This window comes from Hemicordylus capensis, chromosome 6 (genome assembly GCF_027244095.1).
Source record: "Hemicordylus capensis ecotype Gifberg chromosome 6, rHemCap1.1.pri, whole genome shotgun sequence".
Classification (NCBI taxonomy): Eukaryota; Metazoa; Chordata; class Lepidosauria; order Squamata; family Cordylidae; genus Hemicordylus; species Hemicordylus capensis.
In genome coordinates, this window is record NC_069662.1 from 7,437,233 (window position 1) to 7,555,000 (window position 117,768).

The window sequence follows — 117,768 nt, forward strand, 5'->3', positions numbered from 1 at the left end:
ACTATATGCTGCTAACATGATGTTTTCAGTAGAAATGTCCTGTATGCTGGCCAAAAGCATCACAGTGATTGTAACGTTCATGGCCACCAAACCAGGGTCCAGCGTGAAGAAATGTGCAAGTAAAAAACTAAGGCAACTCTATAGTCCTGTTCTGCTTCCGTATTCAAGCAACTGTTGGTGCTGTGTGGCTAGGAACATCTCCCCCCTTCCCAGAATTTGACATGCAATCAATGACTGGAGAGATTGTTGCAAAATGCAACAAAGGGTCTGTTATGGAGATTTACTATGCTGTGAGCTACAGCGGACATATGTCCATCATCAGCTTCACTGTGGCTTTCCTGGCCAGGAAAATGCCAGATGCTTTTAATGAATCCAAGTTCATCACTGTCGGCATCTTGACATTTTGCACTATTGTCTTGTGTGGTGTTCCAAACCTCTTGACTGCTGAGGGGAAATCTATGGTGGCAGTGGAGATGTACTCCATCTTAGTCTCCTGTGGTGGGTTACTGGGATGCATCTTTTCCCCAAAATGCTACATTATTGTGCTTAAGCCGAAATTGAATAATAAGAGATCTGCTAATAAGAAGAAAGAAATAATAGGTCTGTTTAGAAAAATGTCAAAATCAGGGTGGGAGGAATTTTATCTTTGCTTACATGATTGTCTGAACTCATGAAAATCACATAAAGTTGCTCAAAGCAAGGCAGCCCAGCATTCGTGCTCTGTTATAAAATGGGAGCTCTCTTTTATCGGGCTTTTCTGGTCATGTGGATCCACTTACCTTTTCTACATAGCTATTGGGAACCAGTAGGCCTAGAAATAATAAAGAGCTGTGGCTACAGGGGCTACTAACCATGAATGTGGCACTCTGCAAAGCACACTTTATGATGCTGTAGATGGAGCTGCTTCAGCAGGACTGGTTCCACCTCCTGCTTTTTCATGGCTAATCAAGGGGCAGCTTCATTAGCCAATATTCTGATTCCTGATATTCTGAGGCTTTCCAGTCTAGTGGCAGAGCAAAGCATGATGAGAAGACTAATTTGGTCTCTGAGGACTTTCTGTATTGTCATCTCCCAATTTCAACCATGCCTAGCTTAGGTGAGCTGACCCAAACAGAAGTTCTGCTGATTTACTCATACTGGGATCCGAGTTCTCTAACCATCCAACCAACTCTGAAATGGTCATATGAACAACCTAATGAGTCCTATAACTTGTAATGGAGACAGTGGGCTTAATCTTAGATATTGGGCTACACCTCATGCCAATTCAATCCCTTTTGCATAAGCCTCAAGTACACACAATCAATATATGTGACATTCATATGAATGAAGACAAGGTAAGAAATCCTGTGATTTTTTGATGGCTATTCTTCAGTCAAGTCCTCAATCAAAGTGATACATATGTCACAAGCAGGCGATAATCTTTCATCTTTCATCAAAGAGCCCCTGGTGGCGCAGTGGTAAAACTGCTGCCCTGTAACCAGAAGGTTACAAGTTCGATCCTGACCAGGGGGCTCAAGGTGGACTCAGCCTTCCATCCTTCCGAGGTCGGTAAAATGAGTACCCAGAATGTTGGGGGCAATATGCTAAAATCATTGTAAACCGCTTAGAGAGCTCTGGCTATAGAGCGGTATATAAATGTAAGTGCTATTGCTATCTTCTTCTTCTTCTTCTTCTTCTTCTTCTGCTTATTATTATTATTATTATTATTATTATTATTATTATCCCTTGTTTCATATGAAATATTGAGGCTGTTCACACGAGCAGACAATCCCAAGCATGAGAAGCCCAACCTGGGCTAAGCTGCTCATTTGAAACACCAGGATGGAGCCCAGTCTCGGTCCTGCTTTGGCACCAAGCCAGGGAATTAACAACAGTATTTAACCTTAACCTTCAAGTTAATGAGGCGGCCAACCTGTATCATGCTCTTAACCCTAAATTTGGGGTTGTGTTTGTGCCCTACAGCACCTGGCTCAGCGGGGGGTGGGGGGGTGATTCCCCAATGTAGGGCACACATTCCATGGTGCATTGAGGGATACTTGGAGGCTAGGACTTATTTTCCCAACCTCCAGTGATCTTTGATGCTCAGACCACTGTGGATGATGTGGGCACTCCATCCACACTGCTCTGAGCAGCAGGAGGATCATCTGAGGTGAAGGCAGTTTCAAGCCTTCCTTCCCCTTTTCTGCCCTCCCCGCCTAACCAACAGTCATGTGTACAACTTCATTGATTTCTATGGAAGCTGCCTTTCTGTTGTGTGGTGACATTTACTGGAGTTCTTCTGAGAGGAGGGGAAGTGGCAAAAATGGACACCCCACCAATGTGGGCTTTTACACCACTATAGCTGGGCCAACTAGTTGTGTAACTACCTTTTCCAGTCCACATGCACACGTTTAAGCGGACATTGGCCAGTGTTTTTGTGATGAGTCCACAGTTGTGTGGAATAGGGATGTGCAAAACGTTTCGGGTACAAAACAATTCGTACCTCAAACAGGCCATTTTGGTTGATTTGTCAACAAAACAAATCACCCCTTTGCACCTTCCAAAAGTTCCATTGACAAAACAGATCACCCCTGTTTCGGCTCCGAAAGGTTTGTTGTTTCGGACCTCCAGTTTGTGGTGATCTCTGAGTCAGACTCTATTTTGTGTTTGACGTCTATTTGAATTTCCCGACCTTCAGAGCAGTGAATGAAAGGATGGTCTGATCTCCTGACAATTCTCTCCTTGTTTCCGATTGGCGCCTTTGGATCTTGCCACTCTTGACTAACCCCATATTGGCCAGGGGAAGGGTCGAAGAAGGGGCAAGAGATGGGATTGGGGAGTTCAAGGAGGGATCGATTCATTCATCAGATTTAAAGAGGCAGCCGCATTCTGCCTTGTTCTGCTTCATAGGGGAAGAGAGAGGGGGGGGGGGCTTTGCTTTGCTTGCCACCATGTCACTGCCCCTATGCCTACTGCCTTCTGCCTTGCCAACCTGAGCCCAGCCTGCCCACCCAGCCTGCCTGCTTGCCCCTTCTGGCTAGTGGCTAGTGTGGCTACCAGCCTGGGAATGGATTAAAATTTATCTCTGCTGCATTGCTTTTATATTTTTTATTGAATTCTGAGAATTCTTTTTTACCCCCTTGAGACTAAAAATCCCTGCCTCTCTGTGCCAACAGCCACCGGCCCTAGCCCCTGTGGCCACTGGCCACCTGGCCAACCATCCCCTTTTCTCCCAGATTTTCCAGGCGTATGCCCCAGCCCCCACAAATCAAAGACTGAAGAAGGAGAAGAAGACTGAAGAAGAAAGAGCAGATACAGAGACCAGACCACAGAAGTGGACAACTGGTTAAAGCCCTAGACTGAGTGAGTGCACCCCATTCTCTCTCTCTCTCTCTCTCTCTCTCTCTCTCTCTCTCTAACACACACATACACACAACCCTCTCTGGAATTCTGTATTCTTGGGGTTTTTTCCCCCCTGTTTGGAGGGAGGTTTTGGGTTGCAGTTGAATTTAAAAAGTTGTGTTTTGTTTTGTTTAGAAGAAGTTTAGACAGGGATTCTGTGTAGGAGGAATCCCCATTAGCTAGAACTACTGGTGGTTAGAAGGGTAGCGTAGCCTCGTGGTTTAAAAAAAACCCCAATTCTGTCTTTTTACCATTCCAAAGATTGGGGGGTTGTTTTTTTTAAAAAAGAAGCCTGTCCTCCTCCAGCCCTTTGCCCCATAATATATCAGTATTAATATTCTCTGCCCAGCAGCCTATTGTATCTATTCTGTTCCCAGTCCCTAGTTATATTATATCTGTTATTGCATCCATTCCCTTATTGCTCCCGATCTATTCCCTATTGTATCTGTTTCCTGGTTACAATGTGTAGATAGATAGACAGATAGACAGATAGCAAGCAATTCAAATGCCTTGGATGGTTTGTTGTTGTGCCTGTATTTTGAGGACCTCATGGATGGACAAAGTACTGAAGCTATCTCTCTGACAATTGCCCTGCTCCTGTTGCAGGCAGGCTGCAGTGCCCCTCCCTGCAAGGGAGAGAGGGAGCACACAGCCCCTCCAAACTTAGCCAACAGAGGATAACTCCCAGTTCAGTTCTGAGGTCATGTAGAGGGAGGAGAAGAAGAGGTGCGCGCACACAAAACTGTACTTATAAACTTTATTCAAAGGCTAATGTTTGCTTGTGAGCAAGGCATGCAAGCATATTGAATCAAATGTTTCATTATAGTGTGGTGCAATTTTTCAGAGTACAGAGTGGTTTGTAATTAATTCTTTAGCAATTGAAATTCATTTTCGCTTCACTAAGAAGCAAGCAGTTCTAAAGCCAAGTTCATTATTTTACTTAGGGCTGCTAGCAGAACCCTGTCTCCTAGCAAGAATCTGTCTTATCTTTCCATTCCCAGCACAAAATGAACACATTTTATAGCTGGCTTCTAGTTAAGGGTCAGCTTCAAGCGTGAGATGAAGGGGAATCAAATGCCCAGTCTGTCTTTTAGTGAATGAGCCAAAAGGCTGAGAGGGGAGGGAGAGACTGAATGCTCATCCTGACATATTAATAGATGAGCCAAAAGCATAGGGAGAGGAAGGCGGAGGGATGAAGGGAGGAGGAAGGGGGCGGCAAGGAGAGCAAGCCGAGACAAGTATGCTGCTAGGCCAACTAAAATGGTCAGAGAGAGACATTTCTGGGAAGCAGGGAAGGAAGATTTTCCATAGTTGGAAAAGAGGGAAGACAAGGTGAAAGGGGTAAGTTAGTTCTGGAGGGCTGATCTGAAGGCATTTCTTGTAAGTAAAATAATTACTGGTCACATTGGTTGTAGTCCTCAGGAGACCTTGAGGATGCGCAAAGAGGCTGTGGGCTGCCCATGCAGCGTAGGTGAGATACTGTGGTGGGCACCCTGGGATTGGGACCAGCAGCTCTGTGGTTCCAAAAAGCAAAACCCAGGCCTGTGTCTAAAATGGCTGGTTTGCAAGAAATTGAAGTGTGAACTTTGGTTGTGTTGAGCCGAAGTAACTGAATGGAATTCTTTATGCTGTAGTCAAGCCCTGATGAGTAGGGAAATTTACCCTGTTCTGCCTTGGAGTTGTTTTTCATTTTGCTATGCTGATGTCAATCATGAAAACTAGCTTGAAACTTGCTATGTTATTCATATTTAGAAGGTCTTAGAAAACCAAATTTTAGATTTCAGTACATGTATGCATTTGGAGTACATACTTTCACACAGTAACTGCTGAATTGCTTTGACATGTTGACTCCTGATAACAGTTCTTATATGCTGATTCCTAATAACAATTATTTGCATGCCATTTCTAAATAACATTTCTTGGAATTGAAGGCACCAACCAAGCTTGGAGAAGTGACCAGAGACTGGTCCAGCTGGGCATAAACAGGCCTGTTTATACCTGGTTAAGTAAACAATTGGCCCAGACCCCTACCACCGGCTCCAGACCAGATATGGTACATGAAAACCAAGAGGGAGACCAGGCGAATGTTTACATTAAGGATGGAGCCAGAGAAAGGATTTGACGTGGCTGTCTTTGATTTAAAATATGACAAACAGTTTGAGGGGAGGTTATGTAAGGGGGAATACATACCCCTTCCCCCCCAAAAAAGAGTTGGGAGTGAAAGAGAGAGGCAAGCACACTAGGAAAAGAGCCTTACTAATATCCCAGGAAGTTGGATATCTGCCTTATTGGGGGGTGGGGGGGAACCCCCGCTCCTGCTTGTGGATTACTATGTGGATCTTAGGCTGTTGAAGCAACCTGTGCCTCACAGTCATTCTTGAACACTATACCATAGCTGCCGCCTGGTGTTCCCCCCCTTCCACAGCCTGCTGAAGATACAGATAGCTTGGACAGGTAAATATTATATCTAGAGATTGCTTTCAGCCTAGATTTTTCCAGTACTAATGTACCTTTTTGATCCTGGCTCTTCTCCTTTCAATCTCTGTCTTCTCTGCTTCCCAGGAGAGCTGCTCACAGCCCATTAGCTGATCGAACAGTATTCTGCCCTGGCCTGTGCTCCATGCCACCATCTTTTTGTTCCCCTCAATCCTTCTGCCTCTCATTCCCTTTGCCTTGGCTCATATTTCTCTATGTCAGCACTAAACTCCCTTCTCCACCCAAGTCTTGGACTCTCAGTTCAGAGACTATGCGTCGCTTTCTGCTTTTGGTTTGAACAACCTTGGTTTATTTGGGAACAAAACTGGAGATAACTGGCATACCTGGATTCTACAGAGTGGTATTTACCATCTTATTTGAGGATATCCACGTCTGTGGATTGGACATTTTGAGATAGTATATTGTTTGTTCCTTTATGACCCATTGAACATTTATTAAGATTGTAAAAATCGACAATGGTGGTTATTATTTACATAGCTATTTCACTTGCTATCTCCTGATGTATGCACACGTGTGAACATACAGTTGATTTATATCTTTCAAGCTATGTATATATATATTTATGTTTGTATATTTAGCATTTTGGGATTTTGTATATTCTATTGTTTGTTTTTACTGTTTATAGTGTTGTGATTATTTACTGTTTATAGTGTTGTGATTAATTCACTAGGTTGTTTTTTAATTTATGTATTATGATTTTTTCAGATCATCATCATCATCATCATCATCATGTTTATTTATGGTCATAGACCAAAATTTACATACATAATAATACACGTAATATAGTAATAATATATACATAATATAATCAGGAACATGGACTCATCCTAATCAGCAATTTCCCGTTAGCATAATCTGATTTACCATCTGTTGTCTAGCCTTATTAGCTGCCTCACAAAACTTAGCAACTTTAAATGTTACTTCCTCCTTCTGATCTGAGAGCAGTTAGTTGACGTAAAATGCATCTGTATGCCCTGGGAAATCAGTCAGTAAGGAGGAAATATAACAAGTTCGTAAGTCCCTATAAAAAAGACAGTGGAGTAAGATATGAAAGATAGACTCCTGTTCTCCAGAGCCACAAGGACATAGTCTCTGTTCTTTTGGGATCCCTCTAAATTTACCTTCTAATTCAGCTGAAGGTAGCACATTAAATCTGGCCAATGTAAACATCCTGCGATATTTAGTGATAGTAATCTTACCCAGGTAATTCGCAGGTTTAGTATTATACATTTGTAAACCTAGGAAAACTTCTTTAGAGATTAAAGATCGATCAGTCTGCATTTCCATATCATAGATCCGCTGCTTTAATATCAGTCTCGCGTGACAAAAACCCATTTCTAATAGACCATCCAGGCTAAAGCCATATAAACTTTTTCAGATACGTAAGCAATTTTCTTTATGATGGTTTATCTAGGCATTCTCTCCAGAGAGTCCTATAAAGAGGTTTAATAAGATATATATAGTCCATTGTATTCTTCAGACTTTTATGCATAGGTCTGACACAGGGGATTTCTTCGTTTTTGGATTCGGATGGGTCAGATTCGGACCCAAAAATGAAAGGGGGTGTTTTGATTTGGATCCAAATTGAAACACTGAAAATCCGAATTGCACACCCCTATCCCAGATTTTGGCATGCATTCCATGACTGGAGAGATTGTGGAAAAATGTAACAGAGGATCTATCATGGTCCTTTACTTTTGTGTTAACTAGGGGGGATTTCTGTCCATCTTCACCTTCACTGTGGCCTTCCTGGCCAGGAAGTTGCCAGATGCTTTTAATGAATCCAAGTTCATCACCTTCAGTATGTTGATGCTTTGCAGTGTTTGGTTGTGGTTCATTCCAGCCTATATGGGCTCCCAGGGGAAACCCAGAGTAGCAGTGGATATCCTCTTCATCTTAGCCTCCAGTGGTGGGTTACTGGGCTCCATCTTTTAACCCAAATGCTCCATTATTGGGGTCCGGCCAAAACTGAATTGCAGAGACCAGCTAATAATTAAAAATAAAAGAAGTGTAGAATGGTCATAATCAGGGTAGAAGGGATGCTATCCTGGCTTGCATGGTTATGTGAACTCACAAAAATTCCTCCAACCCTGGTTGCTCCAAGAAGAGTAGCCAAGTTTTTGCATCCTGCTCTTAAACAAAGGAGGAGGAGAGGGGAGCTTTCCTACCTTGCTTTTCTAATTACACGGATTTTGTTTAAGCACAGAGATACCCCCAAAGTCAGAGCCAACGACCTAGATAGCCATAGGATAGGAATGCCAGTGGCGGCCACTGTTCAGCTCTTATCTTCTGTTCTGACATCTCTCCGAAATATTGAACTACTTCAAATTTTGACAAAATTGTTTATAAGGAGCAGGGAAGGTCTGCCATGAAGAGTTGGCAAATCTGGGCACTTGCTCTGGTCCAAGACAGTGTTCCCTGTAAGAGGGATTCCCAGCTGTTATTGACTACAACTCCTACCATCCTCAGCAGCAATGGCTTTTGGCTGCCCATTAAGGAACTTATAGTCAACAGCATCTGGGAATCCCTCTTACAGAGAACACCACTTCTAGTGAACTCAGAAGATGCTCCTCCCGCAATCCAGCTGACTACAGAGTGGAGGGTCCAAATGCGGATGGGAGAGTAGGGGAGGGATCTGCGGAACCATGCAGTTCTGCTTTACATCTGAAGATGTCCTAGATCTAGCTTCCAGTGCTGCATATAGAAATAGTTGTGTGCTTCCTTCTACTCTGTTGCTGTGAGTAAATGCAAAACCCTGCACAAAATGTTCTACAAATATCAGTGGCTGCAGAGTTCTGTGAGTGCTGACAGCTGGCATATTGTTTCAGTCACATAATAGTTAATTGCCTTCCCTATATCTGCATAGCGTGAACAAAAAGAGAAATTTGCAGGACAGCTTGCTGATTCATGAAGTGTAGTGTGAGATTATGACATGTTGAGGCCACATAACATTACAAAACCTTTTGGAATTCTTGCCTAAAGGAATCACTCAGTCCTGCTCTCTGCACTGCTCATGGTTACAGCAGCATTGCTCTGATGGGTTGAACACTGAAGCTGTGAGGACAGGCTTTGATCCAAACCATATTTGGTTGAGTAGTATGGATACATAGGGAAACCTCAAAGATGAAGTTTGTGATGATGTCCACCATCCCAATATAAAATAAGAGATGAGTGAACATTTGAGGTACAAGTGTTTCTCCCTTGTTTTTCAATCATGTTTTGTAAAACATGAATTTTAGCAACATTTTGGTATGCAGAGGCTCCTCATAATATGAGGCCCTAAGTTTCAGTTTACTGAATTTGTGCCTAAATCTGGCACTAAAGAAATGTATTTTCATAGAACAAACCTTTCACTGGGTACCAGCAAGAAGAGGTCAGCATGAGCATTTACTCTCGCAGTGAAGATAGTCATGAGAATGAAGTTCTAGCTGCATATGACATGGCACTGTAATGACTGCGATTTCATATTGCAGATGCAGATGATTGTTTCCAATGTCCAGAAGATCAGTATCCAAGCAAGAAGAAAGATCAATGCATCCCCAAAGTTATAGCCTTTCTCTCTTATCAAGAACCTCTGGGGACCAGTTTAGCTGCCACTGCTGTTTGTTTTTCCCTGATCACCATCTTAGTGCTAGGAATTTTTATTAAGCACAACGATACCCCCATCATCAAAGCCAACAACTGGGATCTCTCCTACATTCTTCTTATCTCCCTCCTGCTTTGCTTTCTTTTGTCTTTTCTCTATCTTGGACAGCCTACAAGGGTGACCTGCTTTGTCCAACATGATAGTCTCGGCATGATCTTTACTGTAGCGCTTTCCTGTGTGTTGGCCAAATCCCTGACCGTGGTTGTAGTTTTCATGGCCACCAAGCCAGGATCCAGCATGAAGAAATGGCTGGGGAAAGGACTGACCTGCTCTGTAGTCCTTTCCAGCTGCCTTATTCGAGCAGTCAAGAGTGCTGTGTGGCAAGGAACATATCCCCCCTTTCCAGATGTTGACATGCAGCCAATGGCTGGAGAGAAATTTGCAAAATGTAACAAAGGGTCTTTCATGGTGCTTTATTTTTGTTTGAGTCACATGGGATTTCTCTTTATCATCACCTGGACTGTGGCCTTCCTGGCCAGGAAGTTGCCAGATGCTTTTAAGGAAACGAAGTTCATCACTTTCAGTATGTTGATGCTTTTCAGTGTTTGGTTGTGGTTTGTTAAAGCCTATATGGGCGCCCAGGGGAAATCCACAGTAGCGGTGGATATCCTCTTCACCTTAGCCTCCACTGGTGGGTTATTGGGCTGCATCTTTCCCCCTAAATGCTACATTATTGTGCTCAGGCCCAAATTGAATAGCAGAGATCAGCTAAGAAGAAGAAGACAGCAAGAATAGAAGTGTCAAAATCAGGCAAGAAGGGACTTTATCCAGTCCTGCTTGATTATTTGAACTCACAGAAATCCCTCCAACCGTGGTTGCTCCAAGCAGAGTAGCCCAGCTTTTGTACCCTGCTCTCAAACAAGGTAGGAGGAGAGGAGAGCTCTCTTACCTGGCTTTTCTGGTCATGTGGATCCACTTACCTTTTCTCCACAGCCATTGGGAACTAGCAGACCTAGAAACAATAAAGAGCTATCGCTACAGAGGCAACCAACCATGGATGAGCCACTTTGCAAACAACTAGAGACCTGCTCTAGTTTCAATGCTACTTACAGCTCACAGCTCAAATGCAAATTTCTACTGTCTAGCACAAAAATAAGGGTCACTTTTCTTTCTTGGTCTGATCATTGACTGTTCTAGGGCGCTAAAATTGAGAAAGGTTGAAACTCGTAGTTTGGATAGTGATCCATTGGGGCAGTGGTCTTCTTTTCAGCATGTAGTACTTCATCACGATCTGAATCAAGTTCATGGCTTCATTCTTGGATTTGACTTTCCAGCTGATGGCTCCCCAACGACATCCAGAAGCAGTCTATTTGTGTGTGTGGTGGTGTGGTTAGAGTGTTGGACTAGGACCGGGGAGTCCTGAGTTCAAATCCACATTCAGCCATGAAACTCACTGAATGCCTTTGGGCCAGTCAGATGTCTCTAAGCCTAACCTACTCAAAAGGGTTGTTGCAAGGATAAACATAGCCATACATATACATATACATATACATATACATATACATATACATGTAAAATTAAATTGAATTAAAGAAAGAAAGTAAAATATAGAAGCTGTCTTGAAAAAGGAGCTGAGCAGGCCTGGCATGAAGAGTCGGTGGATTTGGGCTTTTGTCCCTTACAAGGACCACAACCAGGCCCTGGGACCCTTCTGGATCGCTGATCTTTATGTGGTAGCAAAAATCTTGCAGCACTCTCAGAACCTTGTGCCATCTCTGACTTCTCCTTAAGCAGCCTGTTCAAGTATGAGGAGGGCAGGAGGAGATGAAGCCAGAACAACCCACTCAGCGGCAACATGTGTTGCTCTGTCATTGTGGTTCTTCTGGCAGTGCCTGAACTGCACATGTATCATGCCAGTCACGTCTGGTGGCACAGAAGAGAAATTCTATTCCACCGCTGCAACTGCCCACCACTGCTCAATAGGCCCAGATATTGGCTTATGGCCAACTTTCCTGGAAGCAGTGGACAAAAAGACCAGGGGACACTTCTCCTAGCATTTAGAGCCACCTTCAATGGCTAGAGTGGTAGTGCTGTTTGAGATTCCCCAGACACCCTACCCCAGCGGAGGACTTTGCACCAGCGACCCCATACTAAAACTTCAGCCCTGAAGCAGAGGAGGCTTGTGTTCAGCTCTGAAGAAACATGTTTACCCTCAGTGGTGGTGTCATTTTGAGCTTAGCAGAGCTCATCATCTTCCTTGTAATTATCTAAATCACAGTGATTACTTTGCCTGTAACTTCTGTGAGTTTGGCAAGGCAGAAGAAAAAGCAAGAAGCACCCTTGAACGTGATTATAAAAGGATTCTGAACTGCTTCAAGGTGGGGTTCAGGGTAAGAGGAGGCAAAGTTGTCCCTTTCATTCGGCATCTGAGACCCAGTTTCCATCTCATGTTATGGGCCAGACTTTAAATCAGTGTCTTCACCCTCTCTCCTGGTCTTCTGCAGTATGTACCTTGCACCCTGCAGATGTTAAAGAGGAGGTTGATGAGTTTCCCTATACTGATATTGGAAGATTCAGTGGCCATCCATAGTAAATGCTTAGGCTGGCCTGATATTGAAGATGGCAATCTTCAATATCTTCTGATGGCAATCTTCAAAATCATCTGGGGCAAGAGAGACCTGTCAGTGCCAGGATGGTGAGGCTAGTGGCATTGCTCCTGCTGTTGCCTCACATGGTGTGTGAAATAGATGCCATGGAGTGCCCAATGAATTATTCCCTCCATATTCTACAGGAGGCATATCAGCCAGGGGATCTCCTCATTGGTGGGCTTGTTTCTCAGTTCACTGAATCTTCCCTTGAACTTTCTTTCAAGGACCATCCTTGGTTGGAATTCTTGAATGTCAAATCGTAAGCAATTAATTGTTTACCCTCACTTCATGGCCCTGACAAGACCATGAATCCTAAATATCAGAAATCTAAGACAGCTTAATGACCATCACCAGCAGATGTAGATACTGTCCTTTCCTGCACATCTCTTTTTTTTATGTTTTCTCTCTTACTTATAATTTTCTTTCTTGCTTCACCTCCTTTAATATATCTCATACTTTTTTTGGAAGGGATTTATGTGTCTTAACCTTGCAGCAGCATCACCTTTGCACCAACACAGATAGGTACAGTTTTCCTAAAACATATGTGAAATATGATCTCTATGAGGAGCCAAACATGTGGAGATGGAGGACATGCAGAGAGAGAAACGATTGGAGAAGCAGCCAAGGCTGACAGTGATCTCTGTGTTGTCTGATTAATAGGAAGAACTATGGAATTTGGTTATAGAGGCCAGGTTTGGAGGGGGTTATTCTAAAAAGATGATTGTATTAACTTTGTAATCAAGATGCATATCCATTTAGATGAGGACCCAGATGTGCAAGCATGTGTGTAAATTTTTTAAAGCGGTTTTAACACAGAACTAATTTTTGCATGTCAGTTTTCAGGAATAAGAGCAGAACACCCAATCTAGGATGCATTATTCATTATACAGAGTGTGAGCTATATGTACATCTATCTAAAAAGAACTAGTTTTAAAACACAGATCTAAGAATGCACGTTTGCAGGAAATTTTTACTGATTGACTGATCCTGCTTTTTGTTCAAGATTTTTGTCATGTTTGTCATTTGAGTTTTTCTCTCATCTTCTGCCTCCCTTCTCTATTTCAGTACTCCTCTGTGCCTCTTTGCTTTCTCCCTCTCTTTCTATAGATTGCCACCACTGTCACTTCTTTCCCTCCTACTGCCTAACAAGGAAAAAAGCTCAAGTTTCCATGGAGTGGCTTTCCAATTAGAAGGTTTCCATCCCTTGGCAATTGCATTGCTTCCCCATCTATATCCTCATTATCTGTCTTCTTACTGAAAACTATATTTTCCACTTCTTGTGTCTTTAATAATAGGTGTCAGCAATGATACCTCACAATTACTTCAATCTTACATTCCAATGAAGGGAAATTGCAAGCAATTGCACAAAACATTTCTTCACAGACCCTATTGGTAGACATATGGTGTATGAAGCAGAGGCACGTGCAGCAGCAGAAAGGGGTACATATTTATCAGACTGTAACATCAGGTTGAGGCACTAAAAAGGTTGCTGACCAAGTGTGTGCAGATATAAGGTTCTAGCAAGCATCTAGATCCTGCCCATTTCAAATTCTGCTCAAAATCCACCAGATTCCAAACTGCAGGTCTGGAGAAAAATAACTGAAGATCATTAAATAAAATCATATTGCCCTGTTTCTATAGTACCTTCCCAATAGTGGTGTCCTGATGCATCTGCATTTGAGTCAGACATTTAAAAGAGAGTACAACAAACAATTACTCTGATCCAAGGGTTGTTCACTATAGAGTTCTCTAGTGAAAGAGCATTTAACTCTCTCTGCAGTATGGTGACAAAGTTCTACCAACATGTTCTGGCCTTGGCATTTGCCATTAAGGAGATCAATGAGAACCCCAAGATCTTGCCCAATCTCACTCTGGGGTTCCGCATCTATGATAGCTACAATGATGCATCAATGACCTATCATACCACTCTGGACCTGCTCTTCAAATCCCAAAGATTCCCCCCCAACTATAAATGTGATGCCCAGGACAAGCTCATAGCCATCATTGGGGGTCTTTCCTCTGATGTCTCCTTTCGCATGGCAGAAATCTTACATCTCTATAAGATGCCACAGGTACGAGATATGCATGAGCATGTTGGCATTTTGATTGATCTCACATGTAACACACTCTTCGCTTCCTCATCTGGCCCTGATTTTATTATGGTTCGTAGAAAGGAACAAATGAAAAACAGGTATTGTCCACTGTTCAATGAGCCAAGTGAAATGGGTAGTTGCTACACAGGGATTACAAAGCACAGAGTGAAGTGATGCACCAGGATTTGTGCAGGATTTCTGCGTCTCTCCACCTTGTGCATAAGTCCTGTCTTTCCTAGGATTTGCATAACATTCCTAGATTTACACCAGATGAACCTGGCATTTTTTAATTGAAACAGTCAAAACAGGATTTTACTATTTTTTTTAAGAATAACATTTCTTTTAAAATCATATAAAGTTATTCATAATTATTTACTATTAGTTATTATTAGTTACTATTTATTATACATTTTGTTCCCTCAAGACATACCTCCTAACTGGTTCTCTGTACATTTTATACTATAATTTCTTGTTTACTCAGTCAGACAGGTATTATTGACTGGTTTGTTTTATCAAGACATCGAGTCCTTCCAAAGGACCTGGGATGGCTGAATTTTATTATCAATATTGTTGTTATTGTTATAGATATGGTTGCAAAATATAGGCTGTTCCCAGTAAAGTTTCTTTTTATAATTGGCTGGTGGTGATTTCTGTGGCCCCTATGGTGTTGAGGTGCTCTTCAAGGTGTTTTGGTATTGCACCTAGGGCACCAGTTACTACCGGGATTATTTTGGTCTTCTTCTGCCACAGCCTTCAATTTCAATTTGTAGACCTTTGTATTTTGCAATTTTTTCTCTTTCTGTTTCTTCTATTCTGCTATTCCCTAGTATTTCTATGTTGATTATTTTGACTTGTTTTTCTTTCTTCTCAACTACGGTTAAATCTGATGTATTGTGTGGCAGATGTTTGTCTGTCTGTAGTCGAAAGTCCCATAATATTTTTGCATCTTTGTTTTCTACAACTTTTTCAGTTTTACAGTCCCACCAATTTTTGGCTACAAGTAGTTGTATTTTTTGCAGATGTTCCAGTGTATCATCCCTGCTACCTTGTCATGCTTTTGTTTGTAGTCAGTCTGTGCAATCTTTTTACGACAGCTGATTAGGTGGTCCACTGTTCCATCTGCTTCTTTACAAAGGCGGCACTTGCTGTTTGTTGTAGATTTTTCTACTTTTGCTCTTATTGGATTTGTTCTTGGTGCCTGTTCTTGTGCAGCCAGTATTAAGCTCTATGTTTATTTCTTCAAGTTGCCCTGCTTAAGCCACTGCCAGGTCTTGGTGATATTTGATTTTCCACTTATATTGTGCAAATATTAACCATGCAGTGGCTTATTTTTCCATTTTTTTGCTCGGTTCTTTACTTGATCATTCTTGTAGGCCTACTTTGCTTCAGTGGTGTTCAATCATTTCTCGTTATTGACCATTTGAAGTGGATCTTCTTCACTGTCCTTGACATATTCTTCAAGGCCTCTTTTCTCCTCCTCTACTCTTTGATGGACTTGCAGCATTCCTCTTCCACCAGAGCTGCGAGGGAGGTATAGCCTATCTACATCACTGCGGGGGTGCAGAGCATGATTGAATTGTTATTGTTATTGTTATTATAGCTGACTTATGGCTCTTTTGCCCCTGAAGATGATACATTACAGCATCCTTCCTTTTATCGTATGGCCCCAAATGATGCCCACCAATTTATGGGGATTATCCCATTACTTCGACATTTTGGATGGTCCTGGGTTGGGCTCTTTGCTGAGGATGATGACAGTGGGGAACATTTCTTGCAGACCCTGGAGCCATTGCTTTCCCAGAATGCAATCTGTTCAGCCTTCACCGAAAGAATCCCCAAACAAGTCAACTGGCTAACCATGAATGGAATGAACAGTGATGTGTTGCTACGTTTTACAGACAGAAAAGCTAATACATTTATAACCTATGCAGAAACACTGAATTTTATGTGGCTATGGTACTTAATGAAGCTCAGAGTTCCTGGCTATGAAGGAAATAATTTCCTTGGAAAGGTGTGGATTCTAACAGCCCACATTGATTTTGTATTCACCAAGTTCCAAAGTGACTTGGATTTCCAACCATTCCAAGGTGCTTTTTCCTTCCGGATCCGCTCAAATGATGTTTTAGGTTTCCAGGCTTATCTTCAGAATGTAAATCCTAATCAGTCCCAAGGAGATGGTTTCCTTGAGCCCTTCTGGGAACAAGCCTTCAAATGCTCATTGCCAGACCCCAGGATTCTGATGATGGTTGATGGAGCATGTACGGGGAATGAGAGGCTAGAGAACCTTCGTGGACCTGTTTTTGAAATGAGCATGACTGGTCACAGCTACTGTATCTATAATGCTGCCTACGCTGTGGCACATGCTTTGCATGCCATGGACTCCTCTAGAGCCAAATCCAGAGCAATGGTGGGGGGTAGAAGGCGTGACATTCAAGATCTCCACCCCTGGCAGGTAATGTCTCCAGAGTGAAGTGGTATGTTTTCTCTGTGATAGGTATTTGGCGGGAAACTGGGGGCATTGATAGACCTGCCCATCGTTTTAAAGCCATACAATCTGGTCCCATGTAAGGGAGTGTGGCGTGAAAAGCTACTTCCTTTAAAAATACGCTTCCTTGGGTTTTCACGCCAGGTCTTCGGTGGATGCAACTACCTCTTTAAATATGCAAGGGACAGCAGTTTAATGCAATCTCAGCATCTCCTAGAAACATTTAATCCTCTCACTTAAAAAAAAAAGAATACTCTTAAAAGAATATTCACTCCCCACTCTGGCCTGTCACTGCCTAATATTCTTTTGGCAGTGAGCTTTTGTTACTGGTGCCCCAGCCCTGGAATGCCCTCCTCATAATGTCCATCAGGCTGAGGGAGATGAAGATGTGGGAGTGGGGGGCTGTAAAAATCAGGATACTTCAAAACCTCTCTTATCCTCCCCCTCCCCCAAATTTCCACGAATTATTTTAGAAAAAGTCAGAATTTTGGAGGAAAAAATGGGGGAAACCAAATTCTCCTGAATTTTCCTGTTCTTATTTTCTTATTTTTACAAGACTTTCTCACCACTAATCAGACGCCCTCTGGCATGCTTTAAAAATCTGTAAAGAGTCATTTAATCAGTTGTTCTCATAATGCTGCTTAATCAGCCATCTTCTTCTTCTATCAACCATGTTTGGTGAGAATAGCAATGGGAAAGCAATGTCCTGAAATGTAGGGTAGAAAAACTTTAAATACATCATAATTTCAGATCTGATGACTTTGGGTTTTCTTTCCCTCTCTTTAAACATGTTATTTTTCTATCAGCTCCACCCATTTCTTCAAGGTGTTTCATTTAACAACTCTGCTGGAGAAAGAGTGTCTTTTAATGAAAAGTGGGAACATGGAACTGGATTCGATATCATGAACCTCCACATGCTCCCAAACTATTCCTTCTATAGTGTGAAAGTTGGGAAGCTAGATCCCAGTGAAGGAAAAACCTTGTTCATGGATGAGGAGCGGATTGTGTGGCACAGGAGTTTTAACCAGGTGTGGACATGGGGCATTTCTGGGATCGTGGACCTGGGAGATGCAAGTTTCTTTTGTTAGGTAAAATGGCAGTGACTGACATCCAAACTAACCCTCTACTAGTGCAAACCTGATACTTTAGTGCAAGGATGCTGTGCAGACTAGTTCTGCTAAAACAGGAATTTGTGCGCCCAATTAGTGTTGCAATGGTGCTCAACGCCACTCCAGTCTGTGTTTAGTATACATAGAAACAGATCTGTCCACAGAAAGTCATATGTTATGTTGTGGACAATCACAGGAGTGCACTTCCCCAAACTTGAGGTTCATTTACTCTTGGAAGGAAATCAAGGGCATGATTGCCGCCAGGTCAAAAGGCTCCCCCCTGGCCAGCCGCCATTTCCGGCAGCAAGCCAGTGGGGAGGAACCGATGCGCTGTGTGTGGCAGCTGTTCTAATGCAAGCAGCTGCTGTGCTTGTGGCAAAGAGATGCGGGAGGGATGCAGGGTGGCGAGGTCATCCTGTTCCCAGCTCTTGCTTTCACCACACCTCAGTTCAAGTTGGTGCATGGTGCGGGAAAATCAAGAATGGCTGATGCTCATCTGTTGGGAAGGCAGGTGACCTCCTGCCTTCCCCACCACCTTCAAGAGTGATTGTCAGGAGGCTGTGTGCACAACTTCACCGACTGATAGTGCTAAGTTGTGCTGTGTTCATATGATCTGCGACATTCTTCCCAGGCTTGGTCTGGCCCACAGGGCAACAGAGCATATTCCCAGTGCACCCCACCTGCGGTGCCCCCCTGTGCTCTGGCTCCCACCCTTAATTACCCATTCTTTTCAAAACCCAGCACCCTCCTCACATACATTCCACTGTCCTCTCAGTGTCCCCAGTCCGGCCCTGATTCTTCCTGCTCTGAAACGTCTCCCTCAGCTCTTACTTGTTGCAGGGAATTATACAAAGGGATCCACTATTCTTTCTGCACAAGTACAACACTTGGGCATGTGTCCCCTACTGACCTTGCAAAGGGGCACCTATTTAAAGTGGTGATTCTCTTGATTTAGAAGGGGGAAAGCAACTGACCCTATCCACCCCCAGCACTGCATCCCTCACTCCAGTGACTGTTTATAGTGTTTGTTTGTTTGTTTGTTTGTTTATTATTAAAACCTTTATACTGCCCTTCCATAAGGCTCAGGGCAGTTTACATTAAGACACCAGTAAAGTCAGTTAATAATGAAAACAAAAATTATAAAAGCATTAAACAATGATTAACAATTAAAAACATTGTAAAACAATAATTACATAATCAGAACAATTTAAAAACAAGTTTTTAAAAGCTGAGAAAGCCTGGTTGAAGAGATGTGTTTTCAGAAGGTTTTTAAAAATTGCCAGAGATGGGGAGGATCATATCTCAGCTGGGAGCGCATTCCACAATCTCAGGGCTGCAGCCGAGAAGGCCCGACTCTGTGTAGCCACTAAACGGGTTGGCGGCAACTGGAGATGGACCTCCTCATGTGACCTCATAGGTGGTAGGGCTCACGCTCTCTTAAATACCTAGGGCCTAAGCCATTTAGGGCTTTGTAACTTATAATATAAGTAGGGGACGCAATATCTAATCTTACGTTTATTTTTCAATTGTGAGCCCTTTGGGGACAGAGAGCCATCTTGCTGGTTTATATATTTATTTCTCTTTGTAAACTTCTTTTCTAGTAGTGGTAGTAGTAGTAGTAGTAGCAGAAGTAGAAGTTGGGCAAGCCAACTGAGAGCGCAACAAGGGATTGCAGGATTTAGAGCATCCACTCAGCTGTGTGACCTTCTTGCATCTTTGTTGCACTGAAACTGCCTTAGTCTGGTTGTCATCCCATGTTATCCCCCCCACTTTGTAACTAGGTTTCCCCGATACATCCGTTATATACATCCTATAAATGTCTACGGAGTTCCTATTTCAGCTGCCTTTTCTAAAACTAAAGTGCCCCAAATGCTTAAGCCTTTCCATGTTGGAAAAGTTCCGACGGTTCTGATGTCTCCCATTCTCAACTTTCTTTCATCCGACAGATGTGGCCCCTTTCTGTCTGTAGTGACTCCTGCCAGGCTGGATATCAGAAGATCAAGAGGGATGGGGAGAAATTTTGCTGCTACGATTGTGTTCCATGCCCTGAAGGGATGGTTTCAGACCAGAAGGGTAAGTAATATCGGACACCAAATATTGCAGGACGTTTTTCACATGGGGCTTTTAGCTAACATCTCCTCCAGAATGGCCAGAGTTACCCTGAAGTCCCTGTGAGCTACCAGGGAGCATTTCACACACGATTTCAGTTTTTCATTGTTCATTAGCGTGCAGGCCAAGTGTAAAATATCCTGTTGTGTGAAAAATGCCCAGGATAGAGAACAACATAGATCACAATGAATGTAATGGCAAGTTACTGCAATTTATCTGTACCTGCTAAGTTAAGGATGGCACTTTCACAGCTACGTATAACTGATTTGTGTAAAAACCTGCATGCTATTTTCAGAAATATTGTCATTTCCTGTAGAAATGATGAAGAGGGATCAGTTCACACATACAGTATGTTTGCAAGTATTCAAGGGTTGAGAACTCAAGTGTTCTCTATGCAAAAATGAGTCATCATTGAGCTGATGACAGAATTATTCTATCTAGACTTCTAAATGGTGCTGCCATTCCTTGGGTCTTCAGGAGATACCAAGGAGTCACTGCTGAAAGTGACTTGGTTTTCCTCTTGAGAGACCCTCAATCAGTTGTCTGATACTGCTGCTATAGAAAGGGGCAGATTATGCTTTTTCCCCACCAATAGGAAACCAAAGATTTCCCGCTTCTCACAGCAAGAAACAATTTCTCAATGCAGTAGATGTTTCCCATCCCATGTCACTCCTCCTTCCCTTCCTCCCCCACCACTGGTGGTGGCAGTACCAAGAGCTGGGCAGCAGGCGGGAGGGGGCCTGGCCATGGCTCTAGCTGACTGCATTCCTCTTCTTGAGTCTTGCAGCCAGACTGTGTAGGCTGCATAATGAAATGCAAGAATGGTGCTCCAAAGACACCAAGCAGGACCTGAGATTGCGCACAGCTCCTGCAGTGGTGGGGAAATAGGAAGCAGCCTCTACACTTGCCCTGACTTAACTAGCTAATGCACTCCCAAAACTTGCCTAGCCTAGCCCCGTCTCCTCCACGTTTCCTCTGCCCTCCATTGTAAACTGGTGCACCCTCCATCCCATCGTCCCCGAAAACGTGTTTGCACTCCCTTCCTAGAGTTTTGTATAGTCTCTGGCTCCTCGCAGACTGGAGACAGGTTCAGCCCCAGCTGTCGCTTAACCCAAACATTTACCATGTGTTTACTATAGAGGAGAGACCCAAAAGATTTGGGCCAAACATGTGAACATAGGAAGCTTCTATATACTGAGTCCGACCATCGGTCTCTCTAGCTCAGTAATTGTCTGCATAGACTGGCAATGGCTTCTCCAAGGTTGCAGACAGGAATCTTTCTCAGGCCCATCTTGCAGATGACATGGAGGAAACCTGGAACCTTCTACTCTTCCCAGAGCAGCTCCATCCCCTGAGGGGAATAGCTTACAGTGCTCACACATCACATCTCCCATTCAAATGCAACCACGGCGGACCCTGCATAGCTAAGGGGACAAGTCATGCTTGCTACCACAGGACCAGCTCTCCTCCTGCGCTGGTGTGTGTGTCTGTGTGTATTTATATGCAGCTGCTTCTTTCCTCCCAGCTGCCTTGCTAAATATCCGGGCACACAGCCACTCTCAGGTCTTTCACACACACCCCTTACTCACATGTGCTGGGGGCGGGGTGAGCTTGTAATGCAGACCAAAACAATGCTCTCAAGCCCTTGCTAGTAGCTCCATGGAAGACTCTTACCTGTTCAGGAATGTCATCAAAACCACAAGGATTCTGCGCAGCCTGAGAATGCAGGCGGGCAGGTGGGTCGGCTCTACTACCTGTTCGCAAAGCGAACATTGGGGGAAAGGTGTGCCTCCAGAGATGTGTGTGTGGGCCGCGCCCAGCACAGATTGCAGAATCCCAGAAGCCTGCAACTATTCCTTTCCATTGGAAGCCTGGACCAAGCAGCATGAACTACCACTTCAGCTCTGCTCCCCAGATACCCTGCCTTGTGCTGCTACTTAGTACACATGGGGAACTACAGCTCCTGTAGTCCTTAATCCAGGGAAGGCAAAAATCTTTCAGTGAGCAGCTATGGTCCAGCACAATAGAGCTGGAGATCCCCATGTAGCACACCCCTCATCTTCCTTGCTGAAAAGTCCTCTCCTGGCACCTCGGCCAGTATCCCTCCCCTCCCCGCCTTCCATGATGGCTGGAAGTGGAGAAAGTGGACGACTGAGATGGAGAAAGTGGCCACAAACATTAGCATGAGGTTTTGCAAAGAAATGGGGAGTGAGGGAGGTCTGTTTCTCTTGTCCCTGGGGACAGGCTTGAAAATGCAGGCTGTCTTGTCTCAGCTCTGGAGCTGGGTTTATTTGCCACCCCTCAAAATGCGCCTCTGTAAGCAAGTGCCTAGTTTGCCTATAGGGATTAACCTTCCCCTGGCTATAGACCTCCTTTGGAGGCAAGGCTCAAAAATCTGGGGCTTTTTAGTTTAGAAAAAAGATCACTGAGGTGACATGAGAGAGACCTATAAAATCATGCAGGTTGTGGAGAGTGGAGAGAAATAAATGTTTCTCCTTTTTGCATCACACTAGAACCAGGGCTCATCCCATTATGCTGACTTTCAATAAATTTTATTTAATTATTGATTTCATGTTCATTTTCTATACTGCCTTTCATAATGCATCTCAAGGCGGATTGCAAATGTTAAAATACAAAAGGTAGAATACAATAAAATTCTGCAGAACATTTTAAACATTTAAATCATTTAAATATTAAAAATTGAGAATTCGGTATCAACCAAATAAAATACTTTCCCACACAATGCATAATCAGCCTATGGAATTCTCTGCCACAAAATGTGCTGACAGCCACCAGCCTGGATGGCTTTAAGAAGGGCTTAGATTAATTCATGGAGGAGAAGTCTATCAACGGCTACTAGTCAGAGATCTATAGGCCACCTCCAGCCTCAGAGGCAAGACGCCTCTAAAAAGCAGTTGCAGCTCTTGCTTGCTTGGCTTCCCAGAGGCATCTGGTGGGCCACTGTGTGGAACCAGAAGCTGGGTTAGATGGGCCTTGGGCCTTATCCAGCAGGCCTGTTCTTATGTTCTGAGGTGGTATGATCTAGCTGCCAGAGCAGTGTGTAGAGAGAGTTGTATGCATACTTCTGATCTTGTGCTCTACTGTGTAGTTACAAGGAAATGCTAAAGCCTGCTCAGAATGCTGTACAAATACCAATGCTTGCAGAGTTCTGTGAGTTCTTCAAGCAGGCACTAATATTCAGTCATGTACTAAGATATTTGGTTAATCGCCTTATCTCTATCTGCTACATTTGAACAATAAGAGTAAGTTAGCTAGCTTATTAGCTAGCTAATAAGATTTTTATTTTTTTAATGAACAAACTCTATGCCTGGAATCAGTATGTGGAGGTCAGGAATTCTCACAGAAAAGACAGTCATGAGAACCAACTCCTAGCTGTGTATGACCCCTCACAGTAATAGCCCCTCTTTCTTGTTTCAGACACAGATGATTGTTTCCAATGTCCAGAAGATCAGTATCCAAGCAGGAACCAAGATCAGTGCCTCCCCAAAGTTATAACTTTTCTCTCTTACAAAGAACCTCTAGGGATCACTTTAGCTTCCACTGCTGCTTCTTTTTCCCTGGTCACAGTTTTGGTGCTAGGAATTTTTATTAAGCACAAAGAAACCCCTGTTGTCAAAGCTAACCACCTCCATCTCACCTTCATTATCCTTGTCTCGCTCCTGTTTTGCTTTATCTTGTCTTTGCTTTATCTTGGACAACCTACAAAATTGACCTGCTATCTCCAACAGTTTGCTTTTGGCATACTCTTTACTGTAGTGTTGTCTTGTATCTTGGCAAAAAATATCACTGTGGTGGTAGCTTTCATGGCAACCACGCCAGGGTCCAGCATGACAAAGTGGATGGGTAAGAGACTGATCACCTCCATTGTCCTTTCTTGCTGCATTATTCGAGCAGCCATTAATGTTGTGTTTCTAGGAGTATTTCCCCCCTTCGTAGAATTTGACATGCAGTCAGTGCCTGGAGAGATTGTGGCAACATGTAACAAAGGTTCTGTCATGATATTTTACCTTGGCCTGGTCTTCCATGTACTTATGTCCATCATTAGCTACACTGTGGCTTTCCTGGCCAGGAAGTTGCCGAATCTTTTTAATGAAGCCAAGTTCATCAGCTTGAGTATGTTGATGTTTTCTATTGTTCGGCTCTGTTATTTCCCAACCTACCTGAGCAGCAAGGGGAAATACAAGGTGGCTGCGAACATCTTCTCCATCATAACCTGCAGTGCTGTGTTACTGGGCTGCATCTTTGTACCCAAATGCTACATAGTTGTGCTGAGGCCTGAACTGAACAACAAGGAGAAACTTAAAAGGAGAAAAAGACTCAAATAATGTGCTACTGTATGCATCTCATAAGTGCAGTGGGCTTATGTTAGGAGTCCGCTGCTATCCTAGGAGAGAATCTGTAACATGGTGCTCATGTGGGCCACCAAATCCTTTACACTCTGTGTGACTTGTAACCAAACACATCATTTGTGATTGTATGTTTTAGGGTGTGGAGGCCCTGGACTTCAGCCCTGAAGTCCAGGGGCAAGATTGGCTCTGGTTATAGCATTCAAATATTTGTCCCCTTTCCATTTAAGATGAGAATTAGGGTGTTAGGGATTTCTACTCCATCTTTCATACCTGGTAAGGAGTGACGACTTTGCACACTCTCGTATATTTGGCTGGCTTTCAGGATCACCTTCTATTCTCCCACACTTTGACTTCGTCTTAGGTCTCATCCACATTGGGCTGGGTGGCGGGAGAAATTTATTTTCAGCTTCCCTGTTTTTTTTCCTAACTTTCTTCCTGATGCATCACTTAGGCACTGAATAGGCTCTTCAATTGGGCATTCTAACTATCCTTCCTGATGCTTCTCAAATGTACAGTGCTTCTCCCAAATGACATGTACTCTAGTAAATGTTGGGACAGAAATTCAACATTTGCAGCAGCTTCACCTGACATTTCTTGGACAGGATTGCTCTCTCAGAGTGATCCTAACTCATGACTAGAGACATGATTGAGGTCTGTAAGATCATGCATGGTATTGAGAAAATTGAGAGTTTGAAATTTTTATCCCTCTCATATAAGACTAGAACAGGGGATTATCCCATCAAATTGGTTTACAATAAATTTAGGAGCAAGCAAGGGAAGTACTTTTTCACACAATATATAATTAACTTGTGGAATTCTCTGCCTCAGAAGCTATTATGTTGTTCATGATAATCAAAAACCTTTGTATTTATGGGTTGGTGCAAGGGGATGGGGAATTTGGATGGTCTGTGTGTGTGTGTACTTCCTCTGCTTGGCTTCCCCTCCTCCCCTTTCTTTTGAAAAGTGGGACCCAAGCTCCCCCCGCCCGTCCCTCTGGTGTTTGGTGGTCGAGTTTTGCAAACACTCGGGGGTATGGGGAGGCGCATTCCCTGAGCCTCTGAGTCTGAAGGATCCTCTCCATTTGTGATGGGCGGGGCGGGGTGGGTGCTTTCCACCAATACGCTCAGTAGCCATAGCTCCTCTGAGTCTGAGGGCTCCTCTCTGTGTGTGATGGGTGGGGCGGGGCGGGTGCATTCCACCAATACACTCAGGAGCCATAACTCCTCCTGCTGCTGGCTTCCTCCCACTTCTTGCCCACCACACTTCACATGCTGTTGGCAAACTCCAAACTGTGTTGCATATAGCATGCCCACCCCTTTGGAAATACTGGAAAGGAGCAAGTGGGGGGTAGGAAGCTCTCTCACTGTGTGTGAACTTCCTCTGTGGGTGCCTGAACTTCCTCTGCTGTTTGCCTTCCCCTCCTCCACTTTCTTTTGAACCAAGGGTGTTCCTCCAAAGAGTGCTGACTCTTGCCAGCACGAGGAGCATGGAGTTGCTTTGTGTGAGAGCTAGAACAGAGTAGGGTAACAGCCAGTCGCAAGCCAGCATGGTCTTGCCTCCCTGGAGGTGGGGCGTGGCAGCTCAGGTTGGTCAGTCAATGCGAGTCTCCTTCTCTCTCCTACTGAGATGTCTTTCCTGCTTGTCTGTTGAATATCACAGCAGTGGTTTTCAATGCGGCTCTGGAGAGGAGAGGAACAAGGTTGGATTGGTGCAATTGCTGAAGGGCGTCTGTTCCCCCACGCCCCTTTCTTTTTCTTTTTCTTTTTGAAAGTGAATTCTACATTCTCATTGAACCAAGAACCACTCCCAGGGTCTCATGTTTTCACAGCCTACTGCCCTGCAAACAGAGCGGGCACAGGGAGGAAATATACTATGGAGGAGGTTTGTGTAGAGTTTTAACTCCAAACGAATCTGCATTAGAACTGAAGGCTTGCTTTAGAAAGTGACTTTTGTCTGTTATTTGACATGCTTGAATCTGATCTTACGATTTGCATTCATTTACTCAGAAGACACTGACTCAGCCGCACAGTTTACTTTTAATTCCTACCAGGAAATATCAGTCATCATAACACTAGGGGCTACTGAGAGGAAATTGCCTCATTCAATGTGCTACATTTGTGCATGTACCACCCGCCACACACATACACACTCCAGTCTTTTGAATGCACATTGCTCCCCACCAGCAGTATGTCTATCTGAATTGTCCACTTTTCATTTGATTCCAGTACACTCTTAAAAGTAAGATGTCCCTGTAAAGCAGCTGCAGGGCAATTTTCCTTGACCTGTGACTTTTCAGCAGGTTGTCAAAAAGAAACTGTTTCAATGGGCACTTGGCAGCATTCCCTGTAATGGGAATAGTTAGCAGAGACATCAGGCCAGGAGAAGGAGAGGAAAGCGGGGGGAAGCCATTTTAAAATCTTGTCTCTGGGCCCACTCCAACCTTGCTACACCCCTGCCATTGTGACATCCCTTGAAAAACTTGAGACACTCCAAATTTTGACAATTTTTTTTAATTTATTCAATTTTTATACTGCCCTTCCGAAATGGCTCAGGGCAGTTACTATCTGTAAGATAGTTTTGCGTCAGCACTATGTTCAATACTAATTACAGCCCACACCGAATCTTAATCTTGGTTTTAAATGAAACTGAGGGTGACCTCTCACACTGTCAGACCCACCACTAACTGTTCTCAGGAATCATCATAGAAAGAGATGTTGACACTCCTCTCTTTGGAAATGGTGAATTTGAGCAGAGCAGGCCTGACATGAAGAGCTGGTGAAGAGCACTTGCTCTGAGTCCTAAACACTGTTCCTGTAAGAGGGATTCACAGATCTTATAGACTACAACTTCCACTACTCTGTCATGGCTCAGACCTCTGAGTCAGAAGAGTCAGAGGAGGAATGGAAGGACTCGGTTGGGAGTGCAGGCTCAGAGGCACAGCAGCAGGATATGGCTAGGAGAACAGACTCTGTTCCTGGGCTGGAACGGCAGCATACAGAGGAATCTCGACAGCTGGCAGACATGAGTGCTGAAGAGGCTGATCAAGAGGAAGCTGGAATTTCACCTGTGTTAAGAAGGCATCTCAAGAGAAAGGCTCAGTGGGAGCCATGCAGGTGCAAGATATCACAGGAGAGGAAATAGAAGTGCTGAGTCAGGAAAGCCTGATTGGCTGCCGGTTATCTTGAGCCCTATATTAAGCAGACTGTTATTAACACAGATTCCTGTTAGCAACTTCTGCTTATCACAGACCATGTTCATACTTAGCATTCTTCAACCTTTCATGTTCCAGCCTGCCCTTCTTCTGTTCATTCCTTGCTCTGTTGTCCCTTGTTCTGTTCATTCCTTGCTCTGTTGTTTTTTTTAGTTATTACTCAGATATCCTAGAGGGTGGGTACCTAGTTTAGTTCAAGGGTCTTTATTTTGTTTACTACTATTTTTGATGGTGAGTCTTTTTTTGCTTTCATTCGTGCAGCTTCGCTGCTACTCTTATTTCCACACTTTCTGTTTAACTCACATAAGTAGAGCTGAAGGTGCTGTAAATCCTGTCGGGTTTATCTCCTGCCAACAGATTTATGACACACACTCAGCTGCAATTCCTTTTGGCTGGTTATTATGGGAGTTGAAGCGAACAACATCTGTGAATCCCTCTTCCAGGGAACACAGATCCTAGACTTCTCAGAATGCCCACAATCGACACAAGATCAGAACTAGCTGTAGAAATAGCTCTCTGCAGCCTCCTTATCTTGAGTTCAACTCTGCTGCTGTAATCCAGTGTGAAACACTGCTCAGAATTCTCTACAAATATCAATGCTTGCAGAGTTCTGTGAGTGCTGTCAGCTGTCAAATGGATTCACTCATGAACTGAAACATTTGGTTATTCAGCTTCCCCATCAGGAGTGTAGCTGGGGGAGAGAGGGCCCATGTTCACCCCTCTCTGTGGTGGCCCCCGGGAGTGAGGGAGATAATGAAGAATATAGGGAGGGATGGAGCTGGGGGCCCTCAGGAGCTGGGGGGGGGGCTTGGCAGAGGTGCACCTAAGTAATTTTGGAGCCTGGACATAAAGCCCTTCATGTCTTTCACCCCCAGCTGCAAGTTAAGCATCCTCCCACCCCACCCCACACACTGTGAGATATGCAGAATTTTTAAAACATGTGTTCTTGAGGGCACAAACAGCAAGTGAACTCACAAGAATTTAAGAATATCAAACGTGTATTTATGGAAATATACATCTGCAGAAATATTTCAACAGGCCTCTTAACATATCCCCACAAATTTCATATCCCCACAAATATCAGAAATATTTCAATAGGCCTCTTAACATATCCCCACAAATTTCTTCCCCTCCCCCACTCTGTCTCTAAAGCAGAGGTCATGCCCGGCCACCTGGCACAGGTCACAGTCATACTTGGCCGCCTGGCACAACACGGACCAGTGGTGCAATGACCACACCAGCCGGGAGAGACTAAAGAGGGGCAAGGAGTGTGGAGTCACTGGACTTGTGCCCAGAAGTCCAGGGATAAGAGCACCTTTGGGCCCAGGTTCTTTGAACCCATCCACTCAATTACAGCTACACCCCGGTTCCCCATATCTTCTTAGTGTGAACAAACCTCTTCTTGCATATGACTTGGCACTTTCATGGGCCCCTGTCTTGTTTCAGATGCAGACGATTGTTTCCAATGTCCAGAAGATCAGTATCTAAGCAAGAACAAAGATAAATGCATCCCCAAAGTTATAACTTTTCTCTCTTCTCAAGAATCCTGGGGTCACTTTAGCTGCTTTTTCCTTGCTCACAGTTTTAGAGCTAGGAATTTTTATTAAGCACAAAGATACCCCTATTGTCAAAGCCAACAACCAGGATCTCACCTACATTCTCCTTGTCTCCCTCTTGCTTTGCTTCCTCTTATCTTTGCTCTATCTTGGACAGCCTACAAGGATGACATTTAATCTCAAACTATATGCTGGTAACATGATGTTTTTAGTAGAAATGTCCTGTATGCTGGCCAAAAGCATCACAGTGATTGTAGCTTTCCTGGCCATCAGTCCAGGGTCCAGCATGAAGAAATGGGTGGGGAAAAGACTGGCCAACTCCATAGTCCTTTCCTGCTTCCTTATTCAAGCAGTCATTGGTGCAGTGTGGCTAGGAACAATGCTAGGGATAATTAGAAAGGGGATAGAAAATAAAATGGCTAATATTATAATGCCCTTATACAAAACTATGGTGCAACCACACTTGGAGTACTGCGTACAATTCTGGTCACCACATCTTAAAAAGGACATTGTAGAACTGGAAAAGGTGCAGAAGAGGGCAACCAAGATGATCAGGGGCCTAGAGCACCTTTCTTATGAGGCAAACTACAACACCTGGGGCTTTTTAGCTTAGGAAAAAATGACTGCGGGGAGACCTGATAGAGGTCTATAAAATCATGCATGGTTTGGAGAATTTGGAGAGAGATAAATTCTTTTCCCTCTCACACAACACTAGAACCAGGGGTCACTCCATGAAATTGATTGCCAGGAGGTCTGGGACCAACAAACAGAAGTACTTTTTCATACAACATAGGAACATAGGAAACTGCCATATACTGAGTCAGGCCATTGGTCTATCTAGCTTCAGTATTGTCTTCACAGACCGGCAGTGGCTTCTCCAAAGTTGCAGGCAGGAATCTCTCTCAGCCTGGGAGAAGCCAGGGAGGGAACTTGGAACCTTCTGCTCTTCCCAGAGCGGCTTCATCCCCTGAGGGGAATATCTTATAGTGCTCACACATCAAGTCTCCCATTCATATGCAACCAGGGCAGACCCTGCTTAGCTAAGGGGACAAGTCATGCTTGCTACCACAAGACCAGCTCTCCTCTCCTATGTGGATCCACTTGTGGAACTCTCTGCCACAGGACATGGTGACAGCCAGCAACCTGGATGGCTTAGGGTTTGGAAAACTTCATGGAGGAGAGGTCCATCAATGGCTACTAGTCGGAGGGCTGTGGGCCACCTCCAGTCTCAAAGGCAGGATGGCTCTGAGAACCAGTTGCATATGAGTAATGACAGGAGAGAGGGCACGCCCTCAACTCCTGCCTGTGGCTTCCAGCAGCATCTGGTGGGCCACTGTGAGAAACAGGATGCTGGACTAGATGGGCCTTGGGCCTGATCCTGCAGGCCTGTTCTTATGTTCTTATGCTCTTATGAACAACTCCCTGCTTCCCAAAAAATTTTAATGGAGTCAATAACTGGAGAGATTGTGGCAAAATGGTTCTATTATGGTGACTTAGTACGCTGTGAGCTACAGTGGACTTATGTCCATCATCAGCATCGCTGTGGCTTTCCTGGCCAGGAAAATGCCAGAGAATTTTAATGAATCCATGTTCATCACCTTTGGCATCTTGACATTTTGCACTATTGTGTTGTGAGGTGTTCCAAAGCTCTTGACTGCTGAGGGGAAATCTATGGTAGCAGTGGAGATGTACTCCATCTTAGCCTCCTGTGGTGGGTTACTGGGATGCATCTTTTCCCCAAAATGTTAAATTATTGTGCTTAGGCCTTAACTGAATAAGAGAGATCTGCTAATAAGAAGGAAGAAATAATAGGTCTGTCCAGAAAATTGTCAAAATGAGGATAGGGGGGATTTTATCTTGACTTACTTGATCGTGTGAACTCTTGAAAATCACATGAGGTTGCACAAAGCAAGGTAGCCCAGCTTTCATACTCTGCTATAAAATGGGAGCTCTCTTTTATCGGGTTTTTCTGGTCATGTGGATCCACTTACCTTTTCTACATAGCCATTGGGAAGCAGTAGTTCTAGAAATAATAAAGAGCTGTGGCTACAGGGGCTACTAACCATGAATGTGGCACTCTGCAAAGCACACTCTATGATGCTGTAGATGGAACTACTTCAGCAGGACTGGTTCCACCTCCTGCTTTTTCATGGCTAATCAAGGGGCAGCTGATGATGTTTTGAGGCTTTCCTGGCTACTGGCAGTGTAAAGCATGATGGGAAGACCAGTTAGGTCTCAGGACTTTCTATGCTGTCATCACCCATTTTCAACCATGCCTAGCTTAGGTTAGCTGACCTAAACAGAAGTTCTGTTGATTTAATGGTACTGGGACCCGAGTTCTCTAACCCTCCAACCAACTCCGAAATGGTCATATGAACAGCCTAATGAGTGATATAACTTGTAATGGAGACAGTGGGCTTAATCTTAGATATTTGGTTACAACTCATGCCAGTTCAATCCCTTTTGCATAAGCCTCAAGTATACACAATCAATATACGTAACATTCATATGAATGAAGAAAAGGTAAGAAATCGTGTTATTTTTTTGATGGCTTTTCTTCAGTCAATTCCTCAGTCAAAGTGATACACTTGTCATAAGTAGGCAACAATCTTTCATCACCATCATTTTATCCCTTGTTTCATATGAAATATTGAGGCTGTTCACACAAGTTCATGAGGAGGCCAACCTGAATCATGCTCTTAACCCTAGATTTGGGGCCATGCGTGTTCCTTACAGCGCCTGGCTTGGGGGGATGGGATTCCCCAATGTACGGCACACATTGCATGGTGCATTGAGGGATACGTGTGGCTAGGACTAATTTACATGACCTCCAGTGATCTTTGATGCTCAGACCAGTGTGGATGATGTGGGCATTCCATCCACACTGCTCTGAGCAGCAGGAGGATCATCTGGGGTAGACGCCATTTCAACCCTGACTTCCCCATTCCCGCCCTCCCTGCCTTTTCAACGGTCATGTGCACAACCTCATTGCTTTCTATGGAAGCTACCTTTGTGTTGTGTGGTGATGTTTACTGGAGTTCTTCTGAGAGGAGGGGGAGTGGTGAAAATAGACCCCCTCCAATGTGGGCTTCTACACTGCCATAGCTGAGCCCACTAGTTGTGTAACTACCTTTTTCAGTCTGCATGCACACTGTTAAGCGGACGTTGGCCAGTGTTTTTGTGATGAGTCTGCAGTTGTGTGGATTAGGGATGTCCAAAACGTTTCACGTACAAAATGATTTGTACCCCAAACAGGCTGTTTTGGGTGATTTGTCAACAAAACAAATCACCCATTTGTACCTTCCAAAAGTTCTGTTGACAAAACAGATCACCCCTGTTTCAGCTCTGAAAAGTTTGTTGTTTCGGACATCCATTTTGTGGCTATCTCTGAATCAGTCTCTATTTTGTGTTTGACATCTGTTTTAATTTCCTGCCTTCAGTATCTGACACCGTAAAAAATTAGCATTAATGTATAAAAATGTTTCAAACAAATGTTGGAAATGGGGACAATGTGGAGGAACTCTGCCATATGTGGTGGTCATGCGGGTAGGCAAAGGCTTTTTGGGATATGAAATACAATGAGTTGAAGAAAATATTTAAAGTGAAATTTCTTAAGAGGCCAGAATCCTTCCTGCTGGGAATAACTGAAAGAGAGTTCTCTAGAAGAAATTTAACATTTTTTATGTATGCAACCACGGTGGCCAGGACAGTATATGCACAGAAATGGAAATACACTAAAATGCCCTCAAAAGAAGACTGGTTAATAAACATTTTGGAATATGCTGAGATGGCAAAGCTTACAGCATTTATAAGAGATGGAAACTTGGAATGTTTTAAAGAAGATTGGGAAGTATTTTTCTTTCCTTAAAGAATTATTTTTCTAATATGGACCCTTCAGTAGGGTTTGAAATATAGTAATAACAGCAGGTTGGGTTGAGGGTTGATTAAAATCGAGTAGTATAGTGGAGCATGTATGATCTGGATTATAGCAATGGATCATATGTATAGTTATTGTGAACCGCGCAGATAGGCAAGTGGGAAGTCAATATTTACTTATGTGTAGAATTAGATAAATGAATGTAATTTGAATGTAAAAGCTATTGTAAAATCCAATAAAAAATTTAAATGCAAAAAAGAAAGAAAGAAAGAAAGAAAGAAAAAAGAATTTCCCTCCTTCAGAGGAGTGAACGAAAGCATGGTCTGATCTCCTGACAATTCTCTTCTTGTCCCTGATTGGCTCCTTTGGCTCTTGCCACTCTTGACTGACCCCACACTGGCCAGGGGAAGGGTTGAAGAAGGGGCAAAGGTGGGAGAGGGGGAGTTCAAGGAGGGATTGATTCATTCTTCATATTTAAAGAGGCAGCAGTATTCTGCAGTGTTCTGCCTCATAGGGGAAGAGAGAGAGAAAGCTTTGCTTTGCTTTGCTTGCCACCATGTCATTGCCCCTATGCCTATTGCCTTCTGCCTTGCCAGCCTGAGCCCAGCTTGCCCACCCAGCATGCCTGCCTGCCCCTGCTGGTTAGTGGCTAGTATGGTACCAGCCTGGGAATGGATTAAAATTTATCTCTGCTGCATTGCTTTTTTATTTTTTTCTTGAATTCTGAGAAGAATTCTTTTTTCACCCCCTTGAGAATGAGAATTACTGCCTGTGCCAGCAGTCACCTGGCCACCCACCCACTTTCCTCCCAGATTTTCCAGGCTTTTGCCCCAGCCCCCACAAATCAAAGACTGAAGAAGGAGAAGGAGAAGTCAAAACAAAGACTGAAGAAGAAATGTACACTCAGAGACCAGACCACACAAGTGGACAACTGGGTGAAGCCCTAGACTGAGTGTGTGTACCCCCTTTTCACACACACACACACACACACACACACACACACACCCCTCTCTGGAATTCTGTATTCTGGGTTTTTTTTTCCTGTTTGGAGGGAGGTTTGGGGTTGCAATTGAATTTTAAAAACTGTGTGTTGATTAGTTTAGAAGAAATTTAGACAGGGGTTCTGTGTAGGAGGGATCCCAATTAGCTAGTGCAACTGGTAGTTAGAAGGGTAGCGTAGCCTCATGGTTGTTGTTTTTTTTAAAAAAATCTGTCTTTTATACCATTCCAAAGATTGGGGGGGGGGACATAAAAAAAAACACCAAAATCCAGTAGCCTGCCCAGTAGCCTATTGTATCTTCCCTAGTTATATTGTATCTGTTATTGCATCTGTTCCCTTATTGCTCCGTATCTGTTCCCTATTGTATCTGTTTCCTGGTTACAATGTCTGTCTATCTATCTATCTATCTATCTATCTATCTATCTATCTATCTATCTATCTATCTATCTATCATGCAATTCAAATGCCTTGGATGGTTTATTGTTGTGCCTGTATTTTGGGGACCTCATGGATGGGCACAGGACAGGTTCTCTCCTTCTGTATGTGTGGTCTTCTTTGCAATGAAGATTGGCTCTTATTGTGACTTCTAGCATCATCATCATTTTTATTCAAACTAGATTGCTTGCATGCCACAGGCTCCGATCTGTTGCAGAAATGTCAAAATTGTGCCAAAAATTGTGTACCATTGTTGTCACCATCATTCTTCTACTCGTTTAGGTGGGGCATGGGGGGGGGGACCTCACTGTTCCACTGGCAGAATGTTGCTTTTTGTACCCTCCCTTACTTATTCTCTGTTAGCATATGAGATTTTCAATGAAAAACAATAAATATACTCTCATTTGCTACCAGAGAATCTACACTCAGAACACCTCAGAAACAACAAAACCCTGTGGTTGGTACCCTATGCACACTACACCACCACTCACTCTGGGCCACCCCAGTACCCCTCAAGTGGAGTTATGCAGCTGCTGAAACCTCCATTATTCTCAAAGGGGAAAAATCTTAAAGACATGTAAAATTCAAAAATTCATTAAAAACCAGCCCTTTGCCCAATTTTTATGAAATTTGGGTGGTAGTTTCCACTCCCCTCCACTCTTTTTGTCCTGGAACCTTTTTAAAATCTGAATTGATTTATATTCAGATTCATTAAAATTTGGGTACCAATCGAATCAGGGGTGACTCGGTGTGTGTGTGTGTGTGTTCAGATTTGGACCCCAAAAATTTGGGGGTATTTTGATTTGGGTACAAATTGAAACAGAAAAATCAATTCGTACACACCCCTGGTGTGGATTTTCCCCAGTTTCCACCTGCAGTGTCCCATCAGTTTAGTTCTTGGAAAACAGAGATGAAGCTATCTCTCTGCCAATTGCCATGCTCCTGTTGTGAGCAGGCTGCAGTACAGAGAGGGAGCACAGAGCCACTCCCAACTTAGCCAACAGAGGATAACTCCCGGTTCAGTTCTGAGTCATGTATCAATTGGGAGGGAAGAGAAGAGACACGTGCACACAAAACTGTAGTTATAAACTTTATTCAAAGGCTAATGATTGCTTGTGAGCAATGCATTCAAGAAAATTCAATCAAAAGTTGCATTATAGTGTAGTGCAATTTTTCAGAGTACGGAGCGGTTTGTAATTAATTCTTTAGCAACTGAAATTCATTTTTGCTTCACTAAGATGCAAACAGTTCTAAAGCCAAGTTCATTATCTTACTTAGTGCTGCTAGCAGAATCCTGTCTCCTAGCAATAGTTTGTCTTATCTCCCTGTTTCTGGCACAAAGTGAACACATTTCATAGCTGGCTTCTAGTTAATGGTCAGCTTCAAGCGTGAGTGGAGAAAGGAGGAGAAGCAATTGCACAGTCTGTCTTTTAGTGAAGGAGCCGAAAGGCTGAAAGGGGAGGGACAGACTGACAGCTAACTAAAAGGGGCAGAGAGAGACCTTTCTGGGAAGCAGGGAAGGAAGTGATTCCACAGTTGGAAAAGAGTGAAGACAAGGTGTAAGTTAGTTCTGGAGGGCTGATCTGAAGGCATTTCTTGTAAGTAAAATAATTACTGGTCACATTGGTTGTAGTCCTCAGGAGACCTTGAGGATGCGCAAAGAGGCTGTGGGCTGTCCAGGCAGCGTAGGTGAGATATTGTGGTGGGCACCCTGGGATTGGGACCAGCAGCTCTGTGGTTCCAAAAAGCAAAACCCAGGCCTGTGTCTAAAATGGCTGGTTTGCAAGAAATTGAAGTGTGAACTTCGGTTGTACTGAGCCAAAGTAACTGAATGGGGTTGTTTATGCTGTAGTCAAGGCCTGATTAGAAGGGGAATTTACCCTGTTCTGCCTTGGAGTTGTTTTGCATTTTGCTATGCTGATGTCAATCATGAAAATTAGCTTGAAACTTGCTATGTTATTGAAGGTGCCAACAAAGCTTGGAGAAGTGACCAGAGACTGGTCCAGCTGGGCATAAACAGGCCTGTTTATACCTGGTTAAGTAAACAATTGGCCCAGATCCCTACCACAGGCTCCAGACCAGATATGTTACATGAGAACCAAGAGGGAGACCGGGCGATTGTTTGCACATGTGAAAGCCCTCCCTGGTGATGCTGTGGAAGATGGCACCTGCACAAGAAAGTAAAGCTGAGCATGCACACTTCCGCATGACAGCTATAATCATTTGCGGTAGAAACAATGAAGTGGTATCAGGTCACACATTTTTTTGCAAGTAATCAAGTGATGAGAACTTGTGTTCTGCATACAAAATGTGAGTCAACATTTATTTATTTATTTATTTATTTATTTAGTTTGTTTGTTTGTTTGTTTGTTTATCAATCAATCATATTTTTATACTGCCTGATATACATATCTCTACGGGGTGAACAAAATGTAAAACATTTAAAAGTCACAACTTAAAATACATGACAATAAAAACAAATATAATGAAATTATTAAAACATGTTTTAAAAATCATTAAAATTAATACTAATTAAAACATTAACGCATATTTTGTTTAACTGCCCTTTTTATGATATCACCCATTCTATTCAGATTGTTCTCTATCAAAAGAAACATTTGGATTGGTCTGAGGAACATTTTATTGTTTATTTTTAATAAGATAAGCATGAAGCAGTTACTCATAGGATTGATTGTTTTTGTTTGGAGGCATGTAAAATAATGAGTCTGCAAACTGGCTTTTAAATTTTTACTTATGTATTGTATTGTTCCTTGCTGTAGTGTTTATTTGGTCATTGACCATGAATAAAATAAATTCTAATTAAAAGCCTGAGAGAACAGGAGTGTCTTGAGTTTCTTCCTGAAAACTGGTTCTATTTTATCATTAACTGACCAGAGATGACAGTTTGGGGCAGTTTACAAATTAATTAAAACTATTATTATTGTTGTTATTATTATTATTATTAATTCAATTTTTATACCGCCCTTCCAAAAATGGCTCAGGGTGGTTTACACAGAGAAATAACAAACAAATAAGATGGCTCCCTGTCCCAAAAGGGCTCACAATCGAAAAAGAAACAAAAGATAGACACCAGCAACAGTCACTGGAGGTATTGTGCTGGGGTGGATAGGGCCAGTTACTCTCCCCCTTCCAACCCCCCATTGGCCAAGGGGAGGTGGAGGAGGGGGCAAGTGTGTGTGTGTGTGTATTTTTGGAGGTGTTTGCAGGGGGGTATTTAAAGGGCCAGCATAGCCATTTTCTTCCATTCTGCTGCCTCCTGTGGGAGAAGAGAGAGCTCCATTGCCTGCCTGCTTAGCCTGCTGACTAGCCTTACTTGACCTCGTCCACCAGCCTGAGCCTCCATTTTGCTCAGCAAACACGCATTGGCCATTTGCCTTTTTAATTGAGAAAGAGAGAATTGGTAGAAAAGATTTTTTTCCCCCTGCTTATTTTGTTAGCTTTTTCTGCTTTTTAAAAACTTCTTCCTGCTGCTGAGAGATTAGAGAATCTAAGTGCCAGTGTGTGTAGCAGCCAGCCAGCCAGCCAGCCACACCAGCCCAAGGCCCCAGCACAGTCAGTGGCTGTGGCCCAGCCAGCCCAGCAGCCGGCCACTCCCCCCCACCCCAGATTTTCCAGAGAGGCTTTGCCTGCCTTTTGCTCCAGAAGAGAAAGGAAGACTGAAGAAAGACTGACCACCAGACCCTCAGAAGTGGGACTACAGAGACCCAGCGTTTTGGAGAAGCCTTCGGACTGTGAGACTCAGGGTGCCTAGCTACCCATTTATTTTCACACACACACACACCCCACCATTACAATACACGCACACGCTGTAGTTTCTTGAATGGTGTATTTGGGTGTGTTTTTTCCCTGTTTGGAGGGAGGTTTGGGGTTTAAACTGAATTCAAAAAGTTGTGTAATATTTAGAATAAATTTTAAATAGGGGTTCAGTTGTTTAGCTCCAGAGTTTAAAACCCCCATTAGCTACTAGCTAGTAGTAGGTGGTTTAGAGGGTAGCATAGCCTAGTGGTTTCTAAAAAATAATTCTTCCCCCGCCCCCAAATAATTTTTTTTGCACCTGCATATTTTTTTAAAGTGGAAGAAACCTTTCTTCCACCACTGCTACTAGAAATTAATTCAGCAAACGAGGTTCTGCACTTTGTGTTGTTGTTTTTTAAGAAGAAGCTGCTCTCCTCACCCTCAGTTTTCTCTCTGCCCATAATTTCTGAATTAAAACCTACCTTGCTTGTGTGTATTGTACTGTAGGCCCACACCAAATCTTCTGGGGCTGCTTGCCTTGCTATTGATATTGACACATAACTGTTGGATATCCATCTGTCCTCTCTACTAAACTTGTAACTTCTAAGTTCTAGAATCTACTTTCTCTGACTGTTGTTCTACTGGCTGAGTGCCAGGCTTAAGCATTATTTCTCTACGTAAACTGCCCTAAGAAATTTTTGGAAGGGCGGTATAGAAATTGAATGAAGTCCTCAATAGTAGCCCAGCCCCTGTTCATGGCCCTTTGAGTCTCCCCTGCCCCCTGAGAGAACCCCAACCACTCCGCCCCTTGCCCTCCATTCCATCCTTTCTAAATAAGTTTTTTTAAGTCAGGGTTTTAAAAAGAAGCCCTCAAAGTCAGGGTTTTAAAAAGAAACCCCGAAACAAACAGGTGGCTGGGAGGGCCGGAAGAGCAGCAGTAGACAGAGAGAGGGTGAAAGGAAAGGGGAGGCTTTCTTTCCCTGCTGGTCATGGATGGGGGGCAGCCATGGATGGGGGCAGCCAGAGGGGCTTGCTCCCCAAGTCACCCCTGGCTCTGTTTGTCACGCAGGCTGGACTTCTCGAGTCTAGCTAGCCCTATGCTAGGGCCTGTGGCCAGGCAGAATTTAGGGGGGAGGGCATCCCTGCTTGCCAGGAAAGAAGATCTTCCTGTGGCTGCAGAGGAGATGGTGCAGGTGGAGGCTGCTGGCAGTCCAGCCACATCCACCTTGCCACTGTCCCCACCAGTCCCTGTGGGGACTGGGGGCCCCAGGGTTGAATCTGAGGAGGAGGCACGAGAGAGCCCCTCCTGCCCCTGGCCCTTCCCAGGCCAGCTCGGAGGGCAGTGGTGGTGGCGTGCACCAGAAGGAACCAGCAAAAGTGTCACCACCCAAGGGGCCCCGTGTCTCAGGAGAGTCCAGCAGTGTGGTCTGGGATCACTTTGAGCTTTGCCCTGGTGATCCCAGCCATGCTGCATGCAGCCACTGCAAGGTGCTTGTCAGTAGAAGCAAGGATCCTAAGCACTTCACTACCTCAGGTCTGTTGGTGCACTTGCGCCAGCGGCACCCGGCGGTAATGGAGACCTCCTCTGCTGGAAGTGGCTCTAGGCCAAGTGCCTCCACTAGCAGTAGTGGCAGCAAGCAGACAGTGGCTCCTGCTCCTGGGCAGGAAAAGCTGACTGAACAGTGGGTGCAGCCTCTGAGAAAGCGGTCTGATTGCCCAAAACCGTATCTCATAACTCGGGCCATTGGTGAGATGATCAGTTTCGATAACCAGCCTTTTTGCATCGTGGAGAATGTTGGCTTCTGCCTTCTACTTCAGCTACTTGCCCCAGAAGACAAGATCCCCTCACGCAGTATCTTCAGTAAGAGGGTTGTGTACAGCCCGTGCAGGGAGGCTGTGTTGGCCAGGTTGTGTGCAGCCGGGCTCAGCACCAGTGTGCATTTCACTGCGGATCTCTGGACGAGCCGCAGTGGGCTGCACACTGCCTTCATGTCCCTGACAGCCCACTGGTGGGGGCATGGGGGTCAAGGGACATCCAGCTCTGCTGCCGCTGTATCCAGCTTCTCACATGCATGCACACCTCTTGGGCAGTGTTGCATGTGAAGGCGATGGACACAGACCACAGGTCGGATTAGTTGTAGGCTTGTGCATTTTGATTCAGGTACAAAACGTTTTGTGCCCGAAAATGGCAATTTTGGAGGTCTTGTAACCGAAACAAAATCAAGAATTAAAAAACAGAGATTTTTGTTTACAAATCGAAATGACTGTGTTTCGGACAGAAGCATTGCAATTCAAATTGACTTCTCTGACTCTCTCCACTCCAGCTGAGGCACTGAGTGATTAGCAGAACATAAGATATGCAAAAAGCTGTTGAGCATGTGTTAAGTATGTGTTGTATTCAGTGTGATTGAAATGCAAACTGACTTGCAAAGGGATTTGGAAGGCAGCATTTTGAGACAGAAAGACCCAAATATCTTTGGGAGCTCAATGCAATTCCAAAGCTCTTGCTAAAAGCCATGGTATAAATTGTATGGAGAAGCTTTTCGAGAAGCTGGTTAGGGAAGTTCTGAAATTACAAAGTTTTTTCTTTCCAAAGGTTTAGAAATAATCTCTTGACTTGTTCAGGGGTCTTTTGAAGAGCTATTTTGTTTTTCTTCTGATTTTTATGAGTTATAGTGGTGTCTAAGTTTTGTTGCCCAAGTTGAGCAGTCTAATGTAATTTAGGCGGGACATGATGTCTAAGCCAGTGGTTCACAACTTTTGCCATTGCAGGGACAGGTCATCCACATGGGACTACAGGAGACAAAAGGAAGGGGGTGGGGAATACCTCTGTCAATCTACTGACATCCCCAGGGAATCTTAGTTGCTTCTCTCTTTCTTGTAGCCATGATCCATGGTTTTGCACTTTCTTAAATGCAGTGATGGTAAATCTCAACAATTCTGAACAGTAGGCTGATTTGTTTGGGCTACGGCTCACTCCACTTCAGTTAAATGAACATTTGAAGCTGTTCCATAGTACCAAGGCAGTTTTATTTTTTTTTTATTTATTTTTTTACATTTTATATCCCGCTCTTCCTCCAAGGAGCCCAGAGCAGTGTACTACATACTTAGGTTTCTGCTCACAACAACCCTGTGAAGTAAGTTAGGCTGAGAGAAGTGAATGGCCCAGAGTCACCCAGCTAGTATCATGGCTGAATGGGGATTTGAACTCGGGTCTCCCCGGCCCTAGTCCAGCACTCTAACCACTATACCACACTGGCTCATTGGTCTATCTTGCTATCTCAAATGACCTGTCATCACTGTTCCATGGGGAGGGAGTGTTTTTATTGAAAGATTGCTTGAATCCACAAATGGGTTGTGCTGCTGTGCTAGTGCCACAGGGACAGGCTCCCGCCCGCTGCAAAATTATCAAATAACTGTGCCAAAAGATAAAGTGTCATTGTTGTTCATCATTCTCTTCACTCTTTCAACTTGTTTTTGTGGGGCTTTCCGGGCAGAACAGTGGGTTGGGTGGCAGTGCCCCAAGGGTGGTGCATGCAGATTCCAAATAGGGCAAAGTGCTGATTTCTTAGGAATTTTTGAGATTTATGCATCTTTAAGATATTTCCCCATAAGGAATAATGGAGGTTTCAGCAGCCCCATAACTCCACCTGGGGGGGGGCACTGGGATGGCCTGTAGCAAGTAGTGGTGTAGTGCACAGAGGGTGCCAACCAACCACCCCCCTTGGATTGCTAACCCATTGGGGTAGTGGGCTTTGTTGTTTCTGTGGTGTTGAATTTAGATTCTCTAGTAGCAAATGACATTTTTAATGAAAAACCATGAATCCACTCTCATATGCTACTAGAGAATCTACTCTCAGAACACCTCTAGAACAACAAAACCCTGTACTTCATGGGTTGGCAACACATGTGGGTGGTTGGCACCCTATGTGCACTACACTGCCACTTGCTCTGGGCCACCCCAGTGCCCCTCAAGTGGAGTTATGGGACTGCAGAAACCTCCATTATACCTTACAAGGAAAATCTGAAAGATGCGTAACTTCATTAATTCTATAAAAATCAGCCTTTTGCCAAATTCCTCTGAAAAAATTGTGGTAGCTTCCTTGCACCAACTGGGCACTACCACCAACCACACTCCACTCTGGGCCACCCCTCCCCCCCAGCATGAAGCTATACTTTTCCTGAAACCTCCATCATACCCTATGGGGAAAATCTGAAAGTCACACAAACTTCAAAAATTCACCAAAAATCAGCAGTTTGCCCAATTCCTTTGAAATTTTTGTGGTAGCTTCCACTCATTGGGCACTATAACCCCCACCACTCTTTTGACCATGTTACCCATTTTTAAAATCTGAATTAATTCAGATTCAGATTCGGATTAATTCGGATACAAAACAAAACTGGAGTGATTTGGAAGGCTTAATTTTGGACAAAATACAAAATGGGGTTGATTCAGATTTTGTAGAAATCGAAACAGAAAAAATACAAAACGCACAACCCTAATTAGTTGTCGGTGGTCATGGACCAGCAGGTAGAGAACTGGCTGGCCGGGGAGCCAAGCCTCTGCTGAAGCTTCATGATGACTGTGCACATCGCTTGCATTGCGCACACCTGGAACGTGGTGTTGCAGGATGCACTTGGGCTCAAGGAGGCATTGAAGTCCAAGGCACATGCACAGGGTAGGGCAGGTGGTTTAGGTCAGGCCCCAAATCCTGCTGCTTCAGTGGCTGCTCTTGTGGAGCAGTGCTGCAAGATTGCTGGCCACTTCTACCAGAGTGAAAAGGCAAGGCTACTGCTCAAGGTCAGGCAGACTGAGCAGGGCCTGCCTTAACACCTGATACCCCAAGATGTTCCTACCCAGTGGAACTCCACTTTTCTCTTGCTCCAGCACATGCACGAGCAAGAGGGAGCCCTCCACAGCCTGGCAAGGTGTGGGAGCTTGGATGTGTGCACAATGGTCCATGCAGACTGGCGGCTCATTTCTGAGCTGGTCTCACTACTCGAGTCATTCTATTCCGCCACGAACAGCTTGTGTATTGAGGCAGCCATTCTGAGCCAGGCTTTGCTCGTGGCTCTTCTCCTTGAGAAGTCCATGGGTGATCTCCAGACCACTTTGACCACTGGGGACGCAATTGCCCTGGCAGGTCAGTTGAGGACTGGGGTAGTGGAGCATATCAAGACACCTCCTGGCATGCATCTGTGACCCAAGGATGAAGGGCAGCTCTGTGCCTCCTGGTCAGCTGTCCAAGTGGAGGGACCTCCTGGTCAAACACACCAGGTGTGAAGAGAACAGGAGGCTAAGTGTAAGTGATGCAGCAGACGACCAGGAGGGGGGGATGGGTCGCAGCCTAGTGGTGCGCATTCTACCCCCAGCAGTACTGCCACCACCACTTCTTCTTCCCAGTCCAGCAGTGTCGTTTCTCTGGCAGTGGCACCAGCGGAGCAGCCAGTGTGACCTTTGCGTTCCGCCACTGCACGGTTCACAAAGGGCTTCACTGGTATCTTGCCAGGAAGACAGGTGGAGCCTACCCCTCGCTGAAGCAGTGCTGAGCAGATTGTTCTGCAGTACCTGCAGGAGTGGGCGGAGGACGAGGAGATGGAGCCATTCCACTTTTTGGGCAATGCATCACCAAGTCTGGCCGGACTTGGCAACCGTTGCTGTCTGGTTTCTCTCATGCCTGCCAACCAGTGTTTCGGGCAAGAAGTTGTTCTCTATGGCCGTGGATGTGGTGACTCCTCTGCGCTCAGGTCTGGATGCTGAGTTGGTCTGAATATGACTGATTATAATGTGGAAGTTGTAAGACAGCTACAGGATACTGACAGTTATAAACCACGTATGTGTGAGCCAACTTTGAAGATTTATGATGTGATCAAACTGGTTTTGAATGAGGCAAGTGTGATAGGTTATATTTCAGATTCCACTATGGAATTTGTGTTGAATAAAACATTGAGGGTCCCAATTTTTTATGTGTTACCAAAGATACACAAGGCACAAAGAACACCAGTGGCTAGACCAATTATAAGCACATGTAATTCCTTATTGGAACCTCTGTCGATCTATGTACATTATTATATCAAGCCATTTGTGGTGCAATTGCCCTCGTATTTAAGAGATACACAAGATCTTATTGCCCAAATGGAAGGGATGAGTGTAAAAGAAGATGTTATTATAGCCACGCTAGATGTAAAATCTCTGTATACAAACATCCCACTACAGGAATTAAGGCAGGTTATAGAGGAACATCTAGAACAAAGGAAAAGTAGAGAGCCACCTACTTCTTTATTATGGAATTAGGAGATGTTGTCTTGGAAAACAATTTTTTTAGGTATAAAGAACCATTTTTTCTTAAGATATGTGGGGTATCGATGGGATCTGCCTTTGCCTCTAGTGGAGCCAATTTGTTCATGGGATATTTAGAAAGGATATTCATTTTGAACCCAGTGGTAAACCCATTCTTTACTAATATTGTTTAGAACATAAGAAAAGCCCTGCTGGATCAGGCCCAAGGCCCATCTAGTCCAGCATCCTCTTTCGCACAGTGGCCCACCATATGCTGCTGGATGCCACAGGCAGGAGTTGAGGGCATTCCCTCTCTCCTGCTGTTACTCCCCCGCAACTGGTACCCAGAGGTACCCCGCCCCCAAGGCTGGAGGTGGCCTACAGCCCTCCAACTAGTAGCCATCAATAGACCTCTCCTCCATGAAGTTATCCAAACCCCTATTAAAGCCATCCAGTGGCTGTCACCACATCTCGTGGCAGAGAATTCCACAAGTTGATTATGCATTGTGTGAAAAAGTACTTCCGTTTGCTGGTCCTAGATATCCTGGCAATCAATTTCATGGGATGACCCCTGGTTCTAGTGTTATAGTCTGTTATATAGAGAGAAATTCTTCTCCCTATCCACTTTCTCCATACCATGCATGATTTTATAGACCTCTATCATGTCTTCACGCAGTCATCTTTTTTCTAAATTAAATAGCCCCAGGTGTTGTAGTCTAGCCTCATAAGAAAGGTGCTCTAGGCCCTTGATCATCTTGGTTGCCCTCTTCTGCACCTTTTCCAGTTCTACAATGTCCTTGTTTAGATGTGGTGACCAGAATTGTACGCAGTAGTCCAGGTGTGGCCGCACCATAGTTTTTTATAAGGGCATTATAATATTAGCAGTTTTATCTTCAATCCCCTTCCTAATGATCCCTAGCAGGGAATTGGCCTTTCTTTTTAACAGCTGCTGCGCATTGAGTCGACACTTTCAACGAGCTGTCAACCACGACCCCAAGATCCCTCTCCTGGTCAGTCACCGACAGCTCAGATCCCATCAGCATATACTTGAAGTTGGGGTTCTTTGTCCCAATGTGCATCACTTTACACTTGCCAACATTGAACCGCATTTGCCACTTTGTCGCCCACTCACCCAGTTTGGAGAGATCCTTTTGCAGCTCTTCACAATCAGTTATGGATTTCACTACACGAAAGAGTTTGGTATCATCTGCAAATTTGGCCACTTCCCTGCTTATCCCTGCTTCTAGATCATTTATGAATAAATTAAAAAGCACCGGTCCCAGTACATATCCCTGGGGGACCCCACTTCTTACACCTCTCCATTGCAAAAACTCTCCATGTATACCTACCTCTGTTTCCTGTCTTTCAACCAGTTAGCAATCCAGACATGTACTTGTCCCCTTATCCCGTGACCGCTATGTTTCCTCAGGAGTTGTTGATGAGGAACTTTGTCAAAAGCTTTTTGGAAGTCCAGGTATACCATGTCAACTGGACCACCTTGATCCACACACTCGTTGACACTCTCAAAGAAGTCCAAAAGGTTGGTGAGGCAAGATTTACCTTTGCGGAAGCCATGCTGGCTCACCCCCAGCAGGGCCTGTTCTTCTAGGTGCTTTACAATTTTACCCTTGAGAATGCTTTCCATCAATTTGCATGGAACTGATGCTAAGCTAACCGGCCTGTAATTTCCCGGATCGCCCCTGGATCCCTTTTTGAAAATCGGTGTTACATTTGCTACTCTCCAGTCCTCTGGTACAGAACCTGATCGCAGGGATAAGTTATATATTTTAGCAAGGAGGTAAGCAATTTCACATTTGAGTTCTTTGAGGACTCTTGGATGGATGCCATCCGGCCCTGGTGATTTGTTAGTTTTCAGTTTTTCCAGACAGTTTAGAACATCATCTCTCGTCACTTCTATCTGGCTCAGTTCTTTAGCCACCATCCCCAAAAAGCCTGTTTCAGGAACAGGTATATGCTCAGTATCCTCTGCCGTGAAGATGGACGCAAAGAACTCATTTAGCTTCTCTGCAACCTCCATATCCTCCTTAATAATCCCTCATTGTCTAATGATCCAACTGCCTCCCTGGCAGGTTTCCTGCTTCTGATGTATTTAAATAAGTTTTTGTTATTCCCCTTGATGCTTTTAGCTAAATGTTCCTCAAACTCTCTTTTCGCCTCCCTTATTGTTGCCTTGCATTTCTTTTGCCAGAGTTTGTGTTCCTTTCTGTTCTCTTCATTTGGACAGGCCTTCCAATTTCGGAAGGAAGTCTTCTTCCCTTTTATGGCTTCCTTGACAGTACCTGTTGGCCATGCTGGCATCTTCCTGGACTTAGTGGTACCTTTCCTCTTTTTGGGTATACAATCTAACTGGCCTTCTAGTACTGTGGTTTTGAGTAAACTCCATGCACTCTGGAGCGAAGTGACTCTCCTGATTTTCCTTTTCAGCTTCCTTTTCACCATAGTCCTCATTTTAGAGAAGATTCCTCTTCTGGAATTCAAAATGTCTGTGTTAGACTTCCTTGGTGATTCTCTCCCCACATGTATTCTGAATTTGATGGCACTATGGTCACTGTTCCCTAAAGGGTCGATGACACTGACATCCTGCACCAGATCCTGGGTGCAACTCAGAATTAAGTCCAAGGTTGCCTTCTCTCTGGTCAGTTCCAAGACCAACTGTTCTAGGGCACAGTCATTTAGCGTATCTAGAAATTTGACCTCTTTGTCATGAACTGACTGTGAATTTACCCAGTCTATGTGTGGGTAATTGAAGTCACCCATGATTACAGACCTGCCTCTACTTGACGCCTCCCTGATTTCCTGCTGCAACTCTCAGTCACTGTGAGCATTTTGATCAGGAGGGCAATAGCACGTCCCCAGTAGCACTTTCCCTTTCAGGCTTTGTATTGTCACCCACAGGGTTTCTGTGGAGGACTCCAGTCCACCCAGTTTTTCTAGCTTGTTAGATTCTATGCCTTCTTTAACACACAGTGGTACTCCACCTCCAAGGTGCCCCTCCCTGTCCTTTCTATAGAGTTCATATCCAGGGATAACAGTGTCACACTGGTTCTCACTATTCCACCATGTTTCTGTTATGCCCACTATATCTATTTCTGCGTTAGCCACCAAGCACTCCAGCTCACCCATTTTGGCTCAGAGGCTTCTGGCATTGGCATATAGGCACCTATACACTGAATCTCTCACCTGATGTACACTATCTTTCTTTTGACTCTTTGACCAGCTGGCACAGTCTCCCGTCTGCTCCCGTCTAATAAGATAGCTTATTAGAAGGATAGGTCTCAGCTGTAATGGTCAGGTATTTACTGTCCAAGCAGCCTTTCCCAAGAATATGAGGAAGGGTTTTGTACTTACGTTCTCTTCTCCACCAGTCTCCTTGTGATCACCAGGGCTTGTTCCAGGCTTCCCCTCACACTTCCCGCTAAACTCCTGCAAAACTCCTATGTCCTGTTTGCTATCCCTGTTCGCTATGCTCTCGGCCCTAAACCTCTTATGTAGAAAGTAGTCTTCCAACTGACACAGGATGTGAGTCAAAGGAATGTAGGGCCTCCCCAGCCCTAGCTGACTGCACCCCCTCCAGGAAGGGACAATCAACAAACACCAGAGTTAGCTAACCCTTGCAAATTCTAACCCTTGCAGGGACAAACACCGGAGTTACTTAACTATAAAGCAATTTCCTTTCTGTTCAACTGGAAGCTGCTTATTAGTTAATATATGTTGCATTATGTCATATGTTATTATTTCAGTTAATAATTTGAACATGGTTGAGAGGCAGGTTATTGGTCTATAATTGCTTGGAACTACACTTTTTGCTGGGTCTTTCATTATGAGATGAGTTTTCCCAGTTGTTAACCATTGTTCGATATCACCTCCTTGCAAAATGTGATTGAACTGTTTTGATAGTTGTTTATGAAGGCTTGTTAGGTGTTTAAGCCAAAAGCCATGCAGTTCATCGTTGCCTGGTGCAGTCCAAATTTTAATTTTCTTTGCTCTTTCACTTATTAATTCTGGTGTTATTATTAGATCTTGCATTTGTTGGTTACATTTTTCGACCTCTTTTACCCAGTGTGTTTTTTTTTATTATAATCTATTGGATTGTCCCATAATTTCCCCCAGAATTGCACTGTTTCTTCTTTGTTTGGTGTTTCTATGTTTCTTGCAATTAATCCTATGCTTTGGTAGAAAAGTTTCTGATTCAACTAGAATTGGATATTCTGCCTGTGTTTTGTAATTTTGGCTTTGTATCTGCTAATCTTCTTTGACACTGCTGTTATTTGCTGCTTTATTATTTCCAGGACTTCTCTAATTTTCCTTGAATCGAGGTGGTATTTTTGGATCAGATACTGTTTGGTGTTTTCATTCTTCAGCTTCTTGTCTTTTGTATCTTTCAGTTTACTAGCATCTGATCTAAGCCAGGCGATTTTATTTTCTAATCTAATTTTACATTTAGGTGATGTACTACTTTCTTTTTTAACAGGTCCACTGGTCTTATATCTGAGCTCTTGTGTTGTTATTGTTGCTGCACTGTACATTAGTTGGTTTGTTTCATGCAAATTATTGGTTGTTATTTCTGCAAGTGCAGCATTTAGATCTGGTAAAACTGCCGCCCTGTAACCAGAAGGTTACAAGTTCAATCCTGTCCAGGGGCTCAAGGTTGACTCAGCCTTCCATCCTTCTGAGGTCGGTAAAATGAGTACCCAGAACGTTGGGGGGCAATATGCTAAATCATTGTAAACCACTTAGAGAGCTTCCAGCTATAGAGCGGTATATAAATGTAAGTGCTATTGCTATTGCTATTGCTAGTCTGTCCTCTACTGTCTGAGACAAGAGACAGCGCAAAGTCCTTTAACTTCCAACACTTTCAGCTCCATGGAAGGCATGGATTTCTTGCCTTCCCTCCCATCCCAGTCCTCTGCCAGCTTTTTCCTAGGGTTTGTCTTCTCAGGGCTTAGGTGATTCTGGGGCACCACATTGGCCACACAGGCTGTGGTTTGCCAAAAAACCCATCATTTTGCCATCCAAGGTCCCTGGTTCCTTCCAGTGACCCTGGACCTTCTTTGGCAGTACCTTGTGCTCCAGCATGACCCTGCATGGTTCAAGCTTGCTGCCTGGTGACTGAACAGAACTTCTTCTATGGATGAACAAATGAAGTGCTCGACAGTATTCTTGCATTCAGGAGAGGTTCTAAAAACTTAATATCCCAATCTACCTGGTGCGCTTTTATGTGCTAGTGCCAACACCACAAAATCTCAGCAGCAATCTGTGGCTTCCCTGAGCTCCTCAGTTTTTTTTTTACAGGATAGCCTCAATAAAAGTCGTTAAGCTAATATGCTCGAACGTCATTCAGCTTGCCTGGCAAATCTTCTCTTTGTGAGAAGATATGATGAGATCTCCCTGAAACATTTGAGTAATTTCAAATTCTGACACAGCTGTTTGTAATATAAGTTTGGATCTGCTCTAGGTTCAACAGCACCTACAGCTCACGCCAAATCATAAACTTGGTTTAGCATTCAGTTAAGGGTGCCCTCTCACCAACTGTTCTAATGCATGTCAATGAGAGATGTTGATTTCCAGCTTTTTGAGAGTGGTGAATCTGGGTAGGGGTCTTCATATCAGCATTTGGAAATGTAGCACATTCCCAGTCAAGTTCATGGCTTCATTCTAGGACCTGACCTTTCAGCTGATGTTTGTTACCCATGGCAGAGAATGAATAGCATGAAGAGCTGTTGAATTTGGGCACTTGTTCTGAGGCTTAGTGCCACAACCATCCTGAGATTAGATCTAGCTGCCAGTGCTGTATGTAGAAATAGTTGTGTGAAGACTTCTTATCTTGAGTTCTTCTCAACTGCTCCAAGTAAATGTAAAGGCTCTGTGTGTGTGTGTGTGTGTGCGCACACACACACACGCTCATGCATGTGCCTAACAGCTTTCCCAAACTGGAATGATTTTTATAAAATTTGGTAGAGTTGTAGGGACAAATAGGGACATTTCAAGAGTGTAGTTTGTGATTATGTCATTCAGCCTGATTCAAAATGGTGTTCATATGCATGCATCTTTGAGGTGCAAATGGGACAACTTGTGAACCATCTGATTGATTTGAACCATATTTGGTGCAATTGTAGGGACACATAGGGTGACCTCAAAGATGTAGTTTGTGATGATGTCATCCATCCCAATTTAAGATGACAGATGCGTGAACCATTCAGGTGCAAATGTTTCTCCTTTGCTTTTCAATCAGTTGTGCAAAATTTTAACTTTAGTGATGTTTTGGTATTCAGTGGCCCCTCGTAATATAAGGCCCTAAGCTATAGTTTACTTAGTTTGCACCTCAATCTGGCACTAATGAAAAGTCTTTTCATAGAACAAACTTTTCAGGAACCAGAGCATTAAGTCTTACTGAAGGTAGTCATACAAATGAATTTCTAGCTGCATATATCTTCAGACTGTAAGAGGTCATCACCTCTTTCTTGTTTCAGAAACAGATGATTGTTTGTTTCAAATGTCCAGAAGGTCAGAATACAAGCAAGTACAAAGATTAGTGCATCCCTAAAGTTATAACTTCTATCTCTTATGAAGGTCCTCTGGGGATCAGTTTAGCTTCCACTTTTTCTTTCTTTCTAAAAATGCTTTTATTGATATAGTAGATAAAAACAGAAAAGGTTACATGTCTGAGATCAACATATCCATACTTGACTACAAACAAGCTCTTATCTGTCAGCAGAGAGATACAGAGATGGTAATTAAGTATATGTAAATGGGTAAATATAATTAGCAAGGAAGAACAGATCTAAAATCTAAGTCAAGTATTCGGTAATAGATTTTGAGCCTCACATAGAAGACTCCCATGAACTAATTAATCGTATAACAATTAAGTAATTAGGCACTCAAATGATTTAATACAAAATGTTTAGCCAACAGAGAAAAAAGAACTGATACTGCTATAACAAAAGTATTGTAAATGTTATAAACACAGGGCTATGTATCCACCAGTGTTCTGCAATCAAGACTCCCTTCCCACATACACATGTACAAAGTGCTTTGGTAAAGTAATGATGACTAACTTCTAAGTTCTTTGGGGGAAATGAAGAAAGGAAAGGAAAAGAGAGAAGAAAGAAAAAAAAGGGATTAAGGATAAATACACAAAATGCATTTATTTCTGTGGGGACAGAACTAGAGTTATCTTCTCGATTTCCAAAAATATTGGAAAAATTCCAATAAAGATTCCATGAGAAACCTGTATCAAACAAAGATTACAATGCAGATTTTTTTTTATTTTTTAAAAAAGACAGTTTGCAGCCGGTAAATCTGTAACTGATAAATGAAACAGAGTGGTAATAGGCATACCAGGTGCAGTAAAATCTAATAAATAAAAATTAATTAAACCTTTAACAGTCTCCTCTCTCATATAGCAAAAGATTGACATAAAGTATTAAAAGTATTCTTTCATAAAGTGTTACATGACTAAACACTGCCGGAAGTAATTTTTATGACCTACGCCTGGGATAATAGGTGATCAGATTTCATTACATTAAGTCTATGCAAAATTGGCTTGCTCAAAACCATCAATAATCAGTTCACCACTTCACTCCAGTTAATCCTCCTCAGTTTCTTTCTACTAAATTATAATGCCTGCAGTAAAATTGTTAATTAAAAGGAACAGATGTACAGAGCCATTTATCCACAGCATTCTGCAGTTAAGGTTCTCCTCCAACAGTCACACACACTGAGAATAATAATAAAATATTAGTGACAGACACAAGGATTCTTTAGGAGAAGAAAAGGAAAGAAAAACTTCTTCCTTCTTTCTAAGGAACAAAGGGGGAGATTACTTAAAAATTAATACATAGAATACATATATTTCTGTGGTAATGGGAAAAGGCTAGCTTCTCAACTTCCAAAAATGTCCACATGGAAACCTGTATCAAACAAAGATTATAATTCTGAGCTTTCCAGATAAAATAGCTCAATGAAAAAATTGAAAATCTGTAGCTGGATCATTATTAATCAACTCATGTCTTGTTAAGTCTATAATGGGGGGGCAGGAAAGAAGAAGGGGGGAGCATTTCAGTCTTACTCTATGAATTTAAAAATATTGTTAAAATTTACAGCCCATAATTTCAAAAGGTTAAGGTTCTTAATGTGTTCTCATTTCTTCCCTAAAGAAAGAAACAAAAAAAAACCTTACTCATTTATATGTGAAGATTTTTTCCAGTCATTTAAATTATCGGGCATATCAAGAGCCTAAATTCCCGATTGGGTTATTATCAATGCTAAACCTTAAATAGAATTCCCTAAATAATATTGATCAAAAAATCAGCCATAAACACAGGGTATGCATTGAAAAGGCAAAGTATTAGGTGCACTAATTAAATATGCCCCAAAATAAAAACCATAGATGAAACCCTAAATTATCATATATCAATAAAGAAGAAAGAGAAAGAAATGTCAGGAAAAAGAGAAGAAGAAAAAATTGACATTAGGTCATAAACTCGGGGGGGGGGGATAACTCAATGGTATTAAAGATATCTCAGCCCAAAAAAGCAAAGCACTAAAGACTGAAAAACATAAGAACAGCCCTGCTGGATCAGGCCCAATGCCCATCTAGTCCAGCATCCTGTTTCACACAGTGGCCCACCAGATGCCACTGGATGCCACAGACAGGAGTTGAGGGTGTGCCCTCTCTCCTGCCATTACACCCCTGCAATTGGTACTCAGAGGCATCCTGCCTTTGGGGCTGGAGGTGGCCCACAGCCCTCCGACTAGTAGCCATTGATAGACATCTAAAACAGATAAGCACAAAAAAAGAATAATAATAGCTATCCCAGCTACAGCAAAATCAAATCCGTAGATGTTAATTAAACCTTTAAAAGTCTCACCCCTCACATAAAAAAGGGTTAACACAAAAACTTAGAGACAATGAGGTGGTTCCCACAATCAGTGGGAACCCCTGAAGTGGGGTTTGAAGGAGAGCGGGCTTAGCCGAAATGCGGGCGGCCGAACTGGCCGCCCACATGACTGCCGGCTCCGTTACAGAGCCAGAGGGGGCCGTGGAGTTTGGGGGCTTCAAGGCCCCCAGAAGCTCCAGCGTGCCCTGTGCAAGTGTGCAGGGAATGCTGGAGAAACCCCCAAGCCGGGAAGCTGCATTTAGCCTCCCCTCCGGGGGTCTCCTCGTGAGTTGCTGCGCCGCCGCCCTGCAGCAACTCACGATTAAAAAAAACTGGGTTAGCGGAGCGCTCACTCTGCTAACCTTGGATAAGGGGAGGGGGAATTAGTGGGTTTTGCTGCTGGGAGATCTGCACGGCTCCCCTGTGATGGCACACAATCCACTAAAAGCAGGCTAGGCTCCCTTAGCCCGCTTTTAGTGGATCGTGAGAATCTCCTCAATATCTGAAGACATTCGTTTGGGGCAGGGGATGAAACACTGCCGGAACTAATTTTTATGACTTATGCCTAGGGAAAAAGTTCTGAGATTGTATGATCTAGCTGCCAGAGCTGTGTGTAGTGAGAGTGGTATGCATACTTCTGATCTTGGGCTCTACTGCGTTGCTACAAGGAAATGCTAAATCCTGCTCAGAATGCTTTACAGATATCAGTGCCTGTAGAGTTCTGTGAGTCCTGCCAGCAGGCAGAAATATTCAGTCCTCAGACATTTGGTTAATCACCTTATCTCTATCTACTCCATTTGAACAATAAGAGTAAGCTGCAGCACAATTAGCTGCTAATAAGTTGTCTTTTTGACAGAACAAACTCTACATCTGGAATCAGTAAGTAGAGGTCAGAAACTCTCATGGAACAGACAGTTATGAGAACCAGCTCCTAGCTGTGCATGACTCCTCTCCCAGTAATAGCCCCTCTTTCTTGTTTCAGACACAGATGATTGTTTCCAATGTCCAGAAGATCAGTATCCAAGCAGGAACCAAGATCAGTGCATCCCCAAAATTATAACTTTTCTCTCATATGAAGACCCTCTGGGGATCAGTATTGCTTCCACTGCTGCTGCTTTTTCCCTGGTCACAGTTTTGGTGCTCGGAATTTTCATTAAGCACAAAGATACCCCCATCGTCAAAGCTAACCACCTCCATCTCACCTACATTATCCTTGTCTCGCTCCTGTTTTGCTTCCTCTTGACTTTGCTCTATCTTGGACAACCTACAAAGATGACCTGCTTTCTCCAACACTTTGCGTTTGGCTTACTCTTCTTGTATCTTGGCAAAAAATATCACTGTGGTGGTAGCTTTCATGGCAACCAAGCCAGGGTCCAGCATGTCAAAGTGGATGGGTCAAAGATGGATCACGTCAATTGTCCTTTCTTGCTGCATTATTCAAGCAGCCGTTGATGCTGTGTGGCTAGGAGTATTTCCCCCCTTCCCAGAATATGACATGCAGTCAGTGCCTGGAGAGATTGTGGCAACATGTAACAAAGGTTCTTTCAAAGCATTTTTATTTTTTCTGGTCTACAATGGACTTATGTCCATCATCAGCTACACAGTGGCTTTCCTGGCCAGGAACTTGCCAAATCTTTTTAACGAAGCCAAGTTCATCAGCTTCAGTATGTTGATGTTTTCTATTGTTTGGCTGTGTTATTTCCCAAACTACCTCATGGCCAGTGGGAAGTACAAGGCGGCTGTGGACAGCTTCTCCGTCATAGCCTCCAGTGCTGTGTTACTGGGCTGCCTCTTTGCACCCAAATGCTACATAATTGTGCTAAGGCCTGAACTGAACAACAAGGAGAAACTTAAAATGAGAAAAAGACTTGGATAATGTGACTTTGCTATGGCATTTATCTCACAAGTGTAGTGGGCTTATGGTAGGAGTCTGCCGTTATCCTAGGAGAGAATCTGTAGCATTGTGCTCATGTGGGCCAACAAAGCCTGAGCACGTTTTGTGACTTGAAAGGAAACCCAACATTTGTGATTGGATGATGTTAGGCCATCATGAAGCAATGGATTTTCTTTGTTTCCAGTGTTGAATTGAAAACATACAGTAGATGTTACAGCAGTAAACTATTAGTCCCCCTTCCATTTAAGATGAGAATGAGGGTGTTAGGAATTTCCACTCCATCTGACACCTGTAAGGTGAGAAGACCTTTGCACAGTTTTGTATATTTGGCTAGCTTTCAGAATCAGCTCCCATGCTCCCACACTTTGCCTTGGTCTTCCATCTCAATGTTGTCCTGGGTGGTGGAGGTCACACTGTGAAGACTTACTGCTCTGGTTCCTGATGAAAAGTTAAGGGTGCCCTCTCACCAACTGTTCTAATGCATGTCAATGAGAGATGTTGATTTCCATCTTTTTGAGAGTGGTGAATCTGGGTAGAGGGTCTTCATTTCAGGATTTGGTAATGTATCACATTCCCAGTCAAGTTCATGGCTCAATTCTAGGACCTGACTTTCTAGCTGATGTTTGTTCCCCATGGACATCCAGGATCAGTCTTGTGAAAAGGTGCAGAGAAGGAATAACATGAATATCTGTTGAATTTGGGCACTTCCTCTGGATCCTAGTGCCCTTAAAATGTCCACAAGCTTCTTGAGATTAGATCTAGCTGCCAGTGCTGTATGTAGAAATAGTTGTGTGCAGAGTGCAGACTTCTTATCTTGAGTTATTTTTGGCTGCTCCAAGTAAATGTAAAGGCATTGTGTATATGTGCGCCTAACAACTTTGCAATACTGGATCGATCTTTATAACATTTGGTACAGTTATAGGGACAAATAGGGACATTCCTTGAGTGTAGTTTGTGATGATGTCATCCATCCTGATTCAAAATGGTGTACGTATGAATCTCTGAGGTGCAAATGAGCCAACTTGTGTAGAGAGCCAGCGTGGTGAAGTGGTTATAGTACTGGACTAGGACCGGGGAGACCTGAGTTCAAATCCCCATTCAGCCATAAGACTAGCTGGGTGACTCTGGGCCAGTCACTTCTCTCTCAGCATAACCTACATCACAGAGTTGTTGTGAAACAGAAACTCAAGTATGTAGTACACCGCTCTGGGCTCCTTGGAGGAAGAGCGGGATATAAATGTAAGAAGAAGAAGAAGAAGAAGAAATGGAAAATCAGACATCACCAAGACCTGGCAATGGCTTAAGAATGGCAACTTGAAGAAAGAAACAGAGGGTTTAATACTGGCTGCGCAAGAACAGGCACTAAGTACAAATGCAATAAGAGCAAAAGTCAAAAAATCCACAACAAACAGCAAGTGCCGCCCTTGTAAAGAAGCAGATGAAACAGTGGAACACCTAATCAGCTGTTCTAAGAAGATCGCACAGACTGACTACAAACAAAGGCATGACAAGGTAGCAGGGATGATACACTGGAACATCTGCAAAAAATACATGCTATCTGTAGCCAAACATTGGTGGGACCATAAAATTGAAAAAATGGTAGAAAATGAAGATGCAAAAATATTATGGGACTTCCAACTACAAACAGACAAACATCTGCCACACAATACACCAGATATAACTGTAGTCGAGAAGAAAGAAAAACAAGTGAAAATAACTGACATAGCAATACCAGGGGATAGCAGAATAGAAGAAAAAGAAATAGAAAAAATCACAAAATACAAAGATCTACAAATTGAAATGGAAAGGCTGTGGCAGAAAAAGACCAAAATCATCCCAGTAGTAATTGGTGCCCTGGGTGCAGTCCCAAAAGACCTTGAAGAGCACCTCAACACCTTAGGGGCCACAGAAATCACCATCAGCCAATTACAAAAAGCAGCTTTACTGGGAACAGCCTACCGTATTTTACGGACTATAAGACGCTACGGACTATAAGACGCACCTTAATTTTAATCCAGTTTTTCAAAGTTTTAACATATTAAACTGTTAAAACATATAAGACGCGCCTGAATTTTGGCGGATATTTTTCAAGGAAAAAAGTGAGTCTTATAGTCCATAAAATACGGTATATTCTGCGACGATATCTGTAACAACTGACAATAAAATTCTGGCATCCCAGGTCCTTGGGAAGGATTCGATGTCTGGATAAAACAAACCAGTCAATAACACCTGTCTGACTGTGTAAACAAGAAATAATAATAACTTGTGAACCATCTGATCGATTTGAAGCATATTTGGTAAAGTTGTAGGGACACATAGGGACACCAGAAGGATGTAGTTTGTGATGATGTCATCTATCCTAATTTAAGATGACAGATGAGTGAACCATTGAAGTGCAAATGTTTATCCTTTGCTTTTCAATCAGTTGTGCAAAACCTGAACCTTAGCAATGGTTTGGTATTCAGATGCCCCTCGTAATTTAAGGCCCTGAGCTGTAGTTTACTTAGCTTGCACTTAAATCTGGCACTAATGAAATGCCTTTTCATAGAAGAAACTTTTCACCAGGAACCATTAAGTAGAGAAGTAAGTCTTACTGAAGGTAGTCATACAAATGAACTTTTAACTGCATATGTCTTCGCACTGAAAGAGGTTATCACCTCTTTCTTGTTTCAGAAACCGATGATTGTTTGTTTCAAATGTCCATGAGGTCAAGATCCAAGCAAGTGCCAAGATCAATGCATCCCCAAAGTTAAAATTTCTATCTCTTATGAAGAACCTCTGGGATAACTTTAGCTTCCACTGCTTTTTCTGCTGGTATTGTATGCTAGAATCCATAGCATTATGCTCATCTTGGCTGAAGAAGACTGAGCACTTTGTGACTAGGATCATTACCCATACTTTGTGAAGGTATGATGGCTGGTAATGCTTCTGCTGAAGTGAATTCATAAAAGTTGTAGCATTAAAATATCAGCTCCCTTCCCTTTAAGATGAGAATTAGGTTGTTAGGGATTTTCACTTCATACTTTCCACACTTCTCACATGGCTTTCGAAAGCAGTATTGATGCTCCCACCCTTTTGACTCAACCTTGGGCTGGGTGGGGGCGGAGGTGGGGGTGGGGGTGGGATTCATGTGCAACTTCCAAGATCATTTCAGAGTGCTGAGACCTGTGTTGAACAGCACGGAGAAGCTAATAAGGCACAAGACTTAAATAATGTCCCTTTGCTACTATATATATTTCACAAGTGCAGTGGGCTTACTGTAGGAGTCTGCTGCTAACCTAGGAGAGAATCCGTACCATTGGACTCAAGTGGTCCAAGGAAGCCTAAGTATTTTGCAACTCAGTGTGAAAACCATACCTTGTGATTAAACAAGAATAATTTTTAAGCAATGTGTTTTCTTGTTTTCTAGTGTGGAACTGTAGTCACAAGATGTATATATTTAAAATATTAACAACCATTCCATTTAAGATGAGGGTTTGTAACCAGGTCAGCAGTGAAGGCTTTGGCAGGCTGTAGAAACCAGCTTCCATTCACCCACATTTTGCCCTGGTCTTCCAGCTGAATATTGGGCTGGGCAGAGAAAGCAATGTGCATCTTCCCTGTTCACTTGCTAAAGACGGGACAAAAGAAATGCAAAGCAGTGTCTGCCCTGGTTGCATTTGAATGGGAGATAACATGTGAACTCTCTAATCTATTCTCTTTTGGGGATGGGGCCACTCTGGGAATACTTGCATGCAGGGGGGTCCAAATTCCTTCTCTGACATCTCCAGATATGGGTGAGAGAGACTCCTGCCTTCAACCTTGGAGAAGCTGCATCTTGTCTGTGTAGACAATACTAAGCAAGATGGACCAATGGTTTGACTCGGTATATGGCAGCTTCCCATGTTCCTATGAATCTGATGGACTTTGTAGGAACTTAATAGGCACTTAATTAGGCATTCTTCCAAGTGTTCCTGATGTTACTCTTATACACACTGCTTCCCCCAAATGGCACATACCATAGTAAATGTCCAGGCAGAAATTCAACGATGGAAAAACAAGTGGTGCAAAATTGTTTATTGATGCAAAACAATTTTCCCCCGAGGAATAACCTTGTCTTCAAGGGATACTCTTCATTCTTATCTCACCTTCCCCATACCTGGGTACTGTGATCAAACTTGTTCCTGCTTATAATTTGGCACTGTAATGACCCCCCTTCTTGTTTTAGATGCAGATAATTGTTTCAAATGTCCAGAGGTTTGGTGCCCAAGACAGAGCAAACATCAATGCATCCCCACAGTTATCCATCTTCTCTCTCTGCATGGGCAGATCACCCATCCACACCAGTAGGGATGTGAAGAAATCAATCTTTTCTATTTGATTTGTACCCAAACTGAATCACTCCCGATTTGGTTTGGGTCTGAATCTGGCTATCTAGCACAGGGGTGATTTCTTTGTCCACAAATTACCTGAAACAGGTAGATTCGGGTACAAATTATTTTATATCCTAATCGATTTGCACAGCTCTACACACGAGTACTAGCAACTACTGGTAGCGCAAAATGACAGGGACTGGGATGCTTCATCCCACCACTGGAACTTACATAATGCACCACACGTGTATGCATTATGGGGATTCCTCCAATGCTGGACGGGCTGGCACAGAGGTTGAGAACCATTGGAATAAACTGTAAAAAGAATAGAAAAAGCACACAATTCTCATTGTCCCTGCCTCCTAACACTAGTAAGCTGCCTCGTGAAAACATTACAAGAGCTTATGTTCCATTTGGACACCTCCTTGAAACACGTTAGCTACTCAAAATTTTGACAAAACCATCCCTAAGGTAATTTTGCATCAGATCTAAGTTCAATATGAAACACAGCCCACACTAAATCCTAATCTGGTTAGAGAATGAAATTAAGAGTGACTTCACATGCTTTCAGACCCATCAATAACTGTTCTAAGGAATCATCATTGAGAGAGAAGTTGACTCCCATCTTTTTGAAAATGGTGAATTTGAGCAGAGGAGGCCTGGCATGAAGGGTTGTCTAATTAGGGCACTTGCTCTGGGTCCATCATTTTTTTTTCCTGTAAGAGAGATTCCCTAGTATTCTTAACTATAGCTTACACCATCCTCAGCTGCAATTGCTTTTGGCTGGGGAGAATGGGAGTTGTAATGAACATCATCTGGGAATTCACCTTCCCCATATCTGCTTAGTGTGAACAAACCTATTCCTACGTATAACTTGGCACTGTAATGGCCCCCTTTCTTGTTTCAGATGCAGATGACTGTTTCCTATGTCCAGAAGATCAATTCCCAAGCAAGACCAAAGATCAATGCATCCCCAAAATAATAACTTTTCTCTCTTATAAAGAACCCCTGGGGATCAGTGTAGCTTCCACTGCTGCTTCTTTTTCTCTGATCACAGTCTTGGTGCTAGGAGTTTTTATTAAGCACAAAGATACCCCCATTGTCAAAGCCAACAACCGGGATCTCTCCTATGCTCTCCTTGTCTCCCTCCTACTTTGCTTCCTCTTAAATTTGCTCTTTCTTGGACAGCCTACAAGGACGACCTGCTATCTCCAACTATCTGCTATTGACATTATCTTTACAGTTGCAATGTCCTGTATGCTGGCTAAAAGCATCACAGTGATTGTAGCTTTCATGGCCACCAAACCAGGGTCCAGCCTGAAGAAATGGGTGGGGAAAAGACTGGCCAACTCCATTGTCCTTTCCTGCTTCCTTATTCGAGCAGTCATTAGTGCTGTGTTGCTAGGAACGTCTCCCCCCTTCCCAGAATTTGACATGAAGTCAATGACTGGAGAGATAGTTGCAATATGTAACAAAACGTTTGGCATGTTGCTTTGCTTTGGAGTGATCGATGGTCTTCTGTCCATCAGCAGCTTCACTGCAGCTTTCCTGGCCAGGAAGTTACCGGGCACTTTTAATGAAGCCAAATTCATCACCTTCAGTATGTTGATGATTTGCAATGTTTGGTTGTATGGTGTTTCAGCCTACCTGACTGTCAAAGGGAAATCCATAGTAGTGATGGAGATCTTCTCCAACCTAGCTTCCGGTGCTGTCTTACTGGGCTGCAACTTTTTCCCCAAATGCTACATTATTGTGCTGAGGCCTAAAATGAATAACAGAGAACTGATGAGAAGGAGAAGAAAATAATAGGACTGCTCAGACAGTTGTCCAAATCAGGGTAGGAGGAATTCTACCCTGGATTGCATGATTGTAGGAACTCATGAAAATTTCTCAAAGCAGGTTTGTACAAAGCTGGGTAACCAGGCCTGATCTCAAAGAAGGGAAAAGGAGAGGGGTACTGTTTTACCTGACATTTCTGGCCATTTCGGTCTATTTAGCTTTTCTTCCCAACCACTGGGAACCAGCAGGCCTAAAAGCAATAAAGGGCAGTGGATACAAGGGCTAATGTTTCAATGCTTTCTAGTCTAGTGGCAGTGCAAAGCATGATGGGAAGACCAATTAGGTCTCAGAGGACTTTCTATGTTGCCATCTCCCAATTCAACAATGTCTAGCTTAGGTTTGCTGACCCAAACAAAGATTCTGCTGATTTACCTGTACTGGAATAGGAGTTCTCTAACCCCACTCCCAAATGGTAATGCCTGCCTAATGAGTCCTGTTTATCCATAATGGAGACAGTGGACTTACTCTTAGATATTTGGCTACATCTCTTGCGAATTTGATCCGTTCTACATAAGCCTTAAGTATACACAATCAATATGTGTGGCATTATTGTGAATGAATTTTTGATGGCTATTGTTCAGTCAAGTCCTAAATTGAAGTGATCAACTTGTCACAAGTAGGTGACAATCTTTCATCATAACAATCTTATCCCTTGTTTCCTATGAAATATTGAGGCTGTTTACACAAGCATCCAATCCCAAACATGGGCAGCCCAACCTGGGCTAAGTTGCTCATAAGAAGCATCAGGATGGAGGCTGATCCTGCTTTGGCCCCAAGCCCAAGAATTCACACCAGACATTAACCTTAACCCCAAGTTAATAATGGAGTCAACCTGACGCATGCCCTTAACCCTAAGTTCGGGTTCGTTTGTGTGCATGGTGCATTTATTTATTTATTTATTTATTTATTTGTCAGATTTGTACACCACCCCAAACTTTCATCTCTGGGCGGTTAGAATAGCATAAAACAAGTTAAAACATATGCAAAAACATAAAACAATTTAACAATTTCAAAATCAACCACAGATTAAAACCTAAAGAATTTAAAGAGCTGAAAAAGATTGGCTGAAGAGATGAGTTTTCAAATGGGCAGTTGGGCTCATAATGAAGAAGACGTTCTCTTAAATACCCAGGGCCTAAGCCGATTAGGGCTTTATAACTAGCATTTTGTATTTTGCCTGGAAACCTATTGTTAGCCAGTGTAACTCTGTCAGCAAAGGAGTGATGTGGTCTCCAAGATGATCCAGAGACCAACCTGACCGCCGCATTCTGTATCAACTGAAGTTTCCAGACTACGTAAAAAGGCAGCCTCACATAGAGAACATTGCAGAAATTGAGTCTGGAGGTTAGCAACATACAGTATGTACCACTGTTTTGAGGTAGTTCGTCTCAAGAAATGGACGCTGCAGCTGGTGTATCAGCCGAAGCGGATAGAAAGCCCCTCTGGCCACTGCCTTACGTGAGATACCAGGGAGAGATGTGGATCCAGAAGTACTCCCAGACTGCGAACCTGTTCCTTTTGGGGAAGTGTGACCCCATCTAGAAGAGGGAGATCAAAATGTTCTCTGGAGTTCTGAACCCGCACAATAAGTACCTCCATCTTATCTTGATTCAGTCTCAGTTTAATCTCCCTCATCCAGCCCATTACTGCTTCCAGGCAGGCATATGGGGAAGTTATGCCATCGCCTAAAGAAGCTGACAGAGAAGTAGATCTGGGTGTCATCAGCATACTGATAATGCCCCGCTCCAAATCCCCTGATGATCTCTCCCAGCAGTTTCGTGTAGATGTTAAAGAGCATTGAGGAGAGAATGGAGCCGTGAGGGACACCATACTTAAGCTCAGATTTCGAAGAGCAATAGTCTCCAATTGACCCCATCCGGAATCTGACTGAGATGTAGGAGCAGAACCACTGTAAAACAGTGCCTCCCACCCCCAACACTCTCAGACATTCCAGAAGGATACTATGGTCAATAGTATTGAAAGCCACCAAGAGGTCCAGAGTCGCACTTCCTCTGTCAATTCCCAATTGGAGATCATCCATCAGGCCGACCAAGGCAGTCTCCACCCCGTAGCCCACCTGAAAGCCAGTTTGAAATGGTCTAGATAATCAGTTTCCTCCAAGACCACCTAGAGCTGAGAGGCCGCCACCCTCTCAATTACCTTGCCTAGCCATGGGAAGTTGGAAACAGGCCTATAGCTGCTCAACTCTGAGGGATATAATGTGGGCTTCTTTAGAAGAGATCTAATAGTTGCCTTCTTAAGACAAGGAGGCATCCTGCCCTCCCTCAGAGAAGCATTTATGATTTCTACCAGGCCACCTACAACAGCCTCCCTGCTAGATAGAACAAGCCATGTTGGACAAGGGTCAAGAGGATCTCTACCTTTGTTTGCTGTACAGATTGTCTGAGTGTAGAACAAAAGGTATTAAATGGATCCTGATTGTCCTAATCCTTGCTATTTTATCATCTGTTATCAATTAGGGATGGGCATGAAGAAATCCTAGGGTAGGTAAGGACCTGCTCTCCTCTTTTTTAAAGATACCACTCGCTGCTCCTGTCCCTGCCACGCTAAACCATTTTGGCCCTGAGCCAATGCACAAACCTTGGTTAGTGCAAGTCCCAGCTTATGCCGAACCATTTTGGACCTCCTCCCAACCAGCCTGGCTCCGAATCACTGCATAAACCTGAATCACGTGCACATCTCTACTATTAGCTTGTTAGGTTTGTGGGAAGGAGGAGCAAAGAGGTTGATGGAGGGGATGAGGGAGAAGATAGTGGCTCAGAAGTTTGCTGGGAGTTTGGGGGAGGGATTAGAACTTGTTGCATTCCTGGGATATCATCAGGGGCAAAATGGGGTCTGATTAAGTTTGTAATGTGACTTGGAATATATCAGACTGTTTTCTGAATTGCAAAGAAAAGAGCACAGAGTCTAGAGTCCTGAAACTGCCTCATGTGTGCAATCCATGTACTCAGTTGACTCTCAAGCTCATCCCATGCTCTGCATGAACTACAATATTCAAAATTGCTGCTAGGATTGTGTTCCATGCCCTGAATGGATGTTTCCAAACCAGGAGGGTAAGTGATGCAGGACACCAAATATCCCAGGATAGGAAGCAATTGAGACTGAATTCCTATAAAATGCTATGTGACAATGTAACTGTTAAGTTTTATCTTTTTATCTTTTTTTTTTTTTTTACCTTTGCAAACCTGATGTAAGTAATAAGTTTATTGTTGTGACCACAGGTCATAACATAGCATAACATAAAAGAAGAAATGCAACATACCAAAAAGTTACATCACTTAAGTCGTACTAAAACCAATTCTACATTTTGGAACACACACACACACACACACACACACACACACACACACACACACACATATATATTCTGAGTTTAAAAGAAAGCATAGCAAATGCAGCAACCTGACATCTGACATGTGGAATTGCATCCACAAGAAGATGTAACGCATTCTACATCTGTCCCCTTAGGTTTATATATCTTCAGTGCTTTCCCCTGAACTCATCATAAATAGGGCAATAGAGGATGTAGTGGATGATATTCTCCACTTCACCAGCTGCACAAGGTCAAAGGTGCTGTTCCACTGGTAGTTTGCAAAATCTCCCTTCAAGATATGCTGAGCATACCCGATGGGAAATCTAGGGAAGAGGATCACTTCAAACACAATGGGCAAATTGATGCACAAGGCAAAACCAGTATTTCCGATTCCCCCCAAGACTATTGCACATGTGAAAGTCCTCCCTGGTGATGTTGTGGAAGATGGCAATTGCACAACTATGTCAAACTGAGCATGCACACTTGTGTATCAGATCTATTGTCATTTCTAGTCCAAACAAGGAAGAAGGGTCAGTTCCCACATTTGTTTGTTTGTGATCATGTGATGAGAACTTGTGTGTTCTTTATGCAAAAGTAATGATTTGTAATGATTTTGGGGGAACATTTTTAATTTTTTTTTTGTTCTGCATGTTCCCCATAGGGTGTAATGGGGACCCAAACTGGCACATTATTCCCTATGTAGAGCACCGAGGGGAACAATACCAGGGAGGGTAGTAGACACCCTCGAGTGACAACCACCCACTGAACTGCAAAGCAATCAGACACTCCTGTGATATTGAATAATATTTTGAAGATTTTTTACTTTTTGCATTTTTTGCACATAGGGAGTAATGGGTCTTTGAGAATGCACAAATGCCCCCCTGGGGGTTCCTGGGCACAAATGTGATTTGGGAGCAAGGCACCTTGCACCACAACTCCCCACAAGGAGCCCCAATCTGATGGGGCTCATGGTTTTTGTTTTATACATTTTAAAAGGTTTTAGCCTGTCTCGATGCAATGGAAAGGAATTTCTTCTCCATTCAAAAACATAGAACAGTGTGTGACCTAATGAACTCTGTCTGACCTCAGAGTTCACTGTTGGGGGGGGCGATTTCTAATCATTGCATTGAGACAGGCTAAAATATTTTCAAAGAATTAAAAATAAAACCATGAGCAAAGATGAGCCAAACCCAAGATTTAACCTCACCGCCCAAAAATTGCAGCGGTGTCCAATTGCTTTTGGGCTTTGGTGGTAGTTGGCACCCATGTGTGCCAACCAACCCAATCCAGTTTTGGAGGCTCAAAACAATGAAATGGTTTAAATGTGTCCAAATAGAACCAAGATCCATTTGGTTTGAACTCGGACCGGCGTTGCCAACTCAATGCCCTCTATGGTTTAAGTTCAAACCTTTGAACTGAACAGGTTTGAATTCGAGCCAGTCTGAATTTGAACCTGTTTGCACATTGCTCCTTGAGAGTTTCCCATTTAGCATTTTTGTTTCATACAGCAGTGGCCCATCTTTCTTGTTTCAGACATAGATTGTTTCCAATGTCCAGAAGATCAGTATCCAAGCAAGTACAAAGATCAATGTATCCCCAAAATTATAACCTTTCTCTCCTATGTAGAACCTCTGGAGATCAACTTAGCTGCCACCGCTGCTTCTTTTTCCTTGATCACAAATTTGGTGCGAGGAATTTTTATCATTTATTTATTTAATACATTTCTATTTTTATTATTATTCACTATTATTATTATCTATTTACTATTTATTATTATTATATCTTGTTTACACAGTCAGACAGGTGTTATTGACTGGTTTGTTTTATCCAGACATCTAGTCCTTCCCAAGAACCTGGGATGGCTAAATTTTATTATCAATATTGTTGTTATAGATATCGTCACAGAATATAGGCTGTTCCCTGTAAAGTTGCTTTTTGTAACTGGCTGATGGTGATTTCTGTGGCTCCTATGGTGTTGAGGTACTCTTCAAGGTGTTTTAGAGCTGCACCCGCCCTACCACTTATTACTGGGATTATTTTGGTCTTCTTCTGCCACAGCCTTTCAATTTCAATCTGTAGATCTTTGTGTATTGTTGTTTTTTCTATTTCTTTTTCTGCTATTCTGCTATCCCCTGGTATTGCTATGTCGATTATTTTAACTTGTTTTTCTTTCTTCTTGACTACAGTTATATCTGGTGTATTGTGTGGCAGATGTTTGTCTGTTTGTAGTCAGAAGTCCCATAATATTTTTGAATATTCATTTTTAACAACTTTTTCAGTTTTATGGTCCCACCAATTTTTGGCTACAGGTAGCTTGTATTTTTTGCAGATGTTCCAGTGTATCATCCCTGCTACCTTGTCATGCCTTTGTTTGTAGTCAGTCTGTGTGATCTTTTTACAACAGCTGATTAGGTGGTCCACTGTTTCATCTGCTTCTTTACAAAGGTGGCACTTGCTGTTTGTTGTTGATTTTTCGGCTTTTGCTCTTATTGCATTTGTTCTTAGTGCCTGTTCTTGTGCAGCCAGGATTAAGCCCTTTATTTCTTTCTTCAAGTTGCACTTCTTAAGCCACTGCCAGGTCTTGGTGATGTTTGATTTTCCGGTTACATTGTAGTGCAGTGGCTTATTTTTCCATTTTCCTGCTTGGTTCTTTACTTGTTCTTTCTTGTAGGCCTGCTTTGTTTCATTGGTGTTGAATAGTTTCTCATTATTGACCATCTTAAATGCATCTTCTTCACTGTCCTTAATCTATTGTTCTAGGTCTCTTTTCTCCTCTTCTACTGTTTAATGGACTTGCAGCATTCCTCTTCCACCTGAGCTGCGAGGGAGCTGTAGCCTATCTACATCACTGCGGGGGTGCAGAGCATGATTGATGGTCATGATTTTCCTGGTCTTACAATCTAGCATCTCCAGCTCTGCCTGGGTCCAGTCTATTATTCCTGCAGTGTATCTGATAATAGGTGTGGCCCAGGTGTTTATGTTTTGTATGGTGTTCCTGCCATTGAGTTTGAACTTTAGGATTTTTCTAACTCTCCTGATGTATTCACTTCCAATTTACTTCCAATTTTTCTTTTAACTTCAATGTGTGCAATGTTATCAGCCTGGAGAATGCCCAAGTATTTGTACTGTTCTTTCCCTTCCTGGTTCTTGAGGTTGCTTCCATTGGGCAGTTCTATTCCTTCTCTTTTTGTCCTTTTTCCTCTGTTCATTATTAATGCAGCACACTTGTCCAGTCCAAACTCCATCACTATATTGCTACTGAATATACAGACAGTGTTTAATAGTGATTCGATTTCTGATTGGGAATTTCCATACAACTTCAAATTGTCCATGAAGAGCAGATGGTTTATTTTACTTGATCTTTTAGATGTTTGGTATCCGAGGCCTGTTTTGTTTAGTATTTGTGAAAGTGGAGTCGTGGTGATTGCAAACAACAGAGGGGATAGTGTGTCCGCTTGGAAAATACCTCTTCTAAGATTAACCTGTTCAAGTGTCTCACCATTGATTGTTAACTGTGTACTCCACATGCTCATTGCTTTTTTAAATAAATATCTGAATGTTTTTGCTGACACCAGTTGTTTCTAAACATTTTACTATCCTTGTATGAGGCAATGAGTCGAAGGCCTTCTTGTAGTCAATCCATGCAACACTTAGATTGGTTTTTCTTCTCTTGCAATTTTCTAAAATCATTTTGTCAATCTGCAGCTGGTCTTTTGTTCCTTTGATGTTGGAGCAATTTGCTTTTTGTTCAACTGGAGGCTGCTTGTTAGTTAATAACTATTGCGTTACTTCATCTGCTATTATTCCAGTTAATAATTTGAACATGGTTGGCAGGCAGGTTATCTGTCTATAATTACGTGGAACTGGTGAGTTTTCCCAGTCATTATCCATTGTTCAATATCACCTCCTTGCAAAATGTAATTGAACTGTTTTGATAGTTGTTTATGAAGGCTTGTTAGGTGTTTAAGCCAAAAGCCATGCAGTTCATCGTTGCCTGGCACAGTCCAATTTTTAATTTTCTTTGCTCTGTCACTTATTAATTCTGGTGTTATTATTAGATCTTGCATGTGTTGGTTACATTTTTCGACCTCTTTCACCCAGCCTGCCTTTTTATTATAATCTATTGGATTGTCCCATAATTTCCCCCAGAATTGCACTGTTTCTTCTTTATTTGGTGTTGTTGTTGTTGTCTTATTAAGCATATAGATACCCCCATTGTCAAAGTCAACAACAAGGATCTCTCCTACATTCTCCTCATATCCCTCCTGCTTTGTTTCCTTTCCCTTTGCTCTACCTTGGACAACCTACAGATATGACCTGCTATCATATCTGACACCCGCTTTTGAGAGATTGTGGCAAAATGTAAACGAGGGTCTATCATGGTGCTTTACTTTGGTGTTAGCTACATGGGATATCTGTCGATCCTCACCTTCACTGTGGCCTTCCTGTCCAGGAAGGTGCCAGATGCTTTTAATGAATCCAAGTTCATCACCTTCAGTATCTTGATGCTTTGCACTGTTTGGTTGTGGTTCGTTCCAGCATATATGGGTATTCAGGGGAAATCCACAGTAGCAGTGGAGATCCTCTTCATCTTAGCTGCATCCCCCCCCCCAATGCTACATTATCAGGCTCAGGCCAAAACAATAGCAAAGACCAGCTAATATGAAAGAAGAAAAGAAGTGTAGAATGGTAATAATCAGGGTATAAGGGATGCTATCTTGGCTTGCATGGTTATATAAACTCACAGAAATACCTCCAACCCTGGTTGCTCCAAGCAGGGTAGCCAAGATTTTGCACCCTGCTCTTAAACAAAGGAGGAGGAGAGGCAAACTTTCCTACCTTGCCTTACTGATCATGTGGATTTTGTTTAAGCACAGAGATACTCCAAAAATCAGAGCCAACAACCAAAATATCCATAGGCTAGGAATGCCACTGACGGCCACTCTTCAGCTCTTATCTTCCATTCTGACATCTACCTGAAATATTGAACTACATCAAATTTTGAGAAATTTGTTTGTAAGGAGCAGAGCAGGCCTGCCATGAAGAGTTGGCAAATTTGGGCACTTGCTCTGGTCCTAGACACTCTTCCCTTTAAGAGGGATTCTCCACCATCCTCAGCTTTGGCTGTCTCTTATGGGAGTGATAGTCAACAGCATCTGGGAATCCCTCTGACAGGGAAAACTGCTTCTAGTGAACTCAGAAGATGCTGCTCCCTCTATCCAGCTGTGTGGGCTGCCCTTCTGTCAAGAAGGAAGCTCACAAAGCCAGCTCCCCCCACCACTTTAGTCTCACTGACTGCAGAGCCGAAGGTCCAAATGAAGACGAGAGAGTGTGGGAGGGGATCCGCAGAACCATCGGCCCACGGTTCTGTGTTGCATCTGAAGGTGTCCTAGATCTAGCTTCCAGTGCTTTATGTAGAAATCGTTGTGTGCTTCCTTCATATCTTGAGTTCTACTCTGTTGCTGTGAGTAAATGCAAAACTCTTTACAAAATGCATTACAAATATCAGTTGCCACAGGGTTCCGTGAGTGCTGACAGCTGGCACATTGTTTCAGTCACATAATAGTCACATAATAGTTAATCGCCTACCCTATATCTGCATAGTGTGAACAAAAAGAGAAATTTGCAGCACAGCTTGCTAATTCATGAAATGTAGTGTGGCATTATGACATGTTGAGGCCACATAACATTACAAAACATTTTTGAATTCCTGCCCCAATGAATCACTCAGCCTCGCTCTCTATTCTGCTCATGGTTACAGCAGCATTGTTCTGAATGGTTGGACACTGCAGCTGTGAGGACAGGCTTTGATGAAAACTGAGCAGTGGTTAAAAAAAATCAATAAATGTGCATGTTTTTTCTGTACAGATTTATACATTCAGCATGATAAATAGTTGTGTAGCCATGTAAGTATATTTTATTCCTGATCATAATGATAACATCCGTTTTAGAGTCTTTTAAAGCCTGCTTTTCTCAAGGAAGGTAAGCTTATAAGATCACCCAGTACTTTGTAGGGTGAAGGCACATTACAAAAACAAATTAACAGGTTGCTTACCAACAAGTTGTACTACACCCAGGATCCCTGCAGGGTGGCAGCATGGTCCTGGCCTCTGCATTTGTGCGGATGTATGAATGTTTGAGGTGCATGGCCCTCCACTTGAACGATTTGAACCGTATTTGGTTGAGAAGTATGGATACCTATGGACACCTCAAAGATGAAGGTTGTGATGATGTCCACCATCCCAATATAAAATAACAGATGTGTGAACATTTGAAGTGCAAGTGTTTCTCCCTTGTTTTTCAGTCAGTTTTGTTTAACATGAGCAACGTTTTGGTATGAAGAGGCCCATCATAATATGAGGCCCTATACTGCATTTTACTGAGTTTGTGACTAAATCTGTCAGTGATAAAATGCCTTTTCACAGAACAAACCTTTCACCGGGAACCAGTAAGTAGAGCTCAGCATGACCATTAACTCTCACAGTGAAGATAGTCAGGAGAATGAAGTTCTAGCTACATATGACTTGGCACTGTAATCACTGCGATTTCATATTTCAGATGCAGATGATTGTTTCCAATGCCCAGAAGATCAGTATCCAAGCAAGAAGAAAGATCAATGCATGCCCAAAGTGATAACATTTCTGTCTTATCAAGAACCTCTGGGGATCACTTTAGCTTCCACTGCTGCTTCTTTTTCCCTGATCACAATCGTAGTGCTAGGAATTTTTATTAAGCACAACGATACCCCCATCATTAAAGCCAACAACCGGGATCTCTCCTACATTATCCTTGTCTCCCTCCTGCTTTGCTTTCTTTTGTCTTTGCTCCATCTTGGACAACCTACAAAGGTGACCTGCTATGTCCAAGTGGATGGTCTCGGCATGATCTTTACTGTAGCGATTTCCTGTGTGTTGGCCAAATCCCTCACCGTGATTGTAGCTTTCATGGCCACCAAGCCAGGATCCAGCATGAAGAAATTTCTGGGGAAAAGACTGACTACCTCCATAGTCCTTTCCAGCTGCCTTATTAGAGCAGTCATGAGTGCTGTATGGCAAGGAACATATCCCCCCTTTCCAGATTTTTACAGGCAGTCAATGACTGGAGAGATATTTGCAAAATGTAACAAAGGGTCTACCATGGTGCTTACTTTTTGTTTGAGCCACACGGGATTTCTCTTTATCATCACCTGTACTGTGGCCTTCCTGGCCAGGAAGTTTCCAAATGCATTTACGGAATCCAAGTTCATCACCTTCAGTATGTTGTTGCTTTGCATTATTTGGATTTGGTTTGTTGAAGCCTATATGGGTACTAAGGGGAAATCCACAGTAGTGGTGCAGATTCTCTTCACCTTAGCCTCCAGTGGTGGGTTACTGGGCTGCATCTTTTTCCCCAAATGCTACATTATTGTACTCAGGCCCAAACTGAACAGCAGAGATCAGCTAAGAAGAAGAAAGAAAAAATAAAGTTGACAAAATCAGGGAAGGAGGGTCTTTATCCAGTCTTGCTTGATTGTTTGAACTCACAGAAATCCCTCCAACTGTGTTTGCTCCTAGCAGTGTAGCCCAGCTATTGTACGATCCTTTCAAACAAAGTAGGAGGAGAGGAGAGCTCTCTTACCTGGCTTTTCTGGTCATGTGGACCCACTTACCTTTTCTACACAGCCATTGGGAACCAGTAGACCTAGAAATGATAATGAGTTATCGCTACAGAGGCTACCAACCATGGATGAGCTACTCTGCAAACAAACTCTATGATCCTGTAGGTGCAGGTGCTTCAATAGGACAGGGTCTGCAAATGTTTCCTCCATGGCCAATCTGACGGCAGCTACTGATATCTTGAGGCTTTCCATTCTTGTAGTGGTGCAAAGCATCATGGGTAAGATGGAGTAGAAAATCATTTAATAAAGAATAATTTAAAAACTAAAGGCTTTGCTCTATCTCTATCTCTCTCTCCCCCACCCCCTTTCTCCTGAATAACAGAGAGCAGCTACTACAAAGAAAGAAAGAATAGTATTGTCAAAGTCAGTGTGGAAGGGATTCTATCCTGGCATGCATGATTATGTGAACTCTTCAAAATCACTCAGATATGCTAGTAATATTTTTTCCTTCCCCGATTTTGACAGGCAATAAATGATTGCAGAGATTTTTGCAGGATGTAATCAAGGTTCTGTCATGCTGTTTTGGCTTGTCCTGGCCAATGGGATTGTGTCTAGCAGTATCTTGACTGAGGCTTTCCTGGCTAGGAAGTTGCTAGACACTTTTAATGAAACCAAGTTCATCACCTTCAGTTTGTTGATGATTTGTAGTGCTTGGCTGTGTTGTTTTTCCCCAACGTACCTGAGCATCAAAGGGAAATAGATGGTAGCTGTGGAGATCTTCTCTATCTTAGTTTCTAATCCTAGGTTATTGGGCCTCTCTGCCTTCCCCGCCCACAAATGCTGCATTGTTGTGCTGAGGCTTGATATGAATCACAAGGAAAATCTTATAAAAAGAAAAAGACTTAAATAATGTCACTTTTCATGTCACATGTGCCACATGCTTACTGTAGGAGTCAGCTGCTAACCTATGTGGCAATCCGTACCATTTGGTTCATGGGCCAATGAAGCCTGAGCACCTTGTGACTGGGAACCACCACATCATTCAATACTACTAGTTTGAACAATGGCTGGTAAATTTTATACAATTTAGAGTTGAATTTTATACAATTTAGAGTTGGTCATCTAAATTTCATTATTAAAATCCATTCCATTTAAGGTGAGAAATAGGGTATTGGCAATTTTCAGTTTAGCTTTGGCACCTCGGAAGGATTGAAGACTAATCTTCAATAGGAAAGCCAGTGTGGTGTAGTGGTTAGAGTGCTGGACTAGGACCATGAGACTTGCTGGGTGATTCTGGGCCAGGGTTGTTGTGAGGAGAAACCTAAGTATGTAGTGCACTGCTCTGGGCTCCTTAGAGGAAGAGCGGGATATAAATGTAATAATAATAATAATTAATTCTCAAGACAAAGTAGCAGGGATGATACACTGGAACATCTGCAAAAAATACAAGCTACCTGTAGCCAAACATTGGTGGGACCATAAAATTGAAAAGGTTGTAGAAAATGAAGATGTGAAAATATTATGGGACTTCCAACTACAAACAGACAAACATCTGCCACACAATACACCAGATATAACTGTAGTCGAGAAGAAAGAAAAACAAGTCAAAATAATTGAAATAGCAATACCAAGGGATAGCAGAATAGAAGAAAAAGAAATAGAAAAAAATCACAAAATACAAAGATCTACAAATTGAAATTGAAAGGCTGTGGCAGAAAAAGATCAAAATAATCCCACTGGTCATTGGTGCCCTGGGAGCAGTTCCAAAAAACCTTGAAGAGCACCTCAACACCATAGGGGCCACAGAAATCACCATCAGCCAATTACAAAAAGCAGCTTTACTGGGAACAGCCTATATTCTGCGACGATATCTGTAACAATTGACAATAAAATTCAGCCATCCCAGGTCCTTGGGAAGGACTCGATGTCTGGATAAAACAAACCAGTCAATAACACCTGTCTGACTGTGTAAATAAATCATCATCATCATCATCATCATCATCATCATCTAGTTTGGTGGCTTTAGCAACCAGTTTCCATGATCCCAACCTTATCCTTAGTCTCTCAGTTCAGCATTGGGCTAGGGAGCGAATTTCAGGGGCAGACTACTCCCTGATCGCTTGCTAAAGGTGTACCTGATGCATCCCTTAGGCACCTAAGGTAGAAAAGTTAAAATCAGATTTCAATGCTCGAGAAGCATTAGCTGATGCTATAAGGTTCATTAACCTGTGAGAAAATCCAAGTGACTCCCCTCTTTCCTCCTCCCTCCCTCTTCCCTCGTTCTCTCTCCACCAGTCACGGAACAGAGTGTTATCTGGTTAAGGGACATAACAACTGGGGACAGAAGAGTTCTTTTTCTGTGCTTAATTGTAAGTTGATGATGACTTGATTTGTACCAACTTTTATAAAACCTTTGCCCAATGAAGGCTCTTTTTGAGGAGAACGTTTGTAAGATTATTTTGGACCTGTTCTAGTTCCATTGCTACTTACAGCCCACACCAAATGCAAATCTCTAATCTTTAGCAAGAAAATAAGGGTCACCTTTTCTTTCTTGGTCTGATCATTAGCTATACTAGGGTGTCATAACTGAGACAGGTCCAAACTCATAGTTTGGATAGTGATGCATTGGGCCAGTGGTCTTGCCTTTGGACCAGTCAGATGTCTCTCAGCATAACTTGCCTCACAGGGTTGTTGTGAGAATAAACATAACCATTTATATAAATGTAAAATTAAACTAAAGAAAGAAAGAAAAATCTGGAAGCAGTCTTGAGAAAGGAGCTGAACATGCGTGGCATGAAGAGTTGGTGGATTGGGGCACTTTTCTCAGGTCCTAGAGCCCTCAGAAGGCCCACAACGAGGCCCTGGGACCCTTCTGTATTGCTGATCTTTGTGTGGTAGTAAAAATCTTGCAGTGCTCTCAGAACCTTGTGCTCAGCATAGAGAACAACATAGATCACAATGAATGTAATGGCAAGTTACTGTGATGTATCTGTACTTGCCAGGTTAAGGATGGCACTTGCACAACTATGTATCACTGATTTGTGTACATCCCTGCATGCTATTTTCAGAAATATTGTCATTTCCTGTACAGACAATGAAGAAGGATCAGTTCACACATTTTTTCCAAGTAATCAAGGGTGGAGAACTTAAGTGTTCTCTATGCAAATGTGAGTCAGAACTGAGCTGGTGACAGAATTAATCTATCTAGACTTCTAAATAGCGCTCCCATTCCTTGGGTCTGCAGCTGACAGTTGAGAGTGAGAAAGTGACCACAAAGACTAGTGTGGGGTTTTTCAAAGAAATGGAGACAGGGGTAGGTCTGTTTTCTTTTTAGTTTAGAAAAAAGATGATGGGGTGACATGAAAGGGGCCTATAAAATCATGCAGATTGTGGAGAGAGTGGAGAGGGATAAATGTTTGTTCCTCTTGCATCACACTAGAACCATCACACTGATTTTCAATAAATTTTATTTATTTATTTATTTATTTATAGTGCTATTTCTATATTTCTATATCCCATCATGCTGACTTTCAATAAATTTTATTTAATTATTTATTTATAGTTCATTTTCTATTCTGCTTTTCATAATGCATCTCAAGGCGGTTTACAAAAGTTAAAATACAAAAGGTAGAATACAATAAAATTCTGTAAAACATTTAAAACCTTAAAATCAATTAAACATTAAGAATTGAAAATTTGGTATCAACAAAAGAAAATACTTCCCCACACAATGCATAATCAGCCTATGGAATTCTCTGCCACAAAATGTGGTGACAACCACCAGCCTAGATGGCTTTAAGAAGGGCTTCCATGGAGGAGAGGTCTATCAACGGCTACTAGTCCGAGATCTATAGGCCACCTCCAGCCTCAGAGGCAAGATGCCTCTAAAAAGCAGTTGTAGCTCTTTCTTGTTGGCTTCCCAGAGGCATCTGGTAGGCCACTGTGTGAAACAGGGAGCTGGGCTAGATAGGCCTTGGGCCTCATCCAGCAGGCCTGTTCTTATATTCTGAGATGGTATGATCTAGCTGCCAGAGCAGTGTGTAGAGAGAGTTGTATGCATACGTCTGATCTTGCACTCTACTGTGTTGCTACAAGGAAATGCTAAAGCCTGCTCAGAATGCTTTACAAATATCAATGCTTGCAGAGTTCTGTGAGTCCTTCCAGTAGGCACCAGTATTCAGTTGTGTACTAAAACATTTGGTTAATCACCTTATTTCTACTTTCCAAACTTAACTGGTTTGGGGCTGAGCCAGTACACATACCTTGGTTAGTGCACATTCCTAACTGGCGCGGCAGCATTCATCCCAAAAACCCATGTGCAGTGCCATGCTGATCATACAAATGGCATCTGGCATGTCAAACTATGTCAAACTGAGCATGCACACTTGTGTATCAGATCTATAGTCATTTCCAGTCCAAACAAGGAAGAGGGATCATTTAACACATTTGTTTGTGTGTGATCAAGTGATGTGAACATGTGTTCTGTATGCAAAAGTAATGATTTGTAATGACCTTTTTTGGGGAAGATTTTTACATTTTTTGCATTTCCCTCATAGGGTATAAATGGGACACGAACTGGCACATTATTCCCTATGCAGAGCACCTAGGAGCACAATAACAGGGAGACTAGTAGGCACCCAGGGGTGACAACCACCCACTGAACCACAAAACAATTGGACACTCCAGTGATGTTTAATATTTTCTTGAATATTTTTCTTTTTCTTTTTCTTTTTCTTTTTTCTTTTGCATTTCCCCCCATAGGGGATAATGGGGATTTGAGAATGCCACAAATGCCACCATGGGGCAATCCTGGGCACCAATGTGGTTTGGGGAAAAAGTACCTTGCACCACACCTCCACCCAGGAGCCCCAATCTGGTCGGGCTCATGGTTTTTGTTTTATACATTTTTTAAAGGTTTTAGCCTGTCTCAATGCCATCAATATGAGTTTCTTCCCCATTCAAAAATACAGAACACTGTGTGACCTAATGAACTCTTTGTTCACAGGGGAATTCCTAATCATTGAATTGAGACAGGCTAAAATCTTTTTTAAAAATTAAAATAAAACTCTGCGCCAAGATGAGCCAAACCCAAGATTTAAAAGTCTTCCAAAAAAATCATTAACACCTCAACAGTATCGGATTGCTTTGGGGCTTCGGTGTTAGTTGGCACCCATGCCAACCACCCCAACACAGTTTTGGAGGCTCAAACCTTTGAACCGGTTCAAACTGGTTCGAATAGAACCAGGCTCTGTTTGGTTTGAACTCTTACCAGCATTTCCAACTCAATGCCCACTTTGGTTTGAGCTCGAATCTTCGAACGGAATCAGTTTGAATTCAAACCAGTTTGAATTCAAACCTGTTTACACATTGCTGCTTATGAATTCCCACCCACTTTTTTTTGTTTCATACTGTAATGGCCCATCTTTGTTGTTTCAGACATAGTGAATTGTTTCCAATGTCCAGATGATCAGTATCCAAGCAAGACCAAAGATCAATGCATCCCCAAACTTATAACCTTTCTTTCTTATGAAGAACCTCTGGTGATCACCTTAGCTGCCACTGCTGCTTCTTTTTCCCTGATCACACTTTTGGTGTTAGGGATTCTTATTAAGCATAAAGATACCCCCATTGTCAAAGCCAACAACTGGGATCTCTCCTACATTCTCCTTGTCTCCCTCCTGCTTTGCTTCCTTTTCACTTTGTTCTACTTTGGACAACCAACAGACATGACCTGCTATCTCCAACAGACTGCATTTGGCATAATATTTTCAGTATCAACTTTATGTGTGTTCGCCAAAACCAGTACCATTGTTGTAGATTTCATGGCCACCAATCCAGGGTCCAGCATGAAGAAATGGCTGGAGAAAAGATTTGCCAACTCCATTGAACTTTCCTGCTCCCTTATTCGAACAGCCATTGACGCTGTGAGTCTAGGAACATATCCCTCATTCCCCAATTTTGACATGCATTGAATGACTGGAGAGATAGTTGCAAAATGTAACAAGGAATCTATCGTGGTGCTTTACTTTTGATTGATCCTATGGGATTTCTCTTTATCATCACCTCTACTGTGGCCTTCCTGGCCAGGAAGTTGCCAGATGCTTATAATGAATCCAAGTTCATCACCTTCACGTTGGTGCTTTGCAGTTTTCGGTTGTGGTTTGTTCCAACCCTTTTGAGTGCTCCGGGGAAATCCACAGTAGTGGTGGAGATCCTCTTCATCTTAGCCTCCAGTGGTGCATTACTGGGCTGCATCTTTTCCCCAAAATGCTACATTATCAGGCTCAGGCCCAAACTGAACAGCAGAGATCAGCTAATAAGAAAGAAGAAAGTAAGTGTAGAATGGTCAAAATCAGGGTAGAAGGGATGCTATCCTGGCTTGCATGATTATGTGAAGTCACCAAAATCCCACCAACCCTGGTTGCTCCAAGCAGGTAGCCTACTTCAAATTTTGACAAAACTGTTCATAAGGTTGTATTGGATCTGTTCTAGGTTCAACACTACTTACAGCTCAAACCAAATCATAGACTCTCTTTGGCATGAAATTAAGGGTGGCATCTCTCCTTGTCCATCCCATCACTAACTGTCCTTGAGAGAAGTTGACCTTCATATTTTTGATCGTGTTGAATTGGGGTAGTGCTCCTCATTTCAGCTTCAAGTTTGGAATCATGTTCCTAGTAAAGTTCATGGCTTTATTTCAGGCACTTACTTTCCAGCTGATGTTTGCTCCTCATGGGCATCCAGGATCAGTCTTGTGAAGAAGAGCAGAGCAGGCCTGCCATGAAGAGTTGGCAAATTTGGGCACTTGCTCTGGTCCTCGACAGTGTTCCCTGTAAGAGGGATTCCCAGTTGTTATTGACTACAACTCCCACCATCCTCAGCAACAAAGGCTGTCTATTATGGGAGTGATAGTCAACAGCATCTTGGAATCCCTCTTACAGAGAACACTGCTTCTAGTGAACTCAGAATGCTCACTACCAACCTGAGACTAGCGTCAAATTCAGAAGTAACAGGAAAATGAAGATCACTTCACCTCTGGTTTCCTCAGCTGCACGTCCAAATTCGGGAACATGGAATTTGCAGTGGAAAGGTTCCTGCGGTTCCCCTCCCTGATTTCCAATCTGAAACAACAGTTCAAAATAGAGATTTGCCATGGCAAACTCCATTTCTGCTGCACCAGTGTTACATCTGAATGCTGTCAGCACTGTTTGGCCCCATAGAACCAGAGTTGAGTGAAGGTGCTCCTCACTCAATCCAGCTGTGTGGGCTGCCCTTCTGTCAAGAAGTAAGCCCACAGAGACAGATTCCCTCACCAATTTACAGTGTCATTGACTGCAGAGATGAAACTCTACAGAAGATCTTAATATGGATGGGAGAGTGGGGGAGGGGATCCGTGGAACCATGTGGTTCTGCATTACATCTGGAGTTGTCCTAGATCTAGCTTCCAGTGCTGTCTGTAGAAATAGTTGTGTGCATCCTTCTTATCTTGAGTTCTACTCTGCAGCTGTGAGTAAATGCAAAACCCTGCACTGAATGCTCTACAAATATCAGTGGCTGCATGCTTCCATGAGTGCTGTCAGTTGGCACATTTTTTCAATCACATAATGGTTAATCACCTTTCCTATATCTGCTTAGTGTGAACACTAAGATAAATGTGCAGAACAGATTGCTAATTCATGAAATGTAGTGTGGCATTATGACATGTTGAGGCCACATAATATTACAAAATGTTTTTGAATTCCTGCCCCAATGAATCACTCAGCCTCGCTCTCTGTTCTGCTCATGGTTACAGCAGCATTGTTCTGAAGGGTTGAACCCTGCAGCTGTGATTACAGGCTCTGCTACCAACTGAGCAGTGGTTCAAAACATTCAATTAATTTACAGTATTTTTCTGCACAGATTTATATGTTCAATATGATAAATAATTGTGCTGCCATGGAAGTATTTTTTTTCTGATCAGAATGATAACATCTGTTTTAGAGTCTTTTAAAGCCTACCTTTCTCAAAGAGGGTAAGCTTTTGAGATCACCCAATGCTTAGTATGTGTATCCATGTATTTGTGTGTGTCCTAACAACTTTGCTGTGCCTTGACCAACTTTTATTCAATTTGGCAGAAGCGGCTGGCTAGGGTACTGCAAGGGGTGGCAGTAAGAGGCGCTTTTTGAAAACAAATTAACGGGTTGCATTACACTTGGGATCCCTGCGAGGTGGCAGCATGGCCCTGGCTTCTGCACGTGTGTAGACATATGAATGTTTTGGGTGCAAGAGGGCAGCTTGTGAACTGCTTGACCAATTTGAACCATATTTGGTAGAGTGGTATGGATACCCAGGGACACCTCTAAAATGAAGTTTGTGATGATGTCCACCATCCCAATATAAAATAACAAAAGCATGAACATTTGAGGTACAAGTGTTTCTCCCTTGTTTTACAATCAGTTTTGTAAAACCTGAATTTGAGCAAAGTTTTAGTTTATAAGGCCCCTTGTAATATGAAATGCCTTTTTACAGAACAAACCTTTCACTGGGAACCAGTAAGTAGAGGGCAGCATGACCATTAACTCTCACAGTGAAGATAGTAATGAGAATGAAGTTCTAGCTGCATATGATTCACACTGTAATGACCGTGATTTCATATTTCAGATGCAGATGATTGTTTCCAATATTCAGAAGATCAGTATCCAAGCAAGAAGAAGGATCAATGCATCCCCAAAGTGATAACCTTTCTCTCTTATCAAGAACCTCTGGGGATCGGTTTAGCTGCCACTGCTGTTTGTTTTTCCCTGATCACCATCTTAGTGCTAGGAATTTTTATTAAGCACAAAGATACCCCCATCATCAAAGCCAACAACCGGGATCTCTCCTACATTCTCCTTATCTCCCTCCTGCTTTGCTTTCTTTCGTCTTTGCTCTATCTTGGACAACCTACAAAGGTGACCTGCTATATACAACAAAATGGTGTTGGCATGATCTTTACTGTTGCAGTTTCCTGTGTGTTGGCTAAAACCCTAACTGTGCTTGTCGCTTTCATGGCCACCAAGCCAGGATCCAGCATGAAGAAATGGCTGGGGAAAAGACTGATCACCTCCGTAGTCCTTTCCTGCTGCCTTATTCGAGCAGTCATGAGTGCTGTGTGGCTAGGAACATATCCCCCCTTTCCAGATTTTGACATGCAGTCAATGACTGGGGAGATAGTTGCAAAATGTAACAAAGGGCCAATCGTGGTGCATTACTTTCGATTGGCCCACGTGGGATTTCTCCTTACCATCACCTGTACTGTGGCCTTCCTGGCCAGGAAGTTGCCAGATGCTTATAATGAATCCAAGTTCATCACCTTCAGTATGTTGATGCTTTGCAGTGTTTGGTTGTGGTTCGTTCCAGCCTATATGGGTGCTCAAGGGAAATTGACAGTGGCGGTGGAGAGCCTCTTCATCTTAGCCTCCAGTGGTACGTTACTGGGCTGCATCTTTTCCCCCAAATGCTATATTATTATGCTCAGGCCCAAACTGAATAGCAGAGATCAACTAATAAGAAGAAAGACAGAATAGAATTGTGCAAATCGGGGAAGGAGGGACTCTATTCAGCCTTGCATGATTATTTGAACTCACAATAATCCCTCCACCCATGGTTGCTCCAAGCAGGTTAGCCCAGCTTCTGTACCCTGCTCTCAAACAAGGTAGGAGGAGAGGAGAGCTCTCTTACCTGGCTTTTCTGGTCATGTGGATCCACTTACCTTTTCTACACAGCCATTGGGAACCAGCAGACATAGAGAAGGTAAAAGGCTATCGCTACAGAGGTTACCAACCATGGATGAGCCACTCTGCAAACAAACTTTATGATCCTGTAAGCACAGGTGCTTCAATAGGACAGGGTCTGCTATTGTTCCTCCATGGCCAATCCTATGGCAACTGTTGATATCTTGAGGCTTTCCATTCTAGTGGTGGTGCAAAGCATCATGGGTAAGATGGAGTAGAAAATCATTTAATAAAGAATAATTTAAAAACTAAAGGCTTTGCTCTCTCTCGCTCTCTCTCTCTCCCCCACCCCCTTTCTCCTAAATAACAGAGAGCAGCTAATACAAAGAAAGAAAGAGTAGACTTGTCAAAATAAGTGTGGGAGGGATTCTATCCTGGCATGCATGATTATGTGAACTCTTCAAAATCACTCAGAATTGCTAGGAATATTTTTTTTCCTTCCCAGATTTTGACATGTAATAAATGATTGCAGAGATTTTTGCAGGATGTAATCAAGGATCTGTCATACTGTTTTGCCTTGTCCTGGCCTACAGTGGGATATGGTCTATCAGCATCTTGACTGAGGCTTTCCTGGCAAGGACGTTGCTGGACACTTTTAATGAAGCCACGTTCATGACCTTCAGTATGTTGATTTTTTGTAGTCCTCGGCTGTGTTGTTTTTCCCCAACGTACCTGAGCATCAAAGGGAAATAGATGGTAGCTGTGGAGATCTTCTCTATCTTAATTTCCAATCCTGGGTTACTGGGCCACTCTCCTAATGCCCCACACCCCAAATGCTGCATTGTTGTGTTGTGGCCTGCAATGAACCACTGTGAGACTCCTATAAGGAGGAAAGGACTTGAATAATGTCCCTTTGCTACTATGTGTATGTCACATGTGCAGCAATTTTACTGTAGGGGTCAGCTGCTATCCTATGTGGCAATCCGTATCCGAGCTCATAGGCCAATGAAGCCTGAGCTCCTTCTGACTGGGAACCACCAGATCATTCAGTCCTACTGGGTTTGAATGATTGCTGGTAAATGTTGTACAATTCAGAGTTGAAGTAAAGTCATCAGAATTAAAATTCCATTTAAGGTGAGAATTAGGGTATTGACAATTTTCAGTTTAGCTTTGGCACCTCGTAAGGAGTGAAGACTCATGTAGTTTGGAGGCTTTAGCAACCAGCTTCCATGCACCCAACCTTTGCCTTAGTCTTCCAGTTCAGCATTGGCATAGGGAGGGAATTTCAGGGGCAGACTCCCTGATGGCTTGCTAAAGATATACCTGATGCATCCCTTCAGCCAGGGCCGTAGGAAGATTGGAGTGGGCCCAGAGACAGGATTTTAAAATGTCCCCCCACTGCTTTCCTCTTCTTCTCCTGGCCCAATGTTTCTGCTAACTCTTCCTATTACAGGGAATGCTGCCAAGTGCCCTGTTGATTTTTGACAACATGCTGAAAAGTCACATGCCAAGGGAAAAAGCCCTGCAGCTGCTTTACCGGGACATCTTACTTTTAAGAGTGTACTGGAATCAAATAAAAAGTGGACAATTCAGATAGACATACTGTTGGTGAGGAGCAACGTGCATTCAAAGGACTGGAGTGTGTGGGGCTGGGGGCAGTACATGCACAACTGAAGCACATTGAATGAGGCAATTTCCTCGCAGTTGCCCGTAGTGTTATGATGACTGATAATTCCTGGTAGGAATTAACGGTAAACTGTGCCGTTGAGTCGGTGTCTTCTGATTAAATGACTGCACTTCATAAGATCAGGTTCTAGCATGGCAAATAATAGGCAAAAGTCACTTTCAAATGCATATTCGGTTTGGTTTAACCCTACACAAATGTGAGGGAAACTGACTGAGGAATAATGTTTTTTCAAGACAGCTGAAGTCAGTCAATTTAATTCCCGCCCTCCTCCTTAGTATATTTCCTCCCCGTGCTGGGCTCTGTTTGCAGGACAGTAGGCTGTGAAAACTTGAGATGCTGGGAGTGGCTTTTGGTTCAATGAGAATGTAGAAATCACTTTTAAAAAGAAAAAGAAAGGGTTGGGGGGAAACAGACGCCATTCAGCAATTGCACCACTCCAACCTTGTTCCTCTCCTCTCCAGAGCCCCATTGAAAACCACTGGTGTGAAATTCAACAGACAAGGAGGAAAGACATCTCAATAGGAGGGAGAAGGAGACTCGCATTGACTGACCAACCTCAGCCCCCACGCCTCGCCTTCGGGGGACAGGGAATACAGGTGAAACTCGGAAAATTAGAATATTGTGCAAAAGTCCATTAATTTCAGTAATGCAAATTAAAAGGTGAAACTGATATATGAGACAGACGCATTACATGCAAAGCGAGATAAGTCAAGCCTTAATTTGTTATAATTGTGATGATCATGGCGTACAGCTCATGAAAACCCCAAATCCACAATCTCAGAAAATTAGAATATTACATGGAACCAAAAAGACAAGGATTGAAGAATAGAACAACATCAGACCTCTGAAAAGTATACAGTGTACTGTGCTTGATTGGCCAGCAAACTCGCCTGACCTGACCCCATAGAGAATCTATTGGGCATTGCCAAGAGAAGGATGAGAGACATGAGACCAAACAATGCAGAATTGTTGAAGGCCGCTAATGAAGCATCCTGGTCTTCCATAATACCTCATCAGTGCCACAGGCTGATAGCATCCATGCCACGCCGCATTGAGGCAGTAATTGCTGCAAAAGGGGCCCAAACCAAGTACTGAATACATATGCATGCTTATACTTTTCAGAGGTCTGATATTGTTCTATTCTTCAATCCTTGTCTTCTTGGTTCCATGTAATATTCTAATTTTCTGAGATTGTGGATTTGGGGTTTTCATGAGCGGTACGCCATGATCATCACAATTATAACAAATTAAGGCTTGACTTATCTCGCTTTGCATGTAATGCGTCTGTCTCATATATCAGTTTCACCTTTTAATTTGCATTACTGAAATTAATGGACTTTTGCACGATATTCTAATTTTCCGAGTTTCACCTGTATGCCTCAGAGGACAGGGAATATGGCTCCCCATCCCCCCCCACGTGTTTGCAAAAACTGACCACCAGACACCAGAGCGATGGGGGGGGGGGTGTTGCTCACATCCTCAGATCAAAAGAAAGGGGAGGAGGGGAAGCCAAGCAGAGGAAGTTCACACACACAGTCCATCCAAATTCCCCATCCCCTTGCACCAACCCATAAATACAAAAGGTTTGGATTATCATGAACAGCATAATAGCTTCCCTTCCCCCCCCCCCCCTCGCATCCCCGTTAAGTTGGCGACGCTGCCGGATCAACGAACCTGGCTCCATTCTTGTCTCTCACTCAGTCTCTTCCTTGACTCCTCACAAACAAGCACCTCCCTGCCTATGTGTCTCATGTAGCTGGTAAACAGCAGCAAGGGAACAGCGGCCTTGAACAGCGGCCTCAATAAACTGGGCGGCTGATTGGCTCACAGGCTGCGATCTCTTGCTTTGCTTGCTCCCGCCGGCCAGCATGCCAGCTGCGCCTTACTGTACTCTTTGCCTCATGCAGCGGCACCAGCCAATGAGAGCCTCTGGAGGAGGAGCCAACGAGTAATGTGAGAGGCAAAAGGGTGGAGATGGGGAGGACGAGGAAGCTTCATTAACATTGCTAGAGAAGGAATATACAGCGTAAGAGCGCAGTCCTGCCTCCCGCAGAAGGATGATTCAAATTTTATTTCATGATCAAGGAAAAAAGTCCTGGTAAGGAGTCATGTGACTTGTCCCCGGGGGGGGCCCTCAAGGCAGCGGGCCCCCAGACAAATGTCTCCCCTTGCCCAATTAGAGTTACGCCCCTGCCTTCGGCACCTGATAGACACTTCAGCAGGCATTCATACATTTCTTCCTGTTGCTTGTCTAAAGCACAGTGCCCCCCCCCCCCGCAATTGAACATACTGTAGTAAAATTCTAGGCAGAAGTTCAACATGTGCAGCAGCTTCAACTGGCACTCATTGGACAGGATCCCTTTCAGATCATTAACTGTTCAAGGGTGCCATAATTGAGAATGTTTGAAACTCATAGTTTGGATAGTAATGCATTGGGGCAGTGGTCTTCTTTTCAGCATGTAGTACTTCAGCACGATCTCAGTCAAGTTCATGGCTTCATTCTAGGACATGACTTTCCAGCTGATGGCTCCCCAAAGGACATCCAGAAGCAGTCTATTTGTGTGTGTGGTGTTGTGGTTAGAGTCTTGGACTTGGACCAGGGAGACCTGAGTTCAGATCTTCATTCAGTCATGAAACTCACTGGGTGCCTTTGGGCCTGTCCTAACCTACCCAAAAGGGTTGTTGTGAGGATAAACATAGCCATGTATATAAGTAAAATTAAGTGGGGGAAAAGCAAGCAAAATCCAGAAGCAGTCTTGAAAAAGTAGCTGAGCAGGCCTGGCATGAAGAGTTGGTGGATTTGGGCACTTGCCCCAGGTCCTAGAGCCCCCAGAAGCTCACAACCAGGCCCTGGGACCCTTCTGTATTGCTGATCTTTGTGTGGTAGCAAAAATCTTGCAGCACTCTCAGAACCTTGTGCCATCTCTGCCTTCTCCAGAAGCAGCCTGTTGATGGATGAGGAGGGCAGGAGGAGATGAAGCCAGAACAACTCGCTCAGTAGTGGCAACATGTGTTGCTCTGTTATTGTGTTTCTTCTGGCAGTGCCTGAACAGCACATGTGGCATGCCGGTCACATCTGGTGGCACAGAAGAGAAATTCCATTCCACCGCTGCAACTGCCCACCACTGCCCAGTAGGCCTAGATATTGGCTCATGGCCAACTTTCTTGTAAGCAGTGGGTAACAAGGCCAGGAGACACTTCTCCTAGCATTTAGAGCCACCTGCTATGGCTAGGGTGGTAGTGCTATTTTAGATTCCCCAGACACCGTACCCCAGCGGAGGTCTTTGCACTAGGGGCCCCCAACTCAGACATCATCTCTCAAGCAGAGGGGGCTTGTGTTCAGCTCTGAAGAAACATGTTTACTCTCAATAGTGGTGTCATTCCAAGCTTAGCAGAGCTCATCATCTTCCTTGTAATTATCCAAATCACAGTGATTACTTTGCCTGTAACTTCTGTGAGTTTGGCAAGACAGAAGCAAAAGCAAGAAGCACCCTTGAACATGGTTATAAAAGGATTTTGAATTGCTTCAAGCTGGGGTTCAGGGTAAGAGGAGGCAAAGTTGTCCCTTTCATTCACCATCTCAGATCCAGTTTCCATCTCATGCCATGGGCCAGACATTAAATCAGTATCTTCACCCTCTCTCCTGGCCTTCTGCAGTATGTACCTTGCACCCTGCAGACGTTAAAGAGGAGGCTGATGAGTTGCCATATAATGAAATTGGCAGAGTTGGTGGCCATCAATGGTACCTGCTTAGGCTGGGCTGATCTTGCAGATGGCATAGGATCTTCTGGGGCAAGACAGATGTTTTCGTGGCAGGATGGTGAGGCTAGTGGCATTGCTACTATTACTGCCTCACATGGTGTGTGAAACAGATGCCATGGATTGCCAAATGAATTCTTCCTTCCGTATTCTACAGGAGGCATATCAGCCAGGGAATCTCCTCATTGGTGGGCTTGTTTCTCAGTTCACCGAATCTTCCCTTGAACTTTCTTTCAAGGAGCATCCTTCGTTGGAATTCTTGAATAACAAATCGTAAGCAATTAATTGTTTGTCTCACTTCATGGCCCTGACAAGACCATGAACCCTAAATATCAGAAATATAAGACAGCTTAATGACCATCACCAGCAGATGTATATACTGTCCTTTCCTGCACATCTCTTTTTTGTATATTTTCTCTCTTACTTATCATTTTCTCTCTTGCTTCTCTTCCTTTAATAAGACATCTCAGAAATTTTCAGAAGGTGGAAGAGATGTATGTGTCTTAACCTTGCAGCATCATCACCTTTGCACCAACACAGATAGGTACAGTTTTCCTAAAACATATGTGAAATATGATCTCTAGAGGAGCCAAACATGTGGAGATGGAAAACATGCAGAGAGATAAATGATTGGAGAAGCAGCCAAGGCTGACAGTGATCTCTGTGTTGTCTGACTAATAGGAAGAACTGCAGAATTAGGTTATAGAGACTGGGATGTGTGCTTTTTTTTTTTTTTTAACAGATGATTGTATTAACTTTGTAATCAAGGTACATATCCATTTAGATGAGGACCCAGGTGTACAAGCATTTGTGTAAATTTTTTAGAGCAGTTTTAACATAGAACTAATTTTTGCATGTCAGTTTTGAGGAATTTGAACTCAACTCCCAATCTGGGACACTTTATTCATTATCCAGTATGTGAGCTTTATGTACGTCTATCTAAAGAGAACACCTTTCAAAACACAGCTCCAAGAATGAATGTTTGCAGGAAATTTTTACAAATCGACTGATCCTTCCTTTTGTTCAAGGTTTTGTCATGTTTGTCATTTCAGTTTTTCTCTCATCTTTTGCCTCCCTTCTCTATCTCAGTACTCCTCTATGCCTCTTTGCTTTCTCCCTCTCTTTTGATAGATCTCTACCACAGTCACTTCTTTCCCTCTTGCAATCTAATAAGGAGAAAAGGTCAATTTTCCATGGAATGGCTTTCAAATTAGAAGGTCTCATTCCATCTCTTGGCAATTGCATTGCTTCCCCCTCTATATCCTCATTATCTGTCTTCTTACTGAAAACTATATTTTCCTTTTCATGTGTCTTTAATTTTCGGTTTCAGCAATGATACCTCACTATTACTGCAATCTCACATTCTAATGAAGAGAAAACTGCAAACAATTGCACAAAACATTTCCTCACAGACCATAATGGTAGACAGATGGTGTATGAAGCAGAGGCACTTTCAGCAGCAGAAAGGGCAGGGTACATATTTCTCAGATTGTAACATCAGGTTGGGGCACTACACAGGTTGCTGACCAAGTGTGTGTATGACGATCTAGCAAGAATCTTGAGCCTGCCCATTGCAAATTCTGTTCAAAATCCACCAGATTCCAAACTGCAGGTCTGGTGATGAATCACTGAAGATCATGAAATGAAACTATGTTTCCGTGTTTCTATAGTACCTTCCCAATACTGGTGTCCTGATGCATCCGCATTTGAGTCAGACATTTAGAAGAGGGCACAGCAAACCATTACTCTGATCAAATGGGTTGTTCACAGTAGAGTCCTCTAGTGAAAGAGCATTTAACTCTCTCTGCAGTATGGTGACAAAGTTCTACCAACACGTCCTGGCCTTGGCATTTGCCATTAAGGAGATCAATGAGAACCCCAAGATCTTACCCAATCTCACTCTGGGATTCCGCATCTATGACAGCTACAATGATGCATCAATGACCTATGGTTCCACTCTGGGCCTGCTCTTCAAATCCCAAAGATTTTCTCCAAACTATAAATGTGATGCCCGGGACAAGCTCATAGCCATCATTGGGGGTCTTTCGTCAGATGTCTCCTTTCGCATGGCAGAAATCTTACATCTCTATAAGACACCACAGGTGGGAGCTATGCATGAACATACTGGCATTTTGATTGATCTCACATGTAACACACTCCTCGCTTGCTCATCTGGCCCTGATTTTATTATGGTTCAGAGAAAGAGACAACTGAATACCAAGTCTTATCCACTGTTTAATGAACAAAGTGAAATGGGTGGTTGCTACACAGGGGCAATGAAGCACAGAGTGAAGTGATGCACCAGGATTTGTGCATCCCTCCACCTTGTGCATCATTCCTGTCTTTCCTAGGAGTTGCATCACATCCCTATATATAAACCAGTTGAATCTGACATGAAATATTTATTTCCGAGTGTTCCCCACTCAATCATCTCTGTACATCTTCTACAAATTGATCCCTCTATTTTACTATCGTTATTTTAAGACTTACTTTTATCATTAAATAAAATCATATAAAGAATTCATTATTATTTATTATTAGTTATTATTAGTTACTATTAAATATATATTTTGTTCCCTCAAACGACCCCCCTAACTCATTCTCTGTACATTTAATACCTCCTCCTCCTCCTCCTTCTTCTTCTTCTTCTTCAACATCATCATCATCATCATCATCATCATGATTATAGCTTACTTATGGCTCTTTTGCCACTGAAGATGATACATTACAGCATCCTTCCTTTTATTGTATGGCCCCAAATGATATCCATCAATTTATGGGGATAATCCTGTTGCTTCAACATTTTGGATGGTCCTGGGTTGGACTCTTCGCTGCAGATGATGACAGTGGTGAACATTTCTTGCAGACCCTGGAGCCATTGCTGTCCCAGAATGCAATCTGTTCAGCCTTCACAGAAAGAATACCCAAACAAATCGATTGGCTAACCATGAATGGAATGAACAGTGATATGTTTCTATGTTTTACAGACAGAAAAGCTCATATATTTATCACCTATGTAGAAACATTGACTTTTATGTGGCTGTGGTACTTAATGAAGCTCAGAGTTGCTGGCTATGACGGAAATAATTTCATTGGGAAAGTGTGGATTATAACAGCTCACATTGATTTTGTATTAACCAAGTTCCAAAGTGACTTGGATTTCCAACCATTCAAAGGTGCCTTTTCCTTCCAGATTCTCACACATGATGTTTTAGGTTTCCAGGCATATCTTCAGAATGTGAAACCTAATCAGTCTCAAGGAGATGGTTTCCTTAAGCCCTTCTGGGAACAAGCCTTCAAATGCTCATTGCCAGATCCCAGGGTTATGATGAAGGTTGATGGAGCATGTACGGGGGATGAGAGGCTAGAGAACCTCCCTGGACCCGTTTTTGAAATGAGCATGACTGGTCACAGCTACAGTATCTATAAAGCTGTCTATGCTGTGGCACATGCTTTGCATGCCATGGACTCCTCTAGATCCAAATGCAGAGCAATGGTGGGGAGTACGAGTCTTAACATTCAAGATCTCCACCCCTGGCAGGTAATGTCTCCATAGTGAAATGGTTCTTTCTCACTGTGGACAGATTAGTACAAGTGTTGACATCATCTAACCTTCTCTTGGTGTCCTACAGCTCAGTTAGCATGAAAAATTTGTGGACTCTCATATCTGCCTATTCTTGGAGTTTGAAAATATGACAATTTTACAATTTGGATTGCATAAGACAATAAGTAGAGCCTTGGTAGATCAGGCCCAGAGCCTATTTAGTCCAGAATCCTGTTTCCCACAGTGGCCCACCAGTTGCCTCTGGGAAGCCTACAAGCACGAGATGAAGATATGCCCACTCTCCTGCTGTTGCTCTCCGGCAACAGGTATTTGGAGGCAAGCTAGTATCATAGATAGGCCTGTCCTCCATGAATTTGTCTAAGCCCCTTTTGAAGCCATCCATGCTGGTGGCCATCACCACATCCAGTGGAAGAGTATGCTGTGTGGGGATAAGTACTTCTTTTTGGAAAAATGCTTCCTTGGCTCTACAACTAAAACATATTGCATTTTCATGCCAGGTCTTTGGTGGATGAAACTACCTATAAAACCAGAAAGCAAGGCACAGCAGTTTAATGAAATCTCAGTATCTCCAAGAGACAACTAAGCCTCTGAATTATTTTTTTAAAAAATCTAAACCTCTGACTTTTGAAAAAGAACATCTCAATGGTGCCCCAACCGTGGAATACCATCCTTATAATGTCCATCAGGCTTAGGGAGATGAAGATTGAGGGTGGAGGCTGACTGTAAAAATCAGGTTAATTCCAACCCTTCTCCCACCCCATTTCCAGAAGTTTTTAGAAAAATCAGAATGGTGGAAGGATGGGGGAAAACAAATCTCCCCAACTTTTCTGTTTTTTACAAAGCCTTCACATCTCTAATCAGGCCCCCTCTGGCATGCTTTAAAAATCTGTAAATTTATTCCATAAAGCCTTTTGACAAGCTAGATGCTGCTGAGAATTTTTGTACTTGCTCCTCTTTTATGACTGCTTTAAATAGTCATTTAATCAGATATTCCCATAATGCTGTGCAAACAGCATCTTCTTCCTCTATAAAACATGTTGGGTGAGAGTAGCATCCTGAAAACAATGTCCTGAAAGGTAGGGTAGAAAAGCTTTTAATACATCATAATTTCAGATCTGATGGCTTTGAGTTTTCTTTCCCTCTCTTTAAACATGTTATTCTTCCATCAGCTCCACCCATTTCTTCAAGATGTTTTGTTTAACAGCTCTGCTGGAGAAAGAGTGTCCTTTAATGAAAAGTGGGAAATGGGAACTGGATTCGCTATCATGAACCTACAAATGCTGCCAAACAATTCCTTTCTTAGTGTGAAAGTTGGGAAGGTAGATCCCAGTGAAGGAAAAATATTGGTCATGGATGAGGACCGGATTGTGTGGCACAGGAGTTTTAATCAGGTGTGGACATGGGGGCATTTCTAGAACTGGGGACCTGGGAGATGCAAGTTTCTTTTACTACATAAAATGGCAGTGACTGACATCCAAGCTAACCCTCTACTAGTGCAAACCTGATACTTTAGTGTAAGGATGCTATGCAGACTACTTCTGCTAAGGCAGGAATCTGTGTGCCCAATTAGTGTTGCACAGGTGCTCAACACCCATCCAGTCCTTGCTTCATGTACACAGACACAGATCTGTCCACAGAAAGTCACATGCTATGCTGTGCGCAAGTAGAGCAGTGCACTTCCTCCCACCCTCTAAAATGAATGCAGGGACAGGAATTCACGCAACAACAAGTAGCTATGTACAGACATCTGGATGTAGGTACAACACATCCTGAGACTATTCACACGAGCAGCCCAACCCAGCCTAGGGTTTTGATTCTCATGTGGAGTGCTAAGATCACTCCTGATCCCGTCACTGGCAGCCAGGTACTCTGTCTTTTGACCTGGATGTTTCATGAGGTTAAACAAACTCGGGGTTCATTTACTCTCAGCAGGCCATCAAGTGCATGATTTCCGCTGGGTCAAAAGGCTCCCTCACCCCAGTCAGCCACCATTTCCAGCAGCCAGCCAGCGGGGAGGAACCGACACACTGAGTGTGGCAGATGGTCTAATGCAAGCAGCTACTGTGCTTGTGGCATGGAGATGTGGGAGGGATGCGGGATGGGGAAGTCCTCCTGTGCTTTCACCACACCTCAGCTCGTGTTGGTGCATGGATCTGTAAAGTCAAGAACTGCTGTTGCACATCTGTCAGGAAGGCAAGCAAACTCCCACTTTCCCCAGGTATCCGCTATTCTTTCTGCACAAGCACAACACTTGGACTTGTGTTCCCTGCTAACCTTTTGAAAGAGGTGATTCTCTTTCTCTTTTTAGAAGAGGGAGGGCAACTGGCCCTATCCACCCCCAACACAGCATCCCTCACTCCAGTGGCTCTTTATCGGGTCTATCTGAGGTTTATTTTTAGATTGTGAGCCCTTTGGGGACAGGGAGCCATCCCGTTGATTTTATGTTTGTCTTGGTCAAGCATTTTTGAAACTTTTGTTGAAAAATGGTATATAATTATTTGTAGGCATAGTAGTGGCTGTCGTAGAAGTTGGGCAATCCAACTGAGAGCACAACAAGGGATTGCAGGATTTAGAGCATCCACTCAGTTGCCTGACCTTCTTGGATAGGTGCTTCTTTGTTGCACTGGCAAAGCATTAATCTGGATGTCATGGTATTTTTTTACCCCTTTGTAATTAGGCTTTTCCTATACATCCTCTGTATACATCCTAGAAATGTCTAATGAATTCCTGTTTCAGTTGCCTTTTTTGAACTAAAGTGTCCCAAATGCTTAAGATTATCTTCTTGGAAAATTCCCCAAGGTTCTAATGTCTCCTATTCTCAACTCTTTCTTTCAATGAACAGACGCGACCCCTTTCTGTCTGTAGTGACTCCTGCCAGGCTGGATATCAGAAGATCAAGAGGGATGGGGAGAAATTTTGCTGCTTCGATTGTGTTCCATGCCCTGAAGGGATGGTTTCAAACCAGAAGGGTAGGTGATGTCCGACAACAAATATTCTAGGGCATTTTTCACACAGGGCTTAAAAGCCCTTTAACTCATATCTTCTCCATAATGGAAGGGGTGCATTCACATATTTTTACACCGAAGTCCCCACAAGCTATAGGGGAGCACTTCACACACAATTTGCTTTTTTCATTGTGCATTAAAGTGTAGCCCAATTTATATCCAGCGTCTTAAAAAATCCCCTTGGGGGAGGTTGGTTTTTTTTGGGGGGGCTGTTGTGTGAAAATAGCAATCAACTGCTGAGTAATCAAAGATAGAGAACTCAAGTGTTCTCTATGCAAATGTGAGCCAGCCTTTAGCTGATGATAGAATTAATCTATCTAGACTTTTAAATGGTGCTGCCATTCCTTGGGTCTGCAGGTGAGTCCAATGAGTTACTGCTGCAAGTCAATGCCTGGGTTTTCCTCTAGCATGATCCTCAATCAGTTGTCTGGCACTGCTGCTATAGACAGGGGCAGATTATGCTTTTTCCTGCCAAAAGGAAACCAAAGATTTGCCGCCCCTCCAAGCAAGAAAAGATTTCTCAATGCAGTAGATGTTTCCCATCCTGTGTCACTCCGCCTTCTCTTCCTCACACTTTTGGTGGCAGTAGAAAGACCCGGGAAGCAGGTGGGAGGGAGGCAAGCCCTGGCTTCACTAGCTAACACACTCCCGATACTTGCCTAGCCTAGCCCCATCTCCTCCATGTTGCCTCTGGCCTCCATTGTAAACTGGTGCACCTCCATCCCATCATCCCTGATAAAAGGCTCATCGTCCCTTCTTAAAGTTTTGTGCACTCTCCAGCTCCATGCAGACTGGAGACAATGAGTTCGGGCTCAGATGTCGCTTAACCAAAACATCTGCCATGTGCTTACTACTGAGGAGAGACCCAAAATATTTGAGCCAAACATGCCAAACAAGCCAAACGTGTCTCTGTGTGTGTGTGTGTGTGTGTGTGTGTGTGCACGCAGCTGTTTCTTTCCTCCCAGCTGCCTTGCTAAATTTCTGGGTGCAAAGCTGCTCTCCAGATTTTGCCCCCTTACCCACATGTGCTGGAGGCGGGATGAGCTTGTAATGCACACCCAAACAATGCTCTCAAGCCCTCGCTAGCAGCTCCTCGGGGTGCTCTTACCTGCTCGGGCCTGTCATTAAAACCACAAGGACTCTGGGAAGACTGAGCAGGTAGGCTGGCATGTGCTGGGTACGCAAAGCAAACATTGCAGGGAAGGTTTGCCACCAGAGACATATGGGTGGGCCACCCAGCAGTGATTGCAGAGCCCCAGAAACCTGCAGCTATTCCGCTCTGTCCGAAGCCTGGATGAGGCAACATGAATGGCTACTTCAGCTCTGCTACCCAGCTCCCCTGCCATCTGCTGCCAATTAGTACAATTCCCACACACGGAGAACTGCAGCTCCCATAGCCCTCTACCCCAGGGAAGGCAAAAATCTTTCAATGAGCAGCTCTGGACCAGCACAATAGAGCTGGAGATCCCCACATAGCACACCCCTCATCTTCCTTGCTGACAAGCCCTCTCCCGGCACCTCGGCCAGTCTCCCTCCCCTCCCTGCCTTCCATGATGGCTGGAAGTGGAGAAAGTGGACGACGGGGACTGAGAAAGTGGCCACAAATGTTAGCATGGGGTTTTGAAAAGAAATGGAGACAAGGGAAGGTCTGTTCCTCTTGTCCCTGGGGACAAGATTGAAAATGCAGGCTGTCTTGTCTCAGCTCTGGGGCCGGGCTTATCTGCCACCCCTCAAAATGTGCCACCAAAGGCAAGTACCTACTTTGCCTATGGATTAACCTGCCCCTGGCTAAGACTTCCTTAGGAGGAAAATCAACAACACCTGGGGCTTTTTAATTTTGGAAAGAAGATGAGTAAGGAGCAGAATAGTTAGGAAGGGGGTTAAAAAAACCCTGCTAAAATCACTATGCCATTATACAAAATTGTGTTGTGGCCACATTTGGAATATTGTGTAAAGTTCTGGCCACTATAGATCGAAAAGCACATTATAGACCTGGAGAAGGTGCACAAGAAGGCCCCCAAGATAACCAGGGGACTAGAGTACCTACCTAGAGTACCTACCTACATTTTATTTATTGATTGATTGATCAATTTCTATACTGACCTTCATAATGCACCTCAAGGTGGTTTACAAAAGCTAAAATACAGAAGGTCAAAAAGAATAAAATTCTGTAAAACTTACATTTTAAACCTTAAAATCAAATAAACATTAAAACATTAAAAATTTGGGATAAACAAAGAAAATCATTTCCCACACAATGCATAATTAGCCTATGGAATTGTCTGTCACAAAAAAATTGGTAACAGCCACCAGCCTGGATGGTTTTAATAAGGGCTTAGATCAATTCATAGAGGACAAGTATATGAATGGCTACTAATCAGAGGGCTATAGGCCACCTTCAGGCTCAGAGGCCAGATGCCTCTAAAAAGCAGTTGCACCTCTTGCTTGCTTGGCTTCCCAGAGGCATCTGGTGGGCCACTGTGTGAAACAAGAAGCTGGGTTAGATGGGCCTTGGGCCTCATCCAGCAGACCTATTCTTATGTTCTGAGATGGTATGATCTAGCTGCCAGAGCTGTGTGTAGTGAGAGTTGTATGCATACTTCTGATCTTGTGCTCTACTGTGTAGCTACAAGGAACTGCTAAATCCTGCTCAGAATGCTTCACAGATATCAATGCCTGTAGAGTTCTGTGAGTCCTGCCAGCTGGCACAAATATTCAGTCCTCAGACATTTGGTTAACCACCTTATCTCTATCTACCTTGTTTGAACAACAAGAGTAAGCTGCAGCACAATTAGCTGCTAATAAGTTGTCTTTTTGGCAGAACAAACTCTACATCTGGAATCAGTAAGTAGAGGTCAGAAACTCTCATGGAACAGACAGTTATGAGAACCAGCTCCTAGCTGTGCATGACTCCTCTCCCAGTAATAGCCCCTCTTTCTTGTTTCAGACACAGATGATTGTTTCCAATGTCCAGAAGATCAGTATCCAAGCAGGAACCAAGATCAGTGCCTCCCCAAAGTTATAACTTTTCTCTCTTATCAAGAACCTCTGGGTATCTGTTTTGCTTCCACTGCTGCTGCTTTTTCCCTGGTCACAGTTTTGGTGCTCGGAATTTTCATTAAGCACAAAGATACCCCCATCGTCAAAGCTAACCACCTCCATCTCACCTACATTATCCTTGTCTCGCTCCTGTTTTGCTTCCTCTTGACTTTGCTCTATCTTGGACAACCTACAAAGATGACCTGCTTTCTCCAACACTTTGCTTTTGGCTTACTCTTTACTGTAGCATTTTCTTGCATTTTAGCAAAAAATATCACTGTGATGGTAGCTTTCATGGCAACCAAGCCAGGGTCCATCATGACAAAGTTGTTGGGTAAAAGATGGATCACATCAATTGTCCTTTCTTGCTGCATTATTCGAGCAGCCATTGATGCTGTGTGGCTAGGAGTATTTCCCCCCTTCCCGGAATATGACATGCAGTCAGTGCCTGGAGAGATTGTGGCAAGATGTAACAAAGGTTCTCTCAAAGTATTTTTATTTGTTCTGTTCTACAATGGACTTATGTCCATCATCAGCTACACAGTGGCTTTCCTGGCAAGGAATTTGCCAAAACATTTTAACGAAGCCAAGTTCATCAGCTTCAGTATGTTGATGTTTTCTATTGTTTGGCTGTGTTATTTCCCAACCTACCTGATGGCCAGTGGGAAGTACAAGGCGGCTGTGGACAGCTTCTCCGTCATAGTCTCCAGTGCTGTGTTACTGGGCTGCATCTTTGCACCCAAATGCTACATAATTGTGCTAAGGCCTGAACTGAACAACAAGGAGAAACTCAAAAGGAGAAAAATACTTCGATAATGTGACTTTGCTATGGCATTTATCTCACAAGTGTAGTGGGCTTATGGTAGGAGTCTGCCGTTATCCTAGGAGAGAATTTGTAGCATTGTGCTCATGTGGGCCAACGAAGCCTGAGCACGTTTTGTGACTTGAAAGGAAACCCAACATTTGTGATTGGATGATGTTAGGCCATCATGAAGCAATGGATTTTCTTTGTTTCCAGTGCTGAAGTGAAAACATAGATGTTACAGCAGTAAAATATTAGTCCCCCTTCCATTTAAGATGAGAATGAGGGTGTTAGGAATTTCCACTCCATCTGACACCTGTAAGGTGAGAAGACCTTTGCACAGTTTTGTATATTTGGCTAGCTTTCAGAATCAGCTTCCATGCTCCCACACTTTGCCTTGGTCTTCCATCTCAACATTGGGCTGGGTGGTGGAGGTCTCACTGTGAAATCTTACAGCTCTGGTTCCTGATGAAAAGTTTGTTTTATGAAAAGACATTTCATTAGTGCCAGACTGAGGTGCAAACTAAGCAAGCTACAGCTTAGGGCCTTATTTTACAAGGGGCAACTGAATACCAAAACATTAGTAAAGTTAAAATTTTGCACAACTGATTGAAAAGCAACGGAGAAACATTTGTACCTCAATGGTTAACGCTTCCGCCATCTTAAATTGGGATGGATGACATCATCACAAACTACATCTTTGAGGTCTCCCTATGTGTCCCTTTAATTGCACGATAACTCTACTTCTATAAGGGCTAGAGCTTAGTTTTTGTTTTTGTTTTTTTAAATGAAAGCTGGGAATCTGGGGGAATAGATAGGACAGATCCGAAACCCAAAACGATTTGAATTGAATCAGCAGCGATTTGGATCCAAATCGAATCTGGGGCGATTCAGATGGGTTAGATTCAGATCCAAATCGAATCAGGGCTGTTACAATTCAGTTACAAATCAAAACACAAAAAATCTGAATTGCACACCCCTAGTAAAATACAACTAAAGGATATACAACTAAAGAAATTTAACTTTCATGTAAAAATAATGATACTCAAACCCACTATGGTTAGGGGTGTCCATGGAACCGTCTGGCCCAGTTCAGTTTGAGGCCAGACCAACCTCGAACCGAACCAGGTTGGTTTGGTCCAGGCCCCCATCGAACCCCACTCCCCTGTCCGGTCAGGAACCGGACCAGTCTGTGAATATTTTTTTTAGAAAATTTTAAAGTGATTTAATTACCTTTAGCCCACTGCTGAGGCCACGGGGGGACAGGGGTCCAAACGGGGTCCCTCTCCCCTAGCTGGCCTTCTTTATCACTGTTGCAGCCAGGTAAATGCATCCTTTTTGGCCACTGGCATTTGCGCATGTGCGGCGGCCGCCAAAATGGTGGCCGCTCCCTATTACGGCTGCCCAAGAGGGCCAAAAAGGATTTATTTACCCGGCCACAGCAGTGATAAAGAAGGCCGGTGGGTGAGAGGGACCCCACACGGACCCCCCCACGGCCTCAGCAAGCCCCCCGAAGGGGCTAAAGGTAATTAAATCACTTAAAAAAAAATATTTGTGCCGGACCAGACCTGGCAGTCCGGTTCTGGTCCGACGGGAAGGGGGGGGGTTGGTTCGACTCCAAGCCCCTGAACTGCCGGATCAAGCCGCCGGACCTCCAGACCACCAGACCGGTTCGCACATCCCTAACTGTGGTATGTCCTTCTAAAATAAACTTACAGTAAAACCACCAGTTGACAATTCCCATCCCCCATTCCAATTTGTACTCCTTAGACTTAACAAAAAGGCTATGTTCAAAAATTACAATGTTCTTCAATGCTAAGTAAAAGAAAGTATATTGTAAAAGTAAAAAGTAAAGTAATTAAAAGAAAGGACACTTTTATCTTTCTGGTCAGAGCTTCAAACGATTGGTAAAAATTCTAAAGTGAGAGGATAATTATTCAGCCATAAAACAATTTGTCAGTAATGAAAACAAAAAAAGCCATAAAAGTCCTTCAAAGCAGATCTTTCAATTCGTCTCTCCAAGCCGAATCTCCTCCAGTTGTAGTTCTGAGCGGCTAGTAGAAAGTAATTAAGCAGCCATAAAGCATTTTGTCAGCTGTGTAAACAAAGAGGACCATAGGAGGCTTTCTAGACAGAACTTGAGCTGGTTAAACTAGTTGCAGATTTAAAAAAATCTGTTTTTTTCTTTTGACTGGCTTTCTTCTCAATTTGCAGTACGCCATACTTATCTGCTATAAAGTCCATGGGAGGTTCAAAAATGATAAAACCAAAAGAGAAAAGATGAAAATGCAGAAAATCTTGTCAATTCGAAAAGAATAACCATCTCAAAGACTTGAAAATAAAAAATAGGATAGATTATTAGGTGGCAGGTCGTCCTAAAGTGGCTTTAGATGGTAAGCCTCTCCTCTTCAGCCTGGTGCTTGAGGTAGACTGATCTCTCCCCGGGTTTGTCGACAGGTCTTCCAGGCTTAGCAAGCCAGCGTGGTGTAGTGGTTAGAGTGCTGGACTAGGACTGAGGAGACCCGATGGCAGCTTCCTATGTTCCTTTGAATCTGATGCACCTTGTAGGAACATAATAGGCACTTCATCAGGCATTCTTACAGGTATTCCTGATGCTATTCTTATACCCAATGTACCCCCCAAATGGCATATACCATAGTAAATGTCTAGTCAGAAATCTGAAGATGGAAAAATAAGTGGTGCAAAATTGTTTATTGATGCAAAACAAGAGCCTATTTGTTTTGAGGAATAACCTCTACTGCAAGGGATAATCTTCATCCTTATGTCACCTTCCCCATATCTGCTTAGTGTGATCCAACTTCTTCCTCCATATAACTTGTCACTGTAATGACCCCCCTTTCTTGTTTCAGATGCAGATAATTGTTTTAAATGTCCAGAAGTTTGGTTCCCAAGAGAGAGAACAAAGATCAATGCATCCCCAAAGTTATCCATCTTCTCTCCCTGCACGGGCAGATCACCCGTCCACGCGAGTAGGAATGTACAGAAATTGATCTTTTCTATTTGATTTAATCACCTCCAATTAGTTTTGGGTCCAAATCTGGCCAGTTATCACAGGGGTGATTTGTTTTGTCCACAAATTGCCCCAACCAGGTAGATTTGGGTGCAAATCATTTTGTACACAACCCGATTCAAACAGACAGCAGGCACAGACTGCAAAGCTCCTCTGGCTCTCTCTAGCTCTCACTCTCTTCCCAAACAAGGCAGAATGGTGGCTGCCTGGCTCCTGAAGTACATTTGGAAATGCCTCCTTCAATCTTCACCCAACCTTGTCCCTTCTTTGACCCTTCCCTTAGCCAATGCTGGGTCAGCCACCCCTGGCAACACAAGATTTGAATGGGAACGAGCCAATCTGGAGCCGGGGGGAATCGCCAGCCAATCATTGCACCCTGTAAGTCACCAATCTGAAGCCTGGGAGGGTGGGATTTTTAAAAAATGACTTTAAAAAGGTCCAGTAACAATATTATGCCATGTTTCATATGATAGATTGAGGCTGTTCACATGAGCAGCCAATTGCAAGCATGCGAAACCCAACCTGGGCTAAGCTGCTCGTTTGAAGCACCAGGATGGAGCCCAATTTCAGTCCTCCTTTGACCCCAAGCCCGGGAATTTACACCAGGCTTTAACCTTAACCTCAAGTTAAGGATGGGGTCAACCTGATGCATGCCCTTAACCCTAAATTATGGGTCTTGTGTGTGCCCTCCAGCTCCTGACTCGGGGGATTCCGCAATTCACGGTGCTTGTTGCACGGTGCACTGAGGGATACCTGGAGTCTAGTACTCATTTGACCAGCCTCCAGCTATCTCTGATGCTCAGGCCAGTGTGGAACATGTAGACACTCGACCTGAACTGCTCTGAGCAGCAGGAGGATCATCTGCGGGGAAGGCAGCTTCAACCTTGCCTTCCCCTGTCCAGCCCTCCTGTCTAACCAATGGTCATCTGCATAACTTCGTTGTTTTCTATGAAAGCTGCCTTTGGGTTGTGTGGTGACGTTCATTGGCATTCTTCTGAGAGGAGGAAGGAGCAGTCAAAATGGACAACACACCCATGTGGGCTACTGCACTGCCATAGCTGGGCCCACTAGTTGTGCACATACCTTTTCCAGTTTGCATGCACACTGTTAAGGGGATGTTGGCCAGAGTTTTTGTGGCAACTCTTTCATCCCACCATATAAACAGTTGTGTGGATTTCCCCCAGTTTATACCTGCAGTGTCCCTTTAGTTTATTTTTGGGAAACCAGAGATGAAGCTATCTCTCTGCCAATTGCCCTGCTCCCATACACTTATTTATTTATTTATTCATTCATTCATTTCATTTCATTTCATTTCATTTCTATACTGCCCAAAACTTGTGCCTCTGTCATTCCATATTTTCATTTCATCTTCTTTGCCAGACATTATTCAGACATTATTCAGCTTCCTGCTTAAACTATGGGAGGAGAGAGAAATCCTGGCTTCTTATCCAGGATTAGTCCCGAATTGTATTGCTGAGAACGAGAGATGCCAGCTTCATGTATGGCATTCTGCTCTTTAGGCAACACTCTGACTGAGCCAATATCACTGGAGATAAAAACAACCCTAACATTCTGAAAAGCAAGCTGACATGAGCCCTATTGAGACATTAAGTTAGGCAAGTGTACAGATGTTTGTAGAATCATCTTTGTTTTTGTGAGAATGACTGCACCTGTATTCATTTTAAACGTGAACTCAGGTACCTTCTTTCTGCATCACATATAAACAATTGTACCTTCTTACAGATCTGTACCTGGGTACCCTGTACAGATTGTCTGAGTGGTGAATATAATGTATGAAAAGGATCCTGATTGTCCTTCTCCTTGCTATTTTATCCTATGTTATAAACTAGGGATGTGCGCGAACTGAGGGTTGTGCATTGGATCGGCACAGGAGGGAGCGGAGCAGCAGGCAGGATCATAAAAAAAATAAGAGGGTAGGTTTTCTTTCTTTCTAAGTTTCTTTTTCTTTCTTTCTCTTCTTTTTAAAAGATCCCACTCGCTGCTCCCCTCCATGCCAAGCTAAACTAGTTTGGTGCTGAGCCAGTGCACATATCTTGGTTAGTGCATATCCTGACCTGACGTGGCAGCGTTCATCCCCAAAGCCCATGTGCAGCGCCACGTTGATCATACAAATGGCATCTGGCATGCGCAGACATGATGTGTGTGCCAGTGCCACACCTGGGTTCCTGGGATGAGTGCCACTGCAGCAGGAAGCTGCATGTAGCTCTGGGGATCAAGTAAGGACCTTCTCTTCTCTTTTTTAAACATCCCGCTTGCCACTTTGGACCTCCTCCCAACCAGTCTGGCTCCGAATCACCGAACAAACCTGAATCACAGGCACATCCCTACTATCAGCTTGTTAGGTTTGTGGGTAGGAGGAGCAAAGAGTTTTATGGAGTTGAGGGATGAGGGAGAAGATAGTAGCTCAGAAGCTTGCTGGGAGTTTGGGGGAGGGATTAGAACTTGTTGCATTCCTGGGATATCATCAGGGGCAAAATGGGGTCTGATTAGGTTTGTAATGTGACTTGGAATATATCAGACTGTTTTCTGAGTTGCAGAGAAAATAGCACCGAGTCTATAGCCCTGAAGCTGCCTCAGGTGTGCAATCCATGTACACTTGAGTGCTCAGTTGACTCTCAAGCTGAGCATCCCATGCTCTGCATGAACTGTAATATTCAAAATTGCTGCTAGGATTGTGTTCCATTCCCTGAATGGATGGTTCCAAACTAGGAGGGTAGTTGATGCAGGACACCAAACATCCCAGGATAGGAAGCAATTGAGACTGAAGAGGCAAGTTCCTATAAAGTGCTAGGTGACCATCTAACTGTTTGATTTCACCATTTTTATGGTCTTTGCAAACCTGATGTAAATAATAAGTTTACTGTTGTGACCACAGGTCATAACATAGGATAACATAAAAGAAAAAATGCAACATACCAAAAAGTTACATCAGTTACGTTGTGCTAAAACCAATTCTACATTTTAGAACATATAATTTTTTCTGAGTTTAAAAGAAAGCATAGCAAATGCAGCGACTTGACAGCTGACATGTGGAATTGCATCCGCAAGAAGATAAGTCAAACATTCTACATCCATTGCCTTAGGTTTATCTATCTTCAGTGCTTTCCTCCTGAACTCATCATAAATAGGGCAACAGAGGACGTAGTGGATTATGTCCTCCGTTTCACCAGCTCCACAAGGTCAAAGGCACTGTTCCAAGGAGAATTTGCAAAAACTCCCTTTAAGATAATGCTGAGCATATCTGATGGGAAATCTAGGGAAGAAGATCACTTCAAACACAATGGGCAAATTGATGCACAAGGCAATGTCAGTATTTCTGAACCACCACCACCACACCCCGCCCCCCAGGCTAGTGCACATGTGAAAGTACTCCCTGGTAATGTTGTGGAAGATGGCACTTGCACAACTATGTAAAACTAAGCATGTACACTTGTGAATCAGATCTATTGAAATTTCCAGTCCAATCAAGGAAGAGGGATCAGTTCACACATTTGTTTGTAAGTGATCAAATGATGAGAACTTGTGTTCTGTTTGCAAAAGTAATGATTTGTGATTTTTTTGAAGATTTTCTACATTTTTTGCATTCTACCCATAGGGTGTAATGGGGACACGAACTGGCACATTATTCCCTATGCAGAGCACCAAGAGGCACAATACCAGGAAGAGGAGTAGGCACCCAGGGGTGACAACTACCCACCAATCTGCAAAGCAATCGAACACTCCTGTGATATTTAATAATTTTTTGAAGATCTTTCCATTTTTTTCATTTTCCCCATAGGGAATAATAGGGATTTGCGAATGCCCCAAATGCTCCCCCAGGTGGTTCCTGGGCACCAAAGTGGTTTGAGGGAAAGGCACCTTGCACCACAACTCCCCCAGGAGCTCCAATCTGGTGGGCCTCATAGTTTTTGTTTTATACATTTTTAAAGATTTTCACCTGTCTGAATGCAATCAATAGGAATTTCTTCCCCATTCCAAAATATGGAACAGTGTGTGACCTAATGAACCCTGGGTGACCTCAGACTTCACGGGGTGGTGGTGGTTCCTATTCATAGCATTGAGACAGGCTAAAATATTTTCTTTAAAAAAATAATAATAATAACATGAGCCAAGATGAGCCAAACCCCAGATTTTAAAATCTTTTAAAATCTTTAAAAAGCATTGAGACAGGCTAAAATCTTTTCTTTTTTTTTTAAATAACACGAGCCAAACCCCAGATTTTAAAATCTTCTAGAAAAATCATTAAAAATTGCAGCAGTGTCTGGTTGCCTTTGGGCTTTGGTGGCAGTTAGCACCCATGGGTGTCAACCACCCCAACCCATTTTTGGAGGCCTAAACCTTCAAACCGGTTTGAATAGAATCAGGTTCTGTTTGGTTCGAACGTGGACCAGCATTGCCAATTCAGTGCCCTCTTTGGTTCAAGTTCGAACCTTCAAAGTGAACCAGTTTGAATTCAAGACAGTTTGAATTTGAACCTGTTTGCACATTACTACTTATGAGTTCCCCACCCACCTTTTTTTTTTGTTTCATATTGTAATGGCCCATATTTCTTGTTTTCAGATACAGAGGATTGTTTCCAATGTCCAGAAGATCAGTATCCAAGCAAGTACAAAGATCAATGCATCCCCAAAGTTATAACCTTTCTCTCTTATGAAGAACCTCTCGGGATCACCTTAGCTGCCACTGCTGCTTCTTTTTCCCTGATCACAATTTGGGTGCTAGGGATTTTTATTAAGCACAAAGATACCCCTATTGTCAAAGCCAACAACTGGGATCTCTCCTACATTCTCCTCATCTCCCTCCTGCTTTGCTTCCTTTTCGCTTTGCTCTACTTGGGACAACCTACATATATGATCTGCTATCTCCAACAGACTGCTTTCGGCACAATATTTTCAGTAGCGATTTTGTGTGTATTCGTCAAAACCATTACCATGGTTGTAGCTTTCTTGGCCACCAAACCTGGGTCCAGCATGAAGAAATGGGTGGGGAGAAGACTGGCCAATTCTTTTGTCCTTTCCTGCGCCCTTATTCTTGTAATCATGGTTGCTGTGTGGCTACAAATATAGATTTTTTTCTAGATTTTGACTGGAGAGATTGTGGCAAAATATAACAGAGGGTCTGTCATGGTGCTTTACTATGGTGTTAGCTATGTGGGATTTCTGTCCATCCTCTCCTGCACTGTTGCCTTCCTGGCCAGGAAGTTGCCAGATGCTTTTAATGAATCTAAGTTCATCACCTTCAGTATGTTGGTGCTTTGCAGTGTATGGTTGTAGTTTATTCCAACCCTTTTGAGTTCTCTGGGAAAATCCACTGTAGTGGTGGAGATCCTCTTCATTTTAGCCTCCACTGGTGCGTTACTGGGCTGCATCTTTCCCCCCAAATGCTACGTTATCGGGCTCAGGCCTAAACTGAATAGCAGGGACCAGCTAAGAAGAAAGAAAGTGTAGAATGGTCAAAATCAGGGTAGAAGGGATGCTATCCTGGCTTGCAAGATTATGTGACCTCACAAAAATCCCTCCAACCCTGGTTGCTCCGAGCAGGTAGCCTAGCTTTTGCATACTGTTCTTAAACAAAGGAGGAGGAGAGGGGAGCTTTCCTACCTTGCTTTTCTGATCATGTGGATTTTTTTAAAGCAGAAAGATACCCCCAAAGTCAAAGCCAACAACCCAGATATCCATGGGATAGGAATGCCACTGGCGGCCCCAGTTCAGTTCTTATCTTCCATTCTGACATCTCCCTGAGATATTGAACTACAACAATTTTTGACAAAACTGTTTGTTAGGTTATTTTGGATCTGTTCTAGGTTCAACACTACTTACAGCTCACACCAAATCATGAACTCGCCTTAGCATGAAATTAAGGGTGGCCTCTCTCCTTGTCTGTCCCATCACTAACTGTCCTTGAGAGAAGTTGACCTTCATATTTTTGATAGTGGTGTATTTGGGCAGTGCTCTTTATTTCAGCATCAAGTTCAGAATCATGTTCCCAGTCAATTTCATGGTTTATTTCAGGCACTTACTTTCCAGCTGATGTTTGCCTCCCATAGATATCCAGGATCAGTCCTGTGAAAAGGAGCCGAGCAGGCCTGCCATGAAGCGTTGGCAAATTTGGGCACTTGCTCTGGTCCTAGACAGTGTTCCCTGTAAGAGGGATTACCCGTTGTGATTGACTACAACTCCCACCATCCTCAGCAACAAAGGCTTTTGGCTGTCTATTATGGATGTTATAGTCAACAGCATCTGGGAATCCCTCCTACAGGGAAGACTACTTCTATTGCCCTCAGAAGGCCCACTACCAACCTGAGACTAGGGCCAAATTCAGAAGTAACAGGAAAATGAAGATCACTTCACCTCTGGTTTCCTCACCTGCATGTCCAAATTCGAGAACATGGAGTTTGGGGTGGAAAGGGTCCCATGATTCCCCAAACTCCAATCTGAACAAAAGGTTCATAATGGAGATTTGCCACAGCAAACTCCATTTCTGCTGCACCAATGTTACATCTGAATGTTGTCGCCACTGTTTGGCCCCGCAGAACTGGAGTTGAGGGAAGATGCTCAATCCAGCTGTATGGGTCACTCTTCTGTCAAGAAGTAAGCCCACAGAGACAGCTTCTCCCTCCATTTTACAGTCTCACTGACTGCAGAGAGGAAGCTCTATGGAAGGTCCTAATGGAGACGGGAGAGTGGGGGAGGGGATCCACAGAACCATGGACACTCAGTTCTGCATTACATCAGAAGATATCCTAGATCCAGCTTCCAGTGTTGTAAGTAGAAATAGTTGTGTGCATCCTTCTAATTTTGAGTTGTACGCTGCTGCTGTGAGTAAATCTGGAACCCTGCACAGAATGCTGTACAAATATCACTGGCTGCAGCGTTCTGTGAGTGCTGTCAGCTGGCACATTGTTTCAGTCACAGAATGGTTAATCGCCTTTCCTATATCTGCTTAGTGTGAACAATAAGAGAAAATTGCAGCACAGCTTGCTTATTCATGAAATGTAGTGTGGAATTATGACATGTTGAGGCCACATAAAATTACACAACATTTTTGAATTCCTGCCCCAATGAGTCACTAAGCCCCACACTCTGCACTGCTCATGGTTACAGCAGCATTGTTCTGAAGGGTTGAACACTGCAGCTGTGAGGACAGGCTTTGATCCAAACAGAGTAGTGGTGAAAATATCGATCAATTTACTGTTTTCTTCTGCACAGATTTATATGTTCAATATGATAAATAATTGTGCAGCCATGTAAATAATTTTTTAAATCAGAATGATTAATCAGAATGATCCCTGTAAGGTGTCAGCATGGCCCTGGCTTCTGCATGTGTGTGGACATTAGGGATGTGCGAACCAGTTCAGATCCGAACCGGTTCCGGTTCAGCGGTTTGGATCCGAACCGAACCACCCCTGGTTCGGTTTGTATCCGAACTGAACTGGGGTTGGTTCATTTTGAACCGGTTTGGACAAGTTCAGACCAGTTCAGACCCCTGAAAATTGGTAGGTTGGTAGCTGACACCCAGGGGTACCTGTCACCCAAACCCCAAAGCAATCAGACACTCGTACTATTTCTTATGAATTTTTGAAAAAATATTTTTATTTTTTCTCTCATAGGATATAATGGGACTCGAACCAGGCCATTATTCCTTATTGTGTAGCACCCATGGGTGCCAACAACCAGGCAAATCCTGAAGCAATCATACACCCCTATGATTTTTTATGAATATTTGAAATATTTTTAATTATTTTTCACATAGAGTATAATGGGACATGAACCAGTCCATATCCCTTATTGTGGAGCACCTAGGGGCACAAAAGTGGGGTGGATGGTAGACAGACAGGGGTGCTTAGCACCCAAAAAATCCCAAGGCAATTGGACACTCCTCTGATTATTGGTGAATTGTTAAACTATTTTTGAATTCCTCATAGAGAATAATGAGGATTGCAGCAAATGTATAGCTTCATGTCAGGGGGAAAGGGGTGTCGTAGAGTGCATTGTGGTGGCTGGTAGTTCATAGGGTGGGCAAGGAAGCTACCTGAATTATTTGAAAGGAATTGGGCATAGGGGTGATTTTTAAGTGATTTTTGAAGTTTACGCGTCTTTAAGGTTTTTCTCCATAAAGAAGCATGGAGGTGTCAGCAAATGTATAGCTTCACGTCGGGGGGAAAGGGGTGTCGTAGAGTGGATTGTGGTGGGTGGTAGTTCCTAGGGTGGGCAAGGAAGCTACCTGAATTATTTGAAAGGAATTGGGCAAAAGGGTGATTTTTGGTTAATTGTTGAAGTTTATGTGTCTTTAAGGTGTTCCCCCATTAGATATAATGAAGGGTGTATCGCTTCACGTCGGGGGGAAAGGGGTGGCCTAGAGCGGTGTGGGGTTGGTGGTAGTGCCGGTTAGGGGCAGGGAAGCTACCTGAATTTTTTCAAAGGATTTGGGCAGAGGACTGATTTTTGGTTAATTGTTTTGGTTAATTGTCTCTTGTTTCTGAGGTATTGAGTGTGGATTCTATGATAGCAAATGAGATTTTCAATGAGACACCATGAATCCACTCTAATATGCTATCATAGAATCCACACTCAATACCCATGGGGGTGGTTGGCACCCTATGTGCACTACACCACCACTCTCTCTGGGCCACCCCAGCATCCCCCAAGTGCACTTATGGGGCTTCTGAAAGCTCCATTATAACTTATTATGAGGAAAAACCTTAAAGACGCGTAAACTTCAACAATTCACCAAAAATCAGCCCTTAGAAAATCCTAATAAAAAACCCATCACTCCTATCTCTCCGGGGATTGCTGGGAGGGACTGAGGCCATTTTTGCCATGGCCCCGGACCCACTTTGGGGGTGCTGCCGCCCCACAGAGCCGGGTCTGGGGCAGCCCAAAACCCCCATTCTAGCCAATGGGAATTTTTTTTTCAAAAATTCACCAATAATACCAGGAGCAACCAATTGCCTTGGGATTGTTGGGGTGGAGGACACCCATGGGTGGCTACCACCCACCCCAGCTTTTTGCCCCTAAGTGCTCCACATAGGGAGTTATGGGTAAAAATTGAAATTATTTTTAAAAATTGTAAATATCAGAGGAAGGTCCAATCGACTTGAAATTTGGGTGGCAGGTAGAACACAAGGTCCCCTTTAAAACCAGCTATTTTTGAGATCCGAACCGGTTCGGATCCGAACCGGACCAGGGGTGGTTCGGACAAAACCAAAACCGAACCCCCCGGTCTGGTTCGGACCCGGTTCAGATATGAACCGAACCGGGCAAACCGGTTTTGTGCACATCCCTAGTGGACATATGGATATTTTGGGTGCAAGTTGGCAGCTGGTGAACCACCAGACCGATTTGAACCATATTTGATAGAGTAGTATGGATACCTAGTTACACGTTAAAGATGAAGTATATGATGATGTCCATCATCCCAAAACAAAATAACAGATGGGTGCACCTTTGAGGTGCAAGTGTTTCTCCTTTGTATTTCCATCAGTTTTGTAAAACTTGAACTTGAGCAACCTTTTGGTATGCAGAGACCCCTCGTAATATGAGGCCATAAGTTTCAGTTTACTGAATTTGTGTCTAATTCTGGCAGTGATGAAATGCGTTTTCTCAGAACAAACTTTTCACTGGATACCAGCCAGTAAGCAGAGGTCAGCATGAGCATTAACTCTCACAGTGAAGATAGTCATGAGAATTAGGTTCTAGCTGCATATGACTTGGCACTGTAAATGACTGCTATTTCTTGTTTCAGATGCAGATGATTGTTTCCACTGTCCCGAAGATCAGTATCCAAGCAAGAACAAAGATCAATGCATCCCCAAAGTTATAACCTTTCTCTCTTATCAAGAACCTCTGGGGATCACTCTAGCTTCCACTGCTGCTTCTTTTTCCCTGATCACAATCTTAGTGCTCGGAATTTTTATTAAGCACAATGATACCCCCATAATCAAAGCCAACAACCGGGAATTCTCCTACATTCTCCTTATCTCCCTCCTGCTTGGCTTTCTTTTGTCTTTCCTCTATCTTGGACAACCTACAAGGATGGCCTGTTATCTCCAACAGAATGCTGTCGGCATGATCTTGACTCTAGCTATTTCCTGTGTGTTGGCTAAAACCCTCACCGTGCTTGTAGCTTTCATGGCCACCAAGCCAGGATCCAGCATGAAGAAATGTCTGGGGAAAAGACTGACCACCTCCGTAGTCCTTTCCAGCTGCCTTATTCGAGCAGTCATGAGTGTTGTGTGGCTAGGAATATATCCCCCCTTTCCATATCTTGACATGCAGTCAATGACTGGAGAGATAGTTGCAAAATGTAACAAAGGGCCAATCGTGGTGCTTTGCTTTCATCTGAGCCACATGGGATTTCTCTTTATCATCACCTGCACTGTGGCCTTCCTGGCCAGGAATTTACCAGATGCTTTTACTGAATCCAGGTTCATCAACCTCAGCTTGTGTATGCTTTTCAGTGTTTGGTTGTGGTTTGTTCCAACCCTTATGAGTACTCAGTGGAAATTCGTGGTGGTTGTGGAGAACCTCTTCATCTTAGCCTCCAGTGCTGCATTACTGGGCTGCATCTTTTCCCCCAAATGCTACATTATTGTACTCAGGCCCAAACTGAATAGCAGAGATCAGCTAAGAAGAAGAAAGAAAGAATAGAATTGTGCAAATCGGGGAAGGAGGGACTCTATCCAGTCTTGCATGATTATTTGAACTCACAATAATCCCTCCACCCATGGTTGCTCCAAGAAGGGTAGCCCAGCTTCTGTACCTTGCTCTCCAACAAGGTAGGAGGAGAGGAGAGCTCTCTTACATGGCTTTTATGGTCATGTGGATCCACTTACCTTTTCTGCACAGCCATTAGGAACCAGCAGACATAGAAACGATAAAGATCTATCGCTACAGAGGCTACCAACCATGGATGAGCCACTCTGCAAATAAACTCTATGATACTGTAGGTGCAGGTGCTACAATAGGACAGGGTCTGCTGTTGTTCCTCTATGGCCAATCAGATGGCAGCTGTTGATATCTTGAGGCTTTCCAGTTTAGTGGTGGTGCAAAGCATCATGGGTAAGATGGAGTAGAAAATCATTTAATAAAGAATAATCTCTCTCTCTCTCTCTCTCTCTCTCTCTCTCTCTCTCTCTCTCTCTCTCTCTCTCTCTCTTATAACAGAGCACAGTTAATATGAAGAAAGAAAGAGTAGACTTGTCAAAATCAGTGTGGAAGGGATTCTATCCTGGCATACATTATTATGTGAACTCTTCAAAATCACTGAGAAATGCTAGGAATATTTTCTCCTTTCCAGATTTGTATGTGCAGTCAATGATTGCAGAGATTGTTGCAGGATGTAATCAAGGATCTGTCATGCTGTTTTTTCCTTGTCCTGTCTAGCAGCATCTTGACTGAGGCTTTACTGGCAAGGACGTTGCTGGACACTTTTAATGAAGCCAATTTCATCACCTTCAGTATATTGATGTTTTGTAGTCCTCGGCTGTGTTGTTTTCCCCCAACATACATGAGCACCAAAGGGAAATAGATGGTAGCTGTGGAGATCTTCTCTATCTTAGTTTCCAATCCTGGGTTACTGGGCCACTCTCCCAATACCCCATGACCCAAATTCTGCATTGTTGTGCTGAGGCCTAAAATGAACCACATGGAGTGTCCTATCAGGAGAAAAGGACTTGAATAATGTTCCTTTGCTACTATACATATGTCAAATGTGCAGCAAGCTTACTGTAGGAGTCAGCAGCTGCTATACCATGTGGCTATCCGTACCATTTGGCTTATGGGCCAATGAAGCCTGAGCACTCTGTGACTGGGAACCCCAGATCATTCAGTCCTACAGGGATTAAATGATGGCTGGTAAATTTTATACAATGTACAGTTGAAGTAAAGTCATCAAAATTTCATTATTAAAATATTAAAATAATAAAATCTATTCCATTTAAGGTGAGAATTAGGGTATTGGCGTTCTTCAGTTTAGCTTTGGAACCTGGTAAGGAGTGAAGGCTCATGTAGTTTGGAAGCTTTAGCAACCAGCTTCCATGCACCCAACCTTTGCCTTAGTCTTTCAGTTCAGCATTGGGCTAGGGAGGGAATTTCAGGGGCAGACTCCCTGAACGCTTGCTAAAGATGTACCTGATGCATCCCTTGGGCACCTGATAGGCACTCCAACAGGCATCCATACATTTGATCCTGATGCTTCTCTAATACACCGTGCTTCCGGCAAATGGCACATATCGAAATAAAAGTCTAGGCAGAAGTTCAACATGTGCAGCAGCTTCAACTGGCACTCATTGGTCAGGATCCCTTTCAGAATTATCTCTCTTGCTACTTTTCTCTTTTTACTACAGCCTGCAAAAGCATCTAATAAACTGTAAAAAAAAATTGAAAAGATAATCAATCCTCTCTGCCCCCAGCTCCAAACGGTGGCAAGCTTCTTCCTGAAAACGTGGCAAGATCTCATATTCCATGATGAAAGCTCCCTGAAACACTCAAGTGTTTCAACAAGTAAAATTTGTATAAGTAGATACATCAATGAAGTAATGTGCAAATTGACACTTCAATACTCCTCACAAAAAAGGAAAATAAAGGAAGCATTATTGATAGAAAAGTTAAAACCAGATGTCATTGCTCGAGAAGCATTAGCGGATGCTATAAGGTTCATTAGCCTGTGGAAAAAAACCAGGTGACTCTGCTCTCTCCCCCTCCCTCCCTCTTCCCTCGTTCTCTCTCCACCAGTCTAGAAACAGAGTGTTATCTGGTTAAAGGATGTAACAGCTGGGGACAGAAGAGTGCTTTTTCTGTGCTTAATTGTAAACTGATGATGGCGTGTTCATTCAAAAGTTTTTAACTGATTTGTACCAACTTTTATAAAACCTTGGCCCGATGAAGGGACTTTTTGAGGAGAACGTTTGTAAGATTATTTTGGATCTGCTCACTGACAATGCTACTTACAGCTCCCAACAAATGCAAATCTCTAATATTTAGCAAGAATATAAGGGTCACCTTTAGGGATGTGCAAAAAATTTCGGGCACAGAACGATCTGTGCCCAAAATGATCAATTTCGGGTGATTCGGGGCTGAACCGAATCACCCCTGATGTCCCCCATTATTTTTTGGCCACAAGCCAAATCACCCGAATTTCGGACCCAAAAAATTCGGGTGATTCGGTTCATGGTTGATTTTTGGCGATTTTTTGAAGTTTTAGTGACTTTGGGGCAGTTCGGAGGCATAGCATGGGATCTGGGCAAAAGGAGTGGGGTGGGGTGGTAGTGCCTAATGGGTGCAGGCTACCACCCCAATTTCAGGGGGATTGGGAAAAGGGCTGATTTTTGGTAAATTTCTGAAATTTTCATGTCTTTGGGGCAGATTGGGGCAGAAAGTGGGGCCTGGGCAGAATAGTGGGGTGGGGTGGTAGTGACTAATGGGTGGAGGCTACCACCCCAATTTCAGGGGGTTTGGACAAAGGGGTGATTTTTTTGAGAATTTTTGAAGTTTTAGTGACTTTGGGGCAGTTTGGAGGCAGAAAAAACTTCTGAGGTGTGAATTCTCATTGTATCATAGCAAATGAGATTTTTTTCAATTAAACAACTCTCATGACCCCACTTTCACTTTTTCACACTCTCTATTACTATGAATAATATGAGGAAGTAATCAATTTAGCACACTTCACCTTATGAAGACAAACCTCATAAAAATAAATTCACCAAAATTCACCCCTCTGCCCAATCACTCTTAAATTGGGGACAGGTGGTAGCCTCCACCCATTAGGCATTATCTACCAGCCCACCCCACTCCTTTGGGGCCGATCCACTTTCTTCAACCAATCTGACCCAAAGACACCCAAACTTCAAATATTCCCAAAAAATCAGCCCTCTGCCCAATCCCCCTGAAATTGGGGTGGTAGCCTCCACCCATTAGGCACTACCACCACACCCCACTCTTTTGGGGCAGATCCACTTTCTGCCCCCAAACTGCCCCAAAGTCACTAAAACTTCAAAAATTCTCAAAAAATCAGCCCTTTGTCCAAACCCCCTGAAATTGGGGTGGTAGCTTCCACCCATTAGGCACTACCACCCCACCCCACTATTATGCCCCAGGCCCCACTTTCTGCCCCAATCTGCACCAAAGACATGATAAATTCAGAAATTTACCAAAAATAAGCCCTTTGCCAAATCCCCCTGAAATTGGGGTGGTAGCCTGCACCCATTAGGCACTACCACCCCACCCCACTCCTTTCGCCCAGATCCCATGCTATGCCCTCGAACTGCCCCAAAGTCACTAAAACTTTAAAAAAATCACCAAAAATCAGGACTTTGCCCAATCCCCCTGAAATTGGGGTGGTAGACTCTACCCATTGGGCACTACCACCCCACCCCCAAATTTTGCCCCTGGGCCCATTTTTACCCCCCCTGAATCGATTCAGATTCAGATTAAATCCAAATCCGAACCGAATCAAGGGTGATTCGGGTGACCCAGATTCGGGTACAAAACAGAACAGGGGTGATTCGGTTCGGGTCCGAGCCAAATCACCCGAAAACCCAAATTGCACACCCCTAGTCACCTTTTCTTTGTTGGTCTAATCATTAACTGTTCTAGGGTGCTAAAATTGGGAAAGGTTGAAACTCATAGTTTGGATAGTGATGCATTGGGGCAGTGGTCTTCTTTTCAGCATGTAGTACGTCAGCACGATCTAAATCAAGTTCATGGCTTCATTCTAGGACCTGCCTTTCCAGATGATGGCGCCCCAAGGACATCCAGAAGCAGTCTATTGTGTGTGTGGTGTTGTGGTTAGAGTGTTGGACTCGGACTGGGGAGCCCTGAGTTCAAATCCCCATTCAGTCATGAAACTCACTGGGTGCCTTTGGGCCTGTCCTAACCTACCCAAAAAGGGTTGTTGCAAGGATAAACATAGCCATGCATATAAGTGAAAGAAAGAAAGTAAAATCCAGAAGCAATCTTGAAAAAGGAGCTGAGCAGGCCTGGCATGAAGAGTTATTGAATTGGGGCACTTGCCCCAGGTCCTACAGCCCTCAGAGGCTCACAACCAGGCTCTGGGACCCATCTGGATTGCTGATGTTTCTGTGGTAGAAAAAAAACTTGCAGCACTCTCAGAACCTTGTGCCATCTCTGCCTTTTCCGGAAGCAGCCTGTTCATGGATGAGGAGGGCAGGAGGAGATGAAGCCGGAATGACTCGCTCAGTGGCAACATGTGTTGCTCTGTCATTGTGGTTCTTCTGGCAGTGCCTGAACTGCAGATGTGACATGACGGTCACATCTGGTGGCACAGAAAAGAAATTCCATTCCACCGCTGCAACTGCCCACCACTGCCCAGTAGGCCCAGATATTGGCTCATGGCAAACTTTCTTGTAAGCAGTGTGTAACAAGACCAGGATACACTTCTCCTAGCATTTAGAGCCACCTGCTATGGCTAGGGTGGTAGTGCTGTTTTAGATTCCCCAGACACCCTACCCCAGCGGAGGTCGTTGCACTAGGGCCCCCCAACTCAGACATCAGGCCTGAAGCAGAGGGGGCTTGTGTTCAGCTCTGAAGAAACATGTTTACTCTCAATGGTGGTGTCATTCCAAGCTTAGCAGGGCTCATCATCTTCCTTGTAATTATCTAAATCACAGTGATTACTTTGCCTGTATCTTCTGCGAGTTTGGCAAGGCACAAGAAAAATCAAGACGCACCCTTGAACGTGGTTATAAAAGGATTCTGAACCGCTTCAAGCTGGGGTTCAGGGTAAGAGGAGGCAAAGTTGTCCCTTTCATTCTCCATCTCAGATCCAGTTCCAATCTCATGCCATGGGCCAGACTTTAAATCACTGTCTTCAACCTCTCTTCTGGCCTTCTGAAGTATGTACCTTGCACCCTGCAGATGTTAAAGAGGAGGCTGATGAGTTGCCCTGTACTGAGATTGGCAGAGTCGGTGGCCATCCATAGTACCTGCTTAAGTTGGCCTGATATTGCAGATGGCATAGGATCTTCTGGGGCAAGAGAGACATTTTGGTGCCAGGATGGTGAGGCTAGTGGCATTGCTGCTGCTGCTGCCTCACATGGTGTGTGAAACAGATGCCATGGAGTGTCCAATGAATTATTCCCTCTGTCTCTTAGAGGAGTCATATCAGCCAGGGGATCTCCTCATTGGTGGGCTTGTTTCTCAGTTCACTGAATCGTCCCTTGAACTTTCTTTCAAGGAGCATCCTTTGTTGGAATTCCTGAATATCAAATTGTAAGCAAATAATTCTTTGCCCCCTCTTCATGGCCCTGACAATACCATGAACCCTAAATATCGGAAATCTAAGTCAGCATAATGACCACCACCAGCAGATGTAGATACTCTCCTTTCCTGCACATCTCTTTTTTTGTATATTTTCTCTCTTCCTTATAATTTCCCCTCTTGCATCTCCTCCTTTAGTAAAACATCTCAGATTTCTTCAGATGGTGGCAGAGATTTATGTGTTTTAAACTTGCAACAGCATCACGTTTGAACCAAGTCAATAGGTACAGTTTAAAAGATGATTGTATTAACTTTGTAATCAAGGTGCATATCCATTTAGATGAGGACCCAGGTGTGGAAAGATTTGTGGAAGTTTCTTTAGAACAGTTTTAACATAGAACGAATTTTTGCCCATCAGTTTTCAGGAATTTGAGCTGAACTCCCAATCTAGGACACTCTATATAAAAAGAACATCTTTCATAATACAGCTCCAATAATGCAAGTTTGCAGGAAATCTTTACAGATCGACTGATCCTGCTTAGATTTTTGTCATGTTTGTCATTTAGTTTTCTCTCATCTTTTGCCTCCCTTCTCTATCTCAGTACTCTTCTATGCCTCTTTGCTTTCTTCCTATCTTTCTAT

General features: G+C 43.3%; 1 protein-coding gene across 1 annotated transcript; it reads left to right on the plus strand.

Annotated features, from left to right (window-relative positions):
• Nucleotides 1–4,636: 4,636 nt before the first annotated feature.
• Nucleotides 4,637–111,558, plus strand: LOC128329627 (vomeronasal type-2 receptor 26-like). Its single transcript, XM_053261140.1, has 4 exons — nt 4,637–4,722; nt 19,745–19,871; nt 93,854–93,980; nt 110,654–111,558. The coding sequence occupies exons 2-4, from the start codon at nt 19,806–19,808 to the stop codon at nt 111,556–111,558; spliced, it is 1,098 nt and encodes a 365-aa protein (XP_053117115.1). The 5' UTR covers nt 4,637–4,722; nt 19,745–19,805.
• The last annotated feature ends 6,210 nt before the right edge of the window (nt 111,559–117,768 follow it).

Coding starts and splice junctions, on each gene's coding strand:
- LOC128329627 (XM_053261140.1), top strand. CDS start 19,806: ATGGGGAGAAATTTTGCTGCTACGATTGTGTTCCATGCCCTGAAGGGA. Junction 19,872..93,853: donor GATGGTTTCAGACCAGAAGG/GTAAGTAATATC, acceptor TTCAATGAACAG/ACGCGACCCCTTTCTGTCTG. Junction 93,981..110,653: donor GATGGTTTCAAACCAGAAGG/GTAGGTGATGTC, acceptor TTCTTGTTTCAG/ATGCAGATGATTGTTTCCAC.